The sequence below is a fragment of the Rhinichthys klamathensis genome, unplaced genomic scaffold (assembly GCF_029890125.1).
Source record: "Rhinichthys klamathensis goyatoka isolate OS25496 unplaced genomic scaffold, OSU_Roscu_1.1 h1tg000011l_1, whole genome shotgun sequence".
NCBI classification, from domain to species: Eukaryota; Metazoa; Chordata; class Actinopteri; order Cypriniformes; family Leuciscidae; genus Rhinichthys; species Rhinichthys klamathensis.
Window position 1 is genome coordinate 959,787 of NW_026606564.1, and position 114,753 is coordinate 1,074,539.

The window sequence follows — 114,753 nt, forward strand, 5'->3', positions numbered from 1 at the left end:
TCGTTTGTTGTGTTTTTCTTTTTTTGTCTGGTTGTTCAGTCACATGGTGGGATGTTGGAAAAAAGTTTTAGAAACAACAATTAGGCTATGACCACTTTCTTTGGGAAACCAGTTTTATACAGTTTGCTGTATGAATCATTACATCTGTTTAAACCTGTACAGCCTGAAATAGGAAATAATGGTCTGAAAAATCCTTTACAATTTTAATAAAATATGTATGGATAATCAAGTAGGCCTACACCTAAGTTGATTCAGTCCAGTAAGTGTGTGAGGGACCAAGCAGTCAAGGAATGAGGGCCATAGAAATATTTCCCAAAACCATATTTTACTAAATCAAAGAAATCATATACAAAGGATTCAAAAGGAAAACAAAGTCCAAATAATCAAATCAAATGTTTAGGCCTATAAAAGAGATTAAAAAAAAAAAACTAAACTCAAACAACTGAGTACGTGAGAAGACAAACTAAACTGATCTACAAGTTAAACAGCAGGGACACATTTATACAAACGGACTAGTCCATATTAACACATAAGGGAAGACAAAAACAACAAACTTCACAATACAATAACAAAATCAATACCAAGGCCGGTTACATAATTATCCTATAAATTAAGTGCATATCTTAACACCAATAATAAATCTAAGGAAAAGTACAAACGATTAGAAAAGACAATACCAACACAAACCCTTCGACTCCCCCCACAATCAATCTGCTGGTTGGTAGCGGCAAGCGGAACTAAAAATAGCAGTTGAAGCGGTATGCCGGCCCTTAATTCGCACGGACCACAAACGAAACTGGCGATCACCATCCGAACGCGATCACCATCCGAACCCTCCAACCATCCACTCCTCAGCAACACAGCGGTAACTTAAACTCAAAGAAAGCAATATTAATAAATGTGTGTACTGTAACTCAAATAAATCTTAATGACAAATAAACAATGTCTGCATCTTATTGCCAAATAAATATATGAACAGAAACCATTGAGGGAATGAGTAAAACCAAAGAATGTGCAGGATAATTTCCAAGAAAATCTGAGTTATGAGTGTTAGCATATATGTGTGCGACATCACCGTTCACTGATGTGTGGCTGCATCGGGGCCATCACATACTCCTCCCCTTCACCAATGTCACTGGCACAGCGGGAAAGGTAGTCCGCCGTCAAGTTCTCTCTGCCAGGGACATGTTGAATAGAGAATCGAAAGGGCTGCATGGCCAAGTACCAACGGGTTATTCGACTGTTGGTGTCTTTCATTTGTTGAAGCCACTGCAGAGCCTTGTGGTCCGTCTCCAGGACAAATTCCCTTCCCATGAGGTAATATTTCAGGGAGTCCAACGCCCATTTCACAGCCAAACATTCCTTCTCCACGATGGAATAACGGACTTCCCAGGGGAAGAGTTTGCGACTGAGGAACGCAACGGGCCGCCGAGCATCAGGAGCCCCTTGCAACAATACCGCGCCCAGGCCTCTATCCGAAGCATCCGTCTGGAGAATGAAAGGCTGGTTAAAGTCAGGATTATGCAAGGAAGAATTCCTGCTTAAGGCGGTTCGGATGTCCTGAAATGCTGCTTCCGCTTCTTGCGTCCATCTGACCTGATTTGGACATTTTGAACCGACCATATCAGTCAAAGCTGCAGCTCTGCCAGAGAAATTGGTGATAAATTTGTTATAGAACCCAGCCATGCCCAGGAATGATCGCAACTCCTTGCGAGTCTGTGGCCGTGGACACATCTCAATGGCCCGGACTTTTTCCACCTGTGGCCTGATCACCCCACCCCCAATGACAAATCCCAGGTATTGAGTCTCAGTCTTTGCCACAGCACATTTGTGTGGGTTAACAGTCAACCCAGCTCTCTGAAGACGCTGCATAACCTCCTGGATGTGTTGCAGATGTTGCTCCCACGTGTCGCTGTAAATCACAATGTCATCCAAACAAGCAGCTGTAAAGGTTAACCCCCGTAATACCTGGTCGATGAGTCTTTGGAAACTGGCAGGTGCCCCGTGCAATCCGAAAGGAAGGACCTTAAAATGAAATAAACCCAATGGGGACTTGAACGCCGTGAGCTCTCTGGACCGGCGGGTCAATGGAATCTGCCAGTAACCCTTTGAAAGGTCGATGGTAGTCAGGAATTTGGAGTTACCCAGGCGATCTGTAAGGTCACCTATCCGTGGAGTGGGGTAGGCATCAAATTTTGTCACCGAATTGAGGTAACGGAAATCTATACAAAATCTCATTGTGCCATCTTTTTTTGGAACAAGGACCACCGGATGGCACCACTCACTCTTGGATGGCTCTATGATCCCCAGCCTCAGCATCAACTCCACCTCCTCCTTTAGTGATTCTTGGAGACGCTCTGGGACCCTATAGCTCATTCTTCTCACAACTGCATCAGGCTTCAACTCGATGTCGTGTTCAATTACAGTTGTGAACCCAGGGTATTCTGAGAAAACCTCAGGTAAGCAAAGGGCCCTCACTTCAAGTTGCCATTGGGGTGACAAGTGATCCAAACTAACATCTCCTACAACTGGCTGGGGTAAGTATTGGTCATCCAGTTCCTCTTCTTCCTCCACCTGCCTAATCATCAGGCTCTGTGCGCTCTGATCAGGACGAGGAACCCATTGCTTAAGGAGATTAATGTGCAGAATTCTTGCCGGACCGTCTTGGCCTGACATGGAAATTTCATAGGTGGTTGGCCCAAGTTTCCTTCTGACGTCAAACGGGCCTTGCCATCTCGCCAGCAGTTTACTTTCAGTACTGGGCAGCATAACCAGTACCTTCTGACCTGGGTCAAAACTTCGCTCACGTGCAGACTTATCACACCAGGTTTTCTGGCGGGTTTGCGCCTCAGCCAGGTGAGATTGGGCCAATTCAGTCATCCTCGCCAAGCGCTCTCGCATCTGCACCACATAGGACACCACATTCATCGGCTCATCCCTTTTCTGGTCTCCCTCCCATATTTCTCGAAGCAAAGCAAGAGGACCTCTCACCTCATGCCCATATAGAAGTTCAAATGGGGCAAAACCAGTAGACGATTGTGGTACCTCTCTATAGGCAAACAGAAAATAGGGGAGCCATTGGTCCCAGTCTTTCCCGGAATCCGAAACAAACTTGCGAAGCATCTGTTAAAGGGTCTGGTTAAACCTTTCGGTTAGCCCATCTGTCTGAGGATGGTAAGGGGTTGTTCTTAGACTCTTGATGCCCAGTAGTTTATATGCCTGTTTCAAGAGGGTAGACATAAAGTTAGTTCCTTGATCAGTCAAGATCTCACAAGGAAACCCAACTCTAGAGAACAATTGCACCAGACAGGTCGCCACATACTTGGCTTTGATGGACCTCAAGGGGAACACTTCTGGATATCGGGTAGCGTAGTCAGTTACAACAAGCATAAATCGGTTACCTGAGCGACTTCTTTCAACAGGTCCGACTACATCCATTCCCAGTCTTTCAAATGGAGTGCCTATGATCGGAAGTGGTTGAAGAGGCACCCGACATGGGCCACGGGCAGAGACCTTTTGACATTCGGGACAACTTCTGCAATATTGGGTCACCTCTGTTTTCAGGCCAGGCCAGTAAAAGTGTCTTCTAATCCGAGCGAGAGTCTTACCTTTCCCCAGGTGGCCAGCCCAGGGAATCGAATGGCCCAGGATCAGAATAACTTTACGGACACTTTGTGGCACCACCAGCTGTATCGTCAACCCTACCCGACGATAGAGTATCCCCTGTTGAAGATAATAGCTTTCCCTTGTGAGGTCACCTTCAATATTCTCTGAATCCTCTTGCTCTGCCCGCTCCAGATAAGGAACCAGACTGGCATCCTCCTGTTGTAACTGAGCAATGTTAGTAGGCAATTTAAAGTCTGGGGAAAAATCAGAGAAAGAGTCAACTGGCATCTTAGAGGCATTATATTGAATTTTTCCCAACCGTCTCTGTCGACGAGATTTTCTAGGTTTTGCCGAGTCAACAGGGTCTACCGCATGGTCAAAGAAAGGAAGAGCCCTAAGCAACTGTTCTTCTTCCCCTTTACTCGCTTTAGCTCGGGTGACAACCATATTACATGAGGGTACCGGCTGCAACAAGTCCCAGAGCACTGGCAGGTCATGGCCCAAAACCACAGGAAATGGCAAGTTATCTGCTACGCCCACGTCCAGAAGGTAAGTTTGTCCTTTCACCTTGATATATACATTGGAGGTAGGAAGTAGTTTTTCATCACCGTGGACACAGCGAATAGATTTCCCTTCACTGAAGTTAAGTAGGGCAGGTGGGACATACTTGTGATGCACTAGAGTCTGATCACTCCCAGTGTCCACCAGGGCCTGCAATTCCCTTCCATTCACCTCCACTGTTACCATCTGTGGTGCCCACTCCGTTTTTACTTGTGAACCCTGACGACCCCTGGGCACATAACATAAGTGAGTAGTTTTGGCTGTATTTTTAGGGCACATTGGTTTTGTATGGCCCTCCTGACCACACAGATAACAGATTGGCACTTTTCGAGGATTCTTCATAGGAGTCGCAAATGCAGGTCCTCCAAGAGACTGACTGGCACTGGGAAAATTTCCCTGGCTTTGCTGGGGAAGGGTTAGTCGGCGATCATCCCTGCTGGCTTTCCAGACCCACGACTGACTCCTCCGTGCAGCCACGAACACATCGGCCAGTGTTGCTGCATGTGCAGCGGTCTTAGGATCATGTTCCGGGATCCAAACCTGGAGCTCAGGAGAAAGCATCCTCAAATATTGTTCAAGAATCAAAATTTCACTAACTTCTTCCACTGATCTACCTTTTGGCTGGATCCACTTCCCGTAAAGTTCCTTTAACCGCACATATAATTCTTTGGGGCTCTCAAGGGGTTCAACGTCCAACGAACGAAACTGTTGTCTATACGTTTCTTGGTTGATGTCATATTTCCTTAAGATGGCCGATTTAACCTCCTCATACTCAAGAGAATCCTCAACATCCATATGCACGTAAGCAGCTCTGGCCTTACCCGTCAAAAGAGGAATTAAACGGAAGGCTCAATCCTCCTTCGGCCACCGGCAAACAGCTGCGATTCTCTCAAAAGTGATTAGGAAGTGTTCAATGTCATCTGACTCAGATAACTTCTCAAGTCTTGGCTCTTTAAACTGACCTACATCACGGGTTTCTGAGAGATCCTTCCGACGGGTAGTAGACTGGGACAATGGACGGCCTGAGACAGCTTCCCCGCTATCAGAAACTTCCAAGGAGTCCCCAGCAGTCAGCAGAGGATTAGGAGTTGGAATTCTGCGAGCCTGCACCTCCAGCTGCAACTGACTAAACTGGTGTTGAAGACCTTTAAAGCGACGCTCCTGCTGGACATACTCTTGACTCCTGAGACTTTCTTGAGCATCCATCTTTGCCATGTGTGCTCGGAACAGGCTGGTCAAGTCTGCCAGTGTGGGTTCTCTGCTTCCAGGCTCCAGCTCCTCCACCTCTCTTACTTCCTGCATTGCTCCATCTTCCACCAACTCCTGGAACACCTCCTCACTCTGCTCTGCTAGAGCAGGCTTTGAGACGGTTTTCCTTCCTCCCCGGTTCATGGCATATAGAGTATCTTGATCTCAGGGAAGAGGAAAAAAAAACAAAAACAAAAAAGAAAAAAAAATGTATATATATATATATATATATTGGGAAACTATGCCCCCTACTGGCTGATCCCACCGCTGCCACCACTTGTGAGGGACCAAGCAGTCAAGGAATGAGGGCCATAGAAATATTTCCCAAAACCATATTTTACTAAATCAAAGAAATCATATACAAAGGATTCAAAAGGAAAACAAAGTCCAAATAATCAAATCAAATGTTTAGGCCTATAAAAGAGATAAAAAAAAAAAAACTAAACTCAAACAACTGAGTACGTGAGAAGACAAACTAAACTGATCTACAAGTTAAACAGCAGGGACACATTTATACAAACGGACTAGTCCATATTAACACATAAGGGAAGACAAAAACAACAAACTTCACAATACAATAACAAAATCAATACCAAGGCCGGTTACATAATTATCCTATAAATTAAGTGCATATCTTAACACCAATAATAAATCTAAGGAAAAGTACAAACGATTAGAAAAGACAATACCAACACAAACCCTTCGACTCCCCCCACAATCAATCTGCTGGTTGTTAGCATAGACAGTATAAGAAATGGACAGAGCCATCTCATTGGAACTCAGTTGAGACAGATGAAGCCCATTTTTAGCGATTTCTGAGCACTTCCGTTCCTGACGCGCAGACTCAAACCGACTCAAACTAAGCTTGATGACGTGAGCAACCTGTCTGACAGACGTTAATCTTCTAGTAGCTGTGCGTGAAAATTGCCAACGTTAATCTTGCAGAGACGGGGAACTTGAGCAAAGAGTTCTTTGGCGTGAGTGAGCGGGAGTAAGTATTCCGTTGCTTTTATGGACTCATTATCTACGGGCTTCTCCCTTGACGGGACGTCCCCCCGATTGCCTGCGAGCTTCTCCTCCTGTCTGTACGGTAATTTCTGTACAGCGCGACAGAGAGTCGAGTGGTTATGACGCAATTGTTAGCCTATTTTTACTAAAACTGTTTCTACGGGGCCATAATGTAACATAGAAGGTAATGGAGCCCTTTATATACATTGTCGTGTTTCTTTAGAAATAAATAATGGACAAATGGAGTCTTTAAACGCCTCAGATGTAAAGTTATTCGCTGTCAAAGTGACGCCAAAATGAATGGGAGTCAATGGAAATGCTAACGCAAGTGAAGTTCTGCTACAACATGGCGGCACCCGGCCGGCTTCAACTTCCGGTCGATGGATTACCCCCTTGGTTGGTAGCGGCAAGCGGAACTAAAAATAGCAGTTGAAGCGGTATGCCGGCCCTTAATTCGCACGGACCACAAACGAAACTGGCGATCACCATCCGAACGCGATCACCATCCGAACCCTCCAACCATCCACTCCTCAGCAACACAGCGGTAACTTAAACTCAAAGAAAGCAATATTAATAAATGTGTGTACTGTAACTCAAATAAATCTTAATGATAAATAAACAATGTCTACATCTTATTGCCAAATAAATATATGAACAGAAACCATTGAGGGAATGAGTAAAACCAAAGAATGTGCAGGATAATTTACAAGAAAATCTGAGTTATGAGTGTTTGCATATATGTGTGCGACATCACCGTTCACTGATGTGTGGCTGCATCGGGGCCATCACAAAGTGTTTATCTTAAAATATTAACAGTATTGTTATTCTTACATTTACTTTATATAATCAGTCAATATTTAGCTGCAAAATGACATGAAGGTGGACGCTGTTAGAATGATAATAAAAGGCCTTTTACTTGCTAAAAAAAGTATAAACTATCAATCAGAAAGCAAGCCGTAGATTGTGTACAACATGTTATTCGGGCACGTTTTGATTGTGTTGATAATTCAGAGGCCTTAAAAATTTGCATAGCAAATATGATACAGATAAGTTTAAAGAGGATTTTTACAGCATTTTGTTCTGTTGTCTTTCTGCAATTATTTCGTTTTCCAACAGTATTTCCTATCCACAGTTTGGACATATTAGCTCTCCGTTTTCCATTCACAATTCATTGCGCAGGAAACCAGGTCAAACACATGGATAAGATTACAACTGTGACACAAAAATGAATAAATAGTTGACAGAGTTGCAAAGTGTCACTTGCACAGTAAAGTCAGCAGTAGACCAGAGCTAATGTGGTACATGTTACAGGTACAGTATTTGCCCATTTCAGTCTTTCGAGTCACACTGCCTCCCTGTGGTCAAATATCAGCAGTTCTTTTGTTCAACACAGTTTAAAGTTCAAAGTCTTTATTGTCATATCATATGCACAGTTCCCTGTACAATTAAATTAATCTGCTTTCCACAAAAATAAAGTATTACGAAAATAAGAAACATATAAATTACAAATATACAAACAGTGCAATAGTATGCATTGCAATAGTAGCTACAGTAGACTAGTTGTGTAAGTCTGAACACGTCGCAAATGCGTCAATGCCTGCGGTATGGAATATGAATGCATGCGACGACGTAACGTTAGCCTATGATGAGGAGTCGAAATATTTTTCGGTAATATCAAGGTGATGTCAGGGTCAATGAATGTTTGACCCATTTAACATTCGGGTGGCTGCTGGATAAAAAACTATTTCTTGGACGTCCTGCATTTTATATGTACCTTTTGCCAGTTTGTGTTGGGGTCTTTAATAACGGAACTGGCTCTTCTGTGGACTCCCTAACCCTAACCCTAACTTCTGTCCACCCTCTCATCATGAAACTCCACTTGACTGGTTTAAATCCTTTTTTAACAGTAAGGTATTTCAGGGTTGTCTGGAGAGGGCAGGACGGCAGGTATCCAAAGCACATCAACTGATCATGGGGGTTCCTCAGGGTTCAGTTCTTGGACCGCTCCTCTTTTCTATACACACTACATTACTGGCATCCATCATACAGGCACATGGTTTCTCCTACCATTGCTATGCTGATGACATGCAGCTGTATCTTTCATTTCAACCAGATGATCCCACAGTAGCTGGACAAATCTCAAGTGGTCTGGCGGACATCTTGGATGAAAGAACATCACCTGCAGCTCAACCTGGCAAAGACTGAGCTCCTCGTCTTCCCCGCCACTGTCTCTACAGCATGATTTCACCATCCAGCTAGCTACCTCATCAATTACCCCAACATTTTTTTTCATGATTACATGTAATCTCACAATGGCAGTAAATTACATATAAATGTTTCTCCCTAATACGTATTTTTATCGTTTACATTTTTCTTTCTATAAAGGTCTACTGCTTATATACAAATTAATATTTGAATTATCACTCAGTGACTCATTTAACCATGTATTGCTTTCTTTGGAAGGCTTTTGTCTTTCAAATGCTTTAAAATGTACAAATTCACATAATTTCATCATTGCAGGGATATTTTCTTTCTCTTTGTATTTTTATTTCAATATTATAGGCTACAAGATCATCCTATTCAAATCAATGTTATAAATAAGGTCAAAAGTAATCAAAAAGTAGTCTGATTATATGATCTTAAATGTGTAATGTAATGGATTACGTTACTAACTACAATTTTTGTCATGTAATTTGGAATCAGTACTGACTACAATTTGTGAATAATCTACACCACATGATAGACATCTGGTAGGATTTGTTAATCCAAAGCAACTCTGAAATCCATCAACCCAATATCAATTTCATGATTATTATCAATATCAATGCCCAATATCAACCAAAAACAATTCCTAGTTTCCATATGAATCATCTGTACTCCCTGCGTCTTCACTGTTGCTGTCTGTCTTTAATATTTTGTGACTTACCTTCATTTCATCTTTTTCACATTTGCCGATTTTTTTCTTGTCTGTTTTTTTTTTTGGTTCCCAATCTGGTGCTTGTTTAAAAGTGTGTGTGTCTCTGCCTGAAAGATGGCACCAAGAACAAGATGGCACCAAGGCAAATGTATACCCATGATGATCTTAAAGCAGGATTTGTTTTCATACAGAAACAAATCTGAAGTCCATCAGTTGCCAAATACTTTTCTGATGTGGGAAATTACATTCATGTGCATGTTTTGTCTGTACGATATTTGTCTGTATCTTATTTCTGTTCTTTGGATCTGAAGTTTAAATGATTCATGTTTTCCACTTGAATCATCTGCACTCCCCGTATCCAGTCTATTTTCAATAGTGACACCTTCAATTCTGTGAAAAAAATATTAGCTGTTATTTCTTTGGCTCCCATCATGTGGTGCTTGTTTAAAACTGAGTTAAAAGAGGGAAAATATATACCTATGCATATCATATAGTAGCCTAGGATTTGTTGATACGGAAACAAATGTACAGTTGGCCAATATCAGAAATAACTTCAGATGCTCTTTAAAGGGCTGCCGATATGTTGTTTTCTGATCTGATGAATAAAATAACCAAAAGCAAATTTAGATAAATATTTCTATTAATAGATGCTCTGTGCTAGCTGTAAGGATTAAGTCAATTTTGTATAAAGCAAACTCCAGTAAACACAAAAGAACTACACGGACATGCAGCCTAAAAAGTCAAGACTACTAATGGACAATACATCACACTATTTTTTTTGTTTTTGTTTTTAAGGCTAATGCTAAAGTTGACATGTTCTCTGTCCTACTTCTTTGGAAAATACCAGACACGACCGCTTATCCTGCGCAAATTGAGCGTAAACATTAGCTACATACAACCTTAGCATCAATTCATATGCACACTCAAAGTGTATCCATATATAGAAACCGAGAAATGCTTCACTGTAACTAACTAGTCCATAGAAAAGGTAACTTGGATATATAATAATAAATCAATTAATTTTGTGGCATTGTTGTTGTCTTTTTGCTAAGCAGACTATTTTTCTTGAAATATATATTTTTTTAGTAAAATAATTTCAACCCATGCATGCATATATTTGGTAAGCAGTTTAGAAAGAAGCGGGATAATGTGCATCCATATCTCTATACAAGTAAAAGTTTTAACTATCTGCTAATTCTAAATTGTCTAATTCCAACAATGGAGATTGGCATTAGATAAATAAATCTATCATGGCATTAGATAAATAAATAAATACTCAAAGCAAAAGGGTGACTAAATTAAATCCAAATTTAAACTTCCTTGTGAACCTGAATTCAATGTAACATTGGTTGTATTTTCTTCTATGCGTACATTGCGTATCTTACATTATACTGGTTTTCAAGGATGAGGTCATTCCCTGTTGGCATCAGTCTTAATTTGACTAGATTCTAATTCATTTTCCATCAAAAAATGTTTTCCCCCTCACAGATTATGAGCCTATTTGCTTTGCTGTCCTAATCCTGCACAATTAATTAAGTCTAGTTAGTTACCAACCACTCTTGTAGGTAGTTAATGCAGAAACTGAACATTATCAACTCATATACTAATACTAAACACCTGTAACTTACTGTCATACTTTATATTCGCATTCAGTGGCTACTTTAATGGACTTCCAAACCAGATTGTACCAAAACAATACCAACACTACGATTCAATACTTGAGATTATCTTTTTAAGCTCTGAAAAACGTTGAAGCACGGAGAATATTAGCCGAAGAACAATAAAAGCAGATGTGGACGGACACACAAACCCAGAAACATCTGGATTCCAGATGAGGACAGCCTTCACATTCCACAAGCTGAACCCATAAAACACACACAGACGCATATGTACTCCAAGCATGTCACAATAAAACTATATTTATAAATTAAAAAAAGAAATCTCCTTAACATGGTTCTTCAAAAAATTCTCCCAATACAATATTGCTGACAAACACTGAAAAATATATTTCTCAGTAAAAACAATTTCCGTGAATAATGAAATATCTTCAAGAGACATTTACTGAGAGTAAAAATGTAAAAAAGGACCAAAAAAAAAAAAGTTAAGAACCTCCTAATATGCGCTAAAACAGGGCCGATGACAACAGAAATTTCTCTCCAAACTTTGACATTTACGTCCTTGGTTGGACTACATTCACCTTGAAACCTCACACCCATATAGTGTTGTAACTAAATCCCATTCAATTATTGCTATTTCTCTCAAAATCTCTTTTTTTTTGTCCATCCATAAGAGGAAATCTGTCCATTTTCTCCAATAACACATTTCCCAACTATTTTGGAGGTGATTTTACTCAAAATTTAGTAAAAACAAAAGTCTTAATCTGTTCTTGTAAGCAGGAACTGATGTTTTCCTATGCTTTAGTAGACTAATTTCTAAGACCTAGGTATTGTTGGGGGTCACAAGCTATTGATTTTTAGGTCAGCACTAATCCTAATTCTAATCGGTTGCACTAGTAGGCCACGTTTTTTTTGTAATCCATAAGGCAAAAAACTGTTTGGGCACTTCTGCTTGTAAGTCACATGATGTCGACGAAGAACTCCCCGTTGGCTGTGTTGCACGAGCGGCGGGAGCCCGTGAGTTCGGGGGGAATGCTGGCGAGAAGGCGGGCGGACGGCGACCCCGGGGCGGCTCGTGCGGATCCCTGCTTCTGGCTGTAGCTGTGAGATCGTGAGCTTCGCACGCTGCCCTCGCTGGGTGCCGCCGCCGAGCGCTCGCTGGGGGCTCTGTCTCTGCGGAAGTCAAACTCATGAGCGTCGCCCATTTCGCCTCCGCCTCCTATCCTGAAGTCTCCAGCTGCGGTTTTGCCCTCAGTCCTGCTCCAGCTGCAGTTTGAACCGCTGCTCCCTATGGACAGCAACGTTAAGGGAAGTGAGTGAGACGCTACTTAAATGAGTTGGGGCTGCACAACATTGGAAAAAAAACTGACATTGTGTTTAGTTTTTTCTGCAATGTATATTGTGACATGAAAAAAAAAGTTTCATCAGATGACTTGAAAAGCTTTATTTGGAAAATAATGAATCATTCTAGAATGATTGGGCCGATTTTTTTGTGGGGGGGGGGGGGGGGCATCAAAATAAAAAAAGTTGAAAAATTGAAAGACTTTAGGTGCGAAATCCTTTAAGTGCTGAATGATTTGAGAAAAACTAAAACAAGTTTTATAAGACTATAAAATAATCATAATTATTATCATTTTATTGTGATTATTATTCAATATATTAAACAAAAAAGAAATATACTTATATATATTTATTAGGGGTGTAACGATACACGTATTCGTATTGAACCGTTCGGTACGAGGCTTTCGGTTCGGTTTTCGGTACGCATTTTTGAACCGAACGGTTCGTTGAACCATTTTTCCTGCCGACCAAAATTTCGTTATTTCAAATGTAGGCGCGTCACGCGTGGCAAGCGCGCTCATAATGTAAGAGACGCTGGCGTGACCACAACATTGCCCAACATCAAATGGCAAATGTAATGTAAGCGGAACGAAACCACTCGTTATTGTGTGGTTGACGGACCGTTTATCAGTTTGGACAAATACAGCGCGAGCCAATCTTAATCATCAGCACTGTTACTACACAGCGAAACCCAGTAAAGAAAACATTTGAATTCGCCACTGAAGTAATAACATCGCTGCGAGATCTAGTGAGAAACATTCACATTTCTCCGTTATTAACGGATCAAACAGCGCTGACGTGGAAACCAGGAAGAAACATTGTGCCATGATGAATGAACTATCCAGTGTCCACAGATCAGCAACATTTACCACGGATTTACTGTAGTAACACTACTGACTGTAACCATGGACGTTTGGCAGGAATAGTAGGCTATAATGCTTTCAAGTAACATCATGTCGGTTTTATTTTTACATTATGAATACAATTGCTGCCCTCAAATGTTAATCTGAGCTAAAATAAACCTTTGTTTATAACTACTACAATATTACATTTCATTTTGTCCAAGGAGCTGTTTTGTTTTATAAGCTCCTAAGAAAAGTCAAGTATAGCTCCTCCATCATTGCTCAAAGTTAAAAAATATCATACTTTATGATGTTAGTTTTAATAAAAATATAATTAAAAAAATTAAACCAAGGAAATTTCTCTGGCAATTCTTTCTTTTTGCTGTATCGGAAACGTACCGAATCGTACCGAACCGTGACACAAGTGTATCGTATCGAACCGAACCGTGAATTTTGTGAACCGTTACACCCCTAATATTTATATATATATATATACACCACACCCCTAAACCTATCCCTACCAATATCTTATCCCTAAAATCAGAGGGAAATGATAGGTGAATAACACGGACTTAGAAGCACCTAACCCTGGTTGTAAGCCTAAACTTGACATAAACTGTAAACGTGTCCTTCAAATCTGATTGGTTGATTGGAATGTTGTTCTGGGACCAACAAAGATGTTGATCTAGGAACATGTGGCCGTTCTGAGACTCGTGAACAACATCTGTTGTTTGCGCTTCTCTCTGAAACCGGTAGCACATGTATTCACTAGGGGCTGCATTGACTAGTCGACTTAAATGTTCTGCCATGATGCTTTAAGCTTGACGGCGACTAGTCAGCTCAAGGTTAAGGCTTATTTATTCATTTATGACATCATCATTGACTTGTTGACGTTGACTTTAATCACATAAATGTGTTCAAAAGTTAAAAAGTCGTTCAACCCCTAGTATTTTCTTACTAAAACCACAGCCTGCAGGATTGATCCAATTGCACTAAACCGTATAGTAGGGGTGTCGCAATATACCGGTATTGACGATAATCGTGATATTCAAAGCTTGAAATATCGACATCGTGTTAATTTAGAGTGTGGCAATATACCGGTATTGGCGATAACCACGATGTTTAAAATGAATAGGACTTTTCAGCGCCAGTTGAGGTGGCAGTATTGCACCCGCTGACATCTATCAAATGAGAAGAAGACGCAGCGCGCGCCCGCGCAGCCACTCTGGTATGGGAGTTCTTCGGCTTCAAAGAACAGCACAATAAAGGGGGTCGCACACCGGACGGGCGCAGAGAATTCTTTCAAATTCGAACACATTATTTTCTAGGAGTTTACACACACCACCGGCACCATTCGGCGTCTGTCCGCGACGCCCAGCAATGGCTCGGATTTTCAGGTGAGATTCTCAAATCATTCAGTTAACGGATGCGCTCTGACTGAGGTAAAGTGTTCAGACTGCAGACTTGGCAACGATTGTATTTAATTGTACAGTACAATCATAACATAGTACAGACATGATCTTAATTTCATAATGTCCTTAAACATAACAGTATTGCTGGACATGAACTGAGAAAGTGCGCGTCCGGTGTGCTACACGCGACGCGGCGCGGAGCTGCGCTTCTCGTCCGGTGTGCTACACGCGACGCGGCGCGGAGCTGCGCTTCTCGTCCGGTGTGCGACCCCCTTAAGCCCAATCTGCAGAATGTGTAGCCACCAACCTTTTTACCCATCTCCGTGTCCATCGCCCTGCGGATTACGCTATTTTACAGAGAGTAAATTGTGATTATTTTACTAGTCATGGAATGGGAAATGTGACATTAACCTGTTAACAGCGGGTTTTTGTTTTCATATGTTTAAATAAGTGGTGATTATTAAGTACCCCGTTTTCTTTACTCGTCTTATTTTTTGTATTTGCACTTAATTTGTTTTGTTTAGGGCTGCAACAATTAGTCGACGTTGTCGACAACGTCGACAATAAAAATTTGTCGACAAATATCTTTGTTGTCGAGTAGTCGTTTGATCTCACGTGACCTAATGTAAGGGCCTGCAATCCCGCGATTTGAACGCTACGGCGCTGTAGCGCTAGAGTGTAGTGCAGCCCTTACAAATGCTATTGCGGTAGAAGAGAAAACAGCGCGAATAATGACAGTGCAAACGAATCCGAACTAGCAAGGTTTAGGTTTGGGAAAGTTTCACAAAACTTCAAATCAAGAATGCTGTCGTGTGCAATGTTGGGGTGCAAGAGGAAACATCCCGGCAAAAGAGGAGCCGGTGAGAAGTGAGTGTTCTCCAGCTGGAGCTAACTAACCACCAGCGGCAAATCTCTCTTTATTAGAGAATGCAATACTACTAATAATAGTAATAATATTATCAATAGTAATATAATTACAGTAATGTGATGACTTATTTTGTATAGAATAAAGCTTGATCGAGCTTAGGAGTCAGGGCTGTTTTTATTATTGTAACACTATTAGTATATTAGGTATTATTATAGTCTTATCACTTGTCTGTATTTTGTTCAATAATCATGAAGACTTACAAAACGAGATGTTATATCCTTCCTATGATATAGGAAGAATATCACGGCAGTCACTTTATCATACTATAAATTAAAAGGGAATGAGAACGTCTCTGTCAGCTCAATTGTCATGTAAAAAAAGATTGTAATTTTATAATTATAATAATTGTTTGCAGATTAATATTTTACCATTCTTTGTGTCCTGAAGTAAATGTCCCTTTTTCTGTTTCAGTTCTAAGAAAAGCAGTGGGCCTATTAAACAATGCTTAGAGAGCATTTGTGTGTGATTTGAGTTGGACCGAAATCTGAAAACTTAAAGAGAATGACCTGTTTAGTTGGCTCAAAGTTCATTAAAACAACTATTTCAAAAGCTGAAGTGATTTTCTTTTTTTATATTATAGTTAGAATATGTATAACTCAATGTTTTAACTAATTGGAAAAGCTGAATAATCGTTCCAAACTTACTGATCAGTCTGCGAAATAATCGACGATTAGTCGATTAATCGTTCTAATAATCGTTAGATTAATCGATTATCAAAATAATCGTTTGTTGCAGCCCTAGTTTTGTTCAAATCTGCATGACTTGCACCGGCGCAACAATAGGTTTAAGAGCTTTTCAGTTTTTCAGGAAACATTCAGACAGTGTTTCGCTCCAGTTTGAAACCAGATATACTTAACATGCTTGTCTTACTTCACAAAAATGTGCATTCAAATATAAGAACGCAAGAAGTAAAAATGCAAAAAAAGAAAAATTAAATAAACAAAGTAAAAATGAATTTGACTGATTTGACATTTTTCCCCCAAGGTTTCTATAGATATCGCGATATATCGATATCGTGAATTATTTTGGCCACAATAACCGTGGTGTGAAAAATCTAACATCGTGACAGCCCTACCGTATAGCAAATTTTTTTTTACTCACCTTCACTGTGCTGGCTGCCTGCGCTGCCTCCACCGGCTTCAGAGTAGCTGTGAGCTGCGTCCGCATGGGAATGGGCTGTTGGGTACTGGTAAGGGAATGCGGCGGGCCAGGGAGCTTCAGCGGGGTGAAGCAATGGAGCAAGAGTGTCCTGATCAGACGCCCCGCTGGAGCCGTCATGGTCATTCAGAGAGAGATGGGCCATGTCTACAACAAAACACGGTCCCGTTGATAGAGTGTCCACACAATGCAAACCTGAATGTACAGTGACGGCAACTTTCACCGGGACAGATGAGGCCATGAATAGCTAGAGCCTGAAATAGAATTTCCCCTCGTACTGACAAGCCTACACTAAACATAGCAGTAGAATATTTATACAGCTACATAATCAAACAGAAAATTCATAAATTCAACATCTGGACTAATAACAACTCAAATCCAAATAGTGGTTTAAAATCCCCTACTAGCTTACAATGAAAGAACGCATTTGTTTTATTTAAATATACAATGGGCAGGAACCATATGTAAACTGTGATATTTCGTTGTGTTAAAGGATTAGCTCAGCCCGAAATTTTGTCTTTACTTAATATATAGGATATAAATAATGTTCATCCGAACCCAAATGACTCTTTCTTCTGTGGAGCACAAAAGGACATGTTTAGAGGAATCTCAGAACAGTTCTTCTCCATAAAATGAATGCATATTGAAGCCGCCAAGCCATGTGACTTGTGTTGCAACTTGCTTAAGGCCTGTTGAATCTGACAGAGAGAGAGAGATCGCTCTGATCTCAGCACAGACTTCTGCGGGGGGAGGGGCGAAATCACATTTCCCCATTGGTAGAAATCGTATTCTGGGGGGTGAGGGTCCCCCACGATACACTTTCACGAATTAAATTGCAGGGGCTCAAGAACTTACTTTGCGGCCATTAAAAAAAAGTAAGTTCTATATAGTATGAATGTAATCCGGACATCAACTGTCAGCATCAGTTGCGTCGCTTCACCTCCATTCATAAATCCCCTCCCGTGGCCTCATGGGATGGTAAAGTGTCCATCGAATGTACACTTCAGAATATCGCTGGACGTAGTAGGTCATCCAGCGACTTTTCACCTACTAATTTTCCAAAACTATGTATTTGGACATACGTTGGAGTACTGTTTTTCACATGCTATATACTATGGAAGTATTCGATTTTGGACGCAGCGCTAGTATCCTTTTTGAATGACAAATCAGGCTGCGTTCCAGTCCACTTTTGGACACGCACTTGCGAACTTCCCGTCGGGCGAATCCCTGCCGCCATTTTGAAGTGCGTTCCACTTCGTGAAGTGGACTAGGGAAGTTTATATGGACAGACCGTCAGTCCCTCGGTTTGACCATCTACTTCATATGTACACTTCAGGCAGCTCCATATACCACAATGCAACACGATTGTGACGTCAACGCATATTGCGTTTAATTTACCCCACCACAAACAACTCTAAAAGTAAAAAAAAGTTATTTTTTTTTAAACAACTAAAACAACTAAAACACCCCTATATACAGAATGCGACATTGAACAATTTCGTAAGGGAAAAAAATAAACAATATATCAATCCCATAGTGGATTCTAAGTGATCAAGGGCTTAGCACGTTCCAATTCAGCCTATTGCAAAGATCCCGCCACTCATGCAACGTAAGCAATGACGTACATCCGAGTGAACGAGACAGAGGGAAGTCCCTGTCCCAAATGGCGCACTTCATGCGGACTTTCGGTCTCGTGGACTTAAATTGCGCGTGCTCGCCGAGTCTACGAGTCCGTAGGCCGTCCCATTTAGCATTTTAACGCTCTGAAGTGTGCTCAGCAGCGCCCCCTTTGTACCCTTGAAGCGGTCTTCAGCGAAGCCCGCATAGATGCAGGCTCCACGCACTTTAACTACCCAGGAATCCTTGCGAAAGGCCAATCAGACAACGGATGGGAGGAGATTTCGCTCACGGACAATTGTTAACATGGCTGAGAAGAAAATATTTAAGTGTAATTATCATTACGGTTTTTATGACAAGTTTATACAAACATTATGATCATCGACCAGTGGTTGATGTCTCAAACATAGGCTAATAATAGCGAGCTGAATAATACGATCGATTCATTAAATAAATAGAACAGAATGTCAGGGCTTTACTGAGTCATATGTAAACAACAACAATAGGCAGCATATTTCCCCGAACCTGTAGCTCCTGTCCATAATCAGACCGTCTTCCTGTTGCCGGCGTGACGATCGAGTCTGTCCCAAAAATACCTCTCAATGCGCCCTCGCGGACTCGCGCTAAGGGCCCTATAGGTCTGCACTACATGACGTCACCGAAGTGTGGACTCTGAGGAAGTCCACAAGTCCGGAGTGTGCCATTTGGGACAGGGCCTTGGACTGGAACGCAGTCCCAATTTCCCTTTTTGAATGACAAATATAGACTACTGCCACCTGCTGGTATGGAGAGTTATGGAGTGCTAGTTGACGGTTGTCTTTGACGTGTGTTGAAGCGCAACGTTTTGGCCTAGCTGCAGGCAACGCGAGTCGACAACACAGTCGGTTTTGTCTGCACTAATAAGCTGCAAAAAGATCGAGACGGGACCTGGCTATGCCATATGATGGCTTTGTGAGAGGATTGAAATTTAAAGCAAAAGCTCTCAGATGGCAAGTCACATGCCACATATTCAAACCATAGGACCACTTTAACTTTTTCATCCATTTCAGATCTTGACAGCCCCTGGTCACAGTATGGTTTTATTGTCTGGTAAAGAACAGCTCAGAGATCCATATTTTATAATCTAGTCCACAGAAGAATGAAAGTCATACAGGTTTGGAACAACACAAGGGTGAGTAAATGACAGAAATCTCATAAAAGTACTTACTGCCAGAAAGATCTCCGAAGATGTAGTAGCACTGCTCGGAGAAGGTGATTTTGTTGACAGTGTGGCGGATGAAGCCAGCCTTCAACAGGTTGCTGGCGTACTTGCGTGCTTCACGGCGATCTGCAAAGCCCTCCACATGATGAAACAGCCAGTCAACCACATCAGAGCCTAAAAAAAACAACATATGCACCAATTATTATATACAGCGCCTCCATGGAGTAGTTTGCTGATGTTTATTTGAAAGTTGTGATAAAATGGAAGTAGCAGATATTTTTCTCATATTGTGAAAAAGAAAAAATAAATTGGGGCAGGGACTTGATTCTATGCATCGGTTGTTGACCGGATTCGAGATGTAGGTTCTGCACTAAAAAAATGATTGCAAGCTTGCAGTTGAGTGTGGAGGGACAGGCTTCAAACAGAATATTGCAGTGTTTATCTTGTTGCTATGTACACTGTAATAAACAATTATTATTTCTGTTATGGAATATTGCAGTGTTTATAATAAATTATTTATCCGTGCACATCTTTAAAAAAAAAAAAATGTATGTGCCCTCATAATCTTTGATCAATAACACTAACTTCTTCTCCCCATCACAACATCTCTACTGTCCCACTGGTACGAGGGCGGCTCAATAACATCTGTTTCAGCAACCTGCCACTCACATGACATCACAGCAATTAGCAAACGACAGCGATCAAATGATCCGATCAATTCCTAATGGACAAAAAAAGTCCCGCCTGCATTTTTTTTTCTCGTTTGAAAAGCGGTTTCACAAGAAAGAACGTCAAAGTAGGGAAGAAAAGACAATCAAAAAATCTTGTTTCATGCTGACTTGAATATTGGTACAATCTATCATTTAAATAAAAAGTGTGTCTTGACCTATGAAAGCATTGGCTATAGTGATCTTCAGCCACATTCTGTCTCGAACTTCCAGTCCTGAGTCAGGACAGGCCATTGCTTTTGCAACTGTTGCCATGTCGCTGTGGACGGACAGGTGGTAGTCATCAAATCCTGCGAGGAGAACAACACACAGTTTACAAAAGAATCTGCCTGGTGGCGAGAAATCAGGACCTCCCACATTCTATGTTGCTACACAGTTGTTAAGGTGTTTATTTTTTTAATGCCATACCAGCATCAAAGGTTATACTCAATGCAAAAATAAAACGATAAACAAGTATATTCATATACAATTAAACGTTTTACAACATTACAAAAACTACATGAAATATTAGAGTTACATTTTTCACCCATTTTGTCATTTGCAAGTTAGAACTAGTAAGTCTGATCACAAGAAAATTAACAGTACAACTCTCTTCAACAAACCGCATAATTTGAGGTATGATTCATGTCTGTAACAAATGTTGTGGGATGAATTACATGCCAAAATGTAGGTCTGTTCAAATCCATAAGCCTAGGTATAAGCAATAATAATAGTGGAGACTTATAGGGATAGTTCACCCAAAAATGAAAATTCTGTCATCATTTACTCACCCTCATGTCATTCCAAACCCGTAAGACTTCTGTTCATCTTCTGAACACAAATGGAGACCTTTTTGATGAAATCTGAGAGCTTTCTGTCCCTCCATTGACAGTCTATGCAATTGACACTTAAAAAGTTCATAAAGACATCTTAAAACTAATCCATATGAAGTGACACGATCACTTCATATAATGAACAGACTCAATTTAGGCTTTTATTCAGATATAAACATTCCTCAACTCGCACATCAGTTGTGGTAAACAGAAGCTCAAGCATGTTCGCTTGACGTGCAAGAACCAATGAGGTTCATTCTCGTGTGTTACGCAGCACGTTTGAACCAATGAGGTTCATTCTCGTGTGTTATGCAGCACGTTTGAACCAATGAGGTTCATTCTCGTGTGTTACGCAGCACGTTTGAACCAATGAGGTTCATTCTTGTGTGTTACGCAGCACGTTTGTACCAATGAGGTTCATTCTCGTGTGTTACGCAGCACGTTTGTACCAATGAGGTTCATTCTCGTGTGTTACGCAGCACGTTTGTACCAATGAGGTTCATTCTCGTGTGTTACGCAGCACGTTTGTACCAATGAGGTTCATTCTCGTGTGTTACGCAGCACGTTTGAACCAATGAGGTTCATTCTCGTGTGTTACGCAGCACGTTTGTACCAATGAGGTTTGTTCTCATGTGCCAAGCAGGTTTGGATGAGCTTCTGTTTAGATTCTCTGATCAATGTTTATATGTGAATACAAGCCTAAATTATATCTGTTCATCATATAAAGCGATCGAGTCTCTTCAGAAAATTTGGACTAAACCGCTCAATTCATATGGATTAATTTTACGATCTCTTTATAAACTTTTTGAAGCATCAAAGTGGTAGTTGCGCAGCTGTCAGTGGAGGGACAAAAAGCTCTCCGATTTCATCAAAAATATATTCATTTGTGTTCAGAAGATGAACGAAAGTCTTGCGGGTTTGGAAAGACATGAGGGTGAGTAATTAATGACAGAATTTGGGTGAACTAAACTTTTAAAGATTCCCAAGTGGTGTGCAATAACATCTGGAGGAGAGTGAACAGCAGATGTCTTACTCTCAGTCTCTGGGATGGAGCTGGAGATGGAGGAGCTGGTGGAGGTGACCGTGCTCATGGAAGGACTTATGCCGTAGGCGGGATAGACACCCGTCATGGCTGCCGTATGGGACACCCAGGCTGCAGGGTCAATGGGCCGGATGGGTTCACCTGGGACAGAAGGCAACAAGTACTCAACAAAGCTATTCAAAACAAGTGAGTTTGCCTTTTCACCACAAGTTTTACAAACCTCCTTACAAGATGAACAATGACAGAGAACTATTCTAACTAACCTTATTGTTAAAACTACCACAATACATTGTAATGATTGTACAACCCAAAAAAATTCTGCAATTGTTTTTTGCAGCACTTTTAGATTTTTTGGACAATGAGTCTTAAAATCGTGCCCTCCCATGCAGCTCTCAAATCTATTACACTTAGTGTAAACATGTTAAAGTGTCAATGAAATTTGAGAGCTTATCACTGAATGAAAAAACCGTCACATATTTTAGAAGATGTATACACTACCAATCAATAGTTTGTGACTTAAGTTTTGGCGGGAAAAAAGCTCACCAAAGCTGCATTTTTATGATAAAAAATGCAGTTAAAACTAATACTGTGAAATATTATTACATTTGAAACAGTTATTTTCTATTTTAGTATATTTTAAAATGTAATCTATTCCTGTGACGGCAAAGCTGAATATTCATCATTACTCCAGTCTTCAGTGTCACATGATCCTTCAGAAATCATTCTATTATGATGATTTGATGCTCAAGAAACATTTATTATCATTTTCAATGTTGTGCTACTCAATATTTTTAGTGGAAACTGTGAAACATTTTTTCAGTATTCTTTGATGAATAGAAAGTTCAAAAGAACAGCATTTATTTTAAATAGAAATCTTCTGTAACATTTTAAAGTAATTTGCCACTTTTGATCAATTTAATGCATCCTTGCTGAATAAAATTATTATTTTCTTTTAAAACGAATATTATGGTGCATTTATGTGTAAATGAGTGTGTGAGAGAGTGTGTGAACACTCACTCCTCGGCAAAGCAAAGCAACTGTTAGGGTTTGGGTCCCAGCATTTGGCCACAGTAAGCGACACGGGCCTGCAAAAAAAAGTGCAGTTGTTAACACACTTTTGTTGATCAGCTAAACATAAATGAGAATGTTTTGTAATATGACTCACCCAGGCTTATGCACGATCTCCCTCAGCACTCGAACGGCATCATCGTTGCACATGTTCTCAAAGTTGATGTCATTCACCTGTGAGAGGAAACGGTAATATGAACTGATACAACCAGATTCCTAACCTGAACAGGTCTTCATCCAAACCTCACCTGCAGCAGCATGTCACCGGGCTCGATCCGCCCATCGGCCGCCACCGCTCCGCCCTTCATTATAGAGCCGATGTAGATGCCTCCGTCGCCTCGCTCGTTGCTCTGACCAACGATACTGATGCCCAGGAAGTTATACTTCTCTAAATGGGGTCAAGCGAGAGAGGTTTCAGGCAACTAGTTGACTTTAATAATATGTTGCACATCTATAATATTAATTAGTTTATATATAGGGGACTATGTCTTTGGGCAGGAAAATTTATTTGCTTAATAAAATAAAGAAAATCAATGCCCTTAAAGAGATAGTCAAGTCCAAAAATAAAAATTGGCCCATGATTTACTCGCCCTGAAGCCATCCTAGGTGTATAAGACATTCTTCTTTCAGACGAATACGATCGGAGTTATATAAAAAATGTCCTGGCTCTTCCAAGCTTTATAATGGCAGTGAATGGCCGTTTCTGTTTTGAAGTCCATAAAAGTGCATCTATCCATCATAAAAGTGCTCCACACGCCTCTGGGTGGTTAATAAAAGCCTTCTGAAGCGAAGCGATGCGTTTGTGTATGAAAATTATCCATATTTAAAACTTTATAAGGTAAAATAACTAGCTTCCAGCCAAACGGGCATACGCAGTCGACTTGCGTATAAAGCGCAACTTATGACGTCAGAAGTAGCGTAGTGCGTCATGGCGTGGCGTAAATATCAGCAGTAAGTCACATTACTTGCATAAGTTGCGCTTTACACTTAAGTGGAATCCGTATGTTCGTTTGGCCGGAAGCTAGTTATTTTACTTTATAAAGTTGTGTATGAAAATGATCCATATTTAAAACTTTATAAAGTAAAATAACTAGCTTTTTTGATGAAGCACTTTTATGACGGATAGATGCACTTTTATGATGGATAGTTGCACTTTTATGATGGAGAGAAGCACTTTTATGATGGATGGATGCACTTTTATGATGGATAGATGCACTTATGATGGATAGATGCACTTTTATGATGGATGGATGCACTTTTATGATGGATGGATGCACTTTTATGATGGATAGGTGCACTTTTATGATGGATAGATGCACTTTTATGATGGATAGATGCACTTTTATGATGGATAGATGCACTTTTATGATGGATAGATGCACTTTTATGATGGATGGATGCACTTTTATGATGGATGGATGCACTCTTATGATGGATGGATGCACTCTTATGATGGATGGATGCACTCTTATGATGGATAGATGCACTTTTATGATGGATGGATGCACTTTTATGATGGATGGATGCACTTTTATGATGGATAGATGCACTTTTATGGACTTCAAAACAGAAACGGCCATTCACTGCCCTTATAAAGCTTGGAAGAGCCAGGACATTTTTAATATAACTCTGATTGTATTCGTCTGAAAGAAGAATGTCATATACGCCTAGGGTGACTTCAGGGTGAGTAAATCATGGGCTAATTTTCATTTTTGGGTGAACTACCCCTTTAATATTTTTAATGCACTCAAGGCTGCTGTACTGTGAATACATTCAGTGTTAAATTAAAAAGGAACAAACCCATAATGCAAACTCACCCATATTTAAAGTGACAGTGATGATATTCAGCGACATGGTGGAGTCAGTGATGCTACTGAAAGAAGAAGACTGTGGAGAGAGAGAGACAGAGTCATTTTTAATATATAATGTTTTATATACATGTTATTTGACACTTAACTCTTTCCCCGCCAGTGTTTTTTTTTTACATTTTGCCACTTTTACCACTTTTTTGAATTTTCACTTTAATTTTTTTTAATCAACATTCTCACAAAACTTTCATGGCCCCTAGAATATTTTGTTGTATGAATATCTGAACATGCAACATGTAAAAAGAATTATTCTGCCTTTTCGTTTTTGCATTCTTTTTCTATCAACACCTGAATGTTGGCATTGCAAGTTTCATTAGAAAAAAAAAAACCATTTGAACAAAAAGTCCATTAAGAACCCCAAAGCTTGAACAGTCCTTTACCTTGTCCTGGGTCGACATTTCATTCGGTAACAGTTTTGATTTATTAATTAACAGTTTTGATGAGTTTGACTCAGTTGTAACTGAGTTATGGTCTGGCAAAGCGTCATAGACAAATCATTTCCAGAGGGGCGTCACCAACGGACGTCGCGGATAGACCTAAACCCAATCAGAGCGATGAAGGAGATGACGTATGCAGAGCGGCGGAGAAACATCTCCGAGTGTTGTTCTTTGCTCGGTTTTTAACAAAAAGGAAACGTTCAAATCGCTTAAAACAGACGCGATAGCTGATTCGAACGAGTGATGTTCGACGGCCGCATCCATCTTTGTAATGTAGGCTACAAAATCTGCTTCAAAATCCCAGCGCTGTCGTCATCGTGTAAAGCCCGCCCCAACGTTTCTGATTGGTGCCTCGATTTCGACGGATTGGAAATGGGCTTGAATGAGCTCTTTGCCAGACTAACTTTCAGAGCAAATCTAAATTTGCTGGAAGTTGTCTGGGTTTTCCCAGGCTAGGAAAATTCCATCAATGGCGGGGAAAGAGTTAAGCGCTCTATCCACTGTCTCACCCTGTCCATTTGCTGGGCTTTGGGTCTGCGCCTCCGCCGGCGATGTCGTCTCAACAGCTTGGACGAGCCACTTTGCTCCGTAACACTGCTAAAACTGAGAAACAACACAGTTTACATGAGCATTTCATTCTGTTTCGAGTCAATAGTAATGTGAAACAGATGTGAAGATACTAAGGAACTGAAAAGACTATAAAGGGTAAGTTTACCCAAAAATGTCATTTCTGTCATTTATTCACCCTCTTGTCGTTCGTTCCTAAACATTCGTTCATCTTCGAAAGACAAATGAAGACATTTTTAAAGAAACCTGAGATTTCTCTGATTCCATTGAAAGTCTTCAAAAAAATCCATAAAGAGATTGTAAAAGTAGTCGATATGAATTGAGCAGTTTAATCCAAGTATTCTGAAGAAACACGGTTGCTATATGATAATCATATTTCATTTAGGCTTTTAATCATATTTAAACATTGATCAACGCACATCATTCAAATATGGTAAATGGAAGCTCAAACATGATAATTGAGGGGCAAGAACTGATGAGGATTTCTCTCACCCGTCAAGCAAGCATTAATTTTTGTGGAATGGACTTGCAATGGAGGGACAGAAATCTCTCAGTATTTCACTGAAAATATTGATGATGAATGAAAGTCTTACAGGTTTGAAATGACATGAGGGTGGGTAAAAGATGACTGAATTTTCGTTTTTTAATAAACTATCCCTCTAACAGCTGATTCTTTCTGATTGATTGTTCTTTTAGTACTTTTCAGGGAGCAACCAATAAATTTATACTACACAAAAGTATTAATACACCAATACCAAATACTAAAACAAACACTTAAAAACACTAAAGTTATTTTTTGCTTCTCTACATTTTATTATTATTATTAAAAGTACATTTATTACCACAAAACAACTTCTCCAACTGGTTCAGAGAAAGAACCAGTTTTTGATTCCCAACCCTATCAACACCATCTACATTTACTTTAAACAATTTCCAAAATCTCCACAAACTGCATTAATGATTGCCCACATATGCTTGTCAAATTGCTCAAGTCTGAGCTCTGACAAACCATTGGGGCTCGCTGCGAGCGTAATCATTTTGAGCGCATTGGTTTGGGAAGGAAAAAATGCCGTGAGACCCACCGGCTGGTGGAGCCGTCATCCGAGTCAAAACAGCTGCTTGATTCCAGTTCACTGCTCATGAGGGAAGAACGGCTGTCACAGATGTCATAACCTCCCAGATCCATGCCTCTGCCTCCCCGTGAGTAGCCATTCTGCCTTCCTCCTACAGAGACAACATGAATTATCACTGATTCAAGTGTGGATTTTACTAATTCGCTATTACTAATGTGAACCTTTTACTGATACAAACCATTGCAGGTCTCACAAAGCACAAGACATGCAGTGAGAAATGAGGGTGGTGAGGTGACACATACCAGAGTGCTCATGTGAGTGTTTCCTGCGCGATCTGTCCCTCTCCCTCCGGTGTGACACCACTGAATCCGTCTCCGTCTCATCGTCCACACCATGCCGGCTGCCTGCAGCCTTTGGACTGTGTGGGAGAGAAGGTTAAAGATTACAGAAACAAAAAGACTGTGAGAACATATTCCTTATTTTGAGTTTTACTGCCAACTTGTTATATGATCTGATCATTAGTACAACACAACGAAAAAAAGAAAAAAAATGTACTGGAAGGACGGGGGTCTGGAATCTCCAATGCCTTGGCTTCTCTCGTGAGATGGCGGCCGCTCGGACTGACTCTCTGCCACTGAACATCCATCTGAGTGGGAGCCGTCTGATGACACCAGCTATTAACATGCACAAAAGAACAAATATTGTCAAGAGCCGTTTACGCTGTAACCTGAAGTGGTTATGAACCAAGACATGGTTTCTGCTTATAAGAATTGCTTCTAATGGGGCTCAACAATGTTGAGTGAACTTGGGTCACATCTCAGTTCAATACTACTACACTAAGATCTCTAAATATAAAATTTTTTTACAATACCATACACTTCATATATGGCTTATAATATGGTTTCAGATCCCAAGAGAACTTTTTCTCTGACTGAACAAGCAACTTAAAAAAACAAAGCAATAAGAACAGCAAATTGAACTGAATGTAAAAGGAAAGAGACTAGTTTAAGAGACATTTGCCAAGATCTTAGTGTATTCCATGCATTCACGCAGGTCTTATATGGTTTTGAATTTTTTTGTGACATTTCCAACAAAAAGTTTAAATTTAATGAAAGGTGGGCATGTTGCCGTCCAAGGCCTCTCCCAACAGTCTGCTATGGATACGCTCAACCAGAGTCAAATACCGACTCTTGCTTTAGTAGGAAAGACTGCTAAGCAAACTTTTAGTCATAATGGTGTCAACATCAAGAATTCAAAGAGTGAACGTTTAGCAGGAGCGAGTTATTTTCGGTTTCTAGTGAAGGATTCAGCGCGTTGAAAAAACTCAGTGTTTGTAGTCAACGTTCCTAACTGAATGACAGCGGACACAGCACGGTGGGGAAAAACTGAAACAAACTGCCGCTCGCGTACAGGTAAGAAAGCTGTTGCCAAAGTGTTCCATTTTTACCATAACGCAGTTTAAAGAGTAGACAAAGTACGATACAATTTCAATGATAAACCTTCTCTTACAATAACCGTTCTGTTAATAACCCTCTGTCGATCCGACTGTCCGTTTGCGGGGATACAAAAATTAGAATAACAAGAATAATCTGTTAATCAGTTTTCACGAAAGCCCTGGAGCTGTCAAACACGTCATCTGGCGGACTTTCCCTGACAAATAAACTTGAATTTTAATGAGTAAACATTCTTCATTTACATAAACTACCAAAAGCGGGCTGAAAACCAGCGAATGTGAAGCTCATAAAACAAAGCCTATGCAGCATACCAAAGTCTTTGATTAGCTGCATCACACCGATGTGAACCGTAAGCAGGAATGACTGGCAGCCTCTTTGAAAAATACAAATACAACAGTGTCAGCACTCAAGAGAACCGGGAATGGGCTGAATTAAAAGGCTGATCTATTATGCAAGGAGCACCAGGGAATTAAGATGCAGGGCTGGACGGGATGTGTGTGTGTGTGTGTGTGTGGGTGTGTATGTTTCTGTTCTCACCCAGCAAATCACACGGCCATTGTAACAGGGAAGCTTTGCATTGTCGTCAGTGATTTCCTCCTTGACCACCCTGCAGAAACACAAGAAACAGAGAAACACAATCAGAACAAATAAGGTCTTATTTTCCAACCACAGTCTGTGTGTGAAGTGTAAAATAAAGGAAGATCAGCTTTAGAGATCCCCAGAGTGTCTGGGAATAAATTAGAATGCGTAAATGAGACAATGCCATTAGGCTAGATGAAAGAAAGGACAGGTTGGATCAGAAACGCATTCATTAGATAAGCATTGCACACACGTGCTCACAAAACACACAAAGGACTGAAGAACAAATGGAAGAGCTGAGGGAGACTCCACCAGATACGATTCAAAACTCATGACATCAAAGTTATTTCAGATATTCACTGAAATGTACCACTAGAATGTTGCATTTGCAAGCCTGTATGAAAAAAAAACCCTGTTTGTTCGAATGCTTGTATGTAAAACAAATGCAAGCTCACATTATGCTCACAACCAACAAGATTGTAAAATGACACTCCAAATCAAAACAATTATAATTTAGAATCAGGTCGCGCAATTTCAGCAATGCTTGAAATGAAAAGATTTAAACAATTACACGTATTTGCATCACACTTATTTGTGTAAAACAAAAAAAGTCTGAGATTTTGAGCCAACATCTAGAACATAACAAGATAAATTTATAATCACTAGAGTAATTTCCTCAACTTTTTCATTACTTTTCCAGGGCTGTGTTTCCCGAAAGCACCGTAAGCCTGAGTAGATCGTACAAACATTGACACCAATGATCATGATCAACTTAGCTCACAATGCTTTTGAGAAATACAGCCCTGGCCATGGACATTTTTTAATCAACTTCAAGACTGAATTTGTAGGAATCTATTAAGGAAAGTATATATAACCGTCCCAAGTTCCTAACTTTTTCCCCCAACTTTGACATATTCGAAAGCCCCATATAGACATTTCCATGTAGACTCTGAATTAATTATTATATACACTATTGTTCAAAACTTGAGTCACTAAGTTTTTTTTATAGAAAATGTAGAAATTAATATTTTTATTCAGCAAGGAAGCATTACATTTATCCAAATTAACAGAACGGCTTTTACATTGACACAAAGAATCCTGAAAAAAATTATGTTTCCAAAAAAAAAGCAGCACAAGTGTTTTCAACACTGATGTTTCTTGAGCATCAAATCATCATATTAGAATGATTTCTGAAGGATCATGTGACACTGAAGACTGGAGTAAAGATGCTGAAAATTCAGCTTTGCATCACAGGAGTAAGTTACATTTTTAAAGTATATTGAAACACAAATACATTATTTTAAATTGTAATAATATTTCACAGTATTAGTATGTTTTACTGTTTTTCTGATCAAATAAAAGCAATCAATGCTAGTGTAGCTACTATTGATAATAATTGTATTAGAGAGTACAGTTTGTCACAGCACAAGACAAACTTCCCAAAAGTTAACCATCTTCTACAAACTGTGGGACAAATCAAAATGATTGTCCGTGGTGTTGAATTATACGCAACAGATGCTTAAATCCAGAATATTTCTTAATTCTATACTACCCCTTTGTAACAAACTAGCCTACCTGAATTGATGTGCATACAGAAAAAAAAAATCTTTCATTCATTCACAAACACTCCAATCCAATAATAGTATTTACAAATGTGTAAAAAGCCTCTTTGTTGTGTTGGCAGACATGCAAAACATTAATAGAGACAGATTCAATTGAGCTAGTCGTTTCCATTTGGCAGAAATCGGAGCCTGCCCTTCAACGACGAACATCTTTAAGCTTTTAATGAACTTTGTTGAAGGGGAGTTAAAGGGAGGGGAATGGGACGATCAAACTACGACATATTTCACTGGAAAAAGCTGTAAAGCTGCCAGTGCTGAAGCGATCAGGGCATTCCACAGCGAGCCTGCAGTTGTTCCAAGTCAACATTCTTTCGGCTAATGAAACAGACAGACAGGACAAGAACACTAGCCAGGTCTCCAAATGTGACTGATTCCCAAGCTAGTTAAGATACAGGCAACACTTTATACAATACTCATGGACTTTTAAAGGGATAGTTCCACCCAAAAATGGAAATTCGGTCATCATTTACTCACCTTCATCAGTATCTTTCTTCTGCTGAACACAAAAGATGATATTTTGAAGAATGATGGACCCCATTGACTTCCATAGTGTTTTTTTCCCCTACTATGGAAGTCAACGGGTGCCGTCAACTGGTTGATTACCGACATTCTTTAAAATATCTTCTTTTGTGTTCAACAGAAGAAAGAAACTCATACAGGTTTGGAACAACATGAGTGTGAGTAAATGATGACAAAATTAATTTTTGGGTGAACTATCCCTTTAAATCTGGACATAGGCTTAGTAAATAATAATAAAAATAAAGCAAAGTTTCATGACATTTTCAATCATTTCAACGTATGTAAAAGTGACCTGTTAAGCACTATATATTGTAATAATGCCTAGATATAAAGAAAATGTCCAATAAGACATTTCACACACTGCCTTGCAAGCAAGTTTTACTCTATAAAAGCGCTCACAAAGAGAATTTTCTAACCAATGATATTTAATAGTACAGCAAAGCTTGAAATATATATACCCCTAACTTATTTCCAGGACTTCTCAGGCCTGTACATCACTTCTATTTTACCATTCTGGCACCAGGTCTACAGATCCAAATATGAACAAGGCCTGCTTTTTGGTGACCATGTTAATGAAGGCCCAAATAAGTCAAATAGTTCACAGCAACTTCAAAGGCCTTTAAGTGATGAAAACGTTGGGAAAAGTGGCTAACGACCAAGACCATATTATAACCCGTTAAGCGCATCCAAAATTCAATATAAAACGCACCTCGAATGTTTTGGTCAAAAAAAATCCTTTCGGGGTACATTATGGTCGTTGAATCGCGCATGCGCACTGCCCATTCAAATAGATTTACTGTACTTCTCTCTTGAATCGGGGTGGAAATTTCCTCGAAGTGTTAGTTAAACGGGTTAGTTTCGGCGATACTCGCTCTCGAATGTTCTGGCACGAAGGTGCTTTGTGGGAAAAAAGAAAATACTTTAGGAACCGGGTCTGAGCACAATAAGCGTAAAGAATCCCCAAAACCACGAGTGCTTTTTGTGTAGTCATGGTAATTTAGACTGACGCTGGAGAACATTTAAGGAGGACGGATCCTGAACAACTCCCTCCTGTAATACTCTGACTGTGCTCTCCAACCACTCACATAACTATAACTACACCCAAGATCGTGCCGTCAGGCCAAAAGCCATATTTGAGAGTAATCCAGTCTTAAAATGGATGCCGTCGACAATTGAACAGGACCCAACATTCACCCCTGCTGAACTCCGCGCGAACACACACACACACACACACTGTGCATTTGACTCATTTCACACACAAGTGCGTCCAACGCAACTAATGAGGGATATATTATATCAGCCTGGATCATGGCAGTCGATCCCTGATCCAAACAAGAGGAGAAAGTGTGTGAGGAGCTGGAATTGTAAGTTAAACCCGAGAAAACATTCACAAGTGCTAAGAAAACTAATGTACGGTAGGCTCACCCAAAGTCATCGTCCATAGATTTAAAGAAAAACTTGTAGTTTGGTTTCTTGAGAGCATTTTTCAGGTCCAAAAGAGTGACCCTTTCGGCAGGGATGGGCAGTTTGACCAGGTATGGAGTTTCCTGGTCGTCGAGATGGTAGATAACTTTAGTCTCCCCCATTGCAGACCGCTGGGGAGAAGTAATCGGCGGTCATCCAGCGCAGGGGGTTCCCCTGATGCCCCTCCAGAATGGGCTTTTGCTCGTTTACACCCGCCAGTTGACTTTTTTTTGTTGCTAATCCCGTTCTTTCTCCTCCGGAGTTCCCAGGAATCTTCGATATCAGCGCAAATATTCCATGAGCTGACTGGTTTAAAGGGCGATTACTGATCCATACTCTTATTTCACTCTATCCCGCCTGTCGAGAACAGAGAATAATCCGTGAAATGTGTGATAAAGAAGCTTATTTTGGTCAGGAATGCCGAGGCTACTCGGAGAGCTTCCCTGTGCTCTCCTTACAGAGGGTTTTGTATTGCTTTCATTGACGCCGACTGCCCGGGGAAACGCGCTCCCCCTAGCGGAGAGGGGTGGTAGGTGTGAAAACAGTTACGTGGGGTCATTCTACTAAACAGATGCCATTTGGAGAGTGGGGCAAGTTGAGCCGCTTTTCTAAGTTGGCCTATTGGCAAGTAGAAATCAGAGGACGCCTACTTATGGATATCTAATATGAACTGGAATCACTTACATTCAGCCATAAAAACTTGACTTAAAAGAGTGGCACAACATGCCATGTGTTCGGTTAGGGGTAAACTGTGTCATATCATGATCGAGGTAAGTGTGAATGAAGCGTATATGAAATAAATAAAATGGGAACATAATGTGTGATTTTTACAAATAATAATTATGAATGCATTTTCTCAAGTCTTATTTTTACTGCATATGATTCAGTTTTCTTTAAAAATATCCACTAATACCGCAGACTCAGAGGGTTATAATTTCATTGTAGTGAAACATTTTTTACACTTTGGTTTTCTTAAGATAAAATGTTTATAAAATCGTTTACTGGACTGAAAGACATTTTTATTCCACATATCCGTCAAAGTTTTAGTGAAATGTAAAAAGTATAGGGAGATTTGTGGAGATAAAAGCTAGCATTTTGTCTTAATTCTCTCTTTTTTCACTAATAAAAATACTTTTAAAACGGGTAAAATCTACCATATCTGTTGATAAAAAGTTGTATCTCTTGATAAAACTAAACCTGTATTTCACATTAAAGTAGGTTAGATAAAATTAGATAAAATGCAACCACTTGACCTGGTTTATAATTGCTGTGGTTTGCAGGAATATTAAGATCACAGGGAGACGCTCAGTCATTTGTCACATGAAATGTTCATCAACTCCCAGAATGTCCTTTAAATGTCACTTTTTTTCAAATAATTCATGAAGTGTGTACCAATTATGCCGTGGTGTTAAATGTAGCAAGATTAAGCAAATTTAGACAGGTGTAAACTTCATATCGTACATGTTGTTGAATTGCCAATGAAATTGTATTGCTAAATATGAGCCATGAATTAATGAATTAATAAATTAATAATTTTCACCAAAATAGTAACAGTGTGGTGAAGTGTGTCAGATGCTTTAGGTTTAACGCTGTCAGTGGATCAACTAATATCGATTGAAAAGGGGAAATATTTCATATTTCTCTGAAACCTTGATGGTTATAATTTGGAATAATGATCCCTTAGTTTGTTCACTAAAAGATTGTGTAAACGTTTATCAAAGGATTTAACTGTCTCTAATGGGACATTCTTTATGACAGTTTTCAACTACATTTAAATATTCTGAATTATACATTTTCCTGACTGATTTATGGATATGTTAGTAAATCGGAGTCTAGTCTTGGTGTACACAAATCAAATGTTTTTATAACAAATGCAAATCATTCTGGTGTTAAATAACACAAATAATCCCAAATAATTCCCCCCTTTTTGAAAAGTCATTTCTATGACTCTGCAGACATCATGCTTTATTTTTACTAATTTCTCTGCCCTAGAGGACAACATTGGTAAAAAACTTAGGGGCTATTTAAACACTGCTTTCAACTAAAAACTTGAAAAAACTAACATGTTGAAATCGCTAATTAAAAAGAGAAAGGTTTGGGCTATTTGCTTTTAATGAGGTGTACCACAAAATATTAAAACGTATTAAAAGACCTCAAATCACCCACATACAAACAACAAAATTTTAAGCAGGTTTTATTTATCGAAAGTACACTACATTGCCAAAAGTGTTGGGAAGTCTGCCTTTACACGCACATGAACTTTAATGCCATACCATTTGTAATCTGTAGGGTGTAACCCTCATGTACTGTTCGATTTCTGTGCACAGCCTGTATGGTGTGGGTCAAATTGACCCTAATTGGATTCAATACAATTTTCCAAAAACCACACAATGAAAAACAGAATCAGGTACAAAAATTAAACTTTTAATGTGAACATATCAAACATTACAACTTGTATCTGAACTTGTATCATGAAAATGTTTTTAAACACTCAAGTTTTATTTTGAAAAAATACAGCACTGACTTTTTTGCATACTCATTTTTTCCCCAACTTTTTTTTTCCATTTATGCTTAAAACATAGTTCTGAACTATTGAATATTTCTGTATAATGATATTGTTTACTTTTGCCAAGTTATCTCTTCTGTCGACTCATTTCATAAATTCAAGAAATTACTTGACAAGATGAGCACACAGCAAGTGTGCTTTTTGCATATATGCATATGAATTTCAAACACAAAGCTGCTTGCTCCCTGATCAACTAATCACAATGAAAGTATAACCCATAACTTAATCTGATTGAACTTCAGGCATCACTAAAGACAGGCATGACTAACCACCTAGACAGGAGGGCATGTACTGTTGCTTTTGAATAGCGGTCTGTGTGGGCAAAACTGACCCACAAACAGCAAGAACGTATACAAATTCTGTATGCACATTTCACAACACATAGGCGTGTTAAAACTTTGCATGCATGTTCATAAATGAGAAAAAGACAATGTCAAGAAAAACAACAGGTTTAATAGCATTTCAGATAGACTGAAATAAGAAATGATAGCTCATTTTCCCCATCTGTAGCTGACAAAATATTTTTCTGTATTGAAATAAGTGGGGAAAAGCTACTTTTTTTTTTTACTTCATGGGGTAGTAAAAAACAAAGTAACATAATACAACCAAGAAATGCTATTTTGGGTCTATACAGTTGCCTTAGAACATTCAAATATGAGTCAAATTGACCCGCGAACATAACAGTAATTTACTGTATATATGTCAAAACACATCAGTGTTGAAACTTTGCATGCATGAGACTTTTGCGCGCCTCAGCATGCGCTGACCCCGCTCTGATTTTACGTGAGAGCGACCCATTCTTTCACAGATGTTTGTAGAACCAATCTTCGTGCCTAGGTGCGTGATTTTATACAACTGTGGCCATGGAAGTGATTGGAAAACCTGAATTCAATGATTTAGAGGAGCAATATAGTGCATGTAGTGCAGAATACAGCATCTGGAACAGAACCAAAATAGATATTAGAATCAGAGACAATTAAACCACAGAAACACATCAAAACAAAGCATGAACACAAATGCTGCAGCACGCATAGCTGTAGTTCTATAGAACAGCAGTCAACTTTAAAGAAATAACATTTGCACAGTGCCTTTTACCATACAAATCATTACAAAGCAGTAATATATGAAATGGCAAAAGCTTGTAATTTTGAGTCATAGTTAAACTCACCTCACACACTAGTCCTTGAATGCTGGATAATTTACCTCCACTAGAAAGGAGAATGTAGACCCTTTATAATAATCAGGATTGAAATGATTAGCATTGCGCTTTGCATTTATGAAAAGAGACTTATGAATTATACATGATCAGTGTATTAGCAATGTAAATGTCCATAAAATGAAACTCCGAAAGGCATAGATGTAAACGCCTTTCAGCAGCCATCTTGTGAGTTAATGTCTGCCCTATTTGACACCGCATTCATCTGACCGGCAATGAACAGGTAACACTTTAAGGCATGATTTTCTTTACTCAGACATATTTAAAGTTTAAAGCTCCATACCAGGTTTCATGCAACCCTGCTCATGTTGCTGTAGCAGCCTTTTACCGCATTGGCTGTTCACCTGAAATAATAGAATATGACTGTCAAAGCATGAACACAGAAGACTAGATCATGAATATAGCTCATTGAGAACATTGTTCTTGTCATAGCACAAGCAAGAGGAACATGTGTCCTCTCATTAATTTGGCTATTTCAAGGTTTATTGTGCGCCTTAGTAGACACCACATTCATGAATGTGAAAATGAATGGGCAACACAAAGGCGAGACTCTTCAAACAGCATAGAGAGATATACAAGCTTGAAGGGATAGTTCACCCAAACATTTAAATTCTGTCATTATTTACTAACCTCAATGTTTTTCTAAACCTGTAAGAGTTTTTTTTTTTTTTTCAATAAAAATAAGGTTCAATAGTATTTTTCTTTTTCCACACTATTGAAAGTCAATAGGGCCCATTAACCTTCTTCAAAATATCTTTTATGTTTAGCAGAAGAAAGAAATTCATACAGGTTTGGAACAACCGTCTAAATGACAGAATTTTCATTTTTGGGTGAACTATATACCTTTAAATTTTACTTTTTTTTATACAGTAAATATTTAAAATCTGCTGCAATTGAACTACTCACATGGAGCAATCTAAAATTCTATTTTACATCAAATGTAGGCTAAATCCACACCTGGAATTCAAATGCAGTTGCTCCTGGCCCTCATGGTGTCAACATGTGACCGTTTTCCACGTGTTTCAACGTAATGCTGAAAAAAGACACAAAGGACAAAAAAATAAGTATAATTGCATAAACGACCACAATGAAACAACGAGGGCAAAAAGAATCACAATCCAATGACGAGCTACATATTTTAATTGAATGGTTGCAACTGGTCAATATCCACCGAGAAACCCTTTTTAAATATAACAACAGACAGATTTGTTCCCACATCTCAACTGAGAAGCAACTAAAATAAACGGAATATTTGAAGAACGACGACTGTGCGACAATCAACAGGCTATTCCACGTAAGAAAACCTCGTTTTTTATAATCGTACTACTGAAGTAAACATTTACTATAAAACCTGTCCGTATACAAATAACATCTACCACTTACCCACATGATCCATCCAATTTGCAACGAAACAGCCACTCGAAGAGAGCATGATGACACCGTCTTCTTCACCATAGACAGTAAAAGAGGGTTTCTCTTGATCATCTCCACGTGGACACTCACTCAACCAGAAAAGACCTTCGGAATCGGAAGGAAGGAAGGACCCAGTGTAGGCGACTATGAAAGTGCCTGAGTGAAATTACTTAAAGGGGTGGTTGATTGCGATTTCACTTTTTTCATTTTAAATAGTGTGTAATGTTGCTGTTGGTGCATGAACAAACAGTATCTGCAAAGTTGCAGCGCTGAAAGTTCAATGTAAGCAGAGATATCGTCTTTTAAAAATCAGGAAGTGTAAATGCCTACAAAAACGACTCGATTGGGACTACTGCTGGGTTTTAGACGTCACTAACCCATACATTTGCATCAACCCTCCCTCCGGAGTACGCAAAAAAGTGCATGGCCATATTTCTGCGGCTTTGCCGAGGGGAGAGCTAGCCATGCCGTCGAAAGTGTGTTATTTTCATCCAGCTGTTAGGTCTTCTGTGTTCGGGCTTCCTACGGACGCTGTAGTTCGTCAACAATGGCTACAATTTATGTTTGATAATGTTTCTGACAATTACAATCGTAATTTAGCTCTTTGTGCGGCACATTTCACTGAAGACAGCTTCCAGAATCTCCACCAATTCAATGCCGGATTCCACAAGAAACTGTTGCTAAAACCTGAAGCTGTTCCAACGTTAAAACCAGATGCAGCAGTTGTTGGGCCACAACCTGTAAGAAAGATTTAAAAAATGTACATGTATTTGTATAATTTTAGACGTAATGGTTTATTTTTATCAAGGACGTAAACAAATGCAGGTGTTGTGCCGAATTTCGACTCCCTGCCAGAATCTGACTCCCCCTCGCGTGCACGCGCAATGACGTCACCACACTAGTCGCCGAATTTCGACTCCCTGCCAGAATCTAACTCCCCCTCGCTTGCACGCGCAATGACGTCGGTGCGACTGTTTTATTTTTCGTCTGTTTGTGTTTCTTAAAGTTTGGTGTCTTTTTTTTTTTTACAGGTGTTTATTAATAAATATAATAATTATCAGTGTTTTCCAGAAAGCGTTGCAAAAACCGATCACTGGCATACAGGATGTTTAAGTGCACTATACTTACCAAGTCAAATATGAAATGTTAATATTTAACATTTATTCCCATTTCCCATTGTGCACTGTTTACTACTATAGACAGTCCAATAATACCATGTGCAATAAGTTCTACTTTATTCTGCACATAGATTATTCTATACTCTGCCAGTAGGCCTACATTTTATTTAAATCCAACCCCAGAATTATTTTCGTGTCCAAAGCACAGGTGTAAGCAAATTATATAAATCATACTTCCCTAATTTTTCAGGTTTGCAAAGTCAAAGACACATGAAACTCATGCTGGTTACACCTCTTACTATGGATGGTAAAATAATTTCTGTGTTTTACATTTGATATTGTATTGTGATAGGCACTTTTAGTTAATTCTGGCTGATATTTGCCAGTATAACTGGGTGGCTAGACATTTACCTACAACTTTAAATGTATTTTGATGGTGCACACTTTCTGTTTTCAGGATGATTAACTGCATTTCGGTGATAAAAAAAAAAACAGAAATACATGTAAAAACGCCTATAACTGTGAAGTCATTCAGGAATGTTTTTATTATTATTTGCTCAATGAAAATGTCATTTCATTGCCTTCACCGTTGGTTCCCTTTTATGTACATGTGTCACAGTAAAATAATAATTTTTATTGTATGTGCAAAATTGTTGTCTTTTGAATTGTGGTCTCCAATGAGCTGATCAAAAACGCATAAGTTCGAGAATAATAACTTAAATAGAATTACAAACTAAACAATTAAAAAAAAGAGAAACTACTACAACACTTGAAAATAAATACATTTATTTCATACAAGCTGGACACAAGTAGTTGGTAACTTCCATCGATGTTTTTGCGCAGTCACAGTGGTACCACCGAGGGCACACATCACAGCCAATCTTAGGGACAAAGTGAATATTAGTATGCACCACAGTTATCTTTTTACATCCATTATGATGAAAAAATAAATATGGTGTACTTAAAGACTACTCTTTTCAACAACAAAAAAAGGATCAAATAAAAAGTACAGTTAGAGTACCCACCCAGTCAGGACTTTCTTCCTCCCCACAGAGAAAGCACAAATCTTTTAGATCATCTATGACAATGCCAGGGGAGAAGAGCCAATATAAGACACAAGGCCAAACCTCACAATTACTTTAAACAGGCTCCTGAATAGACTACTTTAAATAGACAGTCTGAATATTTGGATTTTTTGGCAAGGGGATAGTATTCCACACTTACCCGTGTTTTGTAGGAGGCAAGTAGCTATGGCCAATCTGATGGAATTCACACTTGTTTTGCTTGTTGAAAACAGAACTGGCTTTTTGTCCAGCATACATTCAGCAAACTAAAAATAAACAATTAGAACAATTTCATTGTAATAAAGACAAACAGATGTGTTGGTATCAAAGATTGCAGCCAATAAACTGACATCAATGAAGAAAGAACACTATGTAAATCTTACTGTGTAACTGTCAGTGAGTGGTGAATGTGGTCAGCATATTAACACTGGAGTTTGAACTGATTTTTATGCTATTCATTAGGGACTACTGTCTTTTTAATCAGTACTCTTAGCCAATTCCATAATTCTTACTTTTAGGACAAAGGCCCCACAGGAACTGCTGTCCTTTTGGTGTGGGTGTGGCAGTGTGTCACATGCCCACGTGGACACATGTATGCCTTTTTGATTCATGAATGACCTGTAATCAATAATAATAATAAAAAGCTCAGAACAGCACAATTTTTTTCCATTCAACATTCATTGATAATTTGCCCCATCATAGGACTTGTTTAAAAGCTGTAATTACCTTGTCACTTCTTGGCATCTTTTAAGGTCAGGTTGCCTCTCCCCAAGAGGATCCAAATACAGAACCTGTGCTTTGGACACGAAAATAATTCTGGGGTTTGATTTAAATAAAATGTACTGGCAGAGTATAGAATAATCTATGTGCAGAATAAAGTAGAACTTATGTGCAGAATAAAGTAGAACTTATTGCACATGGTATTATTGGACTGTCTAGTAAACAGTGCACAATGGGAAATGGGAATAAATGTTAAATATTAACATTTCATATTTGACTTGGTAAGTATAGTGCACTCAAACATCCTGTATGCCAGTGATCGGTTTTTGCAACGCTTTCTGGAAAACACTGATAATAATTATATTTATTAATAAACACCTGTAAAAAAAAAAAAGACACTAAACTTTAAGTAACACAAACAGAAGAAAAATAAAACAGTCGCACCGACGTCATTGCGCGTGCAAGCGAGGGGGAGTTAGATTCTGGCAGGGAGTCGAAATTCGGCGACTAGTGTGGTGACGTCATTGCGCGTGCACGCGAGGGGGAGTCAGATTCTGGCAGGGAGTCGAAATTCGGCATAACACCGGCACTGGCTTTATAGTCACTTGGTTATGCTATTTCGTGTTTCTATGGCAAACGCCTACAAACATTTTGAACCTGAATTTGTAGTCATATAGATTTTGTAAATGTATTTGCCATGTATAGATACTTTATGACGTAATTTTTCGATTTGATCACGAACGTGATCAATGTCAACAGTGTTTGTTTATAGTAGCCAGTTATATCGATGCTATTTTGTGTGTAAGACAAAGGTGTATAAAGTTAAACAATTATATGTATTCGCAACAGCAAACTTCAGCTGCTGTTATCTGTATGGTATGTTTATAGGTTTTATGTATTGTTTAGCCATACTTATTACTGTTATAAATATAAATAGCAAAATTAACTATAAATTATAATTAATTACACATTGTCTTTTGTTACAGTCTACATATCAGCAAGGTCCAAGCACCCAAGAGTTTCTTAATATATCTACAAGTGTTGAAGTTGGATGTCAGACAGACCCTATGAAGTCAGAAAGTGTGGCCACAGAGATATCGCCAAACATGCGATCAGTGGCCACACAACTTTCTACTGGCACAATGAGGGTTTTTCACGCAAAGAGCAGAGGTATGAAGTACACACTATGTGTTAATGTATTATTTTATCATAGTCATTATGACAATATTTTAATTTATTATAAGCTGCTGTGATTTATTGCAACCTTGAAAATTGTCTCCATGTACAATTCATTTGTAATAGCATGACATGTGGTTTACACTATTTTGGGTTTTGTCACTTGTAGGAATTCAGGCAACAGTTTCTACTCAAAATATTGGTACAGAAACAACTGTCATGTTGCAAGATATGCATCTGTCTTTGACACCAATAAAAGGCTCGATGTTCAGACCAATAAAGAGACCTCGTCTGGTATTGGAGGAGGAGGAGGAGGAGGAGGAGGAGGAGGAAAAGGATGACACTGAATCACAAGTACAAGTGGAACCACAAGACTCGACATATAACCCAGAGAGTACTGCCACTGAGGAATCTGAATTGTTGTAAGTTATAAAAACAACAGTTTTATATTAGTCATACATTTAACAGTTTTTTAGAATAAGTAATGTTAATTCTTTCTTTATATATATATATATTTTTTTAGGATAGATCCACAGACTAACTCGGGTGAAAAAAAATACATTGTTTTTGAAAGTTGCCTAAGAGAGCTATTTGGGTCCTGTCCAATTTGTAAGACAAAATGTAAAGACCAAAGCAGACAAATGGGGACTTTTGTGGCATTCACTCAGCAGTGTGAGAAGTGCCAGTACAACAGACAGTGGCAGAGCCAGCCTATAGTAGGAAGTACACCGGTTGGTAACCTGTTACTGTCTGCTGCAACTTATTTTACCGGTGGCTCCTTTGTTCAACTGCAGAAGGTATCTAAAACCATAATAAAAGTTAATTTATAGTAAATAAACTGTGTTACATCAGTTAGTATGCAAATCCATGTTTTGGTATTTGTTCTTTAATAGATTTTTAAGGCGATGAACCTCCAGATGACAACATATAGCACTTTCAGGAAACATGCCAGGAATTTCATTGAACCAACCATCATACATAAGTGGAACAGAGATCAACTACATATTATTGCACAGCTGCAACAGCAGGGAAAGGTTCCATTAGCTGGAGATATGCGTGCTGACACACCAGGTATGCTTATAACAATATTAATATGTAGTAAGTTTATCTAGAAAGCATTGTAGTTGTCCAAAAAAAAAAAAAATGTGTTAGTGGTATCAGTTATGGTCTACTTTGGATAATGTGTGCCATAGGACACTCGGCAAAATTCGGTAGTTACACTTTGATGCATGTGGAAACCAACAAAATTCTGGACCTTCAACTAATTCAGGTTAGTGAGTACTACATATCTATAATAATGTTGTAAATTTCTGCCATCTGTTACTGTTAACATTTACATATTTTGAATATTATATTCCTCTAGAGCAACGAGGTGGGAGGCAGTTACCACATGGAAAAGGAGGGATTAAAGCGTTGCCTGGAAAAACTCGAGTCTAATGGTTTAGCTGTTGACTACCTAATAACCGATAGACATCCACAGATTCAGAAGTATCTGAGAGAACGCAGTATCACTCAGTTTTATGACGTTTGGCACTTTCAGAAAGGTAAATATTCTTTTTTTTTTATTTAATTAATGATAAACATGATTACAGGGTTGTAAATGTAAATTTAGCTTGACTTTTGATTATGTAAAAGTAATGATTTTACAACTGGTGTATGTATTGGTATAGGGCTGTCAAAGAAATTAGACAAACTGTCACAGAACAAGGACTGCAAGTTGCTGAAGACATGGTTGCGCAGCATAAATAATCACATATATTGGAGTGCGACTTCCTCTGTGTCTGGCCCAGAAAAGCTGGCTAAGTGGACCTCCCTGCTGAACCACATTCAAAATGTGCATGTTCACGAAAAACCCCTGTACCCTAAGTGTCAACACCCGGACAGAGTTTCCAGGGATCAAAAGAAATGGTTCCAATCAGGTATGACTACATAAAAAATATATCTAAAGATTTACAGGTCATTTTTATAGCTTCATGTATGTGCCGCTACAGGATCAGTGGAACTCCACAAGTTGGGAAAGGTACTATACAACAAGAGAGTACTGAAGGGCGTAGAAAAACTCAGTCACCACTTCCAAACATCGTCACTTGAGGCATTTCACAGCCTTATTCTGCGTTTCGCCCCAAAGAACGTGGTTTTCCCTTTCATAGGGATGTTGTGCAGGTAAAAGGCATAATGTCATATTTAGCAATATATATAAAAAAAATTATAACAAAAAAATCTTACTGTCTAAAATATTCCATATTTGATGTGTTCTCCGTTCAAAGGTTGTATCTCGCAGCCATGCACTACAATGAAAATTCTGACCGTCAACAGGCAACAACAACTGCTGGACAGGCTGTGTTCAAATTCATTTTTCCTAAATTCAAAAAGGGGGAATGCACAGCAAAGCCAGTGAAAATCGACCCAACATACAGTGAGATGAACCAATATTTTTTTTTATTTACAAAAATTTAAAGCTAATAAATAACTGTAAAAAAAAAAAAAGAGGAAATAAATATTACAAAACATTACACATGAAAATTGCACAGCAAAGGTTGATTGTTTATCATTAGTTATATAAAACAATAAAGTGACTTTAGGTTTTCATCTCTTCTTACAGACTATGTTGATGAGCTTATCAGTCTGCTGGTCAATAAAGTCTTTCTGGACCCTACACCATACACTGAAGAGCTGCATGCAATCCCCATTCCCCCACCTCTGTCTTCACAGTATGAAAAACCATCAAAGGAAGAGTTGATTGCTCGCCATGTGTCCCGCTTCAGTCAAGGGGGGGGCGGAATCCAACATTCTGGCCAGTTGGATCTGGAAACTGCTGGCGGATCCGGTCAACAACATATGACGGAATGACAACCCTCATATCTCGTCCTAGGTAGCCCCAGCACCAGCTGACAAAGCTACGGTAGCCCAGATAACGAAAACGCCTATGGCAGGAAATCACAATGTTGTGTGTATGAAACATTTGATTTTACAGGAAAATGTTACATGTCGTTTGAAAATATTGATTTTATAAATACATTGAAACAGAAAGATAATTATTTGTGAATATCTTACATTTCTTTTATTCGTTATTTATGTTTGCTATGTAACTGTTTTTACAACAATTATTTCACTAATCAAACTTTTTGTACAATAAATAAAAACTTACTCTTTTTCAGTTCTGCGTCTCACTGCTCCATAGTCAGCTCTATAAATATTATGTATATTTTGTAAAGTGAATGTATTTAAGCAATTTGGTTCAAAACCTGGATGCAGAACCATGCATGCAGGTGGGTCCGGAATCTGCATCATCCTATGCACAACCTATAAAGAATTATTATAAGTAATTCCTGTGCAATGATCTTCCCTTCTTCTTTTTACATAATTCTATTACAGCTTATGATAAAAGGGCAACCCAAAGCTATAAAATATATAGACATATTTTCACAATACCTTTTGTATTTTTTTGCAACAGATGTTTTCACGTTCTGTTGGCATTTTAACACAGTTGCCACATGTACACCTAAAGAAAACGATACACAGAGTAAACTAAGAATTAGATTTCTAACTATATGATTAAGAAAGGGATAGTTCACCCGAAATGAAACCGTACCCTCATGTCGCACTGCATAAAATAATACATTTTGAGAAATGTATGTTTTGGTTGTGAAAAAGTCATACAGGTGGAACGACAAGAGGAGTAAATTATGACATAATTTAAAAATTTCCTTTAAGTAAAAATGGAAAAGCATTGTATAAAGTTACCAAGAAAATCTAGTACCTTGGTGTACTGGGTTTGCTGAGAGTTGAGATAGGTCCAAACCCTGCTTTAGGTCAAAGAGAATAAGAGAAACATAAATTATATCAAGTATGTGCAAGCAAAGTATTTATTTAACAAAATGAACGCGTTATGCATTTGTAATAATAATAACACTGCATAGCAAATCTTCAAACTTGCGGTGACGATGGTGGGACTTTTATTTTAAAATTATCATGATTTTTGCTGCCATCTTGGAGCTGAATAAAGTTGATCCCAGTCTCTTTTGTGGCTTCTGTCAAATCGGAAGGTCTGAGATCACTAAATAGACATTTAAACCGACACTTCCGACTCCTGTCAGACTTCGACCTTAGGAAACACATTAACCTAAACCTTCAGGCACCCGTTTAACACCACCTGAGCTCATAACGACATTAAAGCACAAGGGTAAGCAGCTAATGCGTCTTCATGTCTGTATATGTGTGTGCCCTAAAGATAGTCAGAAGGACCAGCTAGTGTTTCGAGCTGCTTGACATACGTGTCGTGTCGTCTCACCAGCTCAAGGCATGGTATTTATCTATTATATTATATATATTATTATCTATTATATCTAAGTTAGCTCTCTATTGAAATAGTTAAACTGCTGTCACTTTTAGAGACACTCCCACTGTTAATTCACCCTGTATCATAGACCCACCTCCCATATTTTGTTATATTAATGTCAGAGCTCCTAAACTTGAAATCCAGAAACTTGCTACTTTTTATTTGGTAGAAATGTGGAGCATTATTATGGTTGCCCTTGTCTCTGAATTGATTACTAATGTTACACCTTCAGTAAATAGTATACGCATCCTTGTTCAGCTGGGATTGTACAGCTCAGATGAGGAATCATTCAGACTCTGTGCTCTTAGATAAGAGACTAAAATAGAGGGATTTTGTCTGTATTATAGCCTACTGGACTGTCTACATCTCCTTGTCCTCCTAAATGCAAGTTTGGGCTTTAAAAAATGATCTTGCCTTAGTTTAGTTTAGTTTGTTTATCAGTGCCAGATCTCTAAGCAGTGTCATATATATATATATATATATATACATAAGCCTATATAGTTGATCTATCAGTTATGAGTGTGCTACAGTGGATGTAATGTTGTGTCCGGGTCACATTCCTCTCCTTTGCTTCATTCACTCATTCATTCACCCAGATAAGACTCAAGGCTCTGTGTTTAGATAAAGGAATGATTGGAATGAGGAAGGATTCACCCATGGTTTCCATAGCCTCTTTCTGGACATAACAAACAAGTTGCTGATGACCCTTTTTTTACTTGTTTTAATATAATATATTGAATAATAGCCTATAAAAAAATAATTCAAATCATATTATGATTTTTCCCACTCATGATGTAATTATGTGAAGTTTTGACTTGCAGTTTTGACTGCACATGATAAAACCATTATCATATTATCAACCAATATTAATTTCTGATATTTTTTTTTCTGGTACAGTTTTGGATTTTCATGAAGAAATATCTTATATCAGCTTAAAATCAAAAGAAAAATGTATAAAGATATATTTTGCGTACATTTTTTAAAGTTGGCTTGAAATTAAAATTCACTAGTTTCTACATGCATTTTTATTGACCTTATTGTTAACAATTAATCCATGCATATGTTCAATTTCTTCTTCTTTTTTGGACCTTGTAATTCTTAATAAAAAATGTCATAAATCTTCAGATTAAACAACAGAATTCTCTCTGGTGATCAGGATTGCCACGTCTGCGTAACAAAACCAGCCCAATGGCCAATTAAAAGTAGCCCAGTGACCATGTCGCAAATATCAAAATTCAAAATATGCAATTTCCGTACCTATTTTACAGTCACTTTTAGGCAAATTGAAAACCACTATATCATAGTGATCATAAACACAGCTCAAAAGCTCCCTAAATATGGCCCTCCTTCACAAAACATCCAGCCCAGTTTTATCATTGGTAGAATATAAAATATTTCAAAGTGGTGCTGTCATGGTTCCTCGATTAAATTCAAATACTCCATTTTAAAAAATCCTCTGGCAATTTAAAAGTGTCGATTAACTGGCAAAATACCAGAAGTGGTGCACTATGGACCTATTACCTAGTAGACCGAAGGCTGCGTCATAGCCTATATTAAAACCATTTAAAAAATGGTTTAAAATTGTGAAATCTCAAAGGCTGTGATTCAATTAAATAAATATGTGGGTTTCAGAGTCAAGCCTGACGCTTTAATGATTTACAGGTTACATGTTTCTTCCAGCGGCCCTGTTCACAGTAAATGCTGATCCACACAAACTCAGTTTGTTTGGGTTTCCAATAGTGTGTATTTGGAACGCATATAAATTCTGACGCCTTTTGTATTTCATAGCGAAGAAGTGCTGCACTGTTATCATTTATAGTGATGTGACGTGAAGGCCAAGTATGGGAACCCATATTCTGAAGTAGTGACTGAGTAGTGAACACAGCACACACACACCCGGAGCAGTGGGCAGCCATTTACTGCGGCGCCCATGGAGCGATTGTGGGTTAGGTGCCTGCCTTGCTCAAGGGCACCTCAGTCGTGGGTATTGCGGGTGAAAGAGAGAGTTGTTCATTCACTCCCCCACCTACATTTTCCTGCCGGTATTGAGAATCGAACCGTTGGGTTACAAGTCTGACTCTCAGGGGAAAAGTACTGCACCAAAAAAATCTCATTGCCATTAATGTGTTTCAGTTATGACAAAAAAACATTCTTCCAGTGCACAGTCATTTTATTTTAAGTCTAAATAAAATGTAAATGCTGACAAATATTACAAATTTTAAAATTAAAACAAAAAGAACAGAGCAATACTGTCATTATGTAAAAATATTTCAAGTTTTCTTATATAGTACAATACTAAGAGTGGTGGTAGATCCACTCAGGAAATGATTTACTTTTAAAATAGCCTAGGCTTTATTTTCTTCGTACTGTATATCATTTCACATTTCATCTAAAAATACTGGACTAGGACATGTTCTTGGCAGGTTTAATTTGATTCACCCCTTTAGCCTTTCCTGTGAAGATCAGAAAGACATCTGGACATTTATCTTCAACATGGCCGAATAGTTTGCACCACAGCCAACTTTCCTGACACATATTTAATCGTTCCCGGAGCTCTGTGTTATGAACTTCTCTTTCCAAACATCTGGGCTGGGGTTATACTGCTATTGAGTTCTGCATTTTTCTCGTGTCACGAGGAACTTCCCAGATTGAATACAACTAAATGCCTTAGAATTGTTATTATCATTACTGTAGTTTTCTCCATAACATTTCATAGAGCCTGAATGGAGGCCCACGGTTCAGCACGATTGTCCAGGAAGAGAAAGAGAGACGGTTCAAATGGAGAGGCAGAGGAGGGCGAGAAACCCCTGAAGTTAAAACGATGCACAGTGGTGAGTGAGATAACGGTGTAAGCGTGTGTGTGCAGATGAGAGATGGTATTTGAGACCAAAGGCTGTGGTGCTTCTTGCCCCTCAGGGTCTGAAATACCCGGCTCCGTATGCAGATCAGCTCGAGTCAATGGAAGAAAAGCCATATCAGCGCGTCACCATGGAGGAAGCTCGCAGAGGCACTCCACGTAAGATATTTGCCCTCTGTAATGAACTCCTCCCACACACACACACACACACACACACACACACACACACACACACACACACACAGTCAGATATACACGTGTCAGGTGTTCTTTCCATTCACTGTATGACTGTATTTAGGCTGATTCATTAGCCATTATATACACGATTATGGCCAGAAATGTTTTTCATCATTTCAACATTGAAACTAAAGCATATTTTGGTATCAACACTTGTATTTCTTTAACAAAAACAGAAAAGCTATTAAAAAAAAAAAACATATTACAGATTCACTTTGACAATATTATTGGGCACCCTTGATTTCATATTTGCTACTACAACGTTTAGACGACATAACTGTAATTAAGTGACTTTTCTTCTTCCATATGTTGCTTTCAGACATAGCTATTGTTATTCAGTAGGATACACATCTGGACCTGTTACTGGGTTTTGTCAACAATTCCAGGTTTTTGTCATGCATCATTGTTGTTTCCAGGGTTCTTGTCCTTTTGGAAGGACAATAACCTTGACTGAGGCACATCATTCTGACACTGGGTCAAACAAACAACCCAAACCAAACCAAAGAAATTAATCATGCATTATTATTGCAGATCTATGCTGCTTTTTAAAAAAGTTTACAAAAATATGCCAATATTGGCCAGTAACCAATTTGATGCCAATATTAAGTGGATCCCTAAAAGAAATCCAAATGTGGATACCAAAAGATATTTTAAATTCAACTTTTTGCAAGAGATGTTGCATTCGTTTACAAAAAATGTCTATACTTTAAAATACACTACAGTTCAAAAGATGTTTTTGAAAATGTCTCTTGTGCCCACCAAACTGCATTTATGTGGTAAAAAAAAAAAAAAAATCCGGAAAACCAGTAATATTATGAACTATAAAAATAGCTGTTATAACTTATTCCTGTGATGCAAAGCTGAATTTTCAGCATCATTACTTCAGTCTTCAGTGTCACATGATCCTTCAGAAATCATTCTGATAGGATGAGTTGGTGCTCAAAAAACATTTCTTCTTATTATCAATGGTGAAACAGTTTTTTAATTTGTGTAAACCCTGAACCGTTTTTTTTTTTTGTGTGATACTTAAATAAATAGAAATTTTGTGTAACATTATACATTTATTTACTTAAAAAAAACGTTCTCTTAAAAATGTTTTGAACGTACTGTAGTGTGTATTTTTTTAAAATTTAGTAAAATTCTAAAGCACAATCTTCTTCTCATGTAACCATTAGACTACTGACATGTAAGGTCAGGTGTGTCTAAATTAAGTAGTTCCCTTGATACCATGAAAGCTGATGTTCTTCTTTTTGTTTTTAGCCGACAGGCCTGTGCGTGTGTATGCTGATGGCATCTTCGACATGTTCCACTCAGGACATGCACGTGCTCTCATGCAGGCTAAATGCCTTTTTCCAAACACTCACCTTATTGTAGGTGGTGAGTATTCCTGGGATTCGGTATTTGGAGTGTTTATCATTCTGTTCATTTAGCACAGAGTCCGTCTTAATGTCAGTGCTGTATTTAGCGCCTCTCTTACCTCTCTGCAGTGTGTAGTGATGACCTCACACACGAGTTAAAGGGCTTCACCGTCATGAATGAGGATGAACGCTATGACGCGATTAGTCACTGTCGCTATGTGGACGAGGTGGTCCGGAATGCTCCGTGGACTCTCACGCCCGAGTTCCTCACCAAGCATCGGGTAAGACGAGAGAGAACTGAGCACTTCCATATGTTCCGTAGTGTTGTGTTGGAGGATGAAAGTAAAATGGTAACCAAGCGGTGAACCACTTATTTGTTCCCTTTTTTTAATTAAAGTCTGTGTCTTTTGATACCTCAGATTGACTTTGTGGCCCATGATGATATCCCATATTCCTCAGCTGACAGTGATGATGTTTACAAGCACATCAAAGAAGCAGGTAATTATAACAGCTTCGGAAACTGCTATGGAAGCTTGTTTCTGCAACTGAAAAATAAAAAATAAAGGTAATTGCAACTTTCTATCTCACAATTCTGACTTTTTTCTCACAATTTCTAGTTTACATCTTGCAATTCTGATTTTTTTTCTCAGAATTGCGTGATTTATAAACTGTCAGTTGCGGGGAAAAAGTCAGAATGGCTCAATTGCGAGTTTACAAATGGCAATTCTGACTTTTTTCTTAGAATTTTGCGATATAAACTCGCAATTGAAATGGGGAAAAAAGTTGCAATTATGTTTTACTTGTGTTTTTATTTACTTGTTTTAATTATGTTTTTTTTCTTTTCTTTTTTTTCATGGTGGGATCAAGCTACCATACCTTTATGTGTTTTGATTTAGAAATCAATCTATACGTTTAAAATTTCAGAGTATGAATTATAACAATATAGAACTTACCAATTAAATATGAGGCCATTTATCTTCTATCCAAAGCAACTTACAATAGTATTTTTATCTTTCAAATAGTTTATTTATTATTTTGGGCTTCCACAGGAATGTTTGCACCAACCCAACGAACAGAGGGTATTTCCACTTCTGACATCATCACACGCATCGTTCGAGATTATGACGTGTACGTCAGACGGAATCTACAACGCGGCTACACCGCGAAAGAGCTTAACGTCAGCTTCATCAATGTGAGCGCTGCGCTCCTCTCATCATATGTGTTTGTTTAGTCGAGCTTAATCTCAAGATCGAGAGACTAAATTTGCTTAGTCAATCTACACTACAGCTTCCTGCTCAGTTTTTTTTTTCTCCATACAATGGAAGTCAATGGGGTCCAATGTTATTTGGACCACGGCCTTCTTAAATATATTTTCTTATATCTTTGTGTTTGAAAGAATAATGAATGAATAAAGATAAGAAAGAATAAATGAAGATAGAATAAATGATGACAGAAATACAATTTTTGGGGGAACTATCCATTTAAAGCAGTGACTCTTGACCTTTCTCTCAACTCTCAACTTTTTATTTACAGAAACTAGGAGTGACAATATATTCAAATAAGAAATAAGAAAAAAAATTAAGAAATTGTAAATAATTCTATTCCATAATTCGAATTGTGCGCCATTTCCGACACTCAGGAAAAGAAGTACAACCTTCAGGAGCGTGTGGACAAGGTGAAGAAGAAAGTGAAGGACGTGGAGGAGAAGAGTAAAGAGTTTGTGCAGAAGGTGGAGGAGAAAAGCATCGACCTGATCCAGAAATGGGAAGAGAAGTCCCGCGAGTTCATCGGCAACTTCCTACAGATGTTTGGACCGGAGGGAGCGTTGGTGAGTATCTCTTTAAATATAGTCTCCCAAAACTTCTAAGTCAGCATCCACTCCTCATTTCTGAGTTGGAACGCTCTACATGGGCTGCAAGCGACTCAAAATACCACTACTGACAGAAAGCACATGAGGGACACAACTTTGAGTTTGGTGTCAGCATGTTGTTATGCTAATGATGCAATATTCTTTGAAGCATAAAAAGACAAATTTTTAGGTAAAATAGTGTATTTTTAATTATAAATATAGCTGTAGGTGGCAATTATCGGTGTCCAAGCACCAATAGCTTATGCAGACATTATGGGCCCTATCATACACTTGGTGCAGCGCCAGCCGCGACGCAAATGTTTTTTGCTAGTTTCAGCCCGACGCAGTTATCATTTTCACGCCCTGAATCACGTTGTTTAAATAGCAAATGCATATGCGCTCATCTGTTCGCCCATGCTGGTCTGAAAACGATGTGTGTTCGGGCGCATTGCTATTCTGAGGCAACTGAAATAGACTGCAAATTTTTATTTTTTTGTTATTTAAAGGGCGCATTAGTAATATGTGCCTATAGGCGGGAGCACAACGCACATACACTCTGCTTATTACACACACAGGGACGCACAGCAGCACACAAACATGCCAAATATTACAAATAAAAGGATTACTATGTAAAAGATTATTATTGTGTACATAAAGATATGGTGGAATCCTGCTTTTCGCGTAGAGGATCTACTTGCGCGCTTTATCCTCGCGCACGAGCAGATCCGTTTCCTCTCTGGAGTTGCTTTCAGTCTTTCTGCTTGCAAATTCCGCCATGTAAATAGCGAATCCACCATGGCGCGAGCGCAACTGGCTTTTAAAGGGAATGGGAGATGAGACTCTGATTGGTTTATTGCACGTTTCGCCCCAAAACACACCCATTACTCATTAAGAGAATAGAGACAACCCTTTTAGACCATTTTTCCCTTCATTAAACTAGCATAAGTGGATTCAGACACGCCATAAGTGGATCCATAAGTGGATTTTCTCGACACTCAAAGCGCTTTACATAGAAGGGGGGAATCTCCTCAACCACCACCAATGTGCATCCACCTGGATGATGCGACAGCATATTGCGCCCGAACGCCCACCACACACCAGCTTACTGGTGGAGAGGAGACCGAGTGATGAAGCCAATGAGTATATATATATATATGGGGATGATTTTGTGCCAGTTTCCCAAAAAGTGACGTGATTTTGTTCTCTTGAACACATAGGATGGAAACGCTGCTTGCTTTATTCGCAAATGTTTTATAAAATATTCCAATTTTGCGCATAAGTTAAATACGCAACTTTGGATGGAAACCTAGCTAGTCTTGAATCTCCACTGATGATCTATCCTTGGTTTTTCCTAAGCTGCCTTATCAAACCTAACACAGAAACACGCTGCAAACACTCACAACACAACCGAATACAGAAACGCTCTGCAAATACTCACAACGCAACCAAACACAGATACGCACTGCAAATACTCACCACACAACCAAATAGAGAAACGCGCAGATTGTCCTGGATTATGAGAACCCTGGTTCTTAAATAAAAACAGCAGTTGTTAAGGGAACAAATATGATTTCATTTTGCTTCCATCTTGATCTTTAGCGGTTTTAGCTTATTTTATTTTGTTTTAAATATTTTAAGTAATCTTGCGGCCCCCTGGTGGAGAATGACTGTTTAAACTCATGATTACATGAGCAGAGAAGCCATCCTCCATGGGGATCAGTTTCATCACAAATATCCATGGCTCCACTCAAGGTCTCTTATTGGCTATGTGTTGGTCTTCCTTTCTAACAGAAGCACATGCTGAAGGAAGGGAAAGGTCGAATGCTTCAGGCCATTAGCCCGAGGCAGAGTCCCAGCAGCAGTCCCACACGTGAGCGTTCCCCTTCTCCAACCTTCCGTCTGCCCTTCTTCACCAAGACCTCCCCGTCCTCCTCACCCTCCTCACATCACAGCAGCGCCCTGTCCGGCTACTCCTACGCCGCCCGCAAACAGGCCATCAGCGAAGACGAGGAGGACGACGAAGATTAGATTGCCACCACAGCACACCATGCATCTGTCTTCCAAGACTGGCTATCGAACCTCAGAAACGAAGCAATCCTTATACAATCCATCAGTTTCGCACACGGTATTATTAACAGATATGAAGGTTTAAAATGGAGCGAAGTGTAGAAAGTAGTGACTGTTGGGTCAGTTCAAACTTGTGAAGGTTTTAATTATCGCCGTCAGCGATGGGATGGGAGTATTCAGACTTCAGCGTCTCGTTTCGAATCACGAGGGATTGTTTTAGAATGAGTGCACATGGTATTAATGCGTTTCAGTTTTAATGATTTTAATGTTCGTATCATAATATATAAATGTTAGACATCTCATAGGTCACGTGTCTCTTGGAATGGACGAGATTGGCTTGTAACGTCAAAAAGACTGGAACTCTTTCCTCAAGGAACTGTAAGATAAATGCAATCATCTACACAAAAGTGCTTAAAAATAATACAAATTGTTATCTGTCCATATCGCAAGGCGCATAATCAGTGTTGTCACGGTTAATAGTCCTAAAAATGTGTTGAATAGCTAAAATACGCCAATATTACCAAGGCACCTCAAGCATGAATGACTGTTGGGAAAGTGAGGTAGTACCTGTACCATCAATGCATTAAGACGTTTGACATAATCGAATTGGTCTCCCTATGCTCAGCTCATCTACTTGAATTTGGTGTGTCATGCTAGGTCATGATTCCAAATTTAAACACTGTATTTAAAAAAATGCTTTACATTAAAAAAAGAGTTGTCAAACTGTTGAAAAGAAAGTGAAGCAAATCACTGTTTTTCTATCATTTAGTCACCGCACAATGCCGTTTATCTTTCACTGTGATTGTTTTCATGGAGCTCTTAAGAATCGTCCTAAAACTAAGGCTAAAGGGCTTGTTTTTCACGTTCAGTTTAGATGAGTTTTGGACTTGATAATTGCTTAAGTTCTGCAAGTGAAACCAACTGAGCTGTCGATAATGAATTACTAGTTAATAAATTAAACCACTTGAAAGGAATATTCTGGGTTAAATATAACCTGATCTCAACAGTTGCTGTCCGGTTTGATAGAAAATAATTTAAACGAAAGAGTTACACACAATGGAAGGCTATAAAGCAATCATTGGTTTAAGTGTGTAATTGTCCGTTTTTACAGAGTCCTACACGTGACGTGACAAAAAATATAAATAACGTGGCATGAATTAAGAATTCGTTCTCTCATTTTAGTAAATCATGGCGACATTGAAATAATTCCCTCGTTTTGATTTAACTAAACGAATTATTACAACATGCCATGATTTAGAGAATCATGGGAAAGAATTAGTAAAACGTGATATATTAAGTCGTTGGAACGAATTAATTCGTGGCCACGAATCACGATACACTTTTTTTTTTTTAACCAGTTGAGGGACAAAATGTTCTTTGGTCAATGACAGCATGACATCTTGCGATTAACTTGTATGTAACCCTTAACATTAACCTTGAATAGTTTTGTCAGCATTTTTTTTTATGTACATCTATGGATATGCAATTGTACGTTTTAGACAGTATGTTTAAATTGAGATTGTACCACTAGTGATTATATCTTTTTTTTTTTTGTCTCGTTTTTTCATGATTTGACAAGAGGCAGAGGCTCGTCAAACTGCTGTCCAGACTTGCACTGATTTCAGAATTCAATTATTTTTCTTCAAATAGTTGATGCTTCACTTTCATGGTCATGTCTGTTTTCAAGCCTCTGATTTTTCCTTTGCACAAATTAAATGAATCTAGGAGATAATTATTTTATTAACTTTGCCTTCCCTTATCCTGTCAGCTTTTGATTGTACAGGATGACAGCAGAGACAGGAAGACAAATAAATGGTGTCTAATGTAAAAGTGTTGTTTTTTTCTGCCATCTATTTTACACCCAAGATGTAACATATTTACTTGTGCAGACAGTGTTCCTCATTCATCATGATACAACTATGAAATAGATAGACATGTGCTTTATGCTGAATTGAAGATAAATGAAACCACAAATACACACAACACAATGTTTTTTTACTCCATTATATATTTATACCGAACTGAACAGTCACAGAGAGAGATAGATAAGATACTGAGAGTATGACCAATGGGAGAATAACCAACAAGGGACAGGGGTCCCGTAAGACCGACTACAGCGAATCAGGAAGCTGGGTTTTGAAAGACAGACATTAACTGCACAGGCTTTAAAGTACACCACTCACTGCTCTCCACTGGATCTGGTCATTACAGCACTCGTACAAACACATACAGGTAACTACGTTTCACATTTTGCATATTTTTGTGATTAGCCTTTTTTTTATTCATCCACAAATCTTGAGGAGAGGGAAGGAGGGAAACATAGTATATTTATAGGACAGTAAAAGCTGGTCCCTCTGCTAAGCAGCTCATTAGCAGCGCGTCTCGTAGATTCCGCTGCGTCCGATGTATCGCACCCATTTAATCACATCGTGGTCACTGTAGTTCAGTTTCGACTCGAACACCTTCAGGTAACGCACCTTCAAACCCGAGGGTGCAAACGGAACCTGAGACAAAACAACAGATGAAATACAACAGAAATGTGTGCCATGAAGAGGGTACAAGTTGTTGACAATTGAATAAATCAGACAAACTATAAAATAATATAAATATATGAATAAGTAGCTAGTTTTAACATCTAATGTTTGTACCTACCTCCCCCAAAAAAGTGACTGATATTGAAATATGAATGCATTCAACAGTTACTTATGAGCTTATTGAGGAAAAAAGACCAAATTAATATTTTAGGGAACACTTTACAATAGGTTCCATTTGCTAACAACACTAGTTAACATGAACTTATAATTCAAAACACTTTAAACCATGTATTCATTTTAGTTCATGTTAACCTCAACATTTCTTAACACATTAAAATCAAAAGTTGTATCTGTAAATATTATTTAATTGACCTGAGCTAGCATGAACTTGTTTTTACTAACAAAAATTCATAAACTGCAAATGTATTTATCGTTGTTAATGTTAGTTAATGCATTAACTAAACAGAACCTTATTGTAGTGTTGTCCATATTTTATTTTATTTATTAGAAATAAGTAGGTAAATAGATTTTTTTAAAATGAATGTTTATAGCTAAATAACAAAAACAAGGTTTTAAACCATATCCAAAATTTTAGTCAAGTTACTTAAGTTAACAATAAAAGCACAGCAAACCTCATAAAAATGTTCAAATGTCAATTAATTCAACCGTTACTTATTTATTATATGAGAAATAAGTTAATAAATAGATTGTTTTAGTTTAATCAATCAAAGTTTATATTTATAGCTAAATTAAAATCACACAAATAATGGTTTTAAACTGTATCCAAACATGTCCAAATGTTAGTTATATTAGTTAAAAAAGCACCACAAACCTGATAAAAATATTCAAAAATCCTTTCTGATTTTCATTCAACCCACAGGCTATTTTTATTTATTTATGAGACTTACAAGTTAGTAAATAGATTTTTTTAGTTGATAATCTTTTTAACAACATCTATATTTATTGCTAAATTAAGTCAGGATTTTAATTTGTGTCCAAACGTCCAAATGTTAGAAACTTTAAAGAGTTATTTTATAAAAAGCACAGCGAACCTCATATAAAATATAAAACAACACCAAAAAAAAAAAAAGTTAAGAACCTCTTTCCGAAAACCGATTGAAACTTCACTTAATTCAACGCTCACCTCAAAGTTCATGGAAATGGGTGGACGGGCCCACTTCTTCTTATCATTAGTGGGCAGCAGCTCAATCTCAGCACTGATCTGAGACTCCTTCATTCCTGCCATGCGTTTGATCCTGAGCAGAGAGACAGACAGGATGACATGAGTTCACACACACAAGCACTGAATGCAGAGAAACGTGAAGACGCTGACTTACTTCCACACAATGGCGTTCTCGCTGGCCTTGTATTTGGCTTTTCCTTTCATACAGATCACCTGCACTCCACTAGTGTTCAGAGGTGTTGGAATGCGCACCTGTTCAAAACATTCACCACACACATCATCTGACCAACTCTTTTACACACAGACTGAAATGTTCTGTCTTAAGCGTGTGAAAATGCAATGTCAAGTCTCTATATTTTCTTTGAACTCACCTCTATTTTCTGTGCCAGGAGTGAGGGCTTGAAATTAGATTTGATGACAACTTTGACCTCCAGCTTTGTGCGTCCAACCTCTCGGACCAGTGGAATGACCCGGAAGGGCAGAATAATGTCCTTAGTGGTGCGATACCTTCACACACAGATCGAGGATGTGTTAAAACAGAATCGGACTCTGCGGTGTGAAGGCAGACTGAAGCTGAACTAACCTCATGAGCTCATATTCCCCATCAGGAGGGATGAAGCTGATGCTGCGCTCAGAGTCGAACTTGCTGAGACGCACACACTGATGGAAAGTGCAGTCGTCGATGGCTATGGACTGCTTCCCACTGCTGGAGAAACCAAGACGGTAAGAGTTTGATATAAAACACCATTAAGATATTTGGTAAAAGGAGCAAATACTAGAGCAGGGGCGTCCGATCCTGCTCCTGGAGGGCCACTGTCCTGCAGAGTTTAGCTCCAACACTCCTGCCTGGAAGTGTCCAGTATGCCAAGGAAGCCCTCGGCTGTGTTCAAAATCACACTCATTCACTATACACTTGTCCACTTGAAGGAGTGAATGAAAACGAGTGAGTGAATTCGGACACAGTGCGCCGGAAGGGCGGCCGCTTTTGTAGTTTTTGCTTGCTGTTTGATAATCATTTGAAACTTAGCAAACTAATGAAAAGATTTTTCTTGAACTCTGTCAAGGAAATTAGCATGTATAAACCTTATTTAATAATCATTTTATACCTGTATGATATTATGCTGTAGCAGGGTTTGGAAAATATATCAAATAGATTCAGCTGCAGGCGCCATCTTCTGGCAAGACACGGGAATTCATTCAGCATGACCCTCACAGTGCATTATGGGTATTATTTAGCCATTGAACATACATCGGTTGTACCCTCATTATTGAGGTGCATTGTGGGATTGAATGAGTGCACTCGATAACATCCACTATGGTTTCAGCACCAATGCAAATGGCTGCCCCCTCAAACAGTGCCCTATTTAAGGATTTCGGGGGTGATTTCAGACACAGCCCTGGATTAGCTGGTTACGGTGTGTTTAATTGGGGTTGGAGGTAAACTTTGCTGGACAGTGGCCCTCCTGGAGTGAGTAGACACTGCTCTACTAGAAAAAAACTGTACATAAAATGAAATTATCACTGACAAAATATAATAAAAAAAATCACTTACTGCTAAAATGTCCTACTTCTAAAAACTAGGGATGCACTAAAAGTTGTATTCATAATTTTAATTATGGCCATTAACCAATACCATATTATCTACCAATATTTAACCTACAGTACTGTTCAAAAATTGGAGGGGGGGAGATTAATACTTAAATTCATCAAGGATGCATTTAGTTGCTCAGAAGTGACATTTATAATGTTACAAAAAATGTATATTCCAAACAAATGCTTTTAAACTGTTCATCCTGAAAAAAATTATCATGGTTTCATGGTAAAAGAAAGAGGAAAAAAAGGCAGTTTTTAACACTGATAAATGTTTCTAATAAATTACACTTAAAAATATTTTACAATAGAAAACAGTTAATTTAATAGTTCATACTATTACTGTTTTTCCTGATTTTATCATCAAATAAATGCATTCTTGGTGAGTATAAGAGAAAGAGACTTCTTAAAAATTAAAAATAACCTGTATTTTGCTTTGTTGTTTAAAACAATTTTTTTTTAGAATGAAATCTTCAATTTAGATGTAAAAATAGTTATTATAGTAAGATTAGTTATCTTGAAATAATCTTAGTTAGGGTTAGGGTTAGTAACCTCTTCTGTAACCTGGCATTGAAAAAGAGTAACGAGATTTAATTGAAAAATAATAATAATAATAATACAATCCCTGAATTTAACAATATTGGCCAAATTAGACTGAAACGATCATTTAAAAAATAGTAATATATTAACTAATATATTACGCATCCCTAGTAAAAACTAAATAAAATAAATAAAAATAGAAATAAGACACTCAGTTGTTCTGTAGATTAACACCACAACTAACATAATACTGAACACAGAAATGTAAAGATACAATTACCTTCCCCCTAACTCACTTTGGGAGCACAGAGAAAGAGAGACGCAACAAAAACAGACAGCTTCAAAAATCAAAATAAACCACACACTTTACGATCAAACATGTTTTAAAAATTCTGGATTGAGAAACAAAATCCAGACAATGAGACAAACAAAATTTTCAAAGCAAACAAAGAGAGGAGACAGACAAGCAGAACAACTGCATGAAAATGAAGCGCTTTGAAACCTTTTCCCAGCATCATCAGTAGTTCCTCCTTTCCCCTGTTTGTCAATGACGATTTTGTCATTCATGCCAAACTTGCATTCAGGCATTCCACTCAGGTAGCTCTTCATCACCACACGACCGGACACGTGAGCGCTCAGGACTTGACCTGTCAGGATGACACAGTAGCGTGTGAATTGTTTGACACTAAGGCCGTGTACAAAGCTTTTTTAGCCATCTGAAAACGCCTAGCTGTGGCCGCTTGAGAGCTTTTTTCAGTTGAGATGCTTTGCTTGCTATGATATGGAAAATCCGCGGAAGTGTTACTAGTATCTCACAGATAGTTTGTTTCTGCATTGTTTCTATATAAGAATGCTGATACAATGAAAAGTATTTGATCTGGATTAGGGCTGAAACGATTCATCGAGTTACTCGATTAACTCGATTACAAAAATTCCTCGAGGCAAAAACTCTGCCTCGAAGCCTCGTTAAATTCCTATGACGCGCACTATACGCGCGGATCTATACTATAGCGCGATACATTTTGAATTTAGTTGGCGTGAAGGCGGAGAGTAAAGATGTCCATAAACGGCAGAGAATGTCTAAAGTTTAGGATCATTACATACTTAAAAAGGAAGAGAACAAGGTGCAATGTGTCTACTGCAAAGTAGACCTGGCATACCACAACAGTACCACTTCAATGATTCATCATCTGAACCGAAAACATCCACTCCTTGCTGTTTCACCAAGCGTCGCTGAAACAAGGTAAACTAATGGTGTTCACACCGAACGCGGATAGAGCGTCAAATACGCGTTTATCGCGTCTAATTAGACGCTTGAACATTCGCTCGAGTTCAAATTTTTCAACTTGCGCGGAACACGTTCGCGGCAAACGCGTCGCCCAATTCGCGTCAGTCGCGACGCCCAGCGCGAATGATGCGTCTATTCGCGTCTTTGCATTGACTTTGAATGTAATCTACTCGCGTTCGGTGTGAACACACCATAAGCCTATGACACATTGATGTTCGCTGATTTTAATCCCATACTGTATTTCTAGCGATGTCGTGATGCGGTTTGACTAGATATGATGTTTAGCTTTGATGTTTTTAAGTAGTAAACGTATTCACGTTCAATTGCAAGAGAGTATAGCCTAAAAAAGAACCCCTTCACACACACACACGCATGCACCCTCGTCTCTCTCACGCGCCAGTCAGATCAATTGCGGCAATTCATCACATATACTTAAACTTTTATGTAGCCACGCAACAATAATTTAAGCATGCATTCACTGTATACACCGCGACGTGATGGAGGAACAAATATTGTATTGCAGTCTTTGCGAGACCTTGTTTGTATGTCACGTCTTCCAAATAGTTACAGACAACAACAAAAAAGGAAATTCCCCAGCCTGCTTCTCCAAATCCACTCGTTCTTTTGGGGAAGACATTTTAACCGGCTACCAAAGTAATTGAGCATCTATAGAACATTGTTGGCACTTATACTAAATGGGTAAAAATTGCAATAAATAGGCTTAGTTTTGGAGCCAAATGTTGGAGTTGGAATAAATACCTGTTTTTTTTGTTTTGTTTTATAAATAAAAGCCAAATGCTTGATCATTCTACAGCCACATCATTTTCGTTATGCTTTATTTGTTTTGGTTGTTTAAAAACACAAAAAATGTTTTATCCGATTAATCGATCGATTAAGTAAGCAATTCGGTCGGTGTTGTATTTGTCCCGCCCTTCCTCCACTGTGAGTTGATGGCTCAACTCTCTGCGACCGGTAAAAACGCTGAGCGCTCGAGGGTGAAACAGACTCAGCTCAGCACCTCGTTACGCTGCTGGCATTTTAAAATCGTGGCGCTCCCATTGAAAACAATTGGAAAAATACGCTAGCCTCTAGAAAACACGGCCTAATAACTGAAGCACACAGTCATGAGACCTCCGTTAATGCGGTCTTACCCTGTGGAGACATGAGCAGGTTGACACTCTCCAGCACATCCAGGAAGAGCTCGTTGCGACGGTACTTGATGCCTTCACGACGCCAACCGATCTGACCAGTCACCTGGCTGGTGATCTGAGACTGCTCCTCCTTAGTCTGAGGACAATGATGCACCACCAAAGACAGTTAGGAAGGTCACAGACGATTTCAAATTGTGGTTTAAATATTTAATCCGAGAAAAACTTCAAATAACAAAACAATTACACATACCTGATGCTGTAGTCAGACACGTCCAGAAAAGCAAGAAAAAAAAAGGTTTATATTAGAATTTGCACCGATAAAATGGACAGGGCTAAAAAAAAAAATGCCACATTGGCTCAGGACCAGTGTAAGAGCATTTCAGGACAGTTGATGGAACTAGTATCACTTGCTCAAATGAGCCAGTTTTGAAACATGAAGTAAGCTTCTTTCTGTGTTCATTAGCCGCTATAGGTAAATAACTGCGTAAATAATTGAGTAGATGGTCAAACTATTTGCACTACAAACCAGTGTGTATATAATTACAGCAATACATTACAATAATATGATAAGAAATACCCGTTTGAAATATCAAACAGCCAGCAAAAAATAATAAAGCGAATGACACTGGAAGTACTGCAAGATGGCGCTACCCTTGCTACAAAAAAGATAACAAAACATCCTCTTTTTTTTTAAAAAATGCCATCATTTATCGTTTGATATATAGTTTTTTACTAAATAATGTTATTATCTGACTTGACTGACTGCTTCATTTCCACTTTCAAGTTACAAATGGCCAAACCGATTTTTACATTTAAAAAAAAAGGTGATTATGCATCATGTACATGCATATTTACATATTGGTTGTGCTGGGGACAGTGAAAATGTTGCAGAAATCCAAACTACTGGCCCGACTTTGAGGACATCCAGAAAGGCAGGTTCCCAATGTCACATTGGTGTTTAAAGGAACACTCCGACTTTTTGGGACTTTAGCCTATTCACCTTATCCCCCAGAGTTAGATAAGTCCATACATACCTTTTTCATCTCCGTGCGTGCTGTAACTATCTGACGCACCCACCGCTAGCCTAGCTTAGCACAAAGACTGGATGTAAATGGTTGCAGCTAGCATACTAATCCAAATAAGTGACAAAATAACGCAAACATTTTCCTATTTACATGTTGTGATTTGTATAGTCACAGAGTGTACAAAAAACAAAGTCACATGAGACACAGACATATTTTAACCTTATAAATACTGGGAACTATATTCTCTGAAGGCGAAGCACTGCTACTTGGACGGAGTGATAACCGCAGCACCTGAGACGCGCCGTGGTGAGGAGCAGAGAGCACGTCTCAGGTGCTGCGGTTATCACTCCGCCCAAGAAGCAGTGCTTCGCCTTCAGAGAATATAGTTCCCAGTATTTATCCGATTAAAATATGTCTGTGTCTCATGTGACTTTGTTTTTTGTACACTCTGTGACTATACAAATCACAACATGTAAATAGGAAAATGTTTGCGTTATTTTGTCACTTAACCCCACACATGCAGCTGTCTACATTAATAACTCTGCAGTCGAAATTGTTAATACTTTTAAATTTTTAGGCATCCATATTTCAGACTCCCTTCGATGGTCTTTTCATATCACTTGTACCATTAAGAAGGCACATAAGAGGCTTTATTTCTTGAGGTGTCTCAAGAAATATGGTATGTCACTCAACATTTTACAAAAATTTTACCGCTGTACAATTGAGAGTATTTTGACAGGTAATATTACAGTGTGGTTTGGCAGGGCTACTTCACGTGAATTGAATCTACTGACAAGGGTGGTTAAAACTGCATCCAAAATTATTGGGGTTCCATTAGAATCGCTCCAAAACATTTATTGGAAACGCAGCACAAAGAAGGCACTAGGTATTATACAGGATGTTAGTCATCCGGCACATAATCTCTTCTCCCAACTTCCATCAGGGAGACGTTTGCAGAGCATCCCAACGCGCACATCACGTTTTAGGGACAGTTTTTACCCACAGGTTGTAAGGCTACTGAACGATAGTACAAGAGGAAGGAGGGTTGAGGTTTGAGCAGATGTTTAAATTTTAATTATTTATTGACTGGTGTTGAGAGAGTGCTAAGGCACTTTGAATTTCATTGCTGTGGTACTCTGTACTAATATGCATATGACAATAAACTTGAACTTGACTTATTTGGATTAAGTATGCTAGCTGCAACCATTTACATCCAGTCTTTGTGCTAAGCTAGGCTAGCGGTGGGTGCGTCAAACAGACTTATAGCACGCACGGAGATGAAAAAGGTATGTATGGACTTATCTAACTCTGGGGGATAAGGTGAACAGGCTAAAGTCCCAAAAAGTCAGAGTGTTCCTTTAAAAATAAAAATAGTGATTGCTTTATCTTTTGGCACACTCTGCTGCTGCTCAAATAATACTACAATAATACAATATCTTAAGCCCCTTTTTGAACTCAACAGATATAAACAAAAAATGGTATTTTAAATTCTTCTTGAAAAATCATATGCCACACAAATCCTACAGTAGCATTAGTCAATTATGCTGAATATTCATGTAATTCATATGAACATCAAAAATATGAAACTAGTAAAATAGCCTCTTCTTGCCTGGCCTTTGATACCCTGCTGGGTAATAAAAGTCTTCAGTGCTCCTGTCTCCGAGTTCTGTGGGTATCCAAAGTCCAGGATCTCTGCGCACACACACACAAAGACATAAATGAATCATTATTCTGGAATGAACCACTCAATGCTCCAAAAAATTGTTTTAAACAGACTTTGTCTCCATTTGTTTCATTTAGGTAACCTTTTATTATTTCAGCAGGAGGACAAGGTTTTCTGGACAGCTCATGGTTTAAGATGCACCTTACCGCCAACAGTGGACGACTGCCAGGAAAGCATGCCATTTAGAGGAGGGCGAGTTTGGTTTGAGGTAATGCGGTTAACACAGGCACATGGAGGATCAGATATAACTGAGAGAACAGTGTCAGGACATTACTCCTATGTTTCTGAACCAGCCTTACCATCCAGCAACTCGTAGATAAGCACGAAGTTGTTCTTGATATTCTCCTCACTGATCTTCCCAAAGTAGGCCGTCATGACGTCACACATCTTGTAGAGGAACTCGAACACCATTGCAGCGTTGACATTCTGCTTGGTGACCGCAGCCAGCCAGATGTTGGAGCGTTTGACGTGGAAGAAGCTGGTGCGGGCGATGTTGGTGACAGGAGAGCGCACCTGCTGACGGGCGTGGATCACGTTCACACGGAACGCGTCCACAGCGTTGCGCCTGTGGAGGAGGGTAAGGACGTGAGGTCAAGGTAGAGATAATGGAGTTGGGCAGGAAGAGTGAGCACATGGTCACCACCTGCCAGTAAACCCTTTAAGACACGCACTCCTTTTATCTGCGAACGAGGCCTTAAAGACTTGACTGGGTGTTCCCTGTTGACCCAAATCTTCATGAACCTCAAGATAAGTTACAAGGTCCCGTAGACAAAAGAGCTCTTGCCTGTCTAAAACAAACAAAAGTGAACTTCTTTTGAAGAGAACTATACAGTCCAATAAAATAAAAGTTCCTTTTTGTCTTTGCGATTTTTAAAATCATCTGCTGTAACTGATTAAAAAAAATAAAGGTCAAAATGAATGAAAGTGTAAGGTTGTTTCATGTAGAGACATGCACCCGGCGCAACAAGATGTGCGGGTGCCGAGTGCGGGCGGTAAGGTACTCGTGGTTGTGCGAGGGTTGGTGGAGAATAAAACGATGTGCTTGACTCCCGCAAAATAGATAAATCTTAAAAAAAAAAAAAAAATTCTATTATTAATCTATTGCACAAAAGCAACAAGGACAACTAAAACAAAATAAAAACAATTTACAGGCACAAGCATAGGCAGAGTTTCTATTGCAGCGTTGTGCAATGTAGCCAATCACAGGTATGCGTGTTGATTTCTTGAACGCAATGGCCAATCAGATGCATTTAAGATAGAATCCACTCACTGCTCAAAACGTCTGAGTTTTTGTTCAGTGCTGAATTCTGCATGCTGGTGAATCCTCTGATTATAACAAACTAAGTGTAGACATTATGAAAGATTCATTGTGTCATTGTGTCATTAGTTTCATTGATAATAACGGAGCTTTGTCAGATCGCGATGAACTGAGATGTCAGCTTTTAGGGATTAACGGAGGGCACTTTGCGCAAATTCTGCCATGCCAAACCATGCACGCAGTAGCCTATGCTTGCTTTTATGTTAAATTAACAGTGGTTTGTGAATCTTGAAGCTTTGATAACAAATAATTTATCAGGAGTATTTATTCTGGGATGTGTAGGTTGTGGCTAGACGACACGTAACTTGAAATAATTTCATGGACATACAGAGAGAGAAAAAAAATTATACTTTTATGTGGGCTTTTGCAGGCGGGAGGGGGACAAAACATGAATGGTGCCGGCGGGAGAGGGAGAAGGTAACATATATTTTTGCGGGAGTGGGACAGAATCCTGCAGGAACGGGCGGAAACAGGACTGAAAACTCTAGTTACATGTATAGACAAACATTTCCATCAGAAAGGTGCATAATTTGTCAAAATATCCAACATAAACCCAAAAAATGACCAACATTGTCTCATCTCATGCCTGAGTGCAGTCAAAAGAAAAGGGCATTATGGTAAACCTGCTACTGGTGCAATTACATATCCTCACAATATTCGATTGACTGAAGTATGTCAGGTGACATGCTTGAAGTAGAGCTGGGCAATACATGATATATATCTATGAATATTTATAATGGTATAAGATGATTAACAAACAAATGGTTATTATTACACAGCTTTGCAAGATTTTCTTTTTGGCCATAAACCCCAAGTTTCCCTAGCACCATTTAAGTAGGAAGGTTTCATGCCCACTACTAGTGCCATAACTTGTGAGAATATTGTTTGAGAACATGTCAATAGTTTTTTTTTTCTTTTTAAGTTTCCTTAATTTATACAAATCAGTATTTTTGAATTGTTTAAATATATCAGTTGAAAACACTAATTCAAGGTATAATGTACAAGAAAGTCTGTTATTTTTTAATGGTTATAATATCTATAGACAGACAGACAGACAGACAGACAGACAGATGCAATAACAAAAAGGTTGAGATGTATCAAGGCTTAGAAGGCATGGTTTAGCTATATTGCCCAACCCTAGATTGGGTTCACTGGTGACATGCGTCAGAGTGATTGGTTGGTTGTTGTTGGGGTCTAAAAAAACATGCCTGGTCATTGGTTGTAGTAGGATCGCTTACCTAGTGCTACAGTAGCCACAATGAACATGGAGAAAAACAGTACAAAGGACAAAGAGCATGAGGGGAATAATGACAAGGAAAAAGAAGAAAGACAAAGATGGGCTGCATGTGTAAATGCACAACAGTAATGCAAACACACACCAAATGAAATCTGTATGAGAACATTTGATCTGGGGTTCTATGGAGAGCCAAAAAAACCCTTCCCCATTTATGGTTAAAATGAAAAATGAAATTTAGTGTGTCAAGATGATGGAATGGGGCAACATTTCCTGTTTTGGAACATCCTGTCATCTTTCCTCTACCCTAACAGGATAACCCCAATGGTATGGAGTTTAAACCCCGCTGAGCACGCATGATGAAAATAAGACCAGAATTTTTTTACACCAACCAACAAAAAAAATCTATTCAAATATTTCTAATAGCAAAAATAAATAGATTAGGTGTTTGTCTGTGTTGCTATGTGATCTATGCAGTTTTTAGTGGTTGTGTTTTCTGGATGGCTGTACTGTACGGCCCGTCCCTAGATGGTTTTGAAAAACCTAGAAAACGATCGACCTGCATTTTCTCTAACATACTCGATCTAGTCCTTGAAATCAGAATAAAATCAAAATCAAAGATACTATATATTGTTCGAACTTCGATGAAAATGATTGGACTGAAAGACTATCCTAGTATTCAGACTCTGTATGAGCAATGCACATTAAAATGAGGCTAAAATGATTTTAAGTGACCCATCTCATGTACTCTACACCTCTTATGAACTCTTACCGTCTGGAAGAAGGTACAGAACTCTCCATTATAAACGGAACAGGTTTAAAATCTCTTTTGTACCGTTATGTATTAGACTGTTGAACATGAGTTACTGAAGTCTATTTATTTTTATGTGTTATGGTGTGTATGAGTATTTTGTGTAATTTGTTTTATTTAATGTATCAGGTTTTGGTGAAATGCTGGCTATGGAGTCTAGGGCTGCACGATTAATCAAATTTTAATCACGATCACGATTTTGGCTTCCCACGATCATATTTGCGTGATCGAGCGATATTTAAGATGCGTCATTCAGTTCACAGAACGCTCCGTATCAAAGTTTTTTTTTTGCATGCACATAGTTGTACATTAGCAGGAATAAAGCACAATATGGATGTGAAAGCAGTTATAATTAGCCTATGTGACAATAAAATTTGTTTTGGTTAAAATCAACAAATAATCGTAATAAGTAATCGTGATCTCAATATTGATCAAAATAATCGTGATTATCATTTTGGCCCAAATCGTGCAGCCCTAATGGAGTCCATTACAAATTTCCCTATCAGGGACAATAAAGTATATTTCATTTCATATTTCAGAAGCTGTTTTAAGAGCATTTTCCACCCATGATGAACTCACTCACCCTATATCATCGCGGTAGACGCGGGAGATCAGCACCTCCCCTTTATGGTTATAGATGAACAGTCCTCCAATCATGGTGGCTGTCCCTCAGACCTCACATTCCATGGTGGGCTGTTACTTCTATAACTCAAAGGACAATGAAAATGAACATGAAGCTCACTGACTGGCTGATAGAAGAGCTCTGTGGGACCTTGATAAGATATGAGAGGCATTCAGCCCTACAAGTGAGACTAGATAAAGCAGCCAGGATGGTTTACTCTCAACAAACCAAACAATATAGTTTAGGAGATAAAAAGACTTACTGACTATAAAAGAAATCACCCATGTTAAAAGCACATATTTGGTCATTGACATATAAAGCTTCAAAAAGGTGGTTTTCTTTTAAATAATTCAAAACTGATGTAATGCATATTTTTGGGTCATGAGAAATGTGTTTAAACAAGTGTCAGTTGTTAAATACCTTTTCAAAGTGTTAAATTAAAAAAATTTAATGGTGTTATGTCAGGCAGTACAACCAAATAGTTGTATGTATATATACACTGTAGTTGAACCACCTGACATGAAAAGTGTACCAACCTACCCATACTTGAAATGATCAGTTTTTACCAGTATTTGAGAGATCTACAAATCTTTTCACTCTGTCACAAGGATCAGTTGGGCTCCTCTGGATGATGCATTATGTTTACTGTTATTACATCGTCATTTCGTAATAAAAGAGCCATGTTTGCAGTTGTGCCACACTGACATTTGAGAATATATAAATTACTGGACAAAGGTTTTTCAATTATCTCAACAGCTTTAAAACTACTGACATTTATAAAAATGTGTTTATATGAAAGGTTTCAAACCTAAAATGATGCCATAGTATTTCGTTTTTAATTTTTTATTATTAAGAAACCATTTGCAAACGGGCAGTTGCACAACCTGACATTTTGGGGGTTTAAGATAACACAACATAAAATAATATATATTAATTAAATGTACTAAAAATGAATTCAAACTAAATAGTTTTTATAGAATAAAGTGATATATGTCATAAATTTATCAAATCATTTTAAAAGGAAATAATGCACTTGCACTAAAATATGCACGTCATGTCATTGACCCTAATAACAATATAGGCTACTGAAAACTGAATGAGTATATCTGTTGGCGCATGGCAACAGACAAAATCACCCGTTTTTCAATCACAGAACGCGAGATTGTGTAAATATAAGTGTTTGTTCGACAAACATTGTAACGGCAAATGATGTTGGTATTCACTCAATGTACAGGCGCTGAACAGGAAGTGTCCGTCATGTGTGGTTAATCGCGGCGTAATTACTACAAGATGTCTGCCAACTGAGAGGCATGTTCCATTAAATGTTCGTGTTTTGAAATCGTCAACCGTGCGTCCTTCATCTTGTACCTATTATTAATTATTCAAAATGCACGAAGAGTCATCAATAATAAGGGAGCTGCTGGACTGCTCTATTCCTTCCCTCGAGACCTGTATCGAAATTTCGCGGAACACCTCGATGATAAAAACCATTCTTCCAGGCTAAAATACAAACACTCTCTGTCCTTGGGTATTTTCAGTTTAAAAATGTGACCATACCTACTTAATGTCCGCACGAATAGGCGCGGAATAGACCGTTCCCTCTCCGACCGTGGTATTTTTTTTTTTGGATCTAAAGGATTAGCGGGACACTAGCAGCAATCCCTCCCTTGGCCAGGAAGTCAGCTGACAGCGCTGACTGTGCGCATGCGTACTGCCTGCGACAACGCAACTAATATTTGCATGTCCGTTTGTTTAATCAAAAAGACAAAAGGCGTCTATATTATTATTGTTTATTATTGTATTTTAGTTTATTATTGTATAAAGAATTATACTATATTCTTGCTAAAAAAAAAACCTAAAAAAAAACAGGTCATGAATATTAAAACAGTAACGTGACGTTGCTTAGTAACCTCACTGAAGCGCCCAATAAACAACATACCTAGTTAATATTTATGAGCTAAGTCTTCGCCGTAGTACAAGCGAGTACAAGACGGACACTGGCGTGATGAGGATAAAAGCTGTCAATGTCAGAGAATAGGTCATGGATGGACCAACACAGTTCACTTCTAGACATTATGTTCATAGAGTAGAGCAGAGATGTTTGATGAAAAATACCGCATGCATCAGCCAGCCATGGCATCAGCTCACGACACGTGAAATAAGAGTAGCAATCATTCTTACTTCATTGGTCAGATTCATAGGTCAGAATCAGAACGGCTACAAATTCTACGTAACATGCCTGTATTAACCCTTTCATGCATCAATATGACAGCTCTGTCAGGATCCCCCTGTGTTTTTAATTCTCGGCATGAAAAAAAAAAAATTTGTTTTCAGATGTCCACTTGAGTGGACATGTGTTTTTGGATTAATTGAAGAGATACTCTAAATAAAACTAATAACACAGCAATATTGCATGTATTTAACAAACCAATTAATACAATTCTATAAAATCATGTGAAAGCTATAAAATACAAAAAATATAAATGCAAAATATTGCAAACGCAATTGAGTTTGTTCCCATTCGACCAGCAGACAGAGAAGAAATTCATACAAGTTGAACTTAGTGTGTTTTTGATATCAGAACATGAGTATGTGATTCCATCAAAGATCTCTACAACCGGTGAAGGTACAACTCTCAGGAAACCCAACTCTGACTATGTAGATAACACTGAGTGACACTCCATCCAGTTTACCAGAGTACGCCGATTTACCCGTACTCATTTCTACCGTAGCTCTCCTCTCTGAGAAAACTACTATTAGTATAATATATAGTATAATAAGGACATATATACTATAATATATAATATTCACACAGAGATCTCATGAATGCATCTGTATTTACTTAATTTAGCAATTAATGACTATTTGCAATGCATTTGATAATGTTTTGATAAATTTAGACTAATATAAAAATATTTGATGTTAGACCTATATTTGACTTATACGAGGAAACAAAAATATGCAGAAAATATTAGTATTCTGGTCAAAGCACTGCTCATGCAGCGAGTAGGCTGATCCTGCAGGGACACAATTAACAAAGACTTTCTTGTCTTAATTCAAAGGATTCTGCTCATAAATGTTTGTATCAGCCTACGCACATTTGTTTCATTCCTATTATATGAAAAAATGTTTTTTGTTTATACAATCTCATCAGTTTAATAAAGAATGCAGGTTTGATCAAAAATCATTATAGCCTAATGTAAATATATTGGACAATGTTTTAATAAAAAAAAAATATATAGGCATATATGTATATTAAACTGTTTTATTTTACACTGCGTTACATTTTGTAATGGAGTCCACTAGAACAGAGTAGCAGACGAACCCGAGTGCAGTTTATTTATATCCAAACGTGAGCAAAATACAAAACAAAGACTTGACTTGGCATGATCATTAATATAAACGTAGAAACAACTCACCACACAGCAGTTACAGGGACAATACTAGACAAAGACGCATGGCAAAAATAAGGGCTTATGCTGCGTTCCAGGCAGGTTTTTGAGCACGTAAATTACGACTTCAAACCACGACTCACGACTTTGTCGCGTTCCAAGCCAGTCATGCCAAACTACCTGAGCGCAAGGTATTGTGGTAGCGAGATGTAAACAAACCATTGCTGTTTTGTATGGTTTCGCGGGCTATGTAGAACTAGTGTAGTTCCCCCCCCCCCCCCCCCCCCCCCCTCCCCTCCCCCTCCTCTTTGGGCGGTTCCTGACACCCAACATAAAAACAAAACAAAACAAGAGAGTCCAGGAGGGCGGTCTTGGCGTAGGGATGGCGGGCCAGGCCCATGAAATGGGACATGACTTGGACTGTGCAGCATGGGCGATGCTGGCAGGCTAGGACACCTCCAAGGAGGCGCCAGCAGTTCAGGAAGCCAGGCCAGTTCAGGGGACAAGAGAGGCGCGGCCTCCATGGTCTTAACAAGGGGCCAATTTTCTTGGGGGGAATTACGCTCAGGGGCTATAGCAGAGTCTGGAGCGGGCCCCATGGGCTGGAGAGGACTCTGAAAGGGGCTCATGGGCTGGCTCTGGGACTGGAGTGGACTCAGGGGCTGGAGCCATCTCTGGACTCTGGTCAGGGGCTGGAGACAACGTGTGTGCGGCCTACACACACCAAATGGCCATGGCCATAATGGTCAGCACTGCACTCTCAGGAGCTGACTCTGGCGTGGCGGCCATGACATGAAGAAACTCAGGCTTGTCAGTCATGACGTGAAGAAACTCAGGCTCAGCAGGCATGACGTGAAGAAACTCAGGCTTAGTAGACATGACGTGAAGAAACTCAGGCTTGTCAGACATGACGTGAAGAGACTCAGGCTTGTCAGACATGACGTGAAGAGACTCAGGCTTGTCAGACATGACGTGAAGAAACTCAGGCTTGGCAGACATGACGTGAAGAGACTCAGGCTCGGCAGACATGACTTGAAGAAACTCAGGCTTAGCAGGCATGACGTAAAGAAACTCAGGCTTGTCAGTCATGACGTGAAGAAACTCAGGCTTGGCAGGCATGACTTGAAGAGACTCAGGCTTGGCAGACATGACTTGAAGAAACTCAGGCTTGGCAGACATGACGTGAAGAGACTCAGGCTTGGCAGACATGACGTGAAGAGACTCAGGCTTGGCAGGCATGACTTGAAGAGACTCAGGCTTGGCAGACATGACTTGAAGAAACTCAGGCTTGGCAGGCATGACTTGAAGAAACTCAGGCTTGGCAGGCATGACTTGAAGAAACTCAGGCTTGGCAGACATGACGTGAAGAGACTCAGGCTTGGCAGACATGACATGAAGAGACTCAGGCTTGGCAGACATGACGTGAAGAGACTCAGGCTTGGCAGACATGACGTGAAGAGACTCAGGCTTGGCAGGCATGACTTGAAGAGACTCAGGCTTGGCAGGCATGACTTGAATAAACTCAGGCTTGGCAGGCATGACTTGAAGAAACTCAGGCTTGGCAGGCATGACTTGAAGAAACTCAGGCTTGGCAGGCATGACTTGAAGAAACTCAGGCTTGGCAGACATGACGTGAAGAGACTCAGGCTTGGCAGACATGACGTGAAGAGACTCAGGCTTGGCAGACATGACGTGAAGAGACTCAGGCTTGGCAGACATGACTTGAAGAGACTCAGGCTTGGCAGACATGACTTGAAGAGACTCAGGCTTGGCAGACATGACTTGAAGAGACTCAGGCTTGGCAGACATGACTTGAAGAGACTCAGGCTTGGCAGACATGACGTGAAGAGACTCAGGCTTGGCAGACATGACTTGAAGAGACTCAGGCTTGGCAGACATGACTTGAAGAGACTCAGGCTTGGCAGACATGACTTGAAGAGACTCAGGCTTGGCAGACATGACTTGAAGAGACTCAGGCTTGGCAGACATGACTTGAAGAGACTCAGGCTTGGCAGACATGACGTGAAGAGACTCAGGCTCGGCAGACATGACAAGGAAGAGACTCAGGCTTGGCAGACATGACGTGAAGAGACGCAGGCTTGGCAGACATGACTTGAAGAGACCCAGGCTTGGCAGACATGACTTGAAGAGACCCAGGCTTGGCAGGCATGACACGAAGAAACTCAGGCTTGGCAGACATGACTTGAAGAAACTCAGGCTTGGCAGACATGACATGAAGAAGCTCAGGCTCGGTAGGCATGACGTGAAGAAACTCAGGCTTGGCAGACATGATGTGAAGAAACTCAGGCTTTCATGACGTGAATAAACTCAGGCTTGGCAGGCATGACTTCAAGGAACTCAGGCTTTCATGACGTGAAGAAACTCAGGCTTGGCAGACATGACGTGAACAGCCCCTGGCTTGGCAGGTACTCTGGAATTGCGGGGCTCCTCACCTGCAAAACCCACAGTAAATGATGAGCCGCTCAACAGAAGGGCATGGTCAATATATTGACTTAAGCCCCGTTCACACTACACGCGACTTTGTCGCTGCAAGTCGCCAGTCGCTGGCGATGAGGTCGCTAGTGGGCGTTCCCACTACATATCAAATAAAACTGGAAAATTGCTAACCGCAAGGATCAATTTTTCATCCATCACTGCAGGCCCAGGGGCTGAGGAGAAGGATCACGTGCGCTCCACTCCTATTGGTTGTCGCTCGCGAAAATCACTCTTCATTTGCATAAAGTTAAAAATTTCTCAACTTTGTCGCGTCGCCAGCACGCCCCATCTAGTCGCCAACGGTCGCTGTCGCGCGTGTCGCCGGAAGTCGCCCGCTCACCATTGAAATGAATGGTATCGGGTCGCTTGGTCGCGTGTAGTGTGAACGGGGCTTTAGAGTCCAGTGAGGTGTATTGTCAGGCATACTTTTATTCTTGTGGACTTGTGAAACGTCATCAGTCGCTGCCCAAGTACTGTTCCAGTTCAAAGTTCACATCTAGCCAAGTTCAGTTCAAATCCCTGGATGTGTTCTTGATCCGCCCCTTTTATCGAGGATGCATCGAGAGGTGACTTGTGCGGACTTGAGACAGCCAGGTATCCCAGAATGCTTCTCGTACCAACCAGCAAGCGTCAATAGCGAAGGAGAAAACCTGCGTAATTTAATTATTGTGTCTAGAAATGTAGTTTTAAGAGTTTTTCGAGAATGTAGCTGTTTAAAGCTAAAATCTGTGGTTTATTTATAAAGATAGCGCCTATTTGAAAATTGTATCTAACGGTTTCGGAATTGTGAGATCAATCACCAGGCGCTCAGCACTCATTAACCTCTACTGGAACAGCCTTGCCTCGGCTAGTTCTTCTGATGTTTGCCGCTGGCTCTGATTTCTCGGTAGTTAAACATGAGATATAATTTGTCCTGTGTATATCTAACGGGCAATCTTTGGTTTCATTAATCTAAAATTTGTTCCCTGGCAAATCATTTTGGCTGAGGGCAAATGGAAGTTTTATAACTTTATATATTTAGGCTATTTAACTTTAATGTTGTAGCCTACTAGAGAGCTGACTTACGTTTGACTGAATCATTTGCTTTATTTCTTATTGTATAACTTCTTATACCTTTTAGGCTACTAATACTTTTATATTGGCTATTATTGATCGTTACAAATGACATTTAACAAAAAGAGACAGGGTTGTGTCATTTTATTTTAGGCTACATGTGCAGTGAAGAGAATCAGAGTAGCTACATATCCACCGAACGTACATGTATTATAAAATAAAATGACACAACCCTGTCTCTTTTTGTTATAAATATACATGCTGTGAAGATAATCAATGTAGGCTACGAACCACTGCCTGAACCACATTTGTGTGGCTATTAATATGTTTAAGATCTTTTTAAATAAAAATGAAAAGAGGCAGAGCGGTGTTTTATAACACGTTTCATTTTATTGACTAATACAATTTGTTGACATTTATTTATTGGCTAAAATATACATAAAGAGATAACCAGAGTATCAGAGCGAGCTGAACGCCGCTGATCCATTTGCAGAATTACCGAAGTAAAGTTTGCGCACTTGGTATTCTTCTTCTTCTCTAGGGGTCGCAACCAGCTTTGTTCAGGTGCATACCACCACCTACTGTACCAGAGTGTGTAATTTCAAGGTTTTAGTACTTGGTATTTAATAATATATATATATATATATATATATATATATATATATATATATGATATGATATGATATGATCTAATCGTGTATATTTAAGATATTTACATACTTACATACATACATACTCCCTTGTTTCTTCACTCATCCCTAAAATACCTTCTAAATTCCATCCCCGTCCTAATTCATATATCTTGTCACGTAAGATGTTCCTCTCAGCATCATATTTGCTACACTTCATGATGACATGCTCGACATTTTCAGGCACATTACAAACCTCACATTTATCAGACAGACATTTTGCCATTAAAAATAGCGTTGATTTTTAACCCTGTATGCCCAAACCTTAATCTTGAAAATAACACTTCATCTCTTCTACATTTACCTTTGAGACCCTTCCGTACTTGGTATTGAGAAACACCCAAGGACTAGTGACTAAACAAGACACACCTGTGAACATAAGCAAGACAATTAACCAATGACAACATGACACAAGAGACTAATAGGGAAGCACATGGCATGATCACATGAGGGCAAGGGAATCACATGACAAGACAGGAAACATGACTGTAACATAAAACATGAAGCCAAAACTAAACTATATATTACGCATTTCTGTTTAGCATTATGTTTAATGACAAAAAAGAACAGAAAAATCTGATTTTTTTTTCTTTTATATTTGATGACGTCACCAGCAGTGACGTCAGGGATGCGATAGAGTAAAAAGATGCTCTGGCCGAGTGGAGAGAGAGAGCGAGCACGCACTTCAATCAGAGACTCACATCAGCAGCATCACAAGATGGGCAACGTTCAAGTGAGTAAAACAGTGAAGTTTCTTTTTCGCACTTTTCTCTGTTTCTTTTACTACAGATAACGATATTTATTGGTATTAGGTTGCTACGTATGTAACATATTGCGTAGACTAAAAAAATGTGTTTATGCGCAAATGAGTTTCTCGCGTGACACTTCGATGTTTTGTTTTGATGCTTTAACAGTTTTCCAACATGTTTTATTATTAACATACTAAACTTAATATGCTTTTAAAATGTTAAGTCATTGTTTCCCATATATTCATTTTATATTTACCGGCGTTACTATTAGCCTAGCCTAATGTTGTATTTTACTGTGATTTGAGCAGTAGTTTATACTCTTGTCATAAGAAGAAGAATGTTTATCAAAGAATAACTGTTTTGTTTTCGATGAGTGCACATTGTTGTTATGGCAGTGGGCGAGGCAGAGGAAGGCTTACTCTGTTCCTGTCCTTTCCCAGAGATCCCATGACTCAGCTGTGTGTGTTAGACACAGAACCCCTCCCCACACAGACTAGGCTACTGCATTGCGATCTAATCTACAAACCCTTGAAAAACATCCTGATGGGTCCCTGACCACATCTTTGTACAATTTAAAATGAATGATTTGTTTAACCCATTTCAAAATCTGTAAATTTTATTTAAAACTGCGATATTGTCTAATTGCATTACACACGAGTTTTCTTACACAACCTTCATTTCAGCCCACAATAACTCCGTTTGAAGACTTTGATGTGATGGCAGACATCAAGACAATCCGTAAGGCCTGCAAAGGAATGGGTAGGTTAAATAAAAATAATCACTGTTGGAAAATACTGACATAAATGGTGTTTGCTTTTTTTAAACTTGGAATATGATGAAATATGATGTAGCACTTTTAAAGTCTGTATGACACAGAATTTGCTACCAACTTTACTTCAGCGTTGGGACCTGTGGTTGGGACCATCTAGTCGAGCTGAAAAGAACCAGCACCATAGTTTTTGGTGTTGTTTTCGCGGAGATATTAGCAGAAAACCATCGGGCGCGCTGCAAAATTGCGGACGCCGGTGACGTCACGATCTCAGAAGAAAATCGCTCGTATCTCTGGAACGCAAAGACCCAGAGAGCTCAAATTCGGGGGAGGAGGTCCCAGGGGCGGGCCTCGGGGATGCCCCCTACCGGATCGCCGTTCGCTGGGACCCCCGATTTCGAACGGCTATAACTCGGGGAGCCGGGCGAGTTGGACCTCGGGGGTGGGCTCGTTCGAAAGGCCCCGTCCAGCACTACGAACGATTAGAGTCTTGGGAATATTGATCAAAGATTGACTGAGATATAAGCCGAAAAACGTGCGCCTTTAACCGGACGTAACTGCCTGACCGTCTACAATAGACTGTATATAAGGAGAAGAGAGGCTCGGGAGCGCGCATGCACGTCACATCCGTTGGAGATTCGCGGTAAATCCGACCCGGAGACTTCACACAGAAATAGGAATACTGGCCTTCAGAGGTAATAGCAAAACTCGACAAGTGGATCATTTTAATGTGTGATTACAACGCCTTCACACACAGGCAATAAAAAAAGGATTCATTTTAGTAGAAAAGTTACATAGAGCACCTTTAATATCATCAATAATATATTACTAATAATAATATAAAATGGGGTAGAAAAGAAGAAAAAAAAGTAAAAAAAATAAAAATAAACTAAGACCATTTAAATGTTAAATGTAAGATTTAAGTACATGCAGTTTCAGTTATGGAGCACAAACAAACAAGCACTCAGTAGAGCCCACCCTCCATTTTTCTTGTCCAAGAAGAGGTTTCACTCGGATATACGTCACAAGGAAGTAAAGACAATCACAACTATCGTTTCATGCTGACTTTAAGCATTTTAAATAAGGGTACGTTTGCATGACAATGATGTACTAAAAACGGAAACGTTATTCCTTTGCGTTGTTGAAAAGTTTCACGCACAGACATTGTCAAAACGATCCCCGTTCACACAGATCCACGAAAACGATATTATTCATGCTAGGCCAGTAGATGGCGAGGTCACTTTGTAAAGAAACAATATGCGCCTATAGACTGAACACGTGACACGCGTACGCATGAATGCACCGTTTTCACGAATTCGTTTTTTTTAGACGATAACGGTGTCATATTCAAAAACTTGCACTTTGAAACCTGTTTTCAAACATTTGCATTTTCAGGCCCCAAAAATGCCGTTGTCGTGTAAATGGCTGACCAAAACGCATAAAAAGTTTCCATATTTAGTTGAAAACGGTGTCGTGTAAAAAAAAAAGGAAGAGTTTTTTTAGCCTGTGAGTTGTGGGGCTCTTAGGGGGTGTTTACACAACACCATGACATCGCCAACTACTGGCCTGGCATGCATAATACAGCAGTTTTAGTCGTTTTCGCGGATCCGTGTGAACGGGGATCGTTTTTGACAACATTGTTGCCTGTATGCAATTTATTTATTTTTAACACAAAGGAAAAACTTTTCCATGTTTAGTACATCGTTGCCGTGTAAACGTACCCTAAATCTGATGAGGAATAACTGACATTATGAGGTATTAGCTCATCTCCTATTGTTCACAGGGACGGATGAAGAGACCATCATTTCCATTCTAGCAAACCGCTCTGCATTCCAGCGAATGGAGATTAAACAAGCCTACTTTGAAAAATATGACGATGTGAGTCAGATCTTTGAAATGTTTATTGACAAACGCAAGTACATCCTTTATTTATATAATTGTGTTTTCTGTTTTTGTGAAAAGTACCATATTTATGCTGATCTAATATGGCGTAAATATAGTTTGTCTAAATTTAAAGGTGGGGTAGGCAATTTTTGAAGAGGCTAGCACTTGCGAGCTAGCTTTGAAAGCATAAGATCCCACCCTCCCTTCAGAGCGTCTCCAACAAAACGCTCCTTCAAAACACATGAACACGCACAGCAGGGAGCAAACAAAAGCAACACGAGAGACGGCGTTAAACTACCTCATGTCTCAAAGCACATAACACTACAGTAATAAATTAATATAAACAAAAAATGCGTCTGCAACAAATCGCCTACCCTGCCTTTAAAGTGGCTTATAAGAACAAACACACTAATCTCATATGACAGAAGCCATAGACCTGTGGTTTCTAATTTTCCTCTCCCAGCATCACATTGATTTAGACTGCATTTGGGTAACTGGAGTAGTTTCTACCATTATGCTTTCACCCTTTTAATAATAAATGTGCAGAGCTCATGGAAAGCTGGAATGTTGTATTGAACCATAGTTGTTCTTCATATCCCTTCTCTAAATCGACTAAAATGTTCAGAACCAGCATTGTAACAAAAGTAATGAGAACTACGTTTTTTAGTTAAAAGTATTTTTAATGAATAACTTTTACTTCATATCATAATTCATTGATAGACTGAACCAACATACATCTATTTGAGTCTGTTTCTGGTTTGTTCTTTCGGTCTCTGGCCACATTGGAAAGGAGTTGAAGGAAGTCTTGAAGAATGAACTCACAGGAAACTTTGAGAACGCAATTATAGCCATGCTGGACCCGCCCAACATCTTCATGGCTAAAGAATTGAGGAGAGCCATGAAGGGTGCTGGGACAGATGAGGACGTGCTGGTGGAGATCCTCTGCACCTGCACCAATCAGGTTCTAATTCACATCTGTGGTTATAATTTACATTATTAGATTGGGAGAACAGTCACACGAATTTCAAGCATCAAACATAGCTGAAAAAAAAAAATCATTACTTGATTGTAACCATTACTTCCACAATATATATTTTTTCTTTAACAGGATATTTTGAATTGCAAAGAGGCATATGCGCAAGGTAACCTTTAATCAGATACAAATGATTTTGTGATGTAATGAAATATAAAGAGACATGATTTTATTGTTGACTCATTATTGATACTATGAAGTGCTTATTGCTGTGATGCTAATATTATTACTAGTAATAAAATAATGCATTATTATAGTCATGTAACAGATCTTTTGATCTCCAGTGAATGAGAGGGATCTGGAGGCTGATATTGAAGATGACACTAGTGGAGAAGTGAGGAATCTTCTGGTTTCTCTCCTAGAGGTAAAATACGAATATACTAATGAGTTCATGTCCAGTAAGTTTGATACTTACAGTATTTAGCAATGATTTGTACTGATAGGAAGAAGGTAGAAGTGCACAAATGGGGTGGATACTTGTATTTTCCAACACTTTTTTTCCCACATGTTCAGAGGGCTCTGAGGCCACACATTTTCCTAATTTAATAAAACATTTTCCATAATAAATTACTTTATAAGCATAACAAGACTATGGCTGTGTCCGAAAGCTTATGCAGCTGCCCTATAAGGGAGTGAATTAGCAAGCAGCGTTTGCATACGAAGGCACCTTATGAAAGTGATTTCAGAGAGACCTCTGAGGCAGCGTAACGGTTTAATGATCTACAGCAAAATAGAGAGAGCTTTGGTGATAATTAAGCAAATATTTAATAACCAATCAAAAGTGGAAAATGATGGTTAAACACTCAAGCTAACCACCAACCACATCTTTCAGACGCCATTTTTTTATATTTAGCTTAACTGTCATCGCATGGAACGCACAGGATTGTGGGATATCAAAGGCAGCGAAGGATACATCTATGCTAAACCAATAAGATGAAGGCATCTCAGGAGACAGGAAGTGAAGCTAACATTGGATTTAGAAGTGCCTCGATGCCTACCTTTGAATGCAGCCTCAAAAGCCAATTTTTAAGCTTTCGGACGCAGCCTGTGGTAGACATGAAGACTTGCATTCCATCGCCACTGAATAAAACGATCAAGGCTTTTGTTCACTGGAAGTGGAACATGAATGGTGCCAAAGTCCCTTTAAGAATTAAGTGTTATTCTATAGTCTTTGATGGTGCAGAATTCCATTCCTAAAGTTTGTATTTGCATGCTGGATCTGCAGTGTATAGTGCCGTATCAATTGCATAGTGCAGTATCAATGTATCAATTGAATCTACCAAGGTTTTTTGGTGTTATTTGCTATGAACAACTGACCTTCACCTGCAGGCCAGCAGGGATGAGTCTTATGAGGTGGATGAAACTTTGGCAGAACAGGATGCAACATCATTGTTTGAGGTGAGGATAATTCTGATATTTAAATCTCTGGATTTAAGTAGTTTATAACTTTATTTTTGGGTTGCCAAGTCCATGATGTTCACGCATAATTGGCATTCTTATAAAAGGTTTCCACATGAGGATTATATTATGTTATGTTATATTATTATATTATCCATTTAACTCCCTTAAGCCTGTACTGCCTTAGTCCCGCCTTACTTTGTGTATACTATCAGTATTGGTATCGCTAACTAAAACGATTCAAAATTATTTTGATCATTGAAATAAAGCTAAAATAAAATATAAATATTGGATGAAAAACTTAAACTACAACTAACCGAGATAAATACGTTTATGTCTAAGTACTAAAATTACTCAAATTAAAACTGAAATAAAAATAAATTAAATCTAAATAGGAATATTTTAAAGAAAAACAACTTAATAAAATTGTGGTTGGTTACTTATAAAACTAATAAAAATCATCTAACACTATTAAAACTAATACTAATAAAAATAACAAATTACTGAAACTTAAACGAAATAAAATTAAATACTAAAAATATCAAAAATACAAGCTCTATTAATAAAAACTATAATAAATAATACTAAAATAACACTGTACTACATCTTGCAATGATGACATTGAAATTTTCAGGATAATTTTTTTGTTTGTGAACTTGACATTTTAAACTTTGCAGATGTTCACTGCTGCTACTTGCATTGTACGGCTTCAAATCAAAGGAAATCCAAAAATGTCTAATAGGCACTCAGAAAAATTTCTCAGAAAAAAAAAGGTACAAAAGCTGTCACTGGGGCGGTATCCCTTTGCACTCCTTAAGGGTGCATAGAAGTACCTTAAAGGTACATTTCAGTACCTAAAGTGTACATGTTAGTGGTTTCTGAAAGGGCACCATCCCAGTTACAGCTCTTGTTCCTTTTTTTTCTGAGAGTATAGCATATTTTGTGTTGTGGTATTTGGCTGGTTTTGGACTATATTTGATTAATTGTTTGATTATCTTTGTCAAACAGACCTGGCAACCCCAGTTATTTTGTTGCGTGAATCAATGAATGAATGACTATGCTGTTGGTTTGGTTTTCAACAGGCAGGTGAAGGACGTTTTGGAACAGATGAGTCCACTTTCAGCTACATCCTCGCTCATAGGAACTACCTACAGCTTCAGGCCACCTTCAAGATATATGAAACTGTAAGGTCAAACACCAGCTATGTCTACGCTGCTTTACAACAACTGTTTCGACATTCTTTCTGAGTTTCTGGTTTCTCTTTTGTTTGTTTTTTCATAGCTCTCTGGAACAGATATCCTGGATGCTATAGACAGTGAGGCTACAGGAACATTAAAGGACTGTTACATTACTCTGGGTAACTATAACCATCCAAACTCTGCAAAAGCCTTTAGGAAATGTGTTCCTTCTTTTGAATCAAAGAGTCATGTTGCAGTTCAAAGTAGTGACCCTAAGCTACTTTGAAAGGATTAAGCTATTTGATAGCCTTTTCTGCTCGCAACACGCATCACACTGTGATTTGTTTTTGTTTGAACAGTGCGATGTGCCAAAAATCCGCAGCTATATTTCGCCCGTCGTCTGAACGCTGCGATGAAAGGAGCTGGGACAGACGAGGACACGCTCATACGTGTTATTGTGGGACGCTCTGAGGTAGACATAATTCTGGATTTGATAACTCGATGAATACAAAGACACTTTTCATGGAAATGCTGGAAATAATAATAATATTTTGCTTTTCACATTCACCTCTAGGTGGATTTGGAGACCATCAAGGACATGTACTTGGAGAAATATGATGTTACCCTAAAGGATGCCCTGAGCTCAGAGTGTGGCGGTGACTTCAAGCGCCTCCTAATAGAAATACTTCACTGAGTCACCATCAGGTGGAGCCAATAACTAATAATAAAAAAAGAAAGAATGATCATACAACACTGCCTGAAAATACATGCACAATCACTTAGGATCACCTCTTTGTGTCAAGGGAGCACACATATGCTCGATTTTGTCATTGGTGCAATTTAGGAATTGGATAAATTGAAATAACGTAATTATTGCCATAACACTTTCCTAAAACTAAAGCGCTGCTCAGTTTGACTGTCTTATAGTGTTTATTGCAGTAAATTTGACTTCTGCATTAACTCATTACACACGTGCCTTGAGAAAAAAGTCATGAGTAACAGCTCAGTATTTCATCATCCATTTCTTTTACAAAACAAACTGTGGAGCTGCAAAGGGTGGTCCATTTAAACCTGTCTTTTCACAAGGGATCTTTGTATCTATAATCCAAATATGTATGTCTTTAGTATATTGTACCAGTTACATGCTAATATTAAAAGCAGCTATCTTAAGTGCTAAGATTGTCAGTACTTCAGTGTTTGACAATGCTTTTTAAAACTGGACATTTCTCTTTTATTGAACAGCAGTTGTTATACGGTGGTGACTGTTAATATGGTAAAGCAGGACTGTCAACCTATTATTGCAATGCTTCAGAATATATTTGTTTTTAAAGATAATGTAAAAAGGAAATTGATTAATAATATCAGATATATTAGAGACCACTAGTAGCCAAAGAATATTGAGTGTATGGCAAGCCGTTTAAGCATGAAATACCCCTGGCTTTAGTAGTAATTTAGTTTTGACTATAATCAACATTCCAATTCCAGATATCTATTCTGCAATTTTGACTCGTTGTAATTGGAATTAAGATTATGACTAGTAATTTTTTCATTGAAGATATCTACAATGTTATTTTGACAGTCATAATATACATTCAAGATGTCTACAATGCTTTTTTTGACTAGTCATATTTTCCATTGGTATGGCAAGCCGTTTTGGCATATAAAACTACGCTTTGACTATCCATAAATATATTTTGGATAGTTACAATTGTATTTTGACGAGTCGTATTTCTAATTTGACTAGTCAAAAATGATAATTAGAGATATCTGCAATTATAATTGCACTAGTAAGAAATCTGATTCGAGATATCCCTAAATACTTTGAGTAGTCAAAACTCCATTTAAGATATCTGTAATGAAATCATAGATATCTTCAATTGACGTGGATACTTCAAACACACATACGCAAAGGTAATTAAAGATTTCTCTAAGTCAGTTTCGACTAGTCACAATTATATTTTAAGATATCTGAATTGTACCTACTGTTGTGTGATGTGAGACTAAATTTACTCCTCCCTCTCACCAGAGTCAGCCCCTCCCTGCCTAATGCTTAGTGCTAACAACAGTAGTCTGCTTTTGTTGTCACGGAAAGTAAAGCTACTGGATGAATTACTTCAGGGATTATTAAATAATATCTGGATGCATTCATATGGTAAAAGGTCTCCAGCATGCATGTATGTAGCACTGTGATTTTAATTGAATCATGTTGCAAAACGGACCAACTAAAGTGCAATGTTCAATAAAGACAGAGAACCGTAAACTGCTCGTCTGAATTTATTTATTATATATTTTGAAAAGACATGCGTGAAGAACAATGGAATTATACACAAAGTTTCTGAATCAATGCAGACCCAGTGAAGGTGAAGGCTGATTTGAAAAAGATTGTAAGTTAATAAAAGTTTAACTGGCATTAATGACATTGATTAGTACATTTTGTTATGTATGGATTTTGCTTTCTGTGTTGCTGCAGGTTTACTCGTGTCACAACAACTCGTGTTGTTTATTTTTATTTTATATACCTTTGTGTCTGTATAAAGCAGTTTAAAATGTCCCAAAGATGCAGGACCTTTATTATACAATTCTTAGACAAAATGGCGGATGACAACAGTTTCCATCGAGGATTGGTTAATAAAATGTTTAAAGCTGCAGTCTGTAACTTTTTTGGGTTAAAAATGATCCAAAATACATTTTTGAGCAAGTACATAACCAGCCAGTGTTTAAAACTATCTGCTTGCCTTAGCTCGATTCAAAACGGTAAGCTTGTAATAATGTTTTTAATTCCAGTGGTACTGGTGGATTTCCGCAGGAGATTCGAGCATGTTTTTGCGTCATTACGTCACATCTGTACACATAAAGGAGTCTCGGCTAGTAGGCTATATTGCGTGTGAGGATGTTGTAGGTGGAGATTTATAGCCTTTTCTCACAGAACTTGATATAATTAAACTTATTAATTTGATGGCGGATCCAGAAAGGTTCAAACGACATTCACTGGAGATTCACCTGTTGTAAAATGCAAAAGACTTCGGACTTCGGAGTGGCTACAGAAAAAAAGAGACTGCAACCGGATCTCAGAAGTGGTAAATTCCTCACTTCTCTGTGGGACTTTTCCAAAGTCACCTTAAAACTGCAGTTGTCAAGACCCTCCTGAAAAAGAGCACTCTGGATAGCAACATATTGAGCAATAACAGACCAATCTCAAATCTTCCTTTCATAGGCAAGATCATTGAAATAGTTGTCTTCAATAAGCTGAACAAATTCTTAAGCTCAAATGGATACTTGGACAATTTCCAATCTGGTTTCCAACCACATCACAGCACAGAGACAGCGCTCATAAAGATAATAAACGATATTCGTTTAAATACTGATACATACAGGCAAAACATCCATTCTACTACTCGACCTCAGTGCTGCATTTGACACTGTCGATCACAACATCTTAACAAGCTGGAAAACTGGCTCGGGCTTAGGATAGTCCTAAAATGGTTCAGGTCATACTTAGAAGGGAGAGGTTATTATGTGAGTATAGGAGACCATAAGTCTGAGTGGACATCCATGACATGCAGAGTCCCTCAAGGCTCAATTCTTGCGCCACTCCTGTTCAACCTGTATGCTCCCACTGAGCCAAATAATGAGAAAGAACTTTGCAGACGACACACAGCTCTACTTAGCCCTATCGCCTGATGACTACAGCCCCATTGACTCCCTGTGCCAATGCACTGATGAAGTAAACAGTTGTATGTGCCAAAACTTTCTTCAGTTAGACAAAGAAAAAACCGACGTCATTGTGTTTGGAAACAAAGATGAAGTTCTCAAGGTGAACGCATACCTTGACGCTAGGGGTCAAACAACTAAAAATCAAGTCAGGAATCTCGAAAAATATTGCAAGAATTAGATGCTTTGTTTCCAGACAAGACTAAGAAAATTACCAGCAGGGTGGATTATTGTAATGGACTCCTCACTGGCCTTCCTAAAAAGACCATAAGACAGTTGCAGCTCATACAGAACGCTGCTGCCAGGACTCTGAACAGAATCAGAACATTTGAACAAATCACACCAGTCCTCAGGTCTTTACACTGGCTCCCAGTTACATTTGGGATTGATTTTAAAGTATTATTACTGGTATTAAATCACTCAATGGCCTAGGACCTCAATACATTGCAGATATGCTCACTGAATATAAACCTAACAGATCACTCAGATCATTAGGTTCACATCAGCTAGAAATACCGAGGGTTCACTCTAAGCAAGGCGAGTCCGCTTTTAGCTACTGTGCCCGCTGCAGCTGGAACCAGCTTCCAGAGGAGATCAGATGTGCGCCTACAGTAGTCACATTCAAATCCAGACTCAAAACAGCTGTGCATTTACTGAATGAGTACTGTGCCACTGTACGACCGACTGACTACACTGTATTTGATTTTTGCATCCTCCTTTTGATTCTAAACTGAACTCAAATGGCACTGAGAATTTAAGAGACACGCATAAATTACTTAATTGGGGAAATTGAGAGATGAAACCATGCTGATGACCTGGGTCTGTGGTGGAGAAGTGAGTTTGACATGTAATTAAACTCAAGGTTCTGTGGGGTGCGGACTGGATCGATTCCATTCCTAGAGCTTCCGAACAAATCTTTGGGGGTGCGGACTGGTGGGGCAGTGAACCCGAGGTTATCCAGTGAGTCAGTCCTAGAGCTCCCCCTGTGCGATTTTAGGGAAAAATCGGGTCTATTGGAGACGTTCAATTGATTTAATCACCACGAGTAAAACTGGGAGCTGTGAAAAATGTGATACACCGGTGTTTTGCCAGATGAGAAGTTTATCTGTGTATCATCTTTTTACTCTTTTAAATCCTTTTATAACTGTGTCATCTTTTTATCTCTTTTCATTCCTTTTATAACTGTTTTAATTTCCCTTGCTTTTAATTTGTGATTATTTTAATTCCTTTCTGTGTAAAGCACTTTGAATTACCATAGTGTATGAAAATGTGCTATATAAATAAACCTTGCTTGGCAAACATACGGCCTGAACGTAGCTCTTCCAACCCTAATCAAACACACCTGAACTTAGCCTACTAATCAAGGTCTTCAAGGTTAGGCTATTAGAAATACAGGCAGGTGAGTTTCATCAGGGTCGGAGATGCCCTGCCCACACCCCCTTGGATCTTTAAAAGCGCTCTAAACCATTTTTACAGCAATTTGTGTTGTGGGATTGAGCAGGTGATTTGAGGCTGCAGCACGCTTTTTCATTGTAGTTTTGTTTGCCACAGTGTTTCAGCGCATCTTCCAGCAGAGTTCATTGTGAGATCTCAGGTCAAGAGGATGACAGCTCGAGTGTACTGCACCTTGAGTGCTGTTGTATTGTGTCTGTCTGCATGCTTGAGTACAACAGATGCCGAAGTCAAAGGTGAGAAGATCGTGTAACTTTATTATGAAGCTCGAAGAAATGCCGTAAAGGGGTCCTTGATTAGTATTTAACTTTTTTTTTTTTAAAGGAGCTGTATGTAAGATTGTGGCCAAAACTAGTACTGCAATCACTGTCAAATTACTGTAGAGTGGTGTATCCCCTCCCCCTCCTCCCTGACTCGAGGTTGCCAGATCGGCTGCAGGATCCAGCAGGAACGTGACGAGCTGCAGCTGTGGTAACTAGAGCAGAGCTGGCAACCCGGATGCCGCAACACTACTGACTTCGTGATTGGTAGATAGGTGGAGGGTGGAGCATCAGACCAAAACACAACATGACAACATCAACATCAGTTGAGGGCTGCAACTGCACTTTTTAAATGACAATATCCTGGCCAGACTACTGTTGTCAGTGATATAAGTATTTGAAATGTACATGATTTCTTAATGTCTAGTGACATTTCAGGGCCATTTTATGATTAATTGAAATAAATTTCTTACATACAGCTCCTTTAACTTTAGTTTGTGTGTGATGTTTGAGGATAAACCACATCTGCAAAGTTACGATGCTCAAAGTTCAAAGCAAAGGGAGATATTTTCTTTTACAGAAATTGCTTTTTAATGACTACAACAACGGCTGGTAGGGACTACAACAAGCTTTTTCCTGGGATGGTGACATCACGAACCCTAAAATTTACATAAACCCTTCCCCTGGGAACACGCAATAAAGGGGGTGAGGCCATGTTGGGGTGCTTTACAGAAGAGGAAGAGTTGTTGTCGCTGTTATTTACACCCCGGAAAACGTTTGTCCTAAGGCAGATATTTTTAACACTGTTCCTGAACATTATAACCTCAACGTTTGTCTGTGTGCTGCACATTTTATGGAAAAATAAATTAATAGAAAAATGCAGGCTATACGTACAGAAGCTTCTCCTGAAAGATGTAGCCAATCCCATTTTGTTGGGACAATCTGTTTAAAGCTCACAACTTGTAGTGTCTTATTTGTAGTTCTCTGTTAACAGTTCCCATTATAAGTTTTATGTAGTTGCTATGATGTAAATGAAGGGCAAAGCTTTGCCTACGCTAGCCTGCTAACATTACAGTAATGATGTAGTGTTTGCTTTTGTAAGCTCTTGCCTTTGTTAGACTGTTCACTGCCCTTAGGAAAATTATCCATGATTTTGATTTTTTTACTGTTTGGATTACCATAGTTTTCTGATAAATATGATTATATGGTGGACAACATCGTATTCGTACCAAGAAGAAAATTACACAAAAAAACTGAAACGTCCTGTGCAATCCGTACTTGCAAAGTCCGTGCTTGAAATCCGTTCAGCACCATCCTCTTGTTTGTTAATATTGTCAGGGTCTGAATCGGGCATCATTAATGTTTGCATCTGATTAGAGCTTTCAGCTATGAAGGGGCGTGACATTTCCCGAACACTCGCTAAGCGCTGCCATTCATAAAACCCTGGGCCAGCTAACCAAAGCACATTTCGGAAGGAGGGGCTTCATCAAAAACGACACGCTCAACCAGACTGGGGCGAGAGGAGCTGTAATGTAAAATATCTGAAAAAGAATGCGTTTTTTGAACAATCAAGCATGAAAACACATTCTAGTACACCCCAAATATATATATATATATATATACAAAAAAAAGTACATTTAGTTACAATAATAAACTGTCCAATGTCTCCTATATCAGCATTGCACGTTTACACCCTAGTGGGTTAGGTTGTAACATCCCTCTTTGTCTATGAAACTAACTGATACAGTTTAGTGGTAATTAAATGATATTCTACTTGATTTATTTTCACGTTTGAGACTTGTATCGTAAAACCTCTGACTTACAAATGCTGAAACTATTACACAACTCCCTGGTCTCCACTCTTGATGATGATACTCTTGAATCCTCTTCTGTAGTGTCTGGTCAGTGTCCGGCGACGCTGACGGTCATGCCGTCCAGTCGAGGATGTACTTCTGATGGAGACTGTACTGGAGGACACAAATGCTGTCAATTTCCCTGTGGACATGCGTGTGTGCCACCTATTTTCAGTGAGTTTTAACTTACAATAGAAGCTAGAGGTCTTCCAAAAAAAAAAAAAACACTGAAAAAATGGTATAAAGTTGTTACTCACAAATTGCTAGTAAATTTCTCTAATAATAATAAACTTAAGTAACGCATTGATCTAAACATGACACTTTGAAGTAAAAAGACTGATCTAGTACTACGGTTGCTGACAACTTCCAAAACTATTAAAAAAAACCTTTTTTCTTTTCTTTTTTTTTTAACAGTGAATGAGAATTTCAGCATTCAGTGATATGGTTTCTCTGTCATGTGTCTGTATAACAGCAAAACCAGGAGAGTGTCCAAGCAAAATAACTGGAGCAGGAACGTGTGTGGAGTTCTGTGCCTATGATGGTGACTGTCCGAACGTTGAGAAATGCTGCAGTAATGGATGTGGACATCAGTGTGTGGCTCCAAATACAGGTATTTATGTAATGTTTTACTTTTATTAAAGTGTGTTGGGCAGCTTTCTCATTGCCTTTTCAGTTTTGTTAAATTCAAAAGTACATGAATTCTACCCATAGCATTGTTTAAAGCCCAGGATGGCTTTACAAAATTAATAAATTCAGTCTAAGTAAAACTTGCTATTCCTGCTTTGAGTGTTTTGTGCTGTATGTCTTAGACTGAATGCTGCTAAATGGACTGACTAAAGTTGACCATCTTTATCCATGCAGGGAAGCCTGGGGCTGAACCGCCAAAGCCTGCGCAGAAGCCTAAACCTGCACCGAAGCCTAAACCTGCACCGAAGCCTGCGGCCGAACCACCGAAGCCTACCGGCAAAGCATGCTACAAAGCCTGCCGCCAAACCATCAAAGCCTGCATCGAAACCTGCCACGAAACCTCCGGAGGCTGCCGTTATACCGCCAAAGCCTGTGCCAAAGCCTGCCGCAAAACTAACAAACCCTGTTTCAAAGCCTGCCACCATTCCCCAAAGCCTCCAGTGTATGCTGAAAACGGTCATAATTGTCATGAAACGTAGCCATAGAGTCAGAGTCCCTTCCTAACACGTACTGAAGTACTTTTACAGATCAAATCAGTGCTTTATTCGTATGGGATGTTTCTCACCAAATAAATCTTGTTTTCGTGAATTGTCTTTCTACTTATTCTCCCACATGAAAACAGGTTATAATGGCGTTTTTTCCTTAATATAGCAGGAAAAAAAGTATATGAAAAGAATAGCATGTCTTGAAACCTTAGTATTCATAAAACAGTAGGTGAGAAATCCTCAGTTGGCCTACTCTACTGCGGCCGCCCAGATTCTGAAGCGCTCACAGACGGATACTTTTCTATCCCAGCCTTCCCAGGAGGCCACGGGAAGGATATGTCATAAGCGAACATGGAGGAGAATAGCAATGTGGGTGTTTTCAATGAGTATTATAAACCAAAAACCTATTAAAATTGCATGTTGAACTATACTGTAGAGTAAACTGACGAATTGTTGAAGGTGTAGAGACTCTAGACTAGGGTTGGGAATTGTAACAAACTTCTGGTTCTGCCAAACGATTCTGGTTCCCATTCAATAAAAATGATTAAAACAGAAAAAAGTAGTACGGGAAAAATGCACAATCCTTTATTTCTTATACTTGTCAAATGAGTTAAACAGACTGGTAATGTCAACAAATTTAGCTTTTTTCTTTTTTTTGTAAATTTTTCTGAAGTAAAAAAAATCCTGGATTTTGTTTAATTTGGGACCTCTCCTAACTTATTGTATCTCCAGAAGTGGAGAATACCCTCTCAGAAGGTGTAGAATTAGTGATGGGCAGATCGAGGCTTCGTGAAGCAATGAAACAGTTGAACCAAATAGTTCATATTGTTTCGAGGCTTCGAATCAATCCGACACCCGTCTCCACTGTGACACCTAGTGGTCACTTGCAGGTGTTGATCTGAAACAACCTTGACGAGCCATTAAAAAATGTTTTTTTATTATTGTACTTTTCTAATATGTGAATCTTGCAACCTATAGCCCCCTCACTGTGCATAATGTTATTTTGGTCCTGCGAAATGAATATTAATAAAATAAATCAAGCCACAATGTCTCACTTTTTTTACATATTTTTATTCAAAAATATTAATTTCTCTGCTGTGGAAGGACTTAGCCTACTTCTTTTTTTACAGATAATTTCTCCAGCCTTTGAAAAAAATCCTCTCACAAGGGACACTTGTTGCTGGCATGCAAAGATATCTTTTAGCTAATACATACAAATGAGGAAAGATTACTGCTCTCTCTTTCCAGTAAGTTAGTGGATCATGAGTTCTGGGCAAATACGCATCGTTGATGTATTTTTTCACTTCCACTGTGGCATCAGCTGTAGCATTGTGTATCATCTGGGTTTGATGGATACGAGTATCAAAAAGTTCCCATAAACTGTCCTGTGTTTCTACTGGATGATGTATTGTTGCAGTAGGCGAGCTGCGATCACAATACACACATCTCACTTTATTTGGGGTTTCTAAATGGAAATGCTCCCACACCACAGATGTACGGCATCTCTTCTGGGGAGCCTCCATTTTATCTATATATCCAAATCTATCTAGATATGTATCTCTAATCTATCTATGTAATTAGATATATGTATCTACAATCTATCTATGTATTTAGATATGTATATATAATATGTATCTATAATCTATGTATTTAGATATGTATCTATAATCTATGTAGGCTATCTATAATCTATGTATTTAGATATGTATCTATAAATGTATCTATAATCTATCTATGTATTTATATTATGTAGCCTATCTTTAATCTATCTGTATCTATATATCTATTAATCTAGCTGTCTATATATATTTATATCTATGTATCTATTAATGTGTCACTATATGTATACTCTGTGTCTCTAGCCTGTTAGTCAATGTGTTGTGTACATTTAAGCCTAAATATAACTAAACAAATCGCACAATAAATGTCACTATATCACCAAAAATCCGCTATCTCAAAATCAAACTCCTCTCACAAAAACCCACGAGGTCAATATGCGTTGATTTCACTTTTATACAGATGTGCGATTGTGTGGTCTGTTGTTCCCGACCGTGTCAATCAAACGCTGATTCGGCGGATCACACCTGATGAAACACTGTGAAACACTTCGAGGCTTCGTTTGGCCATAGTCACGTGATATGGGTGTTTTGAATCACGCTTCGAATCAGTGTTTCGAAACATCTGCGCTTCGGGATCTCGCAAAGCTTCGGAACAACTGTTTCGCGGCAGCCATCCCTATGTAGAATATGCTTGAACAAAGATGTGTGTAGAACAGAATATTTTTAAAATCGGTTTGAATGATTGATTCAAAGACTTCAATTGTTTCATTACTGGATGAATCAACGCTCTAGCAGTTAATAAACAAAACTGCATGCGTCTTGTGGAAGAACATTGACTACGTTTACATGCAGCCAATTTTCGGGTTATGGTCGGGTTAGGGTCACTATTCGGGTTTCTGAAACATTAGGGATAACCCGTTTGCGTGAGCAGAGAGAGTTACTCCTGTATACATGGAATTGCAATATCCCGATGTAAACGCGACGCGCGGTTAGTGTCTAGACGTACGGGCAATTATTGCGTCATTTCCGATTCTTCCTGTATCCAAAGACAACAACAACAGCAGCATGCGGATAATGAACAAGGGGGTAATCCATCGACCGGAAGTTGAAGCCGGCTGGGTGCCGCCATGTTGTAGCAGAACTTTACTTGCGTTAGCATTTCCATTGACTCCCATTCATTTTGGCGTCACTTTGACAGCGAATAACTTTACAACTGAGGCGTTTAAAGACTCCATTTGTCCATTATTTATTTCTAAAGAAACACGACAATGTATAAAGGGCTCCATTACCTTCTATGTTACATTATGGCCCCGTAGAAACAGATTTTGTAAAAATAGGCTAACGATTGCGTCATAACCACTCGACTCTCTGTCGCGCTGTACAGAAATTACCGTACAGACAGGAGGAGAAGCTCGCAGGCAATCGGGGGGACGTCCCGTCAAGGGAGAAGCCCATAGATAATGAGTCCATAAAAGCAACGGAATACTTACTCCTGCTCACTCACGCCAAATAACTCTTTGCTCAAGTTCCCCGTCTCTGCAAGATTAACGTTGGCAATTTTCACGCACAGCTACTAGAAGATTAACGTCTGTCAGACAGGTTGCTCACGTCATCAAGCTTAGTTTGAGTCGGTTTGAGTCTGCGCGTCAGGAACGGAAGTGCTCAAAAATCAAGAGTTCCAATGAGATGGCTCTGTCCACTTCTTATACTGTCTATGATAATGAATAGTTCGGGGCAGATAGCGATCGCCTTTGTTTGCGCTTTGGTGCTGGTAACGTTACTGACCTCGCTCCAAAAGTATGCTGTGCTGCGTCTCGCCATGTTTACTTCCGGTATACTGCACGTGGGTTTTTGTATGCGCCGAGAAGTTTCTCTACTCAAAAGACCAAGATTCCTTGCGAATAGAACATGCGCAGAACACAAATCACTATGGGGATATGCTGATGCGCGTTTACATGACCAAAAATTCGGGTTAGAAAAGGGGTACCCCAGGTATAATATCCCGGTTTTTTAAATCTGGGATATGAGCATATTCGGGTTTTTGCCGGTGTTTACATGGCCGTTCGCGACCGGGTTATTGCTAATATCCCGGTTTTGAACGGGTTATTGGCTGCATGTAAACGTAGTCATTGTTGCCGGAGCTACTTCTCTCTGTTTGTCCTGCCTGTGCTGGGTTACCTCCATCCCCCACTCCCCTCCCCCTCCCCTGTTGCAAGTCTTGTGTGTTCATGTTGTAGAGTGTACTGATTGTGCTAATGTTGCTGAGGTGTTTTTTACTGTTCCCAAACTGTACTCCTCACAGGAGCATAGTCTGGGGGTTGCCTTTTTTTCTCCTCACCTCTCCTCATGTTATGCTGTATTTTCTTCCTCAATGCTCTGTCTTCCTGTCCTGTCTACCCCCTTGTCATATTGTATGTATGTCTGTATGGACAGGTTGATGGCTAATTTCGCTGGTACTTGTGACTAGTGACAATAAAGGCTACTACTACTACTACTACTACTACTACTACTACTACGAGTCACGCAGGCACTGGTGCTGACCCGACTGGTGTAAAGTAGTGTAGGATTACAAATTTATTTAAATGTTTATTTTAGGTTCCAATACAATAGTATATAAACCGAGAAAGTCTAGTAGACTGAATTTAGCATTTGAGGTATAAATGAGCAAGAGATTCTGCCAGTCCTGGTCTCTCTATTGTAAGTTAAATGAATAAGATTACTGAAACTCTTAATGGCTCAGACTACTGAGACTCCCACCCTTTGTCTCTATGATAATTTAAGGTTTGAGCAATCTAGTCAGGCTGATTGGATTAGCATCTCAAGGCTCTGAATAACTGCTATGCTGATGAGATCAGGGCTGGGGAATTTCCGGTAACAAGCTGACTTCTGTACTACATTTGCATGCTTTGTTTCAGAGTGACTCCACCCCTATCTAATCCCTCCCTCTTGAAATGTATATAAACTACAATGTCAAATTCCCTTAGTTAGACTTGGCTAAGATTTTTGGACGAAGCAGACTACAGCGATGCAACAGTAATAAAGAACCCTGCTTAAAAGATACACCGAGTCTCCTGGTCTTCGCTTCTGAGTTTTCAAACACTTTAGAAGAAAAAGTTCACAACAGTAGTCCGAGTCTAAACGCTTATTACAGGCTTACCATAGTGATTCAGGATAAGACAAAAACACTGTTTGAAAAAAGGCATTCATGATGTCGTCGCTCATTGTATATATTTTGTAAATTCTGAACACATAAAAAATTACGGACTGCAGCTTTAACAACAGTCGTCTTTATAAATATGTTTTGAAGCATCAGATGCAGATATCGATACACTCGTTATTTAAAGGGTTAGTTCACCCAAAAATGAAAATTCTGTCAGTAGGTACTCACCCTCATGTTCCAACCCCGTAAGACTTTCGTTCATCTTCGGAACACAAATTAAGATTTTTGATGAAATCTGAGAGCTGTCCCACAAAGAGGAAAAACTACGGACTACAGCTTTAATATCACAGTATAACATTGCTCAAGATAATATATAAATGTAGGCTATATATATTCTATTTTAAGAGTATTACATCTTTGAATCTGTGATTCCGAATGACAGTATCCACACCGACTGACAGCAGCACATTCTCCTCAAAACATTGGGTTCATCCGCGCTGTTCCGTGCCGAGGCACAACCCACGTATAAAGTAGATAATTCCGCGAATAACTGCAATCGCAGATTTCGAACAGAGATGGCGACAAAGAGGAAAAACTACAGACTGCAGCTTTAAATCTTAATTTGTAGTTTTTAAATTATTGTAATTTTAAGAGGTTTCTGCCAACGAGCTGGTATTTTTGAATGGGCTGAGGCTGGAATTTAGCAGGTTTGAAGCAAAAGTATTTGATGAACGTATACTATGTGTGGCGATCATTCGCTTAATATTACAGAATAGAGATCTGGAATTGGAATTTTGACTGGTCAAAACTACTAGTAGAGCCAGGGGGGTTTAATGCTAAAACGGCTTGCCATATATGCCAATTCAATTCTATAGTCACTCTTAAGTTTTTTTAATTTGTCCCTACACTGTTTGTAGGTCCGGTGATAGCCGTGTGCGGCTAAGAGCTGAGCTACTTCTTGGAACACTTTTTCATTCCGTTTTGCCCCATCCAGCTCTCGCTGGATCCGCTCCTCGGCAACCAACGAGAGGAACGTCTGCACCTCGTCCACTGACCATGATTCAGCCATTTCTTTTTTAAAGTTTTGATCTCTTTTTTTTCCAAGAAAGTAAAAAACAGATGCTACCACATTGGCTGTTGTCTACTGGTTATTTAAATCTAGCGGGTTTGGTGTCTCGTGTCGCAAATCCAATGACGCTGGTAGTAACGAGTCTGACCAATCAGTGATCTGCAGTGTTTTTACGTCACATTTTAGTACCGGTACGGTACGCTTGGAACCTCAACAGACCAGGTTATGGCAAGCCATTTTAACATTTAAAAGCTAAGTTTGACTATCCAGAATTAACATTGTAGATATCAACAACTTCTTCTGACTAGTCGTAATTACATTTTGGATAGTTGGAATTGTCATTCAAGATATCTGTAACGTAATTGTGACTAGTCGAAACGACAGATAGAGATATCTGTAATTCAGTTTTGACTAGGCAAAACTGAATTACAGATATCTGCAATGACATCATTGAAAACGACATTCAACTCGTCACACATCTTAAATGACAATTGCAGATATCTGTAATTCAGTTTTGCCTAGGCAGAATGAAAGTTAAAGATATCTCAAACGTCATTATAACTAGTGCAAATTATTGTGCATGATGTAATTTCCCCTCCCCACCATAATCAAAAAAGAAGTGGGTTAATTTCCTTATTTGGAAGAAGAAAGAAGCTGCATTGGCTTTAATCGAGAAAAAACAAAACAAAAAAAAAACACCAGAAAATGTTTATATGTTTCCAGCATGACACAAATTGTATTCATTTGCATTAGCCTGGGGGTCTCTCAAAAATATTGGCAACATGCAATGTTTGCCATGCATTTCTATGTTTATGACCATGCTTAAAATTAGTAGATTATTGTTGACGAAAGATTTATGCTTGAGAGAGATTCACACTAATTCACTTTAATGAAGATGCTCACATGCATGCAATTCTTGCCATGGAAGTGCAATAACATTTGATTGATTGAACTTCCTTAGATGAGAAAAAACAGTTCTTAGTTCAGATTAGTTTTTTTTTCCCACCGTAAAAATCCATGATGAGCTAACAGCATTAAAAAGACGATTAAAAACTCCTTCACCCTCGACATGGTGCTAATTAAAAGTGAACAGTTAACAGGTGCTATGTGATTTGATGATTTGAACAACAACACGCTCTGCTCCCGCCTAAAGTGGGATGCGGCCGAGCCTAATTTGCATACAGATATCTGCAACGTCATTTCGCCTAGTCAAAACTCTAATTCAAGATATCTGTAATTACATTTTGACTAGGCAGAATGAAAGTTACAGATATCTCAAATTTCAGATATCTCTAATCAAAATTCATTTTAAGATATCTATAAATTGATAATAGATATCTACAATTAAATTATGACTATCCCTAACTCCAGTTTGAGATATCTACAATGCCATTTTGACTAGTCATAATTCCAGTAACAGATATCTACAACATACTTTCGCCTAGTCCAAACTTAATTTAAGATATCTGAAAAGGAACATGTAGATATCTTGAATTGAGGTGAATTAAAGATATCTTGAATTGGAGTTAGTACTAGTCATAATCAAATTGTAGATATCTTAAACTGGAATTACAGATATCTACAATTCAGTTGCAGATATCCGTAATTCACATAGTGGATATCTCCAACTGAGTTGTAGATATCTGTAATGACAAACCCCATACAAATGAATGGCAAAAGTGATGTCATTTGTCCTAGGACGAATGTCTTTGTGGATATCTGAAATTACAATTATGGATAGGAAGAATGTAGTTGCGGATATCTGAAATGTTCTTTTTGACTAGGCAAAACTGAATTACAGATATCTGCAACACATATCCAGTCTAGCTGTTAAATGTCAAAATGGCTTGCCATAGTTAAATGTTAAAATGGCTTGCCATACCAGGTACCATTTAAAGCGAGCCGAAGCGAGCCGTACCGTACCGTACCATGCAGTGGAAAAGCACCACAAGTGAGCCGAGCCGAACCGAACCGTACCGTACTATGCAGTGGAAAAGCGCCATTAGTAGCAGGTACAATTCAGATCTGAAAATATAATTTTGACAAGTAAAAACTGAATTACAGATACAGTTTGTCTAATCACATTTGTGTATGTATGACGTGTCAGTTGAAGATTTCTAAGACATCATTACAGATATCTTGAATAGTATTTAGACTAGTCAAAACATATTTAGAGATATATCGAATTGAATTTCTCACTAGTGCAATTATAATTGCAGATATGTTTAATTGTCATTCTGACTAGTCAAATTATAAATAGAACTCGTCGAAACACAATTTTAACTATCTAAGAAATATTAATGGATAATCAAACCATATAGGCTATGCCAATTCTGCCTGCCATATTGAGTGTGCATTATCAATAAAGCATGTTGAATTAGAAATAATTTAGCTTTTTTTTTATTTACATTTTTCGTTATGCACTCTTTGAGACTATAGCAAAAGATAGCATAGGAGTCAGTGGACATATATAAAAAATATAGCCTACATTATTTTTTATAAAATTCAAAGCTAAAAAGGTATGAACATTAATTAATTATATATTTTGCATAATATAAATGTTTATAATGCTTGTTAATATTATTAATGAAAGTAAAAAAATTAGGGTAAAATGTAGAGTAACACTTGATTTTGACGGTCCACTTTTTCAAAAATTCTACTGACTATAAGTAACTTTGCAACTACTTGTCAACTTATTCTACTAACCCGAAGCTGAACCCTAACAGTCCACTAATACTCTAATGAGAGTTAGTTGACATGTTGCAAATTAATGAGTTAGTTGATGTAGTTGCAAAGTTAGAATGTCTAAAGTGGACTATCAAAATAATGCGTAACCAAATGTAGCTCTTTTCAAATTGGGTTAGCTGAGTGTTTGAGTTGGAGACCCCATGGGAAAACATTTGTATGGATGCACTGTAAATATTATATTCATTATGTTATGTAAGTTCACAAATGAAAAATTCTGCTTCATCTAATTTCCAACTTGTATGACTTTCCTTCCAAACAATACTATACTCCATTGACTGTCAAAAAAGTCTCTGGGAGAGATATATTTTTATTTTGTGTTACACAGAAGAGAGAACATCCAGCAGGATTGGAATGGCATGAGAGTGAGTAAATTGTGATAGAATGTTTAGTTTTGGACGAAGCATCACTTTAAAAGCCTCTGGTCTCTGATACATCAACTAAAAAATGTAATAATATTTTCTGTCTACTACTCTCAGTCTTACTGACTGAGAAAATGTATAGGAATAGTGTAAAAATAAGCTCCCCCAATGAACTTGAAATGTTTCCAGGTGTTTCACTTTAAGTCAAGTTCAGGCTTCAACACAACAGTAGTATTATTGCATCCTCTAACACTGAACACCTGAACTGTCACTTTACCAGACATTTAACCCTTACACTGAGAGAAAGCCATAAAGTTCATCTCATCTGTCCTGACAGAGAGAAAAATAGACTCTTGATTCACATTTCTCAGGTTAGCATCTAAATCTCTATACATTATGTTGCTAACATTTGAGTGTTGTTCTAAGTGAGGTAGATATTTGTAGCAAAACAAAGATATTTGCATGTCTGATTTTCTATGTTAAGCATCTTTTTCTCGTTTTTTAACCACTGATTAATTCCCATCTGTGTGAAATTTTAGAGGGGGCTGTATGGTGAGGGCCGCCTGTGAGAACTGACCTGACCCTGTTAAAGTAGCCATAATTCAGTGCTTCACGTTAGCCCTTTGAAGGGCTCAGTCTATCACACTCTTCTCCTTATGGAATAACTTTAGATCAACGTCATCCCCTGCTCCCAGTAAAGCTTTAATATTAACCAAATGTCTTGGAAAACCGCAAGTCTGCGTACATGCTTCCTAAGATTATAAACCAATTTTCAGCCCTAGTTTGGCTTCAGTTTCTTTTAGGGCCTTTTTATAGAAACCTTAAAAAACTAAGGTGTATTTGTACAAGTATTTGTTGTATTATTATTTGCGATAAATTAAATGTCATAATTTCTGCTTTGAGAATAGCAACACAAAAAATAAAGGAGGCCAAAGTTCTACTTCTATCCTGTTTGAACTAAATCTGCATATTAAAGAGCACAATTAAAGACATCTGGTTCTGTGCGCCACAGACACCTGCATTTGATTCTCACTACCAACAGAAAATGTTTACCACCTTTTTCTGGTAAAAAATAAAATAACAACAACATATAGTTGAAAGTTTTATTCAAAGAAACAGGCAAGATACAAAACATGCTGTAAGAAGTCCCCTCATTTAAGGTGAGGAAAACAGCAAATAATTAAGGAAATATACGTAGATAATAAAATGGTTGAATGCTATGAAGTGCAAATATAATAAAAAGAAAATTACCTGATCAGAACTGGTAGATGCAAACATTTTAAAATGAAACCATACAACAACCTATCACACAAAGATCCGTAAATAATAATAATAATAAAAAAGAAAGAGTAAATTAATCATATTTTCTCAACTTTTTTTTTTTAAATCATACGTGATGACACAATGCCACTTAAAACCCAGAAATCTACCCTGAAGTAAACTTTTCTTTTTGTACTATTTGGTTGTACAGGTTAGACAATTTAGAAATTAAGCTTAACCAACGACTAATTGATGCCTAAATAAAACCATCATCCAAATGTACCTCAGCTAAATGCACAAAGACAGTAAAAACATCAGCATGGCAGCTTAACTTCATGCTAGCTGAATCATGCTATGATCATGCAGCTGTCCAGAGGATAGAAATGCTACTTCCTGAATCATGGGCGATTTGGTTGATGCGCCCTCTCACACAGTCCACTGTAGCGAAGATCACAGTGCCGTTACGCACCTGGAACGATCCCCTCAGTCCCACGCTTGCCCATACACTTCCCTCCGGCATGTGTCCACTAATCTGTTGAGCTACAGGGGCTGGCTGAACCCCCTGAGACCCACTCTGTTGGAGCAAGGTGAGTTTGATTAAACTGCATGAGTGGATAAGCCGCAGATCTAAGGCCACACTTGCTGTCCCTGCCTCCCGAAAGATGAAGTCTCTGTGATCTTTGGTTCCAGCAAGTGCAACTTGTGGAACTGCTGGAGTTGTCTGATGGAAGAACAAGGCCTTATTCCGCACTGCACCAGAGGGGAGACTCTTCCTGGACACGGAGGCTGACAGGGCAGTGGACACAGCCGAAGGGATCCACACCAGACTGAGCATGCTAATCCCAGAGTCGTCGCCAAAGTAGCGCACATTGCACTGCGCGGGTGCAAGGATCTCGAAGGTGAGCATATCCCCAGAATCCACAGTGGTGGCAGCCGACAGAGATATAGACGTATCTCTGTAATGAACACCAGGCTTGAATGCACGGGTCAGCTCAGCACTGCTTCCGTTGTGGTTCACGTATGCAAGTAAGTAGAAGCCCTCTGAGATGCAGGCTTGACCCATTGAGTACAATGCTTGCTGAAGGACGAACTTCACAGTGCCACTTTCCCTGAAGCGCACCCCACGATTGTCATGGGTCAGCCCGACCATGTAAGGGTCGGAGATGGATGAGGTACGGAAGGCAGGACGGTAGTTGGTGTGGTAATGCGCAGAGGCAACGGCCTGAGCAGTCATAGCAACTGCACCTGTGTCATGGGACAACCAGAACAGACTGAATGGTGCTATTAGGCTGCTCTGAAGGTACACGTCTTCATTGTCTTGGCTACACTGGTTGGTGACACTCTTGAGAGAAAGGTAGAGCATGTGACCTGGCTCCACAGCAGCTGCTCCACTCACACTGGCACTCTGGAGAGACTTCCCCTCCCGCTGCTCCAAACGCATGCCACTCAGATCCCGACCTTCACCTTCACTGGCATTCAGTCGCAAACATGCTTGGACAAAGCTGCGGCAGCCATGTCTTAAAGCAAGGTTATGGTCGACCCATACAAGACCATGCTGGTGGAGCACTATCCACCCATCAGTGCTGGAAAGAAGGCTTCCGTCACTATTGCCACGGATATGAAGTTGCTTATCAGGAAACTCACTACCCTTGGCTAGGTCAACATTACCAGACCAGGAAAGAGAGAGTCTGCTTTCAGAGGGGTTGGCGCACACCGCATCACTCGTGGCCAAACATGGGGACGTCATTGGCTGAGAATCGCATTCTGTACAGGCTTGACACTCTTCCATCTCAGAATTGTAAAAATAAGAGTGGCCACACATCCCAGCAGCTGCTTCCCTCTCCGACACGCCGGAGCAGCGGAATCCTCCTGAAACAATGCACTATGATTAATCTCTTAGGAAGTTAATCTTAAACAAATCTGGAAGTCTGGTAGGCAGCTTACCTGGTGTGTTGAGGCACTGGTTGCGTTCTTTACATATGTTTGGCATCTCTAGGCATTCGTCTCTGTCCTATTGGACAATTTTAGTTGTCATATTGTATTTTTTAAGTTGTTTAACTTATAATTTGACTAAAAGCTTTGACATCAAGTGTTGTTTACACATTTATTTGTTTGAATAAACTACATCAATTTAATTTGATTGCACCATCAGGGCTTGACAACAACATACCTGGCAAATCCTGTCGGCATGAATCGAACACTGAGCCACCAGAAAGAATCCTGGAGGGCAGACAGTGCATTTCTCACAACGTGGTCGGTCTGCACTGAAGTCGCAGTACTCATCTGCTCGGCAGGATCCACAGCCAAGTAGAGGTCTGTCAGCATCTGTAACACTAGCATCCATGTTCATCTTATGCATTGTGAAGGCCTCCTGAGAATAGGGTCTAACCTGGGATTGGAGACCATGCAAATGGCTCTCAGTGACTCCCTGCGGGCCTTGTACAGATAACTGTTTGACGCTGTCGAGAAGAAAACTGTATTGGGTCTTGACTTCCTCCATCTTTTCAAACATAATCCGTTGCTGGTCCAGTATTTCCCTTTGGTGGGCTAATAGAGCACTTTGCTGTTCTCTCAGTGTGCTCTGAATTTGCTTAACCTCAGCTTGCTGTCCCTGCAGCTGGGCCACCAGTTTATCTTGACCTTTTGTCAAATGCAAATGCAACACCAATGCATCTTCAGATTGGACCTCATTTGTGCCTGGTCAAAATGTAGGAAAAACATGACATTGAGTCACATTTCAAGCATGCTTTAACATTGTCACGGAATTGACATGCTTCCACAAACTGTCTGAGGAAGTAGGCAACAATCCAACATGTAATCAATTTTGCATGGCCATGAATGCATGGTGTGCAATTTAACAAGTGTAATATCACTATTACGAAAACACAGGACTGGTATCATAATACCCAGCACCCTGAAATAAATCATTCTATCATTGTTTACCTGGTTTAATGTCGCATGTTAACTGAATTCCAGTTGATGGCCCCCCTCGAGTTCCCAACTCCGGAAATTCCCCCAATACTTGCTCGGCTCTGTCCTGCATATGGACAAAAGACAGTCTGGTTCTTTCAACATCTGACCCTGTGATGCAGGCTTCTCCAACACAGGAATGCTGTTTGGGATCTTGTCGCATTCTTGCAGGGAGTTTACAACCGATTCCTTTGCACTCTTTAGTATCATTATTTGTTGGTCTTGGCGAGCCATGGCAACCTCTTCCCGTGCATCCCTGTGGGGTGAACACCTCAGCCGTGATGGTCCTCGGGTTTTCTTTCGGACTGCCACTTCTGCTGTTCTGCGGATGTATTACTGTGTAGGGAACCGATGGGCGTCTTGGAGCATAAACTGAATATCTGCTCTGGTGATCTGCTGATCTGGATGGAGACCTCTGGCAGTGCACTCCTGTGCAGATTCCACTCATCATCAGACAAATGAGAAATAAAAACCTTTGAGTTTCCATCGCAACTCGTGCACTGTGTAAAGGAAAATGCTAAAAGACACTTAAACTTGGGTCCCTTGTAATCCAGAGAATGAATCAGAACGGAGTCAAACACATGGTGAGTTTCGACAATTGTTTCCAAACTGTGAAAGCAAAAAATCTGATTAAAACAAACATTTTAAAGATTAAAAGCAGTAATATTTTCTGTCTGGAAGGGAACATGTGCTCTGCAACCTGTGGTGGAAGTTCTGAGGAAATGTCTATATGTGGCATTCCACACACTTAATTGGCAACAGGTTTCTCCAAGCCTCAGTTAACCCATAGAGTTCCCATGATACTTTTACATGTACGATTTTTAAAGAATTTAAAAATCTGCTCCATGTTAGACAGGTACATGTAGAGAGCATAGCTTAATCATGGTGTTTGATGGACACAGTTTCAAAGGGGGATTTAAATCATCACCGTCCTCATTAGTTATTATTGTTGTTTAGGTTTTACATGAATTTCTTTAAATGAATAATTGGAAATCACATTAATTCTCACAAATATTAAACTGAAGTTCATAAAGTCTCCAATCTGGTAATGTATACATATTCATCCCAATCTATTAAAGCAGATGAAACTGAAAATGTAGAATATTTTTTCACTGATATATTTGTCTCCCAATTCTGTTCCCTTGTAAAAAAATATGTAAATTATAAATGTATATAGTTAACAGTGTTCTAGAAACACATCAATGAGAATAAATCACCGTTTGAGCCCTTTCACACGTTAGTACAGGGTTCATTCTATGCTAAAGCATCTGTAATTACAACCGACATCTTTAATTACAACTGACATGTGTTTGTTTTCATCTGCCAGCCATAACCTGCTGTGGGATCATTTAAAGCTTCTGGGGTTAGTTAGAAGCAGCTCCCAAACACATATGACTTCCATGCACACATCTCAAATGCAACTTATGTACAGTAACTGTGAATTATATGTTTATATGTATATATGCTTATGTCTTCATTATGCCCTTTCATGTAATATTTATATTTGATTTGGCAGATGCACTGCATATAAACCTACACAGGCACACTACTGCAAATGATTCTTAATATAATAATATTTTTCTGTATGTTAATTCAAATGATTGTGTTTTTTTTGTGTGTGTTTCATGATTCTTTTCATAATTTCTCAGTAAAATGCATGCATTTTTATTCACAAAGCATGTGGTCAACAGAGGCTCCTAAACACCTCAACCCAGAGATTCCCCACTAAAACAAACAGATGTGGCTGCCGGGCTCTTGGCAACGCAGGAGAAACCAGACCTGGCTGTTTACATCCTGTTTTCACTTTCATATGGTAACAATAGATGTTGTCCTTTCTCTTAAAAGTACTCATTAAAACCTAATGGATGTCTGTTTTCTCTTGCATTCTTTGCATGTGTTCTTGGTATGACTGTATGGTAAAAAATAAAACTATTATATTTTACAGGAAATGATTTAATTGAACTGAACTTAACAGGTTTGTTCCACATTTCTTACTTGATAATAGCCTAATTCAGTTGACTTTATGATCAAATACATTCCATTGATCCACAGCATTTGGTTTCTTTTGATATTATATAATGTGGTCTTACACGTACTGTGCCATGCAATACAAAGTATTCTGTTCCCTATTTGATTTACTCACTGTACTAAATTGTACACCTTACTTTGATATTTTGTACTTTTTGACATCTGAAAATTTGAAATTTAAACAAAACATTACTTTATATTAGAAAATGTGCGTTCTTGCAATGCATTTGACAGGCTCTTTGTTGCACTCTGAAAGAAATGTCTAATGAAAACAATGTCCTAATGATTCATAAAAGTAAACACATTATAAAGCTTCCTCTCCATGTACATCAAAGTAGGACCGCTCCCACTGCTTTCATGAGAAAATCAGCCAAGCTTTAAGCGTGTGATTAAGGTTTGCTTACGAAACTTGAGCATGTAATTAGTGTATTAGGAGCACAAGCTGAACTCAGTGAGGTATACACTCACAAAAGTTCATTTCATTCTTCAAATCTGATTGGACGAGAGGCGTTGCAATTGAGCTCATATTTCACCATTAGCACTAGGACTTTTTATCTTATCACTCCCGTCTTTGCGTGTGGGTTCTAGACAGACTGTCAGTCTGTTATGGTGGGATTTTTCAGTGATTTTTTAGGTTACATTATTACCAATGATGCCACTTCCGATGCAGCTACTGTGCCGCCTCCGCAGTAAAAAGGGATTTTGCTGATTCTGATTTCATTTGATTGGTAACAGCCTAAATTTAAGAATTTGATTGCTATAAAAGAAGACAACTTTTAAAAGGTTAGAAAAAATGTGCCTCGCAAATGAACTTAAGGGGGCAAAAATGGCCTCTTAATGGAGAAGTTAATTTCTCTCACTAATGGAATAAGATATAATTCTTAATTAAAGTCCCCATTAATTCAAAATTGACCATACTTATTTTGTTTGCCTAAATTTATAGTTTTGTGGTGAACAATTTATCCATGCAAGTCAATCCACACCAAAACATTTTTTGGCTTCATAATCTTTAATCAAAATCTGAAATTTCCCCTCCCCTCTGCGTTGGAGGACCTTCCCTGATGACGTAGGTTTGACGGTTTGGGTGTCTGCAGAGCCATATAGAGTGAGAGTTGCGACAACTCCATTGACTCCAATGGAACGTTTTTTTTACAGCAATGGCGGTTCGCGGAGCCTCTTAATAGTTCCCGGAAGTAGCATAGACAGCATAGACAGAAGGGAAGTAGCAGCAGCGCGGTAGAGTTACAGCAGAACAGACCGTTTGTGATGCACTTTTAAAAGGTAAGACGTTTAAAGAATAAGATTGTATATTATCAGTACATCTGAATCAAATTAACTTGTAACTTTAACTGTATTAAAGCATGCTAGTTGATTATTGCTCTCTAAATTAGTAGTTTTAGGGGACGTTATCAGGTAAAATAAAGGTCATTGGATAAAGTTAGTACCGCATAACAAACCACGAACAGCATATTACATTTTTTTTTTTTCGATTTTGAACTTTCTTCTCAGTTACTCCTTTTTTTTTATTTTTTTATTTAACAGTCAAACATACATACAAACCAACATAGTGCAGCAGTGAGCAATCTTGTAAATCCATAATTCCAGAAGTGACATAAAAGTGATTTAAGTGTTTGATCTAAGTGTGTATGTGAGCGGGTGTGCGTGTGGGTATGTGTATGTGTATGTGTGTGTATGCGTAAACAGAGTAACCATTTATTATCTATTACCATTGTCATTACCATCACCACCCCACTCCCCACTACCACCATACTGCCAATATTGTGTTGGTCGATTTTTATTTCCATCCTTCCTCCTATGTAACAATTGCCATTGTCAATCCTGCACAAAGTAAAAGATGAAATAAGAGAACCTTCCCCCACATCTCATCAGTCCCTATCTTTCCCTAATTATTATTATTATTATTTTTTGTGTGTGTTATGTGCAATGTCTAAGGTGCATTAAAAGAGGGAGTACAGTGCGAGAGTGTCTCAAATTGGGACAGAGATGCTGTCCCGTTGAAACCACTTCTCGCCTGTCTTGCCTGCCTTGGTGGTTTGAAATCATTTTGTATATTTTAGAGAGGAGTTTCTTTGGGGAGGAAATGTTGACCAAGTCTGATATTGCCGGTGGAAGTTCTAAATTTGTGTCTCTGATGTTTATTTTTGTCAGAACAGAAGATTTGATTTGCAGGTATTTTAAAAAGTCATTGGATAAAGTTAGTACCGCATAACAAACCACGAACAGCATATTAATGTTTAAACCCGTTCTATTAATGCATGTTTATCCTTAGTTGTATAATAAGAGGGAAATACTTCTAAACAGAGGTTAAATATAACATTGGGGAGTGTGATAGTTGTAATTGATAAAATGAGAATATCGGTTTCAGTCCATATTAAATGTGCAATAACGGGGAAAAATCCTTATTTTAGATTTCATATTTGAGTAAGGAAAAACGTATGGTTGGCGTTTTTTATTCATTGTGTTTCTGTTGACTATTACCTTTCTATATTATGATTTAGCTCAGCTGATTTGTATTGATGGGAAAGGGAGATGGAAGTTTATAAGTAAGATTAAAAAACATGCTTAAAACGGCAGCAAGCCGTGTTCTAGATCAAATCACACTAGGCTAAATGGGGTATTATAAATACCATAACTGTATTATATACTAACTCCTATATATAATTTATCCCGTTTTTGTTTCCTTTATCTCTTTCAACACAAGAAGCACAAAGAGGATTCGGTGGATCCTGAAGACTCCTTCACTGACGCTGTACCCTCATCAATCTCAGCTCCTTGGATTTTGCAAGACTTTACTTGCTCAGTATTTTTAATAAACATTAAACTTCCCAGTGTTGGTCTTTGTGGAAAAAGTGCAAATACACCTAAGTATGATTAGCACAAAAAATGTTTAGTTCTATTTAGATTGCTCCTGACTTGAGCATATTTTCTGTGTCTGACAACACAGAGGAAAGGCCAGACAACATGCTTGATGTGCAGTTTATTAGACATTTATAAATCCCATTGTGCTAATTCAGTGCAAAAGTGTATATATGTCATTGACAAATAAACAAATTACATCAGTTTTGAAAAGATTTAAAAAAAACATGTATTTGTTTATTTGTCAATGACCTCTATAGGTCATTGACAAATAAACAAAGAAATGTTTTTTTAAATCTTTTCAAAACTGATGTAATGTATATTTTTGTGTCATGAACAATGTATTTGAACAAGTTTCAGTTGTGAACATTTCTAAATGTTTAAATTCACCTGAAAGTGTACCAACCTACCCATAACTTTAAAGCAATTACCAGTATTTGATAGAGATCTACAAGGATCATTATGGCTCCTCTGGACAATGTATTATCATGCACACTGCTATTACCATAATAAGAGAGCCATGTTTGCAGTTGTGCCCCCCTGACATACAAATTGTTAGACAAAAGGTTTTCAATTATCAGCTATAAATCTACTGAAATGTATAACATTTGTTTATATGAAAGGTTAAAATGATGCCATAGAATTTCATTTTAATTTTTTTATGATTAAAACACCATTTAAATTAGTATTTTAGTCTGTTCATTTGTGCGGACAGTTACACAACCTGACATTTTGGGGGGTTTAAGATAACAAAACATAAAATATGTATTATCTAAATGTACTAAAAATGAATTTAAACTAAATAGGTTTTATAGATTAAAGTGATGTATGTCATGAATTTATCAAATTATGTTAAGGAAATAATGTACTTGGACACTTAGAAAATAATGTATGTGTGTGTGTATAATCATGTTTTGTTTTAAAATGAAATATATTATGTATTCATTTATATAGTAATAAGTGCATAAGCATTGTAAACATTACGATGAATGCAATTTTACATTTTACTTGTTTGCAATGGCTTTTTAAGACAATCACCTGTGTCCTGCAAGTCTCCTGTCCTTGTGAAACCATAGTGAACATTAAATAAATTAAATAACATACAAGTTTAAGAACACAAAAATACTTCAAAACAACTGCAAAACGATCTTTAACCAAGGTAAAGTTAGCCAGAAAATATGTTAACAAAGGCAGGCAACACTGGTTGACCACAATAAACATTAAATATCAGCAGATTTTTATCTTTTAAAAACAATATTGCTGTAACTACATACACATACTACATCCAAATGTCAATGTATTATATACATATTGTAAACAAACGCATTTATTGACTACAAACTACCAAAAATCACAGTTCAGCTCTCTACCTCCATCGATTTGAATTGGCGCCGAAGCACTTCCTGGAACTATCTGAGGTCTCCGCGAATCACGTGACAACCAAGCATTTAGAACTTCCGTTGTCGCAACTCTCTCTCTATATGGCTCTGGGTGTCTGCTTAACATCCGTAACCACGCCCCTCCAACTGACAGTAGACAGGCTGAATAAAAACACCTACTTTTCTAGATCCAATCAGGTGCTAGTTGGAAAAAAAGCCCCGCCCACTATTTTGCCTCATTTAGTATTCCGTTTCTCTCGGAAATACGTCACAACACTGGAGAAAATTCGTTTGCAACTTCCGGTTCACGGGGACTTTAAAGGGTTAGTTCACACAAAAATGAAAATTCTGTCAGTAATTACTCACCCTCATGTTGTTCCAACCCCGTAAGACTTTCGTTCATCTTCGGAACACAAATTAAGATATTTTTGATTAAATCTGAGAGCTGGATCACTCCTCCATAGGCTTCTTAAGGGATCGAAACTGGCCGGCCCAAAAGTTATGAAAGACATCGTTAAAATAGTCCGAGTGACTACAGTGGCTCAATCTTAAGTTTATCAAGCGACGAGAATACTTTTTGTGCGCAACAAACAAACAAAAATAACGACTTGTATGTGGTGTTTTGAACGTAGTTTATGCGTCTTCTTGATATCTGCAATTGGACTAGTAAGAAATTATTTTGCCACAATTGCCATAATAAAAGAATCAGTGGCGGCGTCCGAAATCGCATAGGCCTACTCTCTTGAGTAGGTTATTTTTAATGAATTGCTTCACTACCGCTAAAAAGTACGCTATAGTATAAATGTGTGTAGAATGTAATCCGGACATAGGCCTGCAGTGCCTACTACATTCACCATGTTGTCATTATCATGCGACCAGCATCAGTTACGTCGCTTCATAAATCCTCTCCCTACACAAGTGTTTGTACAAACTTTGTTGATAATAATAAAAAATAAATAATAAAAATAATAATAAAAAACCTCTCCCGTGGCCTCATGGGATAGTAAAGTGTCCATCATATGCACACTTCAGAATCTCGCCAGAAGTAGTAGGTCATCCGGGTTCTTTTGCCTTCTCTTTTATGAGCACTGTGAATACAGACCATTTTTCGTAGTCTATTATTCGAACATACTTCTTTTTCACATAGTTTTTTTGCCTATATAGAAATATGCGATTTCAGCCCCTGTGATGTGATAGAAATGTATTTTCTTTTTCAGACATACATCACCCTCTGCTGTCCACGAAGATGAATAGATTATCTTCCTGAGTTCTGTCATGAACTGGTGCTTAAAATGTGTCATTGTTTTGACTTTATGTTAAAAATGAAAAATCATCAAATCGATACTTTTGTCATCCAGCACCTGAACACATCTAACACAATGTTTTGCACAGGAGGGTGCTTTATTATAAAAAGAGATTGTACATAAAAAGAAAAACAGATTATATACAAAACGATAATAGAGATTAGGCTATATTGTTTGCAGATATTCCGCAAAGGAACATTTAAATTACAGATCACTTGCACATCTTATGACAAGGCCTTGCAATGCTTAACATTAAGTGGTCATTGTTCAGACAGCTCTATGCGAGTTACATTCTCACAGATATTTCATTGGATTCAATAAATTAAAACATCGCTCGCCTTCAACAGTAGTTTGAGACGCTTCTAAAAACCAGAAACCAGAATCACCTTGATGTTTGTGCCATGCTAACAGTTATGAGCTCACATTCGTCAGTACTATACACTAAACTTGATTTTTTTTTCAATGAAATCTATGGATTTTCGCCTAAATTCAGCAAAACTTCTGAACTGGTCTAAATAGAAAGACACAAATTCAGCTTTGCATGGTCCCTCTACATATATACAACGACGAAACTGATTTCTGCTACTTCATGTAACAAATTTGTATCCGTGGGCAATGAGACTCATTCAGCTAGTGAGCCAGTGTCGCCCGGTCAGTGCAACATAATCAAGTTCACAATACTTCAGCAGTTTAAAACAGAAAACACTATCAAAGACCAGCTTGGCACAGTTTAAACTCACAGTATATGGGTGAATCTCATGAAAACATGTCCAGGTCACAAAAGAAAAAAAAATGTATATTTTGCATAAAGGAAACAAAGCCTATAGGACCACTAAGATTTTCTGCATTTAATAGTTTAGGCCTACTTTTGAGTTTTCTTTTTAAACAATTCCCATTACACTCAATAGTGATCATCATTACTGTAATGTATTTTATATTTAAATCAGCATAAATTATTGGCAGTATAAGAGATATTACCAGAATGTATAAAAATGATTTAAATGATATATATATTCAGATTACAGTAATGAGAATGATTTTTTTTTGCATTACGGTAATAATAATAATAATTTGGGGAAAATGTGCTTACTTGTCATAAAAAAAAATCTTAAAAAATAGGCATAATTGTATAGTATTGTTTTTAATCTTGGGGTCAAATATGTAATGTGGACATGTTCATATATGTAGTTTTGTTTGATATGCAGAAGAATCTCTGCACATTACTGCATCTGTCTTTTCCCTTACAGTCATGAGGTAAAATTAT

General features: G+C 38.7%; 8 protein-coding genes, 1 long non-coding RNA gene and 2 other non-coding genes across 12 annotated transcripts; 5 read left to right on the plus strand and 6 right to left on the minus strand.

The window, feature by feature from the left end:
* Positions 1-11,230: 11,230 nt before the first annotated feature.
* Positions 11,231-33,185, minus strand: dvl3a (dishevelled segment polarity protein 3a). The gene is made up of 15 exons (XM_056263248.1): positions 32,650-33,185; positions 29,042-29,111; positions 27,606-27,724; positions 27,353-27,468; positions 27,060-27,201; positions 25,920-26,013; positions 24,923-24,992; positions 23,354-23,493; positions 23,203-23,279; positions 23,055-23,122; positions 22,029-22,178; positions 20,342-20,473; positions 19,462-19,629; positions 16,581-16,784; positions 11,231-12,244 (listed from the first exon to the last, which is right to left on the minus strand). Exons 1-15 carry the CDS (start codon positions 32,808-32,810, stop codon positions 11,916-11,918), a joined length of 2,040 nt encoding a protein of 679 aa, XP_056119223.1. The 5' UTR covers positions 32,811-33,185; the 3' UTR covers positions 11,231-11,915.
* A 2,991-nt stretch (positions 33,186-36,176) lies between these two features.
* On the minus strand, positions 36,177-37,707 carry LOC130101058 (uncharacterized). Its single transcript, XR_008808944.1, has 3 exons — positions 37,428-37,707; positions 36,423-36,814; positions 36,177-36,191 (listed from the first exon to the last, which is right to left on the minus strand). It is a non-coding gene; the product is annotated as an uncharacterized LOC130101058 (long non-coding RNA).
* LOC130102493 (small nucleolar RNA SNORA13) lies at positions 36,578-36,709 on the minus strand. The gene has a single exon (XR_008809223.1). It is a non-coding gene; the product is annotated as a small nucleolar RNA SNORA13 (small nucleolar RNA).
* On the minus strand, positions 36,886-37,016 carry LOC130102482 (small nucleolar RNA SNORA13). The gene has a single exon (XR_008809222.1). It is a non-coding gene; the product is annotated as a small nucleolar RNA SNORA13 (small nucleolar RNA).
* Positions 37,708-38,338: 631 nt separating the features above from the next.
* LOC130101459 (uncharacterized) lies at positions 38,339-42,387 on the plus strand. The gene is made up of 3 exons (XM_056267202.1): positions 38,339-38,623; positions 41,772-41,955; positions 42,131-42,387. Exons 1-3 carry the CDS (start codon positions 38,348-38,350, stop codon positions 42,385-42,387), a joined length of 717 nt encoding a protein of 238 aa, XP_056123177.1. The 5' UTR covers positions 38,339-38,347.
* Positions 42,284-45,461, plus strand: LOC130096658 (uncharacterized). Its single transcript, XM_056263260.1, has 9 exons — positions 42,284-42,383; positions 42,485-42,758; positions 42,855-43,032; positions 43,155-43,231; positions 43,325-43,505; positions 43,632-43,880; positions 43,953-44,124; positions 44,229-44,377; positions 44,564-45,461. The coding sequence occupies exons 2-9, from the start codon at positions 42,603-42,605 to the stop codon at positions 44,809-44,811; spliced, it is 1,410 nt and encodes a 469-aa protein (XP_056119235.1). The 5' UTR covers positions 42,284-42,383; positions 42,485-42,602; the 3' UTR covers positions 44,812-45,461.
* Positions 45,462-45,946: 485 nt separating this feature from the next.
* pcyt1aa (phosphate cytidylyltransferase 1A, choline a) lies at positions 45,947-55,014 on the plus strand. The gene is made up of 9 exons (XM_056263271.1): positions 45,947-46,144; positions 49,017-49,131; positions 49,217-49,316; positions 50,655-50,771; positions 50,882-51,033; positions 51,172-51,250; positions 51,802-51,944; positions 52,392-52,580; positions 54,393-55,014. Exons 2-9 carry the CDS (start codon positions 49,024-49,026, stop codon positions 54,627-54,629), a joined length of 1,125 nt encoding a protein of 374 aa, XP_056119246.1. The 5' UTR covers positions 45,947-46,144; positions 49,017-49,023; the 3' UTR covers positions 54,630-55,014.
* A 1,642-nt stretch (positions 55,015-56,656) lies between these two features.
* Positions 56,657-71,390, minus strand: ap2m1a (adaptor related protein complex 2 subunit mu 1a). Its single transcript, XM_056263284.1, has 13 exons — positions 71,245-71,390; positions 69,649-69,767; positions 66,002-66,267; positions 65,589-65,671; positions 63,205-63,210; positions 62,955-63,090; positions 61,018-61,162; positions 60,796-60,810; positions 58,969-59,091; positions 58,757-58,892; positions 58,540-58,637; positions 58,347-58,458; positions 56,657-57,172 (listed from the first exon to the last, which is right to left on the minus strand). The coding sequence occupies exons 2-13, from the start codon at positions 69,720-69,722 to the stop codon at positions 57,038-57,040; spliced, it is 1,329 nt and encodes a 442-aa protein (XP_056119259.1). The 5' UTR covers positions 69,723-69,767; positions 71,245-71,390; the 3' UTR covers positions 56,657-57,037.
* Positions 71,391-77,938: 6,548 nt separating this feature from the next.
* On the plus strand, positions 77,939-85,505 carry anxa13l (annexin A13, like). Of its 2 annotated transcripts, none has more exons than XM_056263293.1 (11): positions 77,939-78,050; positions 78,750-78,825; positions 80,619-80,713; positions 81,510-81,680; positions 81,828-81,861; positions 82,037-82,116; positions 83,082-83,150; positions 84,233-84,334; positions 84,432-84,507; positions 84,688-84,800; positions 84,903-85,505. In XM_056263293.1, the coding sequence occupies exons 1-11, from the start codon at positions 77,964-77,966 to the stop codon at positions 85,020-85,022; spliced, it is 1,023 nt and encodes a 340-aa protein (XP_056119268.1). In that variant the 5' UTR covers positions 77,939-77,963; the 3' UTR covers positions 85,023-85,505. The 2 variants fall into 2 exon arrangements, with proteins under 2 accessions (XP_056119268.1, XP_056119277.1); XM_056263302.1 differs by having other exon boundaries at positions 81,513-81,680.
* A 4,086-nt stretch (positions 85,506-89,591) lies between these two features.
* Positions 89,592-92,770, plus strand: LOC130101461 (perlwapin-like). The gene is made up of 4 exons (XM_056267216.1): positions 89,592-89,727; positions 91,647-91,778; positions 92,077-92,214; positions 92,466-92,770. The coding sequence occupies exons 1-4, from the start codon at positions 89,643-89,645 to the stop codon at positions 92,768-92,770; spliced, it is 660 nt and encodes a 219-aa protein (XP_056123191.1). The 5' UTR covers positions 89,592-89,642.
* A 9,991-nt stretch (positions 92,771-102,761) lies between these two features.
* Positions 102,762-106,520, minus strand: si:ch211-252f13.5 (uncharacterized). The gene is made up of 4 exons (XM_056263314.1): positions 105,875-106,520; positions 105,102-105,628; positions 104,876-104,942; positions 102,762-104,800 (listed from the first exon to the last, which is right to left on the minus strand). The coding sequence occupies exons 1-4, from the start codon at positions 106,386-106,388 to the stop codon at positions 103,290-103,292; spliced, it is 2,619 nt and encodes an 872-aa protein (XP_056119289.1). The 5' UTR covers positions 106,389-106,520; the 3' UTR covers positions 102,762-103,289.
* Positions 106,521-114,753: the final 8,233 nt, after the last annotated feature.

Excerpts from the sequence above, each read along its gene's own strand:
- si:ch211-252f13.5 (XM_056263314.1), bottom strand. The coding sequence starts at position 106,388 with ATGGAAACTCAAAGGTTTTTATTTCTCATTTGTCTGATGATGAGTGGA. Across the intron at positions 105,629-105,874 it reads AACATGCGACATTAAACCAG|GCACAAATGAGGTCCAATCT; the intron begins GTAAACAATGAT and ends CATTTTGACCAG. Across the intron at positions 104,943-105,101 it reads ATGCCGACAGGATTTGCCAG|GACAGAGACGAATGCCTAGA; the intron begins GTATGTTGTTGT and ends ATTGTCCAATAG.
- anxa13l (XM_056263293.1), top strand. The coding sequence starts at position 77,964 with ATGCTCTGGCCGAGTGGAGAGAGAGAGCGAGCACGCACTTCAATCAGA. Across the intron at positions 78,826-80,618 it reads TAAGGCCTGCAAAGGAATGG|GGACGGATGAAGAGACCATC; the intron begins GTAGGTTAAATA and ends TATTGTTCACAG. Across the intron at positions 82,117-83,081 it reads TTCTGGTTTCTCTCCTAGAG|GCCAGCAGGGATGAGTCTTA; the intron begins GTAAAATACGAA and ends CTTCACCTGCAG.
- LOC130101461 (XM_056267216.1), top strand. The coding sequence starts at position 89,643 with ATGACAGCTCGAGTGTACTGCACCTTGAGTGCTGTTGTATTGTGTCTG. Across the intron at positions 91,779-92,076 it reads GTGTGTGCCACCTATTTTCA|CAAAACCAGGAGAGTGTCCA; the intron begins GTGAGTTTTAAC and ends TCTGTATAACAG. Across the intron at positions 92,215-92,465 it reads GTGTGTGGCTCCAAATACAG|GGAAGCCTGGGGCTGAACCG; the intron begins GTATTTATGTAA and ends TTATCCATGCAG.
- dvl3a (XM_056263248.1), bottom strand. The coding sequence starts at position 32,810 with ATGGGGGAGACTAAAGTTATCTACCATCTCGACGACCAGGAAACTCCA. Across the intron at positions 27,725-29,041 it reads ATGGCCGTGTGATTTGCTGG|CTGGTGTCATCAGACGGCTC; the intron begins GTGAGAACAGAA and ends GCATGTTAATAG. Across the intron at positions 16,785-19,461 it reads CTTCGGAGATCTTTCTGGCA|ACATGGCCCATCTCTCTCTG; the intron begins GTAAGTACTTTT and ends GTTTTGTTGTAG.
- pcyt1aa (XM_056263271.1), top strand. The coding sequence starts at position 49,024 with ATGGAGGCCCACGGTTCAGCACGATTGTCCAGGAAGAGAAAGAGAGAC. Across the intron at positions 49,132-49,216 it reads AGTTAAAACGATGCACAGTG|GGTCTGAAATACCCGGCTCC; the intron begins GTGAGTGAGATA and ends CTTGCCCCTCAG. Across the intron at positions 49,317-50,654 it reads AGCTCGCAGAGGCACTCCAC|CCGACAGGCCTGTGCGTGTG; the intron begins GTAAGATATTTG and ends TTTTGTTTTTAG.
- LOC130101459 (XM_056267202.1), top strand. The coding sequence starts at position 38,348 with ATGCCGTCGAAAGTGTGTTATTTTCATCCAGCTGTTAGGTCTTCTGTG. Across the intron at positions 38,624-41,771 it reads CAGTTGTTGGGCCACAACCT|TCTACATATCAGCAAGGTCC; the intron begins GTAAGAAAGATT and ends CTTTTGTTACAG. Across the intron at positions 41,956-42,130 it reads TTTTCACGCAAAGAGCAGAG|GAATTCAGGCAACAGTTTCT; the intron begins GTATGAAGTACA and ends TGTCACTTGTAG.
- ap2m1a (XM_056263284.1), bottom strand. The coding sequence starts at position 69,722 with ATGATTGGAGGACTGTTCATCTATAACCATAAAGGGGAGGTGCTGATC. Across the intron at positions 65,672-66,001 it reads TATCTACGAGTTGCTGGATG|AGATCCTGGACTTTGGATAC; the intron begins GTAAGGCTGGTT and ends GTGTGTGCGCAG. Across the intron at positions 58,459-58,539 it reads GAGAACGCCATTGTGTGGAA|GATCAAACGCATGGCAGGAA; the intron begins GTAAGTCAGCGT and ends CTCTCTGCTCAG.
- LOC130096658 (XM_056263260.1), top strand. The coding sequence starts at position 42,603 with ATGGGGACTTTTGTGGCATTCACTCAGCAGTGTGAGAAGTGCCAGTAC. Across the intron at positions 42,759-42,854 it reads CCTTTGTTCAACTGCAGAAG|ATTTTTAAGGCGATGAACCT; the intron begins GTATCTAAAACC and ends GTTCTTTAATAG. Across the intron at positions 44,125-44,228 it reads TTCATAGGGATGTTGTGCAG|GTTGTATCTCGCAGCCATGC; the intron begins GTAAAAGGCATA and ends CTCCGTTCAAAG.